Genomic DNA, 113,564 nt, shown 5'->3' with positions numbered 1-113,564 from the left:
TAACATGTTCTTCTCCATTCATTTCCTGATTCATATGTCATTATCATTCACACATGCAGACTTCCACTGCAGTAACCAGTATCCTCATTTAAAAAAAAAATAAACACAGGGCCCAGTCTCTTCTCCCTTTCACCAAAACCATGCAGCATATCTGTGGAGTTTTAATCCCAATTTACATCAGGGAAAGGGAACCAAGAGGTTTCATCCTGTCCAGTGCCAGGCATCCCCAGCTCTCACTGAGACATGCAACTCAATAGCCCTTAAACGCTGATTCTCATTAGTGATACAATTAGGTAGGCAAGAAAGAGATTAAGCCTTCCCCACATCTTGAAGCGTAGTTAGCAAGATGAAGTAATGCTTGTATTGACCATGGGTTAGTGCAATACTAAAAAGGTTGTCTTTTCTCATAAATATGAAGCCCATATAATCATGCATCTTCTTTTTTTACTAGCTGTAGGGGAATCGCCATCCCCTCCTCCCACATCTCCTCTGAAAATGGCGCCATTGCATAGGTAGCCTTCCTACAATTACTTTTCCTGCAGCTGGGCAGCTTTAAAGAGCAAGGCTACAAAAATTTAGAAACTTCCCATGGAAGTTGCACAGCATGTGTTTTATAGCATAATTTTCTCAGGGAACTTCCATTCCTATCATCAACGCCTCTTTCACTACCAGTGCGTACAAAGGTAAAGCAATTGTAGCCTTTCAGCAAGCCAGGGATAACAGCAAATGGTTTGCCTATGAAATATGTCAACAGTTCTCAGCCAGAGGAATTCTCAGAAACTAAGAACTCATTAAGCATAGGATATAATTAACTCTCTGCACTCTGTAAATAGGGCTTGTTAATAGAAAACATTCCCTAAGAAAGAGCAAGAAGCAATCACTTATCTAGTGAGGTTGCGCAGAAAGGTTTGGGCTACTGTTTGCAACAGAGCACTTTAAGTGCCTGAGCATCAGAAGGCTTCATTAGATTTCTCTCTATTTTCATTATGAAAATAAGGTTAGGGCCAGTTTGTTCTTTACAGTGTTTCCTTAAAGTAAAATGACCTTATATACTAGACTGCAGGGGCTGGGCTGTCTTTTTGCAGCTGCTGTATGACAGATTATTCTAATCACAAACTCCTCCTCACAAAGAAAAAGGACTGAAATCTGTGCAGTCTATAGTTTATTCTTGTCCCCAGTACCAAGAATAGTGTTTCCTATAGGAATCTTTAACCAGTATGATATATTGTGGACAAAACCCATCATAAACACCAGCTAATATCTGTCACAAAGCATTTCATCCTAGCGAGCACTATAGCTCTGAAAAGCAAGGCACACACAGAAGCAGTTTTTCTGTGTGCCTGCCATTTGCAAGATAGCTGCTCTCCAGTTGTTCAAGCACACGGTCCTGATTGGAGTCAAGCCATTTTCTTCCTCCAGCGCTCGGAAGCACACGAAGGGCAGTGTTTTGAGGCAGGAGGACAGCATCCCTGCAAACACACCCTGCTTGCCAGCCACGGTTGCTAGGGAGCTTTGTCATGGCAAAAGTATCAAACAGAGCTGTTGTCACAGGGCTGCTGCTACCACACTTCCAACCCAAAAAGCCAAACCACTGCCCATATTGCGTGAAAATCCCCACTAGCTTCGACATCCTCCAAATTACATCAGGACCTCTACCCCCCATGGAGAAAGAGACACTGCATTATGAGGCTGATTATGTCAACTGCACGTCATGATAGAGCATCCTTGCATATGAGAGCACTGCATTGTTTGCTGGGTGTTGGTTTGTGGTCTGTTGTGTTTTTTAACAAAAATAAACTAGTACCTTCAAACAACAGTCAAATCACACTATTTTACAACTAAGAAAGCTATATCATATAAGAACATTATAAAGGATTAAAAATAGCTAAGAATAAAGAATAATTGTGCACTGCACCATAAATGCTGTATTACACTTTTTGATAAAAGCATGCAACGTGGAATTACTGCTATCTTAGCAAAGGGGGGAGGGAGGGTGTGGGTAACAGCAGAAGAATCCCATCCTGTCTTTGGCACCTGCTGGAGAAATAACTATTGGATCCAACTGAGCCTCTGATCAAGCAGAAATCTGTAGTTTGACAATCTGGTTATTAATTTTCCTTGCAAATGCAGCAGGTGATCATTTGGGGGGGGGGGGGTGGGAGGAGCGAGGGGGAAGCAGCAAAACAAATACTGCAACCGTTGTACTTCCTCACCCATGGTTTCCATCCCCTTTAACTGCAAATTGTACTAAATGCCGAATCAATTGTTCCATGACCTTGCACTAAGTGAAAGGGCAAAACAAGAATCTCTTAAAATGATAAAGGTAAGCTATCACAGCTTGTGAAAATAGTAATCAATACACCACTTCCCATTTAACAACCCTCCTTCTAACCAGATCAGGATTGAATGCACTCTGCCTACACTATTCATTTAGAAAAAAAAACCAAACACACTTGGGCCAGCTAAATGCACGCAGGACACTGAATAATCCTTTTAACACCATGATTCCAAATCATAAGTTTAACAGTACGTACCCTATCTAGCCACAGAAGATACAGACTAAGAACTTATGATCACCTCTATTCTCACAGCAAGAGTAGCAAAATCCATGCCAATTCTGTGCCCCTTTCTCCTAAGTATCCCAAGGCTAATGTGTTTTTAATCTTTATCTGCAATGAAAGGTCAGGAAAGAGGAAAGGATCTATTCCCAGTTCTGCCAAGTATTGGGAAATCTGTTCACACTATTTTCTGTTTATGACTAAGAACTACTATTCCACGAGCTTAATTCATTTGATTCTTGCCATTTCACGGTTATTCTTCACTTCCCACCTATGTCCTCCTTTTCCAGCCATAACATATTGCCTGGAGTCTTACAAAGAACTCCCCTACAGTGATACATAAATACACTTAAATTGCATATTAATTATTTTTAAATATGTCTGGGCTCTTCTGCTGTTTACAACGCTTGGTATAACAAGACTCAGACCCTGACTGGGGTCTCTGGTCCTTCCCACACAAAAATAACTGGTGCACACACACAACTTAGATTGAAGAGTGTTAGTGTCCCCATTCTACGAGGGGGAGAAACTTATTGCACAGGGGAATGTAATTATTTTTTCAGTGGTTGTCAGGGTCATTTTTAGTAGAGCAGCTCCCACAAGCATACTTTTTGGTCACAAGACACTTTCAGCTTCCAAATCCCTTTCGCCCACTACTCCAATTTCTTCATTTTCCCCTCCATGCTCCATTCCTCCCCTTTCACTTCAGAGTAAATCACATTGGACATTAGCAGCCTTCCTGACTTTTCCCTCCTGCTTTTATTTTCATGGTCTTTTCCTTGTGGATGTATTTACCATTACACACATGCCCTATGACAACCTCTCATGCAGCACTACTCTGCTGCACTGTCCCCACATACCCACAGAGCAGCCTCCTCTGCCCAATGCCCACTCAGTTTCTCCCTCAGGATGGGGTACCTTCTCTCAGGTGGACACTCAATGCTGCCACAATCCTGCCTTTCCCACAGGGTCCCTGGTCAAGCCTGGGAACCTCACCCCGGCTACTCCATTTTGCTTCCTTAGTTTCTGACTTCCAACTGACCCAGTCCCTCAGGCGTGTCTCTCAGTGCCATCACGATGGCGATATTACATGCTGAAGCTGTTCAACCAGGCTGTTATTTGAATCAGCTCAGGATTTCTAAAATAACACTGTGTTACAGCTGCAGGCTTGGCCTTATGCACCACTGCATCCCAATGCTTTGCTCCTCCTCCCCGAGCAGCTGCCATTCCCTCTGGAGTCCCAGCAAGCTGCTTTCCTTAGACTGACCATCAACTCCCCTGCTGCACTCAGTAAGTGCCTCTCATCGTCAGGAATGGGAAGCAGGACTTAATTTCCAACCAGTTTCCCTCGGTTGCTGGTCTCCTGGAGAGAACAGCAGCAGTTTGCACTCCCTGGGTGCTGGCCAGCTAGGCAAAAAGCCCAACGAGAGACAAGCAGAGCAGCACAAATGATTCTCTGTCTGGTGCATCATCCTGATTTTAATTCAGTATTCTGTTTATTATCCAGAATTTTAAGCTCGTGTCCTGCTTCTCTGCAGCCAAGAGAAATTTAGACTGTGAGGGTGGGTCATATCTTCGGGAGTAAACCAAGCCAGGAGTGCCAGGTTACTTGTACTCCTGCTCTGCTCTAATTTGTTGACACGTATGTATATACTTGGAGAAGATCAGTCTTGGCAATAGCAATTTGCGGCTTATAACTCACAGATGCAGAACTGCTCTGAATAACTGCTCTGTTTTGCAGCATCAGTCGGACTGCTTCTCCAGCTCTGTTGCTTCCAAACACTATGTGCAGCTTCATGAAACCCCACAGACCTAATCCTCAAGGTCTGCTTTTGTCCAAAGCTGAACTTGCCCTGTTACGTGAAAGAGTAGCTGAATATATGAGTCTGCACAGTGTCTCTCTTCAACACTGAAGACATCAAGAGCATGATTTGCCTACAGTCAAGCAACGAGTTGTAACAGAGGATTTACCCTCACATCTGTTACCAAACTCACAGAGAAATGAAGTTCTGAGGGAGTAAAAATGTCCACAAACCTACGTCAAATTCAGCAAACAAGTTTTAAACAGAAGTGTAGATGGGGATTCTTGAACAGGTTTAAATACTTAAGTTTGACTTTTTCAGATTAAGTTATTCTCTTGGGAAATAACAAAATATTTTGCTTTTACATTTTCAAAATGAGTCCTCAATCTGTCTGAAATCGTATTTCTGAAAATCCATCCCGGAGGAGGGAATAATGAAATAATAAAAAATTATCTATTTTTCTTCATGTCAAAAGAAGAAAAAAGGATCAGTTGCCTCCAAACTAAGTGTTTACATTTTTCCCATTTTGTTGAAAAGTACACGCACAAAGTTTGTTTAATCTAAACAGTGGTGGGTTTGCTGTTCAATTTTTCAATTTGGTTTTTATATCAAAATACCAGTTTTTGAGCAGCTTTTTCTAGCATCAGTCTCTAAATCACTCTGCCCGCTTTGAATCCTATAGGTTCTTCATAACTGTAGAACTACTAAGCAGATAAATATATTTTTGCAAAAGCTGAGCCCAAAACAGCAGTGGATTAAAACTCTTCAAGCTCGAATCATCTCATAAATGTATGGATACATCTGAAAAAAAATGGATTTGTTGCTGGAACAGCTGGATGAAATTGCATAGGGAAGCTTGAGAGGTTACATTACAGAAATCTCACAATTTCCTGTGGGCAAATATTACCTCTCCCATCTCTATCCCACATGACCCTCTTCAAAAAAGGTGTGATTGTTCCTATATTTTCAAATATACGTAGCAGCCAACTGTATTTCTTCCAGACTGTTTGATGAAGCCACTAGAGCTTTTAAAATGCAGTTCAATTCCCAAGAAAATATTGTATATTTGAGTTTAGATAATGCCTCAGCAAACACAAAGGGATGCACATGCATTTCCAGAGGAAGACGACTTACATCTACACAGTTGGATGCCTATGGCACATCATTTATAACACAGTCACCCATGCTGCTCCTAGAGCTGCTTTTTGCATACACTACAGGGTTATATATATAGGACTTTCTTGTTTATTTTTTCCACTATTTTGACAGCAGTCGTTCTAAAGCAGAATCTAAGTTTAAAGGGCTGGTTTGCAAGTCAGCCAATTTGAAATCAGATCCAAGATCAACAGAGCTGAGTCCTTGAAGACACATTTTTCCAGCTGACACAAATACACCTTTTCTCAGTCACTAATTAGAGCCACATTGAACTTTAAGTCCAACTCAGCAATATTCTCACAGAAACTTCAAAGAGACAGGAATAGGCACAAGATTATTTGCTCTGAAAATTTGGCTAAATCGTTATTTCCCCCCCACCACCTTGGTTGGTGGGAGTGCACATAGCAGTTCTTTTGGTTACAGATTACCATATGTTTACGGCACTCTGCATATTACTAGTTTCACATACTTGAACACTTCATTGAAGATAAATAGAAATTGCAGTTACACCCTCAAAGAGCTGAAGGAGGCCATAATAAAGGAAGCCTTTTTAAATTTTTTTTTTTTTTTAAGGTCATTGGCAGTTTGGCCATACACCATGCTGTCCAATTTTTACTCATTACTTGAGGTGAATCTTGTTCACTCATTAACCAGTACAAGAAACTCATACACATGCTACATTGGTATCATAGGACACAAAGAAGGGCAAATCACAGACAGCTTCCTCAACTATTTTTGCAGTGCATAAGCATGTACTCATCTTCAAGATGATGCAACTTGGTGTCAAAACTGTAAGATATACAACTAAGCAGTTGGAAAATGTTATTGGTTTGAGGCAAATAAGGCACAACTCTTCCCTGGAAGTCATCTTATTGACATTGGAAGACTTTGTACAGTAGGGATAATGCTGCATACTGGCTTTGTGTTTCTCTGTTTCAGGGTGAGGAAACATGTACATACATAAATCAAGTTATATATACAGTTTATCTGCAATGCAGTCAAGAACTGTATCTGTAGTACACAAGAAAACACTCAAACTAGCTTTGAGCTACACAGCTCTGTTATCCCTAGCAGAAAAACTGCAGATTCCTGGCATCCATCAGGGCCTGCACAAGCCCATTCAAGACCCCACGTGTGCACTCAGTAGCTTGGACCATGCCCCCAGAAAGTGGCTGCTTTCAGAGGGGACAATTACCACAGCTGTCATCCTTGAGTCTTCACGTGGATCAGTTCTACCTTGGACTGTATTAAAGGTATACTCCTACTTGTCCCTGAAAGTCTGCACCTGACTTTTCCTCAGAGAAGCTGAACTGCTGACCCTGGATGCATTGCCACAACTTCCCACACAATGCTGCTGCCACAACTCATCACTTGGACTGGAAGAACAGGAAACAGTTTAAAAACTGTGCCTGAAAACTACTGGAAGACTTTCGCATTCCTGTTCCTTACAAACAATCAGTCTTGCAAGATTGTGTACATTCCTGTGAAACTACTCAAAAACCTTCCACAAATGCTGATATTAGTGATAAAGCTATCGAAGAACCTCACCTGAAAGCACATTGCCTCACATGACTGGGTATTCACTGAGGAAAAAATCTTTAATATTACACATAATTGAAAGTCATGCTTAGGAATTAAAAAAAGTACAGATAAAACAGGAGAATTGACTTCTGTGTCTAACTATTTTTTCTTATGTGACTTTACACAATTTCTGTCTCTGTGTATCCTTCCATGAAATACATTTACTAGCTGACAGGAGAATTAATACACAGAACTATTGTAAGACACAATGATCCCCTTGAATAAAATGTAATAGGTGCAAAAAAAATTATTTGCTATATTTTTCAGGAGAGACATCTGCAGGTTGGACAAGATTTCTGGTGGATAGTCAACAGTCTAACAGACAATAATTACAGGATCATACACTGCCTTACTGGCAGAGCCTTGGCAGAAGCCACATATGGTTTCTGCCCAAAAGTGTAACTCCACAGACCACTACTGACCAGAGATTACCCTGCTCCAGTTGTCCCAGGTCCTGAAGCCAGGGCTAAGATTTCAAGTCTTTCCAATTACTTAAACATGATCCTGGAAGAGCTACAGCATACACTGATTTATGTTCAACCTTCTCAGATGCCACACAGCAAGATTTACACAGAAAAATTCATCATGATTTTAAAGAATCCCATCGAAGCAATGTACACCTTATATAGTTCTTTAGAAACTAATATTGACACAAGGGATTTCTTCTGTCAGCAACAGAAGTGCCATGTTCTCAGTCACTCTCAGCATTCAACCCTTTTCTTAATTCCATGAGTATTTTGACCTCCTAACTCCATCTGATAATTCACAGTCATATACAGCTAAAGTTTGATCCTATCAAGATCAAACTTGAAAGTCAAGCACATTTTGACACTGCCTTTCAGCTGTGCTAAAGAAAAATTTATTTGCAAAAGCAAATCCAAAGCTGCTTTCAGGGAAATATTTCCTAGAGTAGCTGCATCATCATATTTTGGTGTGTTCAAACAAACAGCTATTACAGTAAAATTTTGTTTCATAAGCATCTTATAAAAACCTTTACTCAGTAAGTCATGCCAAATTGAAACTGTAGTCAAGTTAATAGAAGTTTCGCATTCGTGAAAAGAGAAGGTGAGGATCACATGTGATAAATGTAACTAGGCTAAGAACTAGACAGTAACACAGGTCTTGTCCATCAACTAACTAATTAAAAATACTAGAGATTACAACAAGCAACAAAACCCTTCTAACTCATACATGTTCAGTTTCACCCCATTTGATGAGGTCTTCTGTGGATTGCAGAATTTATTCCTCTATTTAAGCAAGCACCATAGTTCACAAGTAATCAAATTCCAGAGATTCAAGGACTCTGATAGCCAGGGAACAATTATGAGAAGTTCTACAGCAAATGTAGGAGTTTCTGCTAAGGTTTACTGCTATACTCATTTCATTATCATCAGTAATTAACACCATAAACTGGAATTTTTAACAAAGGAAGCAAACATGAGTTATGTCACTTATGCTGACAAAATCAAAAGCAACCTTCTGAATTACTTTGGCATGAGACGGCAGCCAAAATCCCCATGAATCAAAGGATGCAGTTTACAACAGAACACAATGGCCAGTGATGAAGAGCAGTACGTGGAGAATAAGTTATCAGAAGCTATCGACAACCCTATTTTTAGGTGATTTCAAGACAGCCTTAATTTTAATTTGAATTAGAATTATTTTAATACCACTGAATACAAAAGCATCCCCAGAAGGTGAAGGGGCTTTGTTCAGGGCAGCATTAATTCAGTGTTTCTCTTCCTTCAAGGAAAGAAAAACCTAAACTGCTTTTAATAAGTGATTATATTGCCCGTTTTGGTTCTTGTGGCTTTTCACAGCATACATTTCTTTTTATGTTGTTTGGGCTTGTTGTTATGTCCCCCTTCACCACTTTCTCTTCCTTGGTGTATAATTGTTCCTCCAGACTGTGTCATAAATGGGGGACCAGTGCTGTTTAACATCTTTGTTGACAACATGGACAGTGGGATTGAGTGCACTCTCAGCAAGTTTGATGACAACACCGAACTGTGTGGAGCAGTCTCGACACACTGGAGGGAAGGGATGCCATCCAGAGGGACCTGGGCAACTACAAGGTCCTGCACCTGGGTCACGGCAATCCCAGGCACAAATACAGGCTGGGTGGAGAATGGATTAAGAGCAGCCCTGAGGAGGACTTGGGGGTGTTGGTGGATGAGAAGCTCAACATGAGCCAGCAACGGGCACTCACAGCCTAGAAAGCCAACTACCTCCTGGGCTGCATCAAAAGCAGCATGGCCAGCAGGTGGAGGGAGGGGATTCTGCCCCTCTACTCTGCTCTGGTGAGACCCCACCTGGAGTACTGCATCCAGCCATAGGGCTCTCAACAGAAGACAGACATGGACCTTCCAGAACAAGTCCAGAGGAGGGCCACAAAAATTATCAGAGGGCTGGAGCATCTCTCCTATGAAGGCAGGCTGAGAGAGCTGAGCTTGTTCAGCCTGGAGAAGAGAAGGCTCTGGGGAGACCTTATAGGAACCTTCCAGTACGTAAAAAGGGCCTACAGGAAAGGCAGAGAGGCAGTAGAGCAATAGGACAAGGGTAACTATTTTAAACCAAAAGAGGGGAGATTTAGATTAAATATTAAGAAGAAATTCTTTACTGTGAGGGTGACGAGACACTGGAACAGGTTGCCAGGGAAGTTGTAAATGCCCCATCCCTGGAAGTGTTCAAGGCCAGGCTGGATGGGGCTTTGAGCAGCCTGGTCTATAGCGGAGGTATTCCGGCCCATGGCAGCAGGGGTGGAACTAGATGATCATTAAGGTCCCTTCCAACTCTAACCATTCTACGATAAGTTAGATTTTTAGTTGAGCCATTCTTAGCTATAAAACAGGAATGAATCTTGTGTTGTACAAACACAGCTAATTTATGTTTTACCATCTTCAGAAGAGACAGCTGAAAAGGAGGCCACCACATTGCTCACAATGCTTTTCTCAGAGCTCATCTAAAGGGCTTAGACAGCAGCAGCCTCCACGAAAGAATTAGCAGGGGTGCCATGGTGTGGGTAGAGTAGAAAGGAAGGAAAGCAAAGAACTTTAGATAATAAACTAACACATGGTGGGTGTGACAGAGCATGATCTTGTCAACTATTAGTTTCATAGTAGAGCTATAATAAGTATATCAAATTCTGACATAACACAGTAAAGAGCAGAGGAAAAAAAAAAGGCAAGTTTTGAAAAACATAAGCAGTCAGTTAAATAACTGTTTTCCATGGTATATTTAATGTTTGATATGCAAATAATCCCAAGAGAACCTTCAGAAAACAGTCCATTCCTCCTGCTGCATCTTCACTACAAGAAAAACATTTCTGTGGCCTGTTCTCATAGTGCCAAGAGTTATCTGTTAGCAGGGCAAGTTATTCCTTCAGGGAGAGGAAAAGAAGCACTTCCTCTGTTATGCATTACTAATTAGCTCCAAGCTGGGGGCATGGGGGTTAGCATAGAAGATTGACAATGCAAAAAACATTCTGACAAAATATTCATTGAGGCAAGCTGTGCAAGTGACTGCTGCCAGCCTGGAGACAATGGCTCCATTGTTCTGCAGAGTGAATCGAATTGGGAGCAATCTCAGAGGGTCCAGCAAGGAATAAAAGGTAACATTTTTGCAAATTCAGATCACTTTCTCTGGTTCAAGAGTGGTTTTTCTTTTTAGGAAAGGATGTTGAGTTGTGCTTAGTGCCCAGGCTCTGTTATCGTAAGCAATAACTGTTTTGCCAACTTACTGTATGCCAATTTTAAGGTAACTACCTAATTCAATTAGATAAAGCAAAGAAACATGCCCTTCATCATGTTTAAAAAGATGTGAATGAAGAACGAGAGTGAGAAAGGAACACATCATGCTGGGATGCGGTATTAAGTGCTTAAACATGCCTTGTAGAAGCCTCTTCCCCTTCTCCACCGCTCCCTTCCCGGCACTCTTAATCCCATGCTTTTAACAGTGGCCATGAGGCCAGGTCTTCTTTGAGGCAAGGACTCTGTGTCGCATTGCTAGGAGGTAGGACTGATAGAGGTACTGTACTGAGGCATAACACCAGGAGTCTGTTAGCAACATGAAAGGACAGAATCGTCAGTTTTCTTCCTGCATTGCATTCTCCTTCCCATGGTTGACTAGTATGAATGACAAAATGGCGCTAATGGTGCCCACATGGTCTACAATGAAACACATCCAAGACTTAATAGTCTGGGAAATATTTCAAATGCATATTCTTTGTTCTAGCAAACTTGGAAGTGGGTTTTTATATCATAAAGAGACAGTACTTACAACTCTTGTGTTTTAAGCCCCAACTGGCAGAAAAAGCCCACATTATTCCTGTAGTTACCTCCCCTCAATAATTTATTGGCATAATAAATCGCACTGTCCTTATCTAAATATCTTTATTCAACTGAAAGGGAACACCATAGACTTATGATCTCAAAATTAATAAATTAGACTTAAAAATTCATCAAGAATAATACAAGTTCATCTGTCCAACCCAGCAGCACAATACCTGCTTTTATGCAGGACCTTAAAGTGATTCAGAATGAGCCACAAAGCAAAGAATTAAACCTTAGCAAGGCCATCAGCAGTGCTCATTGAGAGAAGGAAGGAAAAGAGAATGTATCAGTGCACTGCAAACTACAACAGTTTATGTGGAGTAAGAGTTAGCTGTTCACAAGACTTCATGGTCAGTCAGCAATTCCCTTTCTATTAATAGTGCAGCCCTCGGCCTCTTCCTTCCATTGATGTTGCTTCCACACTGTTTCATTCCCCTTACTCATCGTCTCTCCACCTTTCTTTCTAGGCTGCCTATCTCTTAGTTTACATATTTCCACAGAATAAAATGCACAGATGCAAAACAGAAGTTCAAATACAGAGATTCCCCTGTGACACTTCACACTGGGTGAATAACTTGTTGCTAACAATTTTATATGTTTGAGTGACTGGGTCTGGATTCCAGAGCTCAGATATATTGGATGTCAGGTTTGTGTTCCTACAAGTCTCCAGACACAGGGCTGATGAAACAGACATTCCCACACAGGAGGATCTGACAAAGGGTCTCATCCAGCTCCCAAAGGAAGCTGTCTCCTATGGCTGCCGCAAGGCCTGCATCAGCCTCCCTCAAGTACCAGTTTCTCAGAAAGACTTTTCTGTTGTGATTCCTTATGAGCACAAAATAGCCTTCACTCAGCTGAGCACTAATGATTTTCATGATGTACAACAAGGTGGAAAAATATATAAGGACATAGCTCAACTCAGTTAAATACACCAAAATATCCATAGAGTGAGGTTTGAACTGGAGAATATTCCATTTAAAAGTGTGACATCTATTTCGTCTAGCACCAATTGATTGTTTTTATTAATACTTATCACCATAACAGTGGTATCAGGCTATTGTGTTTTGTTGGGTTTTGGTTTGGGTTTTTGCTTTTTTTTTTTTAAAATCTGGTAACATTTTAAAGTTCTCGATTTATTTCTCGATGACATTGGTTAAATACTTGAGCATATTTCTTCTCATGGTTTTAAATAGGCTTACACAGGAACCAGAACCAGGTACTGTTGTGACTTCAACAGTTGTCTAGCATAAATCAACACCCAATGGCGATTTTTTTTTTTAACTTACTTCTAGCTCTGGTGTTATCAGCCTTTGTGTTAGACTGCATTTACCTACAAGAAAAGTTTTCACTTGAGTGGTGGAGCAATAACTACAAAGGCAGAAGTCCCTGATAATGAGCAGGCCCTCCAAGAACATGCTGAAACAAGTGATTTCTGTCTCCAAATTCTCTTCTTGTGAGTGAGATTAGTTGATCAGACCCTAAGCCTTATACCCACCATACATCCTATTTTACAACTAAATGCTTCCCTCTTTGGAATGAGCCCTATGTTCCAACAACTCCACAGCTTAATTCATTGGGGAAAAAGAAACCCAACATTGACTATGACTGACAATTTAATGTGGGATTACGACTTGCAGTGCTTAGCCTGCTGTTATTCACAGGCTCAGATTTGGCTGCAAAGCAATTTTCCCAGAAGGTACAAAACATAGAAGTCTTTTCAAGAGTCCTCTGAGCCATGGCAAATTAAACCTGGACTATTTCACAGTGAATCCCAATTTTGGCCAACTAATTATTTTTGTTGAACTATCCTGAAGCAGTCTTACACTTCCAGTAGCCTATGGTCCACAAAAAACAAGCTGAAAATCCATTTACCTGAAGGTTTTTCCAGCAATTACGCCTACCTCCAAAATACATTCACAGCCCTTCAAAACAGTCACATGAATAGTTTTACAGAAAGCAACACTTATACACCTACAGTTACCCATACATTTTTCTGAAATTATTCAGCAGATTAATACAGGGAGGTTACACTAAGTGCAACAGCCTTCAGCTAATGTCCTTAACTTAAAGTTTGCGCTGATTTTGTTGAGCCTAATGCGGGGACCTTGTGCCCAAAAGCTTTCTGACTTTTTCCAACTGCATCAGCTATTATAATAAAATACATCCTTTCAACCTATAAATTTTGTATCTTACATCTGAATAACTGCAGGATGCCAGACCTACTAGTACTGCTATGTAAGTATTACACAATCTATACTTTAAAATATGAAAATCAATACACCAAGGATGCCAGATCTTGAAGTCAGAAGCATAATGATTTCAAAGAGTAACTGAACAAAAAATTGAATTTCTAAGATTGTATTACCATCCTTTTGACACATCCCTAGCAAAGCACCAACTTTAAAATATTTGTCCTTAACAAGTTGTGAGGTACAGTTTGTCAAAAACCTATGCTCCTGCTTAAAGGATGTCAACAAAAATATATTCTTGCCATGTTAAATAACAATTTCAAAGCAATAAGAGCTTAGAAACATGCCCATACCTCAGATATTTAATGCATTTTTCCCCCCCCCAATCTCTTTTGTTGCTCCCAAAGTCTCTGACAGCAGAAATGCTAATGGATGCAAGATGTAGCAGGCACACTGTTCCAAGACTGTCAGAAGAAAGCTTTGGTGTGAATAATACTGAGGGCACCTAGGTTACGACATACTCTGTCTGGTAACATGTGCTAAAGACAGGGAAAAACCAATAGCTGAAAATCTCAAAATAGATCTGAATGGCCTACAGTACAAGAAAGCCCAATCCTTAGAATCTGCTTGTCAGCGTAACTCCCATTACCCTTATCAGTAATTCACTAGTACAAGGGCCTTCAAGATAAAAATTCACCATTAAGCAATATTAAACAGACTGCTTATTTTGTGGTGTTTGCAATGTCACAATACAAGTTGGTTATACAGTTCCCAGTTGAACTAAGCCAGCCTCAAGGCCAAAGCAGCAGTTTTACACACAGGTTACCTGCATCCTGAAGTTATCCCTCCAGCCTTCTATACTGCAACCTGTCCTCTGCTAAATTAAAGAGGACTAAACTTTCACCTGAGACTGCATTTACTTTAAAACACATGAAGATACAGGCAGAGTGCATCTAGTGTGAGGTTATTATACTCTACATCATACTAACAATCCCATCATCTTCTCACACCTCTCCATTGCCAAGAGGTCTCCTGGTACAAAGGTAAGAATGTTCAGTCAAGTGACCTAATACTGAAGGAGCAAGCTGTCAGTATAGAAAAATTTATAATCCTTATATTTAATAATAGTTTCTGAAAAGCATTTTACGGCTTTTGGGGTGAGAGTCAAGAGAGGGAGAATAAACTAATGAAGAGCATTTCCTTTTCATGATTAGCCAAAGGCCATTAGAACTTGAGATGCTGAACAGGAGGAAAACTACTGTTTTGCAGGTTAGTCATTTCTATACTGTTATTAACTGGACAAATAAAGCACAAGGAATCACAGACCACTGATACTGAAGTTGTGCTGCAGGCTGGAGCACACAAGCTCCAGAAACAGCCCCCTTTGGTAGGCCTCCAGCAAGCTATCAGCACAAACTTTAACAGGACAGCCTGAAGGATGAACTAACACAAAAAAAACTTTTGCATTTACATTTTCATTGTGTATTTTGCTTTCCCTAACAGCTTGCTATTTCACAGGAACTGGTGGACTTCTTGGCCCTGGGCAGGGGGTGTGAACTCCAGTATGTATTGTGAAGTATTGCCATTGTAAAAAACTGCTAAGCTTTGAAGAAAAGCAGCAGGCAAAGCCGTTAAAATACATGCTTCATTCACAGCTATGATTGCACTCCAGTGCTACAAACTAAGGGAAGCCAGCAGGAGAGGGAGCCCCTACACCTAGACATTTCCAGAAGTGTTTTGAAAAATTTGGTTCTATATATTGCTTTGGACAATGCAGAGATGCTTAATTTTAATTACCACCAGGGTGCCGAGAGAACAGATGGATGCCTGTTAATTGAAGCTACCACAGTTTCATGTAAATTGAAAGAATAAATCAAATAAATAAATATCAGCCTCCCAAGAACATTCAAAGTAAAAAATGGTAATGAGTTTTGGAAGCAAGGAAGGAAATTGTTGTCAGTGAAAAACAGCCTGCAAAGATAACAGACCTCTGCTGGCAGACGGCCATCAGTAACAACTCTGTCTTATCAGGAAGCAACTTGTCAGCCAAGTCTGTAGATTAGAAAGACAGTCATAAACCAGGCAGATATACTGGTTATATCTGGGGGTATAGGGATAGACCAATTCAGTTAGGTGTTGTCTTAAATCCAGCGGCAACAAGACTAGTAATGCAAGTTACTAAATGTGCCTAAGGGAGACACAGGGAAGAAAAAAAAAATCTAGTCAACACGCATGAAACCAGAGTAAGCAAATAAAGATCACTGCTATGTCTTCAATAACAAAGCATGAAGTGGGAAAGCAAGCCAGTGAAAGATGGACAGTTAGAGAAGTCTCCATTAACAATAGCCTCTGCTAGATTTCAACAACTGAGGTATTCAAATCCTTTTATAGTTAATTTAGAAACTGTAGAGAAGTGACAGGGTCACAGTCCTGAATACTTAAGTGTCTCAGGAATACGAAATAGGGAATATTAAAGTGGGAGAATTTTTTGCAGATGCTGCCACGTGATTTCTCTTTGACTCTGAGAACAAGGACATCAACCATAAGGATGGATTCTTGCCAGAGTCAGTATCTGCAGTCATCAGCATCTTACTTGAAAGAGGCTAGTGAACAGCCTCAGCCTATAGTTACTTTCAATAAACACAAGCCTGAGATGAACAGAAATTACCACAGTATCACACTTCATACTTGGCAACAGACTGAAGAAGCCACTCCACTAACTGCTCTGGGATATATTGTGTCAGCAGAATCCCATGACAGTCCCTCAGTTTTGTGCCTTTTGGAAGGTTTGACAATGAAGGAGTAGTGCTGTTCACAATACACACCAAAGTAGCACTCTCCCTTCAACACTGTCTTATTCCACGCACAGGCGTGACAACTACAACTGAGCTGTATTATAGGATCTGCATCTGAAGACAAGTAAGCCAAGGAAGACAAACTGAATATACAGAAGTGGATTCATGAATGAAACAAGCTTCCATAAAAAGCCAACAGCAACAGACCTATCTTGAGAAGGAGCATTAATCACTTCCTTAAAATGCAAAACCTGGTAGAGTTGAAATGCTCTGTATGAGAAAGACAACTGATTTTACAGGTGAGTGTTCCTAGTTACAAGCAGCATGAGAAGAACAAGGAGTCACAAATAGCATGGATAAACATTGTACATAAATTAGCCTACAGATGCTATCAAACTATTTCACAATAAAGAAATATCCCATTTGTTCATAACACATTTGCATGGTTTTCTTCTCTACAAGAGGAGTACAGAAGAGATTTCAGAGGAAAGTTTTCTACAGGTAAGGCTCAGATCAGCTATGGTAGGACTTAGATGTAATATCATGTCAATGTCTTCAGAAGCATAAAAAAACCAAAATATTAGCTGCAGCATCTTGCAATCTTACCAGTACTGAACAGCTATGCAAAACTAAGCTTAAGTATGGCTATTTTAATAGTACAGAAACTCTTGAACTATAAAAACAAGGCTGAGTAATCACATTTACAAAGTACCCTTTAAAAAAAAATAAAGATCAACATTGATACATAATGCATTAGTTTATTCCAATAGCTTAAACAGTCTAGAGAGACTTTCAAGACCAGCATTGTTCCCACTGACATCACCCACAAACATCCTCTCCAGCTTGTATTAAAACTTGTCAACTGGAGAAAGCGAGGAAGATATCAGTAATGGAAGTTTGAGGCATTGCAGATGGGAAAATTAATTTTAAAGAGACACTCAAGGAAAAGATGGCTAGGTTTATACTGAAAAATGTAGTCAGACCTCCCCAGTACTAGAAACAGTATAAAAACATCATTGCAGTCTTCTATTTAGGCTAATTAGCACTGCCAAGAAGAAGGGTATGTTTGCAGAGGCAGAGCACAGTGTTAATGCAGTTATGCTGTTTCTAGGACCTACCTCGTTAAGCACTGCACTGTGTAGACACATGCTAAATGATTCTGGATAAAAGCCATTATTCCTCTTACGTGTGTCTCTGAACAGAGCTGAACTTTTGCATTTGATTTTAATATTGCATTTTTAAAATCTGAGAAAATAAAAGCAGACAAATATAACTCACAAAAGGTCAAAAGCCAGGAAGACTGAAAGGCCACCGATTTGTGCTGTATTAAAGCACAATTTAAGATGTTTTCAAACACAGCATCTGTAGATTGGTTTCTCTCATCAGTTTTCAGTAATGTATGTACTGCCTTTAGTAAATAGATTACCACCAAATATTAAATATTCCATCTTTTAAGTGTTCCTAGAAATATTTTACAACTGCTTCATCCTATGACACTCTGCAGAGCTGTACATGTCGTTAGTTTCAGCTGCATCTATGACCAGCTACGTGATTGTGCCCCACAAATCCCAGGACTAAATGCTCCAAATGAAAGATTGGTATCCAAATTAATTGTTCTCACCTTTAGCTGAATCTGAAACCCTGTCGCAGGCAACTTCCATATTTCAACCATTAACACAAAAAAGCCTTTTATTAGCCTGCCTTGCGAGCCTCCCTGTGATCCATTAGCCACTTACAAGCTGCAGAGCACCAGCAAATTCAGAGCAATGTTACAGATGCTAGGACAAGAGAACACCTTCAGAAAAAGCAATCTGGAAGACATGGCTGCTTTAATCCTGGAAGATGATTACGTTTTACTGAATGCCTAACACAGTCCTTGAAGCGCACTCTTTTCTGAGCCTTGTCCCAGCTCTAAGAACTAGATTTGAGATACAGAAGGCCAGGACAGTACCCCCCCAAAGTCTACTTTAGACTGAGGGCTAGGAAAAATCTACAACCAAGAAAGGAATCAACCTACATCTCCTTACTATGCCTATGGGTGCTCCAACAGCTTGGCTATCTCACCAAGTACAGACTGTAAACACTGCTCAGTGTCCCTGAGAATCAAAATTGCATCTGCCCAACATGCACACCTGATGTGGCTCCCAGGAGAGGCAGGGAGGTGAGGCACAGTTTAGCCTCACCATTTCCAGAGGACAGTGGTGGCATCTAACTACCCATCCTCCTGGAATATCATGTCTTGCACAGCCCTTCATGCCTGCTGTGTAGTAGTTACATACCTTCACACATAACCTGGGTGCTGCACATCCCCATTTCAGGGCCAACTATCCTCATCATAGGTGCTACGTCACCTACACTGCATACCTGATTCAGGGGATCTGAACATAGTACTGTAGCAGCCCACATTTGAATGTGTGCAGCATCTTAACGTCTCATTTTACAGTACAGGGTTTCAGCATCAAGCCTGCCTGACAAGTTGCCACGCTACCTCTGCCTCTCAGGCACCCAAGTCCTTTCCTCCCTACTCCCACACCTGAGGTGCGCATCTCTGTCTGCTGGCCACGTGATCAATGCTCATGAGATTTGTGACATAATCTAGGTTAAAAGCAGATTATTTTTAACCCAGCCACCCACTCACTGATCTAGTTCATAGCACAACATCACCATAGTCATATCAGCACAGCTAATGGGACAGAGAGCCACAGCCAGGCACAAGCAGAGAGAAAGAATGGCTGGAGGTGTGGGAAATGTAGAGTTACTGCAGAAGCCATGAACTGTGGTATCAGAGGTGACCAAGTGCCATGTCATGTAGTTACGGCCCCTCCATCCCCAGAATGTTTCTGCATTCCCTAGGAAGCCACTATGATGTAGGTGTAAAATACTGCATGATTTCAGAAATGTCATGATGAGACTACATGTCAGTCATGCTGCTGAAAGCCTCATGTCCCTGCAAAATGCCCATATAGTCCATGTCTTTCCAAATGCAGAATTGCTGAGCTCATTGGGGTGACACCAGCCTGACACAGAGTTACACCAACCCCTTCAGCTTAATAACATCACTGTTTTTCAGGTGACAAACAAGAGAGCTTCACAGAGCAGGATCCTGACACCACTGCAGTCTTCACTGCAGGATTCAGGTCCCTACTGCCTGCTGAGGCAGGATTTCACATGCTGTTTTTCTGCTACAGGGAGAAGCGCTGGAAGAAGACAACAATTGGATTTCAGGAAACACATGTGCAAGAAAATCTGCCGCAATACATTTAACCCACAACAGCTCTGAGTACTGGTGCTGTCTCTGCATCACAGTGTAGTTTACCCACTCCACCCTTTTTGTCCCCAACACACAGAATAGTTTCTTCCAATTAACCAGCAGCCAGAAATTAAATGTACATCTCTGCCCATTTCTACTAAGGTCTCTTGCAAGTCAGCAATTCTCCTAATTTAGGGTAATCCACTAAGTAGTGTACACTCAAGGTCCAGAGACTGCTTCTAAGGACTCCAAGAGAAAAAACTAAGGTCGCGCATTTTAGACATCGTCAATAGGAATACTGACTGGTCAGATGTCCATATCTACACTGAAAAATGTGATGGGATCACAAACAGAGTTTAAAACCACTGGTTTTAAGTAAACAAATCCAAGATCCATGCTAGTGGTAAACTGCGTTGCAGATTTTTTACCTCAACATCTGCTGAGATCTCTAGCTTTCTAATGTCAGTCTCTTTACTGCTTAGATGTTTCAGCAAAAGTTTCCTCTTTAACAGTCCACTTTAAGCTTAATTTTCTTCACGCAATTCTTAACGTAGTTTTCTTGCTGATTCAGTGCTGCAGAGAGCACTGCCCAGGCAGCTCACAAACTGCACGGATATAAATGCTGGGGATCACATCAGGGATCCTGGCATCACTTCTAATTTAGCCATTTGATACATTTGGCCAACCAAGCTCAAAGTAGCAATTAAGACAGTTGGAGCACACCCTACACAACAATGTTACAGAAGAGCAGTTTTTATTCTGGACATTCATCCCCATAAATCAATCAGAAGACATGAACCTCCATGCTAGTTAGAGACACTAATCAGGTGACCAAACAGTCCCACACTTACAGCACCTTCCTGTACTCCTTGAACGCAGTAGCATCACACCAAGGAAGGCAGTGGCTTGAACTTCCTACTTGCCTTAGATCCTAAGTGAGCCACAAAGGCCGACAGCAAATAGCTATCTTGCTCACATCCCAGCTTTATTCTCCTCCACCCTTGAAGCCCAATTTCACAGCTACACCAATCACTTGTCCATGAGCACGCATTTTCAGAAGGAAAATGACTACAACCACTGCATACAGTCAGAGCAGTGTTTGGTATTACATTAAGGTGAGGCCAAGTTCAGAGCAAGTCCTTAAATAGCTCATCTCTAACCCATGAGGCAATCCCTCCACACAGGACGTGAGCCAGGAGTGCAGGTTGCTTTGCTGCTCTGCAGCTCTCAGGCAGTGCCTTGCCAGGGACAGGAGACCACAGAAGGCAGCATATCTGGCAGAGCTTCCCCATGAAAAGAAAGGCTCCTGCAGGGAACAGACTCAAAATTGGTAGAGGAAAATTGACCAGAGAAGGCATAGTACCCAACCCTAAAATCAACTAAAATCAGGTATTGGAAGCTAGTGCTCAGTACTCAAGACTTCAGCCAAAATTACTAATCTAGCCCTAATTATTTGAAAAAGCACAGATGTCCATTGCTGTGTACCAGCCTGCGGACACTGTTTGCACAAGCAAGAGTTTAATCGTAAAAAATAAATATGGGAAATATTCCTGCTTACCAATTAAGAGATCATTTGTGTAACCACCATCTGGGATTAAAGTACTTTTTTCCTCTCAACTAAAATGTATCCAGAGACCCTTTCCCTCTGCACACACTGGATATGTCTTCAATGGCCCCACCGCCCCCCACTATTTTTTTTTTTTGAGTCAGTTACTGGATGATCTTTACCTACTGCTCCAAATCAACTCTGAATATACCCTTTGATAGGGCTGTTCTTTCCCTGATTGTTTTCATTAGTCATCTGCTTCTGTCACTTAGTCTGGATCTTGTCATGTGCTCTTAAACATAAATGGAGTTTTGCCACTGATTTCAGTAGCAATAAATTGGGAAAAGGCATTAGACACAACACAACACATCTGACAGCAACAAGTCATGAGGCCCAACACAAATGCTCCTTGCATCCAATTTATTTCTTACTGTAGTGATGGAACCCAGAACTCAAGCCCTTCCTCCCTCGCTCCTCCTGCTCTTCCAAGTAGCTCTGTGCAATGAGAAACTGAACTCTGCATAAAGTGCATCACAAAAGGGCTGAAGGATTATTTCAGGTGATATCAGAGATGAAGTATTTGCTGTAGAAAAGCAGTGAGGACTACCTCTCCAGAGCACTCATGTCAGGCAATATGAAAGCTTTCTTCTCTGGCTCTACTCTAACATGCACATTTGCGTTTCCCTCCTAAAAACTAAATTCTTCTAACTTTTAGACTGTCAAATGTCTAAAGTTAGAAAGGACATATTTGCCAATTTCAGACCTCTATTTGGGATTACAGCCAAAAGACTTAAATTGGGACAGGTATATGTAGATTAGGCAGTATTTAATAAGCTACTGCTATGTAACACATAGGTTCAATACAGTGCACACTACTTTTATGGGATGAATTGTTGTAAAGAGCATTTCAAAAAGTCAAGCCAACTATACATTTATTACTCAATAGCTTTAAGAGAAGAATTCAGTAGTACAAGTCACACATAGGTATATATTCTTTTCCAGTAAATATGGAGATGACTAAATGATTCCAATAATTAAAAATACTTGAGCCTTCTGAAGACATGAGTTCAACCCAGAAATTATTTTCCTCCTCCAGATTTAACAGAGTATTTCATCAAAAAAGGGGCTTAATTATACATCTGCTCTGAACAGATAATAAGCATCTCATGGGCCTATTACAAAGAAGTCAGGTTGTGACAGTAGTTGACAGAGCACCTAGTCCATCTCAAGTCAGATATCAAATGAAACCTTTGCTTGAAGATTTATTTTCATATTTGGTACATCCACAGACATTTATCCATGTATTGTTGTTCGCAACAATGTTTCTAGTCAAGGAAATTAGTTGACAATTTCTTAAGTTCTGAAAAAAAAAAAAATCAGTGCTGTCCTTGCAAGAGTATCTGAAACTAACAAGGTATTGCTTAAGGGATAGTCATTCACATTGCTTTTCATCCACTAATATGCATGTCATGAGTAAGAGTGACTATATTTACTAAATAGGTACAGACTCTTTTGTTCAACAATCCCAAGAGCATATAAAGAAGTCTTATGTCATTGGGTTTTACAAATGAAGAAAACAAAGATATTGAAGTTCAGGTAACTTCGCCTCAAAGTCTTGTAGTACAAAAAGCAGCAGAATCAAGTCTCAAAGCAGATAAGTAGGATAAAGATTAAATCTAGGGACAAAAATTAAAATTGAATCACCGGAAATACTGATATCCTTACTACTAGATTCTGAAAATAAACACATACAAAATTTAAAACTATATATTGAACTTCAAAGTTAATATTGCTTTTCATGTTTTTCAGTATGCAAAAGAATTGTGATGTTCAGTATGTGTGTTATAAACTATCTAAATAATGCATTCTGATTTAATCTGTAGCCTAATTCCGAAACATATGTTAGATTTGATTTAGTGCACATTTACTAGATTACTGAAGTGGTTTAATTCATGTTATTTACAATTGGGAGAGCTTGACAATAAGTAGAAAACAAATTATACAAGTTTATTACACCCTCCCTCTCACTTACACCAATGAGTGATTATAATGAAAGTTATAATCATGGAAGATTTAAAGATGGACAGACAACTGTGTTGCTGGTTCAGCATCCAGAAACACAAACATATGCCCCACATACTGATGAGGGTACATTATGCACAGACACGGTTGTCTGCAAAGCACTGGCATAACACTACTGGGGTTTCCTCTCTTGAAGCTGATCTACATATTTGACTGTGTAACTCATTTGCTCTATGTCACCAAATGCTTTTGGTGAGGGCGGTGTATCACACAAACAAAGAGCATGAACTGAGCAGATGGTTGCCAGTTCTTAGAAGATGACATGTGTTCCTGAAGCTGGCACTCAAGATGCATAAAAGATCATTTGATTTCACAGAAATTTGGTCTTGCATTGTTCATTAGGCTGCCATAGATGTTTAGTACCTCATAGTCAGACAGAAACAGCTTTATCCCAACAGTTGCGTTCCATAATCACTCTTTTCCTTTCCCTCATTCTCTTCCAAAGCAATCCAAATAACCTTAGCTATCTATAACACTGGACCTGGGGGGTGTAGAGCATGTCACACAGCTACTTTGAACCCTGCAAGTTCAAATCAATTTGGAAGAAGTGCTACCCTTCTTGAAAAGTGTTCATGCTAGAAAGCTCTAAGCCCCAGAACCCATAAGTCAGCGCTTCTCTAAGAAGGGAAATGATTAGGCAATATTTGAACTTCATTATCCATAGGAAAATTCTTGATTTAAAGATTTGCACGTCTCCAGATTCAAGTTACAAGACTTTAAAAGGAGATACAACTAATTACGTTATTAATATCACCTATTAATAATAGGTATTTATCCTCTTGAACACTCACTATTCTAAAGTTATAACTTCAACCTTCTGCTGAAGAACTTTACCTTTGGGACTGTTATCTGTGAAAAACTGCAATCCCAAAGAGCAGAGCTTTTCCTATGAGAACTTGCTAACCCTAAGAGCTTTTTAAATTAGTTTGATTTATTTTTAAACGCACTCCACTAACACACTTGATCATAGAATCATAGAATTGCTGAGGTTGGAAGGGACCTTTAAGATCATCGAGTCCAACCTCTAGCCTACCCTGACAAGAGCCACTTCTAAACCATGTCCCTCAGTGCCCCATCACCCTTTTTTTAAACACCTCCAGAGATGGTGAATCCACCACCTCCCTGGACAGCCTATTCCAATGTTTAATAACCCTTTCAGTGAAAAAATGTTTCCTAATATCTAATCTAAACCTCCCCTGACATAACTTGAACCCGTTTCCCCTCGTCCTATCACTTGTCACCAGGGAGAAGAGGTCAGCCCCCATCTCTCTACAACCTCCTTTCAGGTAGTTGTAGAGGGTGATAAGGTCTCCCCTCAGCCTCCTCTTCTCCAGGCTAAACAACCCCAGCTCCCTCAGTCGTTCCTCATAAGGTTTGTCCTCCAGACCCCTCCCCAGCTTCGTAGCCCTTCTCTGGACACGCTCCAACACCTCAATGTCCCTCTTGTAGCGAGGGGCCCAAAACTGAACGCAGTACTCGAGGTGGGGCCTCACCAGTGCCGAGTACAGGGGGATGATCACTTCCCTAGTCCGGCTCACCACACTATTCCTGATACAGGCTAGGATGCTGTTGGCCTTCTTGGCCACCTGGGCACACTGCTGGCTCATATTCAGCCAGCTATCAACTGACACTCCCAAGTCCTTTTCTGTCGGGCTGCTTTCGAGCCACTCTGCCCCAATCCTGTAGCGCTGCATGAGGTTGTTGTGACCCAAGTGCAGGACCCGGCACTTGGCCTTGTTGAACCTCATACCATTGGTCTCAGCCCATCGGTCCAGCCTGTCCAGATCCCTCTGCAGAGCCAACCTACCCTCAAGCAGATCAACACGCCCACCCAGCTTAGTGTCATCTGCGAACTTACTGAGGGTGCATTCGATCCCTTCATCCAGATCATTGATAAAGATATTAAAGAGAACCGGCCCCAGCACCGAGCCCTGGGGGACACCACTTGTGACTGGACACCAACTGGATTTAACTCCATTTACCACCACTCTCTGGGCACGACCATCCAGCCAGTTTTTTACCCAGCGAAGAGTACACCTGTCCAGGCCATGAGCAGCCAGTTTCTCCAGGAGAATGCTGTGGGAAACAGTGTCAAAAGCTTTGCAAAAATCCAAGTAGATAACATCCACAGCTTTTCCCTCATCCACTAAGTGGGTCACCTTATCATAGAAGGATATTAGGTTTGATAGGCATGACCTGCCCTTCACAAACCCATGCTGACTGGGCCTGATCACCCTGTTCTCCTGCATGTGCCATGTAATGGCACTGAGGAGGATCTGTTCCATGACCTTCCCAGGCACCAAGGTCAGACTGACTGGTCTGTAGTTCCCCAGATCCTCCTTCCAGCCCTTCTTGTGGATGGGTGTCACATTTGCTAACCTCCAGTCAGCTGGGACCTCCCCGGTTGTCCAGGACTGCTCATAAATGATACCAAGTGGCCTGGCGAGCACCTCCGCCAGCTCTTTCAATACCCTTGGGTGGATCCCATCCGGCCCCATAGATTTGTGCACCTCCAGGTGCTGAAGCAGGTCCCTCACCATTTCCCTTTGGATTACGGGGGCTTCATTCTGCTCCCCATCTAGTTCAGGGGTCTGGGTTCTTCTAGTTCAGGGGTCTGGGTGCTCAGGGAACAACTGGTCCTACTGCTGAAGACTGAGGCAAAGACTTCATTAAGTACCTCAGCCTTTTCCTCATCCTTGGTCACTATGTTGCCGGCCCCATCTACTAGAGGACAGAGATAATCCTTAGTCCTCTTCCTATTGCTAATATATTTATAGAAACTTTTTTTGTTGTCCTTGACAACAGAAGCCAGGTTTAGCTCCAGCTGGGCTTTGGCCCTCCTGATTTTTTCCCTACATAGCTTAACTACCTCTTTGTAGTCGTCTTGAGTGGCCTGCCCTTCCTTCCAGAGGCCATAGATCCTCTTTTTTTCCCTAAGTTGCAACACTAGCTCCCTGTTTAGCCAGGCCAGCCTTTTTCCCCCGACGGCTTGTCTTCTGGCACACGGGGACAGCCTGCTCCTGCGCCTTTAAGACTTCCTTCTTGAAAATCACCCAGGCTTCCTGGGCTCCTTTGCCCTGGAGGACTGCCTCCCAGGGGACTTTGTCAACCAGGCTCCTGAAAAGCCCAAAGTCCGCCCTCCGGAAGTCCAAGGTAGCAGTTCTGCTGACCCCCTCCTTGCTTCTCGCAGAATCGCAAACTCTATCATTTCATGGTCACTGTTCCCAAGACAGCCTCCAACCTTCACATCCCCCACAAGACCTTCCCTGTTTACAAACAACAGATCCAGCAGGGCACCTTCCCTAGTTGGCTCTCTCACTAGCTGTGTCAGGAAGTTGTCCCCAGCACATTCCAGGAACCTTCTAGACTGTTCCCTCCCTGCTGTATTGTATTCCCAGCAGACGTCCGGCAAATTGAAGTCCCCCACGAGGACAAGAGCTCGCGATCTTGAGACTTTTCCCAGCCGTTTATAGAATATTTCATCTGCCTCCTCATCCTGATTGGGCAGTCTATAACAGACTCCTACTACGATATCCGCCTTGTTAGCCCTGCCCCTGATTCTTACCCATAAACACTCAACCCCATTATCACCATCATTAAGTTCAAAGCATTCATAACACTCCTTAACATACAGGGCCACACCCCCGCCTCTCCTTGCTTGCCTATCCTTCCTGAAGAGCCTATAGGCATCCATGGCAGCACTATAGCTATGTGAGTCATCCCACCACGTTTCTGTGATGGCAACTACATCATAATTATCCTGCTGCACAATGGCTTCCAGCTCCTCCTGTTTGTTGCCCATGCTACATGCATTAGTGTATAAGCACTTCAGCTGGGCTACAGGTCCTTTCTCCTTTTTACTGATCATCACCTTTGTACTAAAACAAGGTACAACATCTGAGATTCAGAGCCAGCACATTGGGTGTTTCCTAGAAAATTCAGTAATGCTTCTCAGAGAAAAATTCCCAGCTAGCTAGTCTTGGATTTGTCATGGTTATGAGTCCGATGAGCTTCATTCAGAAATATTCTTCCTTCACTGAATTAAGAGGGCCATTCATTTCTCAGCCCCATCAAATAACCAGCTGATTTTGGCATATTACCTACTGAACATTCCTGCTTCCCATCAGAAGAACTAAACTTGCCATTGAAATAGATGCACTCAGTAAAAATCAGATGCATTGTCTAATAAGTCAGTTCATGGCCCATTACATCTGATGCCTTGCCTATCATTTCACATACTGAAACACAAGGCATTTTGTGCTGAATATATTTAAGAATATAATACGCAATCAAATCTGAATCCTGATTCATGGTGATAATGGAAGTATACTTTTTAGTCATTTCACTCAATCAATATGCATATTAGAGGCTCTTTTGAAGTTTTTAACGGTGAAAAAACAGGGTGAAGAGACATGGCCCCTCAGGGTAGCACTTCAGTAAGCATATTCCAATACCAAAGACCAGCGCCATCCACATATAAGGAACATGAACAGTCAAAGGGCTATGGAGGGAACAAAGATGGGGCTGCATCTCCCCTGCATGAAGCTTGACTTTCTGGTTTTCCTTCAGGGACTCCAGCACTAGTATTTTTCTCTGTCATCTGAAGAGATTTTTTCCTAGCACCAACTACCAGTGCCAGCCTGAGCTAGCACTGAGGTGACTGCCAAGGCCATCACTTAACTGGACTGCAGACTGCAATCCATTACTGAAACAAATACTGCAAGTGAACTTGATAGATCAACTGTTTAGCTTGATGCATCCACTTCCCCAAGCAGTTGTAGCTCTTCCCAGATTCACTGTATTGACTTTCTGACAATGGATGTTACTACAGTGAAATCATGATGAAGCAGCAGATAAGAAAGCAAGAGTGCCAGATCAGCAGCACCGATTCCTACAATGCCTTAGAAATAATAGGAGTTTTCAGGAAACTACCTGCTTTTATAAAAAGAAAAATAATTAAAATATTGCTGTAAACACAGGGCAAAAATCTCTCCTTATTTTCATGTAAAGCAGCCTAGCTTCAGTGCATGAGATCATATTAAATTCCTGCTAGGACCAGAAGTATTCCTCTGGCCCCAAAGCCTCCATTATGGGAAATTCGTAAACACCACCCTTACTGCATGGGCACAGATTGCTGTGAAACTCTACACAAGAGAGACTGTGAAACAATTGCTCACCAGAGACATTGCTAGGATGTGGCATAGTTCCAGACTGGTGCAAGTGCTGGGGCACGTACTGCTCTATACTAGGCTGCAGAGTAAAGCATGCAACTTACAGGAGCGTCTAGGGCAAGATGAAGCACCAATGACTCTGAAGAAAGCCAAACCCAAGAAGGAAGGGAAGGCAAGCCAAAATTAGAATTCAAATACATCTGAAGGCAATTATTAGGGATTTCAATTCCTCTTTAAGGAGAGGGAGTATACACTTCAAAAACTTCTCAGTTTAACAGAAGGGAGGAAGTACTGTTACTATGTGATATGCTTCATTAAAACAAGAAGGAACATCTACACAAAAAAAAGCATATTTGCCACCTTTTTACCTAGCCTTCATTTTAAATCCAAACTTAGTCCGGCTCATACCTCAACTCTGTCCTAGCCTTCAGAAGTTTATTTTGATTCTGCTGCCTGATAAGCTCTTACCATTACACACACAAGTGAAAGCAACGTTCATTTCCATTCCTCAGACACGACATCTTTTGTGTGGCCTGCTCATGCGCCACTTGTTCCCTAGTGCCTTACATCAGCATAGAAAAGGCTTCCTTCCTTTCTAAATTACCTTAAATACAGCTACTCTTTTTACTTAAGAGGCAGTTATGTGAGAATTAAATGTCTATAAGTTAAGGCATATTTTTTACTAAGCGTAGGTTTTAAATTAAGAGTATGATAAATCAATGAGCTAAATTGCCCCCTGTGCCCAACTATCTCCTGCTCCTCCAGCCACTGAACAATCTCTTGAATCACAGCACCTGCCCCCGTATATGTTTATCACGTAGGCCAGGCCAGGACAGTTGGAATACAAATGTATATGCACTTAGCAACATCGCTGGATCATTTTAAAGACCTTCTGAAAATATGTTCTTAAATGTTTCATTGTATTTTTATGGCTTCTGTCTCACAGCTGCTGGCTTAAAACTCTTGATTACTCTCAGGGCAGTGGGACCTAGACCCCCTACCATGCACAATGGCCTGTAGGCTGCTCTAGGTCTTACCCACCACCACCTGGGGTTGTCACAAACCCCCAGGGTTGTCTAGGAGCAACATGATGCCCTCTTTCACCCTCTCCACAACCTCTCTCTGCAGAGAAAATTCACTCAGGTTAAGAAGAGATGTCACACACAAGCCCTGAGGTACCCCTTCTAGAAGGGTTAACAAGATTTTATGACTAAGTACATGGATTATAGAGGGAAGCAGATCTGCATCAGTGATGTATCCAGCAGCCAGGAAAAATAAAGTGTGCTGCACATCCATAAGATGCCAGCGTGCTGCATTTTTGTCACTATTACAGTCCAATAAACACAAAATGATACATTGCTTTCACTGAAGTACCAGAGAGCTGAGTTACAAACAGTAATAGCTTTGTATAATGAGGTATTTACTATTCATGTTAGAATAACCATATGTCAAACTAACTTTTTAGACAATAACATGGTCTATTCTGTCAGACATGTTATCATCTCCTCACAGCCCGACTTGTTCATCAATTCCCAGAGCACCCGGCACAGCCTTGTGCCGCGGGATGCTGGCACACTCTCTCATAGCCAGCATGGATACAGGGAGCTTATTCACCATCTGGGTATCACAGGATACCCCCCTTCTCCCTCCAAGCCCACCCGCATAACATGTGAAAGCAGAATGCCCAGGCACTAACAGCCTCCAGAGACAGCATTAGGGAGCCCTTCGCTCTCCTCTGAGCCTTTTACAGATGAGACAGAGAAGAATTAAAAAGAGTGGGCATCTTGATTTAACTTCAGTAACCTAATGCAGAACTGCTGGGAACACCTGAGATAGTTGTCTTAATTACAGAACAGAAGTACTACCTAAAAAAAAATAAATCCCTCATAACTATTTAACAACACAAACTATTTCAAATGCATCATCTGCCTATGCAGTTAGGTCCTCTTTCTCTAAAATTATGTTTACATTTTTCATTTCTTTCATTTCACCTTCCCATAGGGATAAATTCAGCAGCTACCCAGAAGGCTGTTATGTGTTGCCTGTACACTTAAACCAAGAAAACCCAAGGTTTACATGTGAGAATAATTTATGCCTAATTTATTGTTTCAGTCCAGAGTTACAGATTATAGGGGGACACATTCACAGTGGTCAGAGCAGTCAATAAGACTTCAGCTGTGAGCCCACATGCATGTATTTTCTCAGCATCTCCTACACAGAGACTCATAAGAGAAAATGAGGAGCCATTACTAGACACTGTAACAAGGTCTGAACCCTGCAGTGAGGATGAAGTCCATTGATTTCTTGATATGATTTAAGGAATCTAAGTACAGTTTACCGGCTCTGCCACAGTGAAAGCCAGCAATTCTGAAGTCTTAAACTTCAAAGTAATTCTTTATTCAGATAGAAATGACAAAGATAAATGGCTGGTTACCACTCAGAGCAAAGCACTTACCCAAATCATTCATTATGAAATGACTAATTAAGCAGCAGGGAGCCTGATCACCTACAGGTTCTGAATGAGACAGAAATGGGGAGATGAGAGCTCACCTGTGCAAGAGAGATGAGAGGTCAGGGCAGCCATGGCCATTTCAGGGGGAAGAGGAAGTAAGAGAGACACAGACACTTTCTGTAATACACCTGTGACTCCAGGTATGGGATGGGCCTGCCACTAGATACCCTAAAGGACTCCACATTAAGCCCCAACAAGATTTAAAAGTGTCAAAGAAATGCATACAGATTATTTTTTTTTCTGTCAGTCAGCGCATATGTGTTTGAGGAATTATCAACTCTGAAGCCTCTCCTTACCTGTAGGAGAATTACTTGAGCTGTTGCATGTCCCTGGAAAAGTAGACGTAAGCAGGAGTGCTCAGGCAGCCAGAGTCCAGCAGGCAAGCATGCCCACGGTACCAGGCAGGACATGGCAGTATGATGCAGCCCACAGTGGTGTGTCAGGGTGCCACAGCACCGATAGGAGCAGAATGCCCTCACAGCAGCAGAGCACCTGCAGGGCCCAAACCCCACACTGTAACACCTAAAATAAATAGCACCCTCCCACGACTGGGTTGCAGCCAACAACCCATGGGCATCACCACCTCACAGGGGCCCCTCACCAGCTGTGAAACACACCTGGGGCCCCCCAGCAGCAGCAACTGCTCTGCCATCTACTGACAACCTCCCACAGCATCACCCACAGCCCGGCCCAGCACTGCTCGACCACCCCAGACTCCCAGTGGGCAGAGCCCTTCCCTCACGTCTCATCCCCCCTTCAGAGCCCACTTGATTACAGCATGGGTTTTGTGCCCCATTAACTCATTTTAATGAGTTAAAATGAGTTATAATGTGGCACATCACTTCCTTTAAGCTTCAGGCCCTCCAGTTATTAGCCCAAAACAGCATTCCCAGAGCCTTGTTGCCACGAGGGCAACAGACCACTGGTGCCCATCTCATCAGTGTGTTTTAGCAGATGGCACCCCCAAACACGCTCCACCTTTGCCCACAAACCTCCCCAAAGCAGTACCCCAATACCACAGCTACCCTCACCCTCCCCACCACAACAGCACGGCTGCCCCACAATGCCTCACCTCCAACAGCCTCAGGGGCCTCACAAGCCACTCCTCATGTGGCCGCCTCTCCTCCACAGCACATAGCTGCCCGCATCGCTCTAGAGCCTCACTTCTTCCTTCACTCAGGAGCTTCCTTGGTCCCAACCAACACTCTTCAACGCATTTTGCTGACTCTTTTCCCTGAAACACACCTTCTATGTGGTGCCCAAGCATGGCGGCCTCAACACCTCTCTCTGTTAGTCAGGAAACAGCAAGGCCTCAGGACCAAAAAGCACTTTTGTTCAGTCTCGTTCCTGCAGACTCTCAGCAGTCCCATGGCTACAGCAAAGCAGCCACAGGCACCTAGGTCTTGCAGCAGTTCTCCCCCTCAGAGGGAAACTCCACGCAACCCCACACCACACCTCCCCCCAGGAAGAGAGGGAGCACCCATCCTGCCTTTATCCTCCCTGAAGCCCGCCCTCGGGAATGATCCTTCCCCTCTGCACCTGCTGGCTGCCCCACCTCAGCCAGCTGCAGCCCATGAGGCTGATTGCACATGGCTGGCCCTGAAACAAGAGGCACCTGAGAGACAGCTGGGCCAGGCAAGACATGGGTACAAATACAGGCAGACGTAAAGGGTGTGGGGCAGCTCAGCCCTGTGCCATGTAGGAGGGCAGGGAAGACTTCTGTTTTTATCCTGTTTTCCCAAGAAACTGTTACCTGTCTGGGACGTGAAAGGGTTTAGCAGCACATCCCCCAAAACACTTTCAAGTGTCCCTTTTCTATGTCAGGTGTCAGCATTCCTAATTAGTACCTGTGGAGGTACTGCCTCCTGAGAGTCAGTGGTTTCATCACTGGTGTGGCATCAGGTACGACATTTCCTATTTTAAACAAAATAAAACGGAGGGGGTTCGCGTATGCATGAGCTGTGCCATACAGTGAGGTCTCCTAGGTTAAAACAACACAGCAAGTATCCTCTGGGCTGTAGCCACATACTACGCTTTTATGCTGTATATTTTTACCTCTGCTTAGCACAAAAGAACATGCAATTAGGGATCAGATGTTAAACTCTTACAAAATCAAAGCATTACGGTCAGCAACGGCTGCTTCATGCTCGTTCTCATAAGCAAGGTAACACTTACTCTTCGCCCATAGCGCTTGCTCTTCACCGTTGTACCAAAACCTCTTTGAAACAGATATCCTTTACCACAGCCAGCTCTGATGCTTTGAGCTGGAGCTATAGCCAGCAAAGCAGGTGAAAAGCATGTAAGACCATGGAAGTCAGCACGCTTCAATCCCAAACTCATGCCTTTTTCACTGCTTTATGGGTAGAAAGATCCCAGATGTCTCCAACCACCCCGGTCTGGCATTGGTGGGGTCTGATGTAGCCATCGAATCGTACACGAAGGGGCAGGCCAGCAGATATATGGGTGTCCTGAAGAACAAAACAGGTCACCACTCAACCAACCAAGTTAGTACACCTAAAAACACCTGCTCGCTAAGCGTGTAAGGTGTCTGATTTTAGCAAATGGACCAAATGATGTGAGATATGAAGAGCTGATCACAGACCGGTAGAGCAAGCATCCACAGGAACCACCAGTGGCAAACTAGCAAATACTGAAAGCTGCCAGAAGTGATTCTGGAAGTTATATAAACACTAAATATGCCCTTTTCCATTTTACGTCTCCCATGATAAACTGTTATGAGACATGCACATGGCTTGAAACAGATAATTACTGATAATCCTGACTGGTGGGAGAAGGAACCATCTGGCAGATGGAAAAAAGAAGGTGCCAAGAATTTAGCAGACTAGGGGGCTTTCTTGAGAATTTATGCATAGAGGTCTGAAGAAAGGAATATTTAGACAAAAGGTCAGCTATTCTGTTTCTATCTATACCCAAAACAAATTGGAACACCAAAAGTATCCAAATAATTGTGAAAATTATTCCTGTTTGAAATTCATCTTGAAATTATGAGCAAAACCAGTGAATCTAAAACTGTAAGTGAGGAATTCTTTCTGCATATCATGATTAATTGCAAATGGCTACAGCACACAGCATCAGCACATTTTCTCTTATATCCTTCGGGTTTCTATCCTCTCTGCTTTTAACACGCAAATACCCTTGTTCATCCTCTCCTGACCTTGCTGCGTGGTATCATTTGTTTCTTTCCATTTTCCTTAACAGTATTTCTTTCTTCTCATAGCAGAGAAAGAGACGCTTCCAATAGACACCACTTTGTATTCCTTTCCTTTCTTCTAAGTTAATTTCTTTTGCCTCTGCTCTCCTCTTTATCACTCCTGGGTAAAACAAGGGACGTTGCTGGATGCAGCATTCTAATTGTGAATCCGCATTTTTCCACTGAGATCACTGCTCATTAACCATTTTGCTGCTGACCCTTCACAATAGCTGAGCTGCAGCCAACATCTATTGCAGTTAAAGGGAAGTGAGGACATGACCCACATCAGTAGTCATAGGCAAAACACAAAATTAAGGGACAAGAAATTTATGTAACATAATTAGTGATTTGGGGAGTTTTGATGAAGCATCGTGGTTCACCACGGGGACAGTCAAGCACTGCAACAGGTTGCTCAGGGAGACTGATTGTGCAGTCTCTCTCCTTGGAGGTTTCCAAGACCCACCAGGATAAAGCCTGAAGAAACCTAGTTTGATCTCATAATTGAGCAGAAGGTTGGACCAGAAACCTCCTGAGGCTTCTTCCAATATGAATTTATGAGGTCATGACTTTTGGAGGCACCCTAAAATACAACTTCCACTGACTACATAATATTCCCATTCCAATGAAAATGACACGTGAAGGCATTCTTGAAAATCCTTAAAGCTTACTAACATCTTCTGAGTTCTTAAAATTGAAGCTGCAGGGCCCCTTCCAGTTAGCAACTTCAGCTTCCACTAATGCTGTTAGAAACAGGTTGCTCAGCAGCTCCTACAGCCTTCCTTGCTCAGATTGCTTTGTTAATCACTTTTCATTTGGGGAGTTCCTCCAATCTGATGTTCATCATCTGTTTTTCAGCTGGAAAGTCCTATTTTCATTCAAACCTCATCAGAATAATGCCATTGTATCCAGACACAAGTTTGTGGTACCTCATACTAAAAGACCCGCAGGCTGTCCTTGCTACTCACCACCATCTCTGATAGGAATGATGAGAATGGTAACCTACTCCTTGACCTCAATTCCCTTCTCACCACCATTTTTATAACAAGCATATTCCTAAATCAGACATTGATGTGGACACCAGGGATCTCACCCACATCAGTGCATGTAAATTGGTCCCTTACACATAGAATTTTCTTCTGTGAAGGAGTATGCCATATATTTTTACACATATTTTACAGCTTTGTGGTTCACTGCAGAAGCAGATGATTCATTAATACTAGTTCTCCCATTTGCAATGCCATTTATATTATGAATTATTTCTTTTCTTAGCTTTCATGGTACTGATGTGCAATTGGCTCTTCGTGCATCAAGGGAAGACAGGACACCTTATGTTTCACACTGATTCTCATTGGATTTGCATTGATCCGAACACTAAACACTCAATAACGCAGGCCCATTCTTGTGATCCTTTCATGATCTCATGATGCAGGGACCCCCAAGCTGCAAAGAAAAATAAAAACAAGGATATTTTCCAATTTCCAAAGTTAAAACAGCCTGTGTTGAACGGAAACTATGCATTTTCTTTGCAGAATTGATAACTTATGTGAAGAACCATAGATGTCATGACAGCCCTTATTTAAACACATTAACAGAACTCATTTGGTAGCAGTGAATCCAAATAAACCACATAAACCTTATTTTTCACTTTAAATGTGTGCAATATAATGAATATTGCTGCTAAGTTATTCCATGTATTTTTTTTATTTTAGAACATGCGCACATTTTCATAAGATCTTGCTCAGGAGCTCTGACGCAAAATGTAAATCACATCCAGTGACTGCCAGGAACTAGCAGAAAGCAGTGACCGTTGAGGTTGGATACGCCAATGGCAAGCAGTCTCGCTCTCACCTAGAGCCTCCAAATTAAATCTGCTTGCCTTATTCATATGCATACTTCCAGCAGAGTAATATTTATCCTGGTACAACACCCTTAATTGAAATGGCACTAGAATTAGAACACTTTTGATCCATTTGATTAAGTAACACAGGCAGCATTTACCTGACGTTCAGTCTTTTCAGGTTAAGCAGCCCCACACGATTTGACACGATTGGCACTCACCGCTCCAGGGAGACCCACACCTGCCTTAAAGGGATGCACAGGAGCTGAACTGAAACACAGGCTCTGTGACCACCCCTTGCGGTGTGCAAAACCTCATGTTAAACACCTGTTGCTTTCAAGGACACTTAAATCATACCACAACAATTAGAAATTACGGGGGAAATAAAGAATAATCCCACTCTTCTTCTTCATGACCTATAGGATGAAAACCACTTGTTTCAGAATTGATTATAACCACCAGTGTTTCATCTCTAGAGACCCGAGTTCAAATCGTAACTGAAAAACAAGGTTTGTGGTTTTCAATTAAGTAAGTTATGTTCCTGTTCCCAGTCAGGGCATGAAGCTTAACACCTGACAAATTATGCAGTGATCGGAAAAATTAAGAACTTCCTCCTTTTATTAGAAAGGCCAAAAAATACTTTATCTAACCGTTTCTTCATTATCAGCGTTTAGGTCAGCTGCAGCAACCTGCACACTTTTACACATCTTGTGTTTTAAATTGATTCAGTGGAGGACAGAGGGTTTTCCTCTGTTTTCATGCACTGAGTGATCATTACCACTTACAATACTTGTACTATTTTCTGGTTCTGTTCAGAGCAGAAAACAACACGTAGTTGCGCACTGGCCTTTCTTTTCCATGGGAACGACGTGCCAAGTCTTCAAAACAGGCTCCCTCCCGTCCAGTGCAACTTAGCGCGCCCTGTATCTTGTATATCCTATTGATTCTTCACTAATACAAGCATTAGTGTCAGTTGAAGCAGCACACTGTAATTATTAAATCAGACAGAAAGCAAACCCGGGCACTATTTTTAAGCATAACAGTCAAGTATTAAAGTATTCCGACCTCAGCTAGATGTCCCTCCTCACAACAGGCAGAGCTCTTTTGTAACCATGTTCATAATCTTTCTGATACCCTATTTTTCTCTGTAATTTTCCACATTTAAAACTTTTTAAATTTTTTTCAACTGTTTGGCTTTTTTTAATTCCTCTAATCCTCTTTTCTGAATATAAAAAAAGGACTAAAAAGAGCCTCTCTTAACAGCCAGTTGTTCACATACTTATTTTTTTAATGGAGCAGCATTAAATGTAGGGCTTAGCCCACCCACGTTTTACACAAGCAGAGTAATTTCACTTCTCCTGAAGCTTTACCTGAACAAAATTGCAGTCCTTTATTTTCACAAAATGAGCTTTGCATTACTACTTCTGTTCACCAAAACATGCCCAGGTACAACTGTACAGTATGTTGGGTAATTCCTTGCTGCAATGTAGTAGGTGGAGCTCAAATTACAGACCCGACTCCGATGCTGTAACTCCAGTGGCACACCGTTCACATCAGTAAAGTGAGGCAGATGCTTGGCAATGCACCATTATTAGCAGAGCAGGGAGCACTCTCTCAGAAGGCCAGGATTAGCTTTTTAATGTAATCAGAATCCAAAGGAGATTTTTGGAAACCCAGTCAATCGGGCTCATCTATTTCACGTGCCCAGAGATGATTAATTCTGGTTCACTTTACTCACCCAGAAAACTTTCCCAGAAGAGACCAAGGAATTCCGCACACATAAATGACTGTGCTCCAGGCCCCCAAATCAAAAGAGCTCACGCTGTAACGCGCTGCCATGAGAAAGCTCCATTTAGCAAGCCACAGCAAAGTTTCATACTTAAGACAGCGGGATGGGAAATCGCGGCGCAGCGTCAGAGCCCCGAGGGGAAGCTGGGCTGGCTCCCCGGCAGGCAGCACGCCGCAGAGCTCGCCCGGCCGATCGCAGCGCCGGCAAACACAGGCCCGGCTGTTCCCAGGCAGGCGGACAGACAGGACCGTGCGATGGGCAGCAGGGGTGCTTCAAAAAGCAGCGGATGGATCAAAAGCAAGCGACACGCTCTATAAGCGGATCGCATTTTCAAACACTGCCCCAGCACACACCGACTGAAGAAAGAAAAAGACAGGGTACAGCCCAAACCCAGATATCCAAAATCCACTCAGAATACATACAGTGATAACTAATTTCACAAAAACACAAGTACCTTAATATTTATTTTAAATACCAAATTAGCTATACCTCCCATTTTTAGCACTGCTATCTGGAATTTAGGCATCCATCCTAACAGGCCAATTATAAGATCTCCCAGTGATAGTTATCATCAATGTTGTTTGTGCTGAGTGATGAACTGAGGGAACGGACATGTGTAACGTAGTCATTCAGCAAGTGTATAGGCAACCTTATGCAAGAATCTTTTAACTAGTTTATTAAACGTGTTTCCTTTTCAGAGTAAGTTCAACATCTGATGCCAAAATTTCATCAAGAACTCAAATAGCTCAGTAGCCAGTTATCACCTGTTTAACTTAAAAGGACCAATACAAGAAATAAACATATTACACATCACTAAAATTTTCACACATACACACACACATACACTTATCAGCATCCTGTTTATATCAATTTATTTTCACAAATCAATTTCCTTTTTCCTACTCATACTCTTCACATTTGCTGAAGGCACAACACCCAGATAGGCAATGTAAAATATACCTCCTGTAGAAAAGTCTATAGTCTCCTAAGAGAACAGCTTGGCAAAACCACTTTAGTTTAAAAACTCAAGTTGCAAAATGAGCCTCTAAAGAGCATCAGAGAACACCAAGATTAAAAACAACTACTTGAGGTGTCTGCACTTCTCATATGCAACACACCACTTAACCTTTAATAAACCGAGACATTTTCAGGAAATTATAAAAGCAGAAGTAGTAAAATCTCTTATTTTTTTAATCGAGTTTTAACGATGGGACAGAGTCTCTAGGCAAAGCTCCCAGGAAGAGCCAGACCACCATCTGGCTCCATCGTAGAGCAATGACAATCCACAAGAAACACGTATCTAACCAGCGCTCGGAAATCAAACGCTAGGTTGACTCCGTAAAAACTCCATTACAGCTATGAACACACAGCTGTGTTTCCTCCCTCCTCGTACATAAATATACCCTTGGACACTCAGATAAAGGGGAAAAATAAATCATTCTATGCATTTTTCTATGCTTCCCTGTTACACCTGTTACCAATCATCAAGAAATATCTTAAATAGCTTACTGTATTATTAGCACTATAGAATATATAGAATATATATAATTTTATTTTCATTTTCACACATGCTAATGTTTCCAGTATGATAAATGTCTTTTTAAATCCTGCACTTCTTGTCACGCTGTAGATCCACTTCTATTTGACAGTGACTCCTGGACATACATGTCAAGACAAAAATAAATACTGCTGTGATGGCAAACATTTTAAAACTCTTAGGACACTAATACAGTGGCACTTGAAAGATTTTTCAAATACAACAAAAAAGACAGTAGTTAAATAGAAACCTGCTTTGACACAGCCATAAAACCTGCACTACAGTTGTGAGATCTGTACTTGTTTCTGCAAGAGCAGCTCCTAATCTTTGAACACGTCAAATGTCGCACGCCAGCCCTCCACCCATACCCTTAAAAAAGTCCACGTTGCTATTTTCAGCAAGCATCCCCTCCAGCTGTACATAAGCAACACTGTAGTTCCCAAACAATTGAGGTAATTATAAAAATGAATATCATTTATTGTTTTTTTTATTACTATCATATCTGAACATTTGCTTTCATACAAAAGTCTGATTTTCAGCATTATGCTCTCCAAGGGCATCCCTCCGCACCAGGGGAGATAAAGGTGTGTTAGGGATTGTGCAAGAGTTTTTCTTACCATCTTCAAACCCACCAGAACTCCATAAAGAAGATTTTGGTACAGAATCACTGCCTCGAATTTTAGGGAAGGGGAAAAGGGGTCTACACATATTTTCAGTTCCACTTTATTGTTTTTTTTTAAATCTCATCTAACCCAATGCAATGGGGGGAGGGGGGGAGGAATAAAAGAAAAAAAAAAGAAAGAAAGAAAGAAAGAAAGAAATCATCACATTACTGTATGTTACCCTTCAGCAGTCTTTGGAGGAAATCGGAACCCAGGTTGCTTTTCCCGGCTCCCTCCCTCACTCAAGCCAGCCGAGCGGCTCCTCTCCCCAGCGGGGCTCGGCCGCCCCTGGGGACGGTCGGCGAACGCCCGCTGCCCTGTCACAGCCGTGGCTTCTTGAGCAACGTTCTGCTGAGGTCCTTCACCTCTTCGGGGCTGCCAACCCTCTCGTAGCCCAGCAGGGCCATGGGCTGGTGGCAGTACTCCTCGACCTGCTTGATCTGCTGGTAGCTGAGCGCAGTCCTCCAGGCGCTCAGCGCCTGGGTGGCGTTCCTGGCCGACACCACAAAGGGCTTGGAGGAGTAGCCAGGGCCACTGGTCATGTTGAGGGCAAACTTCTCCATCTCTGGGCTGACCACCAGGTTGACAAAGCTGTACACCTGCCGCAAGGTCTTGATGGGCTCGACCACCAGGTCCTCGTAGCGCACAGCCATGTAGTTGCCCTGGAGCCAGTCAGGGGGGTGCAGAGCAGTCTGCAGGGTCTTGGCCATGCTGCTGCAGATGACCTCCATGGCACCCAGGGCATGGTAGTCTGAGCCACCCCCACCCTCCTTCTTTCCACCCAGCTTGTGGCCAGCATCAAGGAAGGGCATGCGGTGGATGCGGGGGTCCCTGCTCCTCACCACCTGCAGGCTCTCCCGGATGAGGCCATGCCGGGACTTGATGCGGGAGCTGGCAACGGCCCGGGGGTCCCGCACCAGGTGGATGACTTTGAGGTCCAGGGTCGGGTCCCGCATGAGGGGGGCGAGGACGGCCAGGTCGAAGACGCGGACACCCTTGATGACCAGCGTGCGATACTTGTGGCATTCCTCCTGGAAGCGGCTGAGGCGCTGCGGGGGACACTTCTTGCACACCCTGTCGTCCACCATGCCCACCACCTCCTTGCGGTAGGCCGGGCAGAGGGGCGAGGAGCAGATGACCTTGTTGGTGGCCGCCCCGAAGATGCCCAGCGTGGTGAGGTTCTTGCCGGCGCCCGCCGTGCTGTAGAGCTGGAAGACGGAGAGGTCGCAGCGGTACAGGGAGCTCAGCATGTCGCGGGCCGCCCCTTGCAGCGAGACGGCGTCCCCGGGGTACAGCTTCTGCCAGACGTGCCACACCGGCTCGTAGAGGAAGAAGACCTCGGGGTTCTGGTTGAAGAGCTCCCCGAAGAAGGACGACCCCGAGCGCCAGGTGGTGAAGACATAGACCAGCTGCCGCCGGGCCCCCGCCGGACCGCGGCTCCCGGCCGGCGGCGGCGGGGGCGGCGGCGGGGGCTGGTGTTGGTTGCGGGGGGCGGCCGGGGACTCCCCGCAGCGCCGCGGCTCCCGCCGCCACTTGTACTCCAGCAGGTTGAGGGCGGCGAGGAGCAGCAGGAGCGCGTAGCCCAGGCACAGCGCCAGCGCCTTCCGCCGGCACACTTTCATGCTGGGCGGCGGCGGCGGCGGGGCCAACTGTTGCTCAGCGCCCCGACGCCCCGGGGCCCGCGGCGGGCAGCAGGGCGCACCGCCCCCGGCGCCGTCTCCCGGCCGGCCCCCCGCGCCCGGCCCGCATGGCGCAGCCGCCGCGACGCCGACGGCCCCGCCGCCGCCGCCGCCTCCGCCCCGCCGCTGCCCTACTTAGCAGCCGCGCGGCCACCCGCGCTTCTTCCGCGCCGCCATCGCCGAGCGGCCGCGGGCGCCGCCGCAGCCCAGCTCACGGCGGCCGCCGGGGCGAGGCGGCGCCGCGCTCCGCTCCGCCCCGCAGCGCGGCCGCGGGGGCGGGAGCAAAGGGGGGCGGCGGGCGGGCGGGCCCCTGCGCTGGCAGCGCGCATGGCGCCCCCGCCCCGCGCCGCAGCGGGGACAGCCCCGGCCGCCGCCGCCGCCGGGTAACGGAACGGCCGCGGAGGTGCGGCCCGAAATGGCGGCGCCCCGCCCCGCGCTCCCTATTGGCGCCCGCTCCCGCCGCCGTCCCGCCCCCGCCGCAGTGCCCGGTGCGGCCCGTGGCGCGGAGGAGCACTTCGCACCACCCCCCGCACCGACCTTGCTGCCTCTCGGCCCGGTAGGGGGCGGCCCCCGGCCCGGGTCCGGAATGCCGGTGGGCGATGTGAAGTTTTCCCCTTGTTGTGGGGGTTCCGACAGCCCGGCGCGGGAGGAGGGGGCTCCATCACCCGTTACGGCTCGGACAGCGCGGCTGCCCCGCCAGTAACGGGAAAAATGAGGTGGGGGTGAAGCCATAAAAGGCCTGAAACAGACAGGGCCCCAGCTCCGGCCTTCGGTATCGTTAACTCAGATTTTTCAGAGGTCCTCTAATAACTTCTCCAAAAGCATCAGAAAACCCCAAACCAGGTCTTCCTGATACAGCTCAGACGGAAGTGTTCTTAAAAATATTTTTATAACCACTACAAGTGACCCATCATTTTTAGTTGCCCGTCAGGCCCTTGGGCCAGTGCCGTTGGGTTGACGAAGGGGTTTGGGAAGCACTGATACTGCCTTGGGCATAGCTGCAGCCCCGGGGCCAGTGCCACCGTTGGCCAGCAGCCAGCCCCAGGGATGATCCAGGGGAAGGAGGGATCCCAGCCCCACATTTGCTCAGCCCCAGCTGCAGCCATGGTCCCACACCAGAGCCCCAACACGCAGCTATCCAGCAATGCCTCACCACCCCAGAGCGGTTGTCACGTACCTGGAGGACTTTTTCACAACTTCTCTGCTTTACAGCCACAGTGCTGTACGAGGCATCATGTAAGCAGTGGTGCAGCTCCTGGCTGCTTTGAAGAGAAGACGACACAGGTCCCCAGAACCCACTGAGTGAGCCCAGGGGGAACGACACACCTGTGGGACCAGAAACATCCCAAAGGCACTGGGCTCCAGTGACTCTGGCAGATCAAGGGGTTTTCGCTGAGGGTCCCCCCTTCCCCCAAGGGCTATCAGCACGGGCCAAGGGGCAACGAGGAGTGACAGAAGCATTTGGTGCCTCTCTTCTTTCAATTGCTTTCTTTAACCCAGAAGTTCTCCCATCCTTTCCCATCATCGGTAGGATATATACAGCCCACCATGGGGCAGGTGGAAGGTCTGATATGCTGGAGGGCTGCACCTGGCACAGACACACACCGATCCCTCCGCAATGGATCACACTGGCAAGTTTTTGCTGGAATATTTATTTTCCAAATGGCGCAGATCCGACGCTACACTCACAGAGTGGATAAAACACAGAGTCACCTGGTGTGTCTGGTAGAACTCTATTTAAAAAAGGGAACACCCCAGTATAACAGAGTGAAGGAGCTAAATGCCGAAGCAATCTTTATATCCCTTATCAAAAAGGTTTCTGTACTCCTCCCAAATTTTCTATGGAGATATTAACAACCGTGCTGCCTCTACAGAAAAGCCTATACGCCCCTTCCAGCCCCAAAGGGAAGTGTGACAGCCCCATCAGGATGCGTGAGGTCCCAGACGCCGCTGCCACCCACTCCCCCTGTCCAGCGTGGGATGCAGCGACCAAACCACACGGGAAAGGTCAGGGAATCCTTTCCCAAGCTGCCAGTGACTCTGGTAGCCATACTAAAATGTTTCTGTGACTTTTCATATGGGAGTAGCTTGTTAATAGCAGAATTAAAACAACCACTGAGTATTTGAGAAAATTCTGTATTTCATGAAACAGTGGGGGGAAAGGGGAAGCCATTTTTTACCTACAGTGCTCCAGAGGAAGCATTTAAAGCCACATTCTGAAAAAAACCTTTTGTATCTAGTTGCCAAAATAAATGCAAAGTTTAAAACCAATGAGCTTAAAACAATTGACTTGTAACTTCTGAAACACAGTATACAATGAAAAAGGATACACCTCTGAAGCCCCTTGCAGCATAAAGCTCTTGCAGTTATTTTATTCTTTAGTCCGAATGCTCGAGTTCTTCACATAGAGAAGGACTTCTGCTTATATCCCTTTTATAAAGGTAGGGATTAAATAAATATTTGGCTTTCCATGCTCACTAAAGATGAAGTGACCTTCATCCAGCTAAAGCAGAAATGTTTTATTTTTAATTTTGGAATGATCTGTAGTAGCATCAATTAGGCTGTATTAAGTGACGAATAACAGCAGTGCTGAGACACTGTAGTTCATAAAACAGTAACCCCCGTCAATATTGTACTGCAGCACTAATGCAATAAAGGACAGAGACTACAGGGAGCAAAAACAAATTCATAGCAGTGAAAAATCATTAAAATACCATGAAGTTCAAATTAATCCCTTCTTTTGATTGCACTTGCTTGGAGACAGGTATGAAATTTTGTAAAAAAACAAACCTACGAAGCCACCTCCAGTTCTTACGCAATTTAAAATTTAGCAAGTAACAACTAAAGATAAGCAAACATGAACATGCACGTATAACGTTTGAAATGGCAGAACTAATCATAAACCCAAACATTAGAAGCTGTGATTGGATTCTGCACCTTCCCTGCTGTTCCACAGCAGCTACGTCTCTCTCCATCAGCGAGTGTGCGAGCACCGACAGCAACGCTGCCTCCATGACGCTGCTCCGCCTCTACCTCGGAAAGCATGGGCCCAAGCCGCTCTTCAATTCGACATACACGCTGCAAAATGGAATCTTGTTTTTCAAACCTGGAGTTATATATGTATTTATTCTGCGCAGGTGGACTCAAGCACCCATGCAGAACCCGACTGAAATCAATCCGGTTCCATGCAGCTGCAATATTCGATTCTCCCGGTACAAGTTTCAGACCTGATAGTCAAGTTATCACTTTAAGCAGCTCTACATCAATGAATATTTAATAACATTATATGGAAAAGATTTATGCAGACAACCTTCAATTCACACCAAGTTTGGTTTGATGGGTTTTCTTAAAATCAGCTACCCACCTGGTGCAAAGTATTACAAACACAGACGGCAAAACACCAGCTCGCTCACCCTGCAGATCTGTTGATGAAGCTGACACATAGTGTCTCAGGCCATGGCCAATGTATAAAAGAACCCTCCTTAAAGTGACTCTGAATTTCTCTTTTTCATCTGTGGTCTGGGACTTAAAGCATTTGCTGGTGTTGGAGAGTACGAGTGCAGGCAGGCGAGTGGGCAGCAGCCGTTGAGAGCTGTAACGGCGAGTTCTTGGCTGTGCCGCAGGTACCAGCCGTTCGGTGAAGCACAGCAGCGAGCGCAGCCAGAGCCATGGGCTGTAACACTAATTTTAATTCTCAACGAATCAACCAATGAATCAACCATCTATTTCCAAGTGCTAACAAAAATCATCACCGGGCAGCTGGCAATTAAGAACTTCTCTTGGTTTTTGCACCGATGTAAAGAAAAGATATGTAGACTATAATAGATAAAATATAGAGAATAAAGTGATGGGGCAGGATTTTTGACAACGAGCCTAGGGACAAGATCCTCACCAAAGAGGACCCTGATGACTTATCCCACTTGCAGAGCTACCTCCTTGATTTTTACAGCTGCCCCACGACGTAAAAAAACCTACCATGAAATAGGGCCCCAAGTCAGTGAAATACTTAAGTATTTGCTTGATTTTAATCACAGGCTTAAATACTACTGTAGCCAATTGAAAAGGGAATGAAAGTCAGCACCGTAGTGAAAGAGTTATTTCATGTCTTTTCAAATAATTTCTAGGGCGAAGTGTTTTGCTTAGTCTCCCAAACCGAGTTCGAAGGGTGGGTAGAGGGCATCTCTGCAGGCGGTTCAGGCTGCACATGGTCTCACCGCCTCACCTCTGGGCCAAACCAGTGGAATAAAAACTTAAGTGTCACAGTAAGTGAGCAAAAGAGGAACATTCCGCAGCTGAACAGATACAGCCCTTCACAAATTTGTTCAGATACTTCAGTGTACGTTTTCCACCCTCTACGTTCCTTCATGCCAGTCTAATTTAGGCTCATTAGTTTCAGTATACTAGATCACTCATGTCAAATAATAAAAAAACCCTTTCCTATCCTCAGTAAGGAAAATTCACAATTCAAAAAATAAAATTTAACCTCCCCCCCAAAAAAATTAAATTAAGAAGTCCAAAAAATAAAATAAAAACCCCCCAATACTTATTTCTAGCCAGCATCGTTTCTTAAGTATTACATCTTGTTTGCTTTGATGGAGCAGAAAAAAAAAAATGCATCTTTTCCTGTGCAGGTAGTTCCACACTACAACCCAGTCATCCCCCAGATATAAATAAGGTGTCTGTATTTGTCTCAAACTCTGCAGTGAGCAGTGTATAAAGTGAGGGGTGAGTAACTATGATCAAAACTCCCCCATTTAAACTACAAGGCAAAAAACCAAACTCATTTTATTGCATTTAATGCTTAAATATTTTATGTTACTGTTTAATATTTTATATTCAGTACTTAAATTTAGGATTTTTACATGTAATATTTAGACAACCCAAATCCTGATGAGCTGAATGATTTCTCCTCCGCTATCCGGAGATTTCTGCAGTAACATCCCTTCAGATGATGGGGCTGTGAAAGGTTTCATCCTTACCGAGACGCTTCCTGACTTGATTTTTCATGCTTTTAGACTTGCCTTTCTCATGTTCACAAGGATGGAGTGGGCACAAGTTGAAGAAGTTTTTCCTGAAGTCAAGCTTCAGCAAGACTTTATCTTTTAAAACAATTCTTTTTTTTTTTTTTTCATTATGAAAGATGGGTGTTTATGCTGCTACACACCTAGCATGTGATAAATTCTGGGTGTTGATTAAAAATTCCCATATCTAGCCTAATCTATTCAGGACAAATATAGATGATAAGTTCCTCAAACACTGCTCAAAAGTGAGATTCTTAAAACTAAATCACAAGTTACAGATTGCAAAATGTGAACAAAGTTTATATAAAATTGAGTAGCTGCCCAAACTTGGAGATCTATGGATTTGTTTAAGACTATATTCTGGCATCCACACTGGAAAGAAGTGAGAAAAAAAAATGCACAACAGCCTTTAGAGATGTTTACATTTTGCACCCTTCCTTTTAGTCCTGCATAACTTCTAATAGCTGATTCGGTCTCATGCAGTAGCAGCCGCTGATTTCCCTCGAAACACCCTTATTTCCAATAATGCAGAAGCCCTCAGCAGACATTCGATTAAGTGATGGTTGCAGCAATCTGCCTTCTAAAGTCCTCATTTTCTCTTGGCTATTCCATCTGCACTGTGCTGCAGAAGCAGCTGGCATGGACCAACGTTAAACCAGCTACTCATAAACCAGAAATATATAGGGAAGTGGACAAACCAATCTGTAGCACGCTGTTCCTCTGCCCCCCTGTTTCTCCTTTATATTCACCTCCAGTCACACAGGTGACATTTTCAATAAAGTTAATTTCAATAAATATTTATAAATTCCTGTTTGTGCAGCTGAAAGAATTCCAGAACTTTATGAATGTCCTGAGGACACTGCGGTGTAGTTAAGTCTCTATTTGACTTTTATTAAAATTAGAAATCTTTTCTCAGTTGTTGTGTAACTGGTTTATGTTCTAAAGGAAATTAAGAGATTCTGCTTTTATAACGTACCTTAAAACAACAGGCAACATACTGTTTCACATCAACAACTTCCAAAACCTTTGGCAGGTCACACGTAAGAGCTACCTCAGCCACACACATTAGGGTATCTTTAAACTCCCTACAACGAAAACCATGAACCTGGGTTAATTAATGTCTTAAACACTCCACCCCCCTGGTTTGCAGTGGCCAGGAACCCCTAAGTCTCTTCAGCTGGTCAGTGCACCTCTCCCCCTCGTTAGCATCCTGGTACTGGGGGCTCAGCCCAGGCAGCGGTGCCAGGCAGGGCATCCCCCGCACCTCCTGCTGTGCTCAGGGCATCCCCCGCACCTCCTGCTGGGGCCTCACTTGCCTCCCGCCTCCCCGAGGACAGCAGGCAGCAGAAGCCACGCAACAACGTTCCCTTGGATCACAGAATGGTTTGGGTTGGAAGGGACCTCAAAGATCATCTAGTTCCAACCCCCTGCCATGGGCAGGGACACCTCCCACTAGACCAGGCTGCTCAAAGCCCCATCCAGCCTGGCCTCGAACACTTCCAGGTGATGGAGCAAAATAGCTGGTCCTCATTAGACTACAGACAGGGCAAATAAAAATTCCAGGGAAGAGAGTCCCCAGTCCTTGTCTTAAAATTCAAACACAGAGCTCAGGACAAAAGAGAGCGAGAACGGAATGTTTCTCATGTAACTAACATGCAACATGCTACAAATGACTGTCTAGGAAAGGTACCAGAATTAATCCATTGCATCTCTTGAAAACTCAGTGAGAAATACAAATCATTCACTATTAACTCTTGAAAATCTTCAGAATTTGAGAAAAAGGGACTCTTTATTTGTAACATTATCAAATTTCTACTCCATATCACAGTGAAGACTTCCTACAGGCTGGCATGAAAGATGAGCACCCCCGGTGAAACCTAACTGCCTAGAAATCAGGCTTTATTGTAAACTTTTCCCTTTTTTAATTATCTAGTATAGTTACCCTCTGTAAAAACAGAGGGTGAGAATCCACAGCCTCTCAATTCACACAATGGCCAGAATTCAATCCCAGTCTCATGTCTTAAATTTTATAGCTAATTCTTTTCCAGAGTTTGCCCAAGGCAATACTCTCCATTCATTAACTAATTATCAGACAGTTCTTTTCCCATAGCACAGGGAAGATAAACTAAAATGCCAGGAACAAATATTTTACCAGCAACCAAGAGATGCAGATTTTAGGATGAAAATGACCAGTATCAGCTATAATAATCTCTATACCGTAATAAGTTCACAAGGTTCATCTCCAGTCTCTGAGCTTCTCTGTTTGCAACAGCGCAGTGCGAGCTCTCACAGTGTCTAGCAGGCAAAGACATCTGGCAAAATCACTCCTGAAACATCAAAGGTGTACCTTTTTAGCACGGCTAAAAAGATGAAAACTGGCTTCCACATCCTGTGTTGACATTGGTGATGATCTTGGAAGTCTAATCCTGAGCACAGGCTAATTCCCTGATCTCTCTTCCACAAATCCAAACTGCATGCATGAATTCCACACTCCTCTTCCCACACCAGCTAAATTTTATACCCAGAACAGTCTGTCATACAGAATTAACCTATTCTGCTAGGTTAAATCTTTTCATGAAAGATTTCTGAGACCTATTACACAGACCTTATTGCTTACCCTTTTCTCCACACCCACCTTTCAGCAGGCACACTTACCTTACCCAAGTTCTAATGACTGAAGTCTCAGACCTAGGTCCAGCCTCAGAAGCCCAAGAGCCAGAATCAGAACGCCAATTTCACACTTGTTTGCAGGCACCCTCTTATCAAGAGTAAAACTGATGGTCTGTATTTAAGGCAAACAGCTACAAGAAGTAGCCGACCATTCCACACAAGAGCGAAAATAAAAACAGAGCAAGTAGGTCCAGGGATATCACAACATACGTGTTTCTTGACTGTTAGCCCTAAGTGAAGACTTAGTAATTGGGACTTGTGATCTCTCCAGAATAAATGCTCTGGGCTCTAATAACATCAGGAGTTCTTATTCCAGCCTTTCCCATCTTGTGGGGGTATCTGAGGTTTCTCTCCTCTTCTTGGTCTTTCAAAGATCTTGCAGAAATTAAATTACCTTGGAGGCATTTGCTCCTCTCAGATTTGAGTGATGGGTTCAAGCGTCACTGGAGACAAGAGAGAGCCAGCGTAACAGCTCACTGCTGCTACGGGAGATGGCCCCAGTCCTGCATTCCCTTCCTCCATCACATAAACCTGCCTACCCTGGACGACTCCTACCTTTCCACAAGGAAAGTGGTTAAACAAGTGCTAGAGCCGGAGGCGGGAAAGTGACAGGAGTGCGTGACCTGAGCGGAAGTGAGCGGGATGCAGAGTGCAGCATCGATGCAGCCCATCTAATCAAACCACACGCTCCACATGAAAATACTGTGGATGAACTTGCATGTTACAAGTGAACCGTTACCAAAAATGAGGACCATCCTGCTCACTGTCTGCCCCTGTTCCCTGTACTGAGCCAGTTCAACTCACTAAGCCAGCAGGTCAATCAAGTGAAAACAAGCACACCAAAAAAAGCGTTTTCCCTTTAATGAATGGAACTGGCCGCTCACAGGACACAAGAGTAAGAGAAGGGGAGGCACAGGGAAGGCAGGAACAGGACCTGCACCCCACAGCAGCAGAAAGCTGTGACACTGGCCCAGCCGTAACACACAACCTCACGCCATGGCACGACACGAGCTCCATTCCCTCCACCTGACGTTCCTGGGAATGGTGTTAACTACTGAAAAGCTGCTCATCATCTCAATATCTGAGCAGCAGTTCCAAGTGGGAGGTTTTCTTTGTTCAAGAGAGGATCATACAAGCAACTACACAGCGAGCAGCCCAGGGCTTGTTAATGAGTTTCTGAGAAGCAAAGAGGTCACTGTTGACAGCAGAACGGCAGCAACAATTAGAGTTCGACAACACAGGCAGAATCAGCGTCCGCCAGCAGCAGAGCTGGCAAGGGCAAGAAACCACCCTTAGCATAACACCCACGAACACCGCTCTTTCTCCAGGTTAAAAATAAAACCATTTCTGGATATTGGCAAACTGACAGTTTTATTGTTGCCACGTCACTTGGAAAATTTTCTGCATAAAATACAAACCCAAAAGCAAGTAAGACAAAAAAGTTCATGTGAAACTACCATTTCCTTTTTAAATAACCACAAACAGAAAACTTTCCAGCTTATGACAGTTACACAGTAAAACATCCCTGCACAAGATTAGACATCAGAAGTGACAAATGAAACAGTCTTACCCATGAAAACTGACTGCACTGACAGAAGCAGGTGGAGGAAAAAATAGTATGCAATTGTGTAAGACTTCTGCATCCTACACAGGGAAAATACACGTGGACAAAATTAATTTAGCATTTTAGTTACGATTCTTAGAAGAGCAGCTTACATACTGAAGAGCAGCAGTTACAGCAGCCGCACGAACCAGCCGTATACTCAAAGTCTTGCAATAGCTCGTGCAGCAATGTGAAAAGAAATCTCCAAATACTACCATGGGCTGTTTTAATAAAACGTACGTTTATGAACTCAACGGCCTTATTCAGAAAAGTAAGCTCAGAGACAGTTTTCAGGGTTTGACTGCTAATACCAGGTTTGTAGTTTGATAAATCTCATAATACGGAACAGTTGATTTCAAAAGAACTGCAAAATTCTCATCTAGATTATTCCACTGCTGCTGTCTTCAACTGTAGAGTTCAATTCTCTTGTTAATCTTCGCAACTGCCCCAAATCTAGATTTTTCAACAACGAAAAGGCATAGAAAGTAGGGCGCTCCTTACCAAAAAGGTAGTAATTCCAATATCCTTCAAAACTACGTTTACCTTAATGCAACCAAATACATGTGTCCCCATGTAAGTACTCAGTGTAGACCCACAATAGTTGAGAAACATCTTGCCCCGAATCCCTCGCGCAGCTGTATGAAAGGACAGCAAGCCAGCAACCTAAAAGTAGATGCACAGTTCAGACCTTAACCCAACTGCAGAAATACAACGCTTCCAATTTTCATTTATTATAAGTATTAATTCCACCAAAGGACTGCAAACGTGTGGAGGAAAAACCCACAAGCAATCTGCGTAAAGTGACCAAAGACACTAAGAACATTTTTGGCTGATCTTGCTTTTCTCATCACAAGATTCTAGTTTTTAAGTCCTGTTACATGATTTCCTTCAAGACACCTTCCTCTTGCAGGCACAGTTCGGAGACAGCACTATTTTGTTTTCAACATGCCAAGAAGAGGCCTCAAACACTGGCTGATTCCCCAAAAAACCCCTAAAGATAACTGGATTTCCCATTTCGGTGCTCCAAAACTCAGGTATCTCAGGCAGTACTCATGCCAGATTGGAAGTCTGACACAATGTTTACAGAGTTTCAGCTATAAAACGTGCCTCAGGAATTCATTAACTAAAACCAGTACAACTTTGAAAGCTACCCCAATGGTGGGGACAATCCTAAATTCGTAACTGAAAAAGCACAGGAGCGGTTTTACATGCAGAAAAACACAAGGAATACAATAATCCAGCAACTTCAAAGGGTTCATGTGTGTTTAGGTAGAGCTGCTGTTTTGGTACAGAAGGTGATCTGTAAATGCAGAGAGCAGAACATTCGGTGTCACTGGGACAGATCGACTCACCTTAGCGATAGCTGTGATTCTAAATGCATGCTTTGGAAAACATCATTTGTTACCCTTGTTCATCAGTGGTTTATTCTTATACTTCAAAACCTCCAAGGGGGAGGCGGGGGGAGCACACATGCCCAGTACCTAGTGCCCGAGCAATAACCTCACATCGACTTTCAGAAACCAACTCTTCTTCAAATAGTATTACACACAGTACGTGCAGCTGGTGCGCCCAGAAGTCAGAGGAAGTCACAGAGTTTAAAAAAGGCAGTTCAAATATAAATGCTTCTGTAAAACTGGTAAGGAAAGATTTTAATTGTCAGAAGGAGACTATGCAAACAAGTAGTTTGTCTCCACCGAGACAGGGTGCAGATGCTCAGCGTGGGAGAGTCCGGTTCTTACAGAGATACTCACAGAGTCAGGACTGGTTCAGAAAAACCAGAGGTGAACTTGCAACTCCGTACCTAGAAGGCCGTCACATGAATACCTGAATGTCCTACAGAGCGCTGGGTGGGCTTCACCAAAATGTACCAGCATAACAGTCTCTAGTACCTACCTGTGAATATACCACGTACCTCCCATTTCCCGTGAGATCCCACACGCGATGGGCCTCAGCAGCTACTTCAGGCTGCAGGGGAGCAGTCAGCAGCACTAGAGCTCGGCTGTAGCAAGCTACACTCAGTTTCTCTGCTTCGGATAAACCTAAACGCTTAGCATGAATATTCACCTCAGATCTCATCCGTTAGAGAGGACAGTGAAGCCCCTTACCCACTCGTGCCTCCTCCCGCTCCTGCAGCGAAGGGTCAGGCGGTCACTGAGGGGGATGTTTGGAGGGTAATATGGGCTCCTTCTTCCTGCACAATCACAAAAAACATTTGGAAACACTGGCACGCACTTCCTCAGGTCAGAGCTCTTTTTTACACAAGGACTCGTCTCGATAATACTTTCTGAATCCCAGGATCAATATTTAAATTACCCCAATCCTACATCAACTAGGTTATTTTTCACCATTTCACCCCCAAAAAGTCAGACAGTAATGGCAGACTGTGACTACACCTCGTCACTGCAACAAGGCCTAAGGAAAAATAAATTTCACAGGCAGCCTAATTTTCAGTCTTCACTATTACTTTGCATCTTTTGTAAAAGATTTGTTACCAGATCCCGTCTCCCCCACCCTTTTCTTTACGGAAAAGCTAAGCTCTAAACAAAACTGTTCATAAAAAAAAAAAAAGAAAGAAAATGAAAAGAGTAAGTAGGATCCAAAGACGTTATTTTCAACAGGAGAAAAACCAGTCATTCAGTTAAGTATACAGATTCCTAATTGCTCTTAAAAGGTCATTAGGTAAAAACCAGCTTTTCTAAAGCCCAGGATATGAAGCAAAGAACAAGAGGTCGGAGAACGGTATTTAGAGAATAAAGATACTGAAAAAAGGTATTGCATAATAAAGCTGTTACAAAATAAAGTCTAATGGCTGAGCTCACCTTTGCTCTCATGCTACTTGGCTAGAGCCCTTTATAATCACTGATGAGAATTTTATAAAAGCTGAAGTCAAAATTAATTATTGAAAAGTATGTCTAACCTATGATGCTAAGTGATTTTCCACCCTGAGAATTTTTAGCTATTAAATGAAATACACAATTGATTCTGCAGATACAATATTCCTGTGGCAAACTATCTTTAGTCTCACTTCACCTAGAACATTGCCATTCATCACTCCTCCATTTATAAACAGCTACAAGATAAAAGTAATAGTTTTAAAGAAGTAAATCGGATCTGAGGTGATCTTCTTCCTATTGTGAAGTTAGGGTTCGTAAAGTTAGGGTTCTCCCTGTCCCCAACTGATTTTAGTATCTACTTTTTGCTCTAGAAAACCTTATCAAGTCTGTGCCAGGTGTGAATACACAGCATTTAAGAAACAAAAAACACAACTTAGTTTCTAATAGTATAGCTACCAAAATCTGTACATCTGAAACACCTTATATTACAGGGAGAAAGAAAAATATAAAAAATAAACTCATGCATATTTCTAAAACAGATTCTTTATAATGTAATATAAACAGATATAAGGTGTATTCTTTTCTCATTATTAATGCATCTATTCAATATTCATTCTAAGAAAGTCTTTACAGTACACATGCATTCTCTGTATTTTCAGTATTCCTGATCATCTCTCAGTTCTCATTAGCAAAGAGAATTCTCCACTGAATTCTTACATTTGCAACAATTTCTATAATTTTATAACAACGCTTCCTATCAGGAAAAAAAAAAAGGAGAAAATATATATATATTTTTAAATTAAATATGCATGTTCTTCAAGAGACATTTTACATGCTGCGTCTGAAAGTGTTGCCTCTTAGGCTATATACATGTACAACAGAAGATTCTCCCCGGCACATTTACAAAATTCTAACAATGTAAAAACTTTAGATCCACAAGTATAATAGCAGGCCATCATCCAGCACTCTGTGCCTGTAGTTAAGTACAGCTTTTGCTTTTAGAAACAGTTCACAGGAGGCCAGATCCCTTTTAATGTTATGTTTTTATTACAATCTCCCCACACCTCCAAGTATAAACATTGAATCCCCCCGAGTTTCTCATCCCTCCCACCCACAGAAAGGTTGCATGATAAGACCAAGGCGAAGCGATTTAAAGCCACATCAATGCCTAACACACACAACAGGTTTGGAGAAGGGAAAAGCCTAACATTAAAAAAAGTTAAACAGCCTCTTGCTTCCAAAATATTAATAAATAAAGTAGGTAATAAAAAAAATGTAATTTTTTCCCATTTTGAAGAATTTCCACAACAGAGGAATAAATTCAATAAAATAACGTAAAAGCTGTCCTTTTGGAATAAAAACCAGTTTTAGAAAACAATAGCGTACTGTAGGTTGCAATTATTGTACCTATACGTATGGAAGAAGTCACAGAGCCTCAGGCGTGCTGTCCTTTTCTTGTTCCCTATGCATGCCATAAACATGGCTTGTTATTGATACATCATGTATATGCACTATACATACACATACATATGATGCATCTCCGCAGAGGGCCTTTTTCAAAAACAAAAACATTACTCTGGTGTCACAAATATTCCCTGCCATTAAAATGGAGAAATACAAAGCAAAGATTTCCCGGTAAAGTTTATCATGGTAGGTACCAGACCGTTCAACTGTTCTTACAGTAAAATATCATGGTGGGAAAGAAAACCCATCCACTGGATTCAAAAGGTGCTTTTAGCTGGATGGTCAAACTAGTGACAACAGGAACAGAGCTACCGCTATGCTGAAAGATCTAAGCACCATAGTATGTCCGAAATACACAGTACTTCCAAACAAACTATGAATTCCTTCACAGATCTGTATCACCAGTGGGGCAAGAAAACAACATCTTAATTTTCTGTTCAGATTTTATTTGAAATCTAATTCAAACTGTCAAAGCTACAAAAAGGGGGAACATTGGAGTTATTTTTCCTATGTCACAACATTCTAAAACAAAATATCACTACTGCCAGCAGATCAGTTACACACATTTCTGATGAAACTTCTAAACACAAAAATGTTTCATTTGGGAAATAGTCACAATGAAGATATTTTGTACAATATAAAACAATGACAGGTCTACAGATGCCGATACTCATGAGTATACACGTGCATTCACAAAAAAAAAAAAATCAGGAATGCTTTTTTGTTTTTTAACAGACTGTTCAGGCACAAAAACAAAACCGCATTTCCAGTAAGTGACAGCATCATAAAAAAATATTAACATTGTCAGTGTTTGCTTTTCTTTGACTTCTTGTGAGATCTGTGAGGAGAACGGGATTGAGACCTGGATTTTTTCCCTGACTTTTTAGGGGATCTGGATCGTGATCTTCTTGATCTTTTGGGTGTCCTGGAGCCAGATGGCGACCTGCAAAAACAAATAAAGTTTTAGGTCAAATACTAATTGGTGATACCAACTTTTTCTACAGTATTTAGCATTCATTTACTGAGCTAAACAAGGTAGAAAATTATTTTTCTCTAGTAAGGGGAAGTAATAGAATGGTATCTTGCTTTTGAGAGAAAGGCAATTTTTGCATTATAAGGTTTTTAACATAGTTTGGCCTTAACTTCAGTGCTTAGAATCCACAAGGAAAAATAGCACCAACTCATGTCCTTAAACCAACATGAGGAATTCACAACCTTCCGCATATGCCTCAGCCACCTTGGCTCTTGTATTAATAGCAGCCTATATCCATATAGAAGAGAACAGAAATTAAAAATCATATTGAATTGTGTTATGCTGAAATACCTTTGATTCCTATCAAGCATGTTCAGCTTGTGATATAACCCCACAGAAAAACTACACTGAACTGTCATGTAACCCACACCTAATAATCTGATATAGTCTCAATTGAATGACCATCATAGTAACTTTAAAAAAAAAAAAAACTCAAATAGTTTTCCATTTCTATTTGAATTCCTAACTTATAAAGGACAAGAATCTGAGTACTGCAAATATGTACTACGATTTTCTCAACAGCATCAGAGGAATTTTCCTCAGCTCGTCCGAGAAATCTTACATCAATAAGATATTCTACACATCTAAAAGAAGCGAAAGCTGATCTTTTGAGTTTTGAGCTACAAAGGCATCAATACAATAATAAAATCTCACCACAAGTTTAACATTAACTAGAGACAAATATTTGTATCAGTCTGGCGATTAGGCAATACCTACTTCAGAAACAAAAACCTGTAAGCAGTATCTAATCTAGATATTTTTCATTAAAAAGAACAAACCATAGGAGAGGAGCTTCATGTAAGCAAATCATCAGTTAAAAACTGCACGTTCACTATAATTCTAGAAGTTCTATGGGCTACAGAAGATGTTTCCTTTGAAAATAAGAAGCTAAAAAGCAGCAAGGTGCTTTGGTTTAAAAAAGTATTTCTGAAAATTATCAGTAAACAGGTAAACAAGAACACAGAAGTGAACAGCCTTGAGCTATCACAGCAGAAGGCTGTATACACTTCAGACACCGAACATTCAAAGCTATTAACCAGGAACAAGCAATATAGTTCATTATGAGAGAAAATACTTGCACATCAAATATGCTCTGCTAAAACACACACAAACAAAAAAACCCAACAGAAACACACCTATGTACTTAACTTTCCTACAATCTGAAACAGAGAAGACACCAGCTTACCTTTTGCCTTTTTTACTGACATCTCTGGGAGAATCTTTATGCGATGACCGAGAACGTGAACTTTCTTTGTGGGAACGTTCAGAGCGTTCCGAGCGTTCCGATTTTGGTGATGGAGATTTTGCTCGTCTACTGCCACTGCTGCGAGATGGGCTGGGTGAAGCACTGTGTCGTCTTTTCCTTTGTGAAGAAAGCAAGTACAGTTATGTACATACACATGCAGAGACATACAGAGAAGTGAAAAGGGTGTATTAAGAAAATGGACTCCTTTCTGTAGATATTCTCTTTTGCCAATTAACATTAGATCCTTTTAAGTAATTAAAAAGTAGTATGCTTTTTATTACTTAAAACAAACAAATCAAGTTCAACATGCACGCCAGACTTTCTTTGGATGAAAAAAATTAAGACCTCTGACTCATCTTTGTTTATTGCAGTGTAAAAACATTCTGTCATAGTTTCCTGAGAAGCAAGGCATTTTTCTGTATCTACACTTAATAGAAATAGAGTAATAATGGAAGAATTCGGCTATACAAGTATTACAAGATCAGGGTGTACAATCAACTACCCTAAAACTAGCTGTTCTGAAGAATTTTTACTATGAGATGAATAACATTTAAGCCACCGCAAATAATCCGTGGTATGACTTCAGTACAGTTTTCTGACTAATACACTGCAGTCAATTTACTGCTAAAAGAGAGCTAAATATACCCTGTTTTCAACTGGTCATTATTTTACCATGTTTCCTCAGGGCCTAAATGAGACCAAAGGGGATTCTATTCAAAATGGTATGCCACTTGGGGCAGAACACAATTCGTTTAAAATTTTCAAACATGTTTTAATATCCAAAGCACAGGGGTTTTTTTGTTGTTGAGTGGTTTTCTTTATTTGGGTGGTTTTTTGTTTTTCTTTTAAAATAAAATGCACAATACAATGTAATTTCAAGGCTACCACTGCATACAAAGATACTGCGAGGCTTTTCTTCCCATCCAGCTTACTCCAAGGAAAGCTCTTACCTCTCTTTTCTCGTTGGTGTACATTCCTCCTTCTCCTTCTTATCTTTGGACCTGGATTCATTTTTTTCCTTGTCCTTTTTGTCTCTGTCCCGCTCTCTTTCCAACTCTTTTTCTTTTTCCTAGATTATTAGAAGCATTCATGATTTCAGATGAGGTGTGACTAATGATTAAGACAATCAAGCCAATCACAAACAGCATGAAAGCACTGAGTACTGAAGGAACACAGCACATATTCTGGGAAGGAACTAATGGGCACACCACACCCACTCTCCAAATCTTTACTACTGCTCTGTACACAGCAGAAACATTTATTGTAACACAAACACCGACAAAAACACGAAAGATGTCACCCTTTGTGAGAAAGTCTGAGTATCTAATTGGAAGTGAACTGTCTTCAATTTTACAAGTTTCAGGGAAACATTACAGCTTAACAGATTTTCTAAACTAAACTAACCATGAAAGAATACCAGGAACCTCTTTTTACTTAGAACATATGCATTCATTAATCCAGACTGAAAATTGAGATAATCTCATAACGCCAAGACATTTAAAGACAAAACAATACAAAAAATATTCTGCAATAATGCCTACTCTGTCAAAAAAACCCCACAAATACAGTCCATTTCTATATGCCATCAGGACCATTTTCAAAGAAAATATATACCCTAAGCACACCTCGTTTGTTTGTCAAATAGTTGGAAAATTAATCATACAAAAATAAGCCTAAACCATCAGCAAGTCTAAACAGAGATCAAAAGACATGCTTCTTTCAGTACTGGCATAAATTCCTTCCATGGCAATAAAGAGATATTCCCTGCATACCCAATAAAGACAACAAAGAAGGGGTGATTTAGTTAAATGAAAGAAGGGGGGTTATATGAGTGGGAAATTTATTCTTGAAAGCTCATTCTGTAGTAAATTAGACAAAAAACGATGACCAACCACCAAGTTCGTGGGAAATGCAATCAGATCCACTATTGCATTATTATTATACAAACTAACTTTATTACGGCATTAAAGCAAAAGATAAAGTTATTCCCTTAACAATGGCGTAGTTATTGTTTTAAAGAACACCTGTTATCATAAAATATTTCTTATTACCTCATCATTGAATGCGAAACCAGAAAAGCAATATAATTATTAAAAATCTAAAATACTGCAATTTGGTTGAACTAATTCAACACGAGGCATCTAACAGGATTATGATTTATGGTTTTTTTAAGCTACTGTCTCCCTAAACTTTCTGTGGTTACTTGTACAAATCACTTCTGTCTCCAATTACAGAAAACGTTGAGGAACTGGCAAGTTTTAGGATACAGCTACATTTAAAAGGAAAGTTACTTAAGACTGAAGTCTTAACTGGTAACATCAACCTCCAAATGCGCAGATCTTCAGGGATCAGCTTTCTTAATTTTTACAAGTCTCTTTCTTCAAGGTACTATGCAAAATTACTTTAGTGATTTAGTTAAATATTGAGCAACAAATAATGCAAAGAACAAGTGACAAACACCTGGTGAAAACTGCCTATTCCTATGTAGCTTCCAAGAAACTGCATGGGTACCCAATTTCATCATTGATCTCTCAGGCTGGGAAACCTGATCAGAGAAGCAACTGCCACTTACTCTTTCTCACTAAACAGATTGTCCAAAGAGGTTACATGTTATGTTTTTAAAGATTCAAGATTACATGACGTGATGTATATGATGCTAATTTTTAAGGCCACTCTGACTTCATAGTCCAGAGAGGACTAGTAAAAAGGGTAATGGTACAGAATTATTCACTTTTGGGTGACAGTATGAGCTGGAATTATCCAGGAAATCTTAGACACTGGAGAATCAGAAGCACGTATGCTGCTTAATACTATCCTTTCTCTTCCTTTGGAAGCCTTTAGCACAATGGATCAATTACTAAAAGCAAAATGAAAAGTCTGATGAACATCTTCAATTGTCAGCTCTCCCTTTCCTTTCCCACATCTAACAGTTTGCTTGATGTAATCGATCCAGAAGTGTCCTCTTTACGGTTTCAATACGTTCTAACAATACCCATCTGTACAGTGTGAAATACTACGTTATCCTGATTAAAAAGAGAGATTATAGCTACTCTGCAGAAAGCACCTGGATTTAGACATGCAATTTGACATTACAGTAGAATTTTAATGAGAACCACGTGTTGTCGTATTTAATGCCACCTTACATTTGATAAACTCAATAAAAGCCTACCACATAAACAGAGCCAAACATAAAGAACATTTCTTACCCTCTGGAGCAGCTTGTCTCTATAGTGTTCAACCTGTTCCTGAAAACTCTGGCCTGGTTTCTTGGGTCTTTTCCCAGACTCTAACTCATCCTGAAACTTCATCACCTTAAGCTGTGAAAATAATACTGACCATTAGGTTATTGGACTTATTATTATCCAGTTAGGCAGGTGGCTGAAAATTAAATTGCCGTGATTTACAATCTGTGTTCTTCATTCTTGCTATAAAAGTTTGTGCACAAAAAGACACTAACTGTATTTAAACTGGATCAAAGCAACAAAACCACATACTTGTCTGCAGGCACCTGCAGTTGTTTACAGACACGTTAAGAACTAAAACTAAAGGGATTTTTTTCTGTTATTCTACTAAATTCTGTTCCCATCATTAGAACACTGCACCCTTATATTTCTTAGATCGTTATCCGTTTTTTTCTTTCAAAATGAGATCATTTACTGCAGGTGTCTTAATATATTGTTTCAACTTCTCGTCTACTCCAAGTTTTCTTTCAGAAACTGCCTTTTTTCCATTTAACCCTAAATATCAAAATCAAATGACTGTCACGATTAGAATGTAAAAGAGATTTTTACTAACACAATGCTCTTTCATGTGCTATCAAGCTTAGAAACAAAATTCAGTTCGCTAGCGCTACTAAAAGTAACACTAAATTTACTGCAATAATATCCCCAACTGAGTCACAAAGTTAAGCAAATGTCAGAATTTTTCCATGTGTGGTTTGTTTGGTTTTGATTTTTTTTTGTCTATATACACTAAAACCTTTATCCAAGTTGATTCACGTCGTAAAATTTTACTCACATCTCTTAACATTTGTCAATCCTTTATTCTTACCGCCATGGCCTTTTACAAACAATCTTTCAATATTTCTGCATGAGATGTCTCTTTTTTGGGGGGTGGGGAGGAGCTTGGTAATAAGTTATGTTGTATTTGTCAGCCCTCTTCCAAATGTTTATGGTCTGACTCTCCTGTATTCCCTGTTTCAATACCAACCTCCACAGTCATATATATATGAATAGATTTTTCCAGTGCTTGAGGTTTCATTTTTAGCAAACACACAAAGTATTTTTCTTTTTAGAAATATTTAACTCTTCCCCACTGAAAACACATGAAGGAAAAGACTTTGCAACTGTGTCCATTTTGATTATGTGGAAAGGATTCTTATTCTCCAGGTCCTCAATTCCCTAATATAACGTAGGCAAAAAAAATAAAAATAATCAAACCCTAAAGGTTTTTTCTTCCCTTTCAAAAGCAGCAGGCCAGACTGGATATGAAAATACCATATATTGTAATCAGCCCTTCCAATTACTGACTGAGCAGAAAGGAAAGGTATCACAAAAACAAACTAATCACAAGAACAAATACGTTAAGAAACATAAAAGCCAGGGAAGGATAGCACGATCCCCTTCTTTTACCACAGAAAATTTCTGACAAATGTTCTGCTTACCTCCCTCATTTACAGAGTATGCTCTACCTATGGTTGAGCATTTTTCATGTTTGCTTACAATTCAGCCAACTAAATGGTCAGCAACCAACGGAAAACTGACACCGTCATTTGTCACATACCACTCCACCTTCTATAATGGCCTTTTTTCTTCTCCCCCCCTTCAAATGTAGAAGTCTGAAAAGCAGGAATACCTCTTGGAACCACAGTATCACACTGTACCACCTGTTCTGGTAAGAAACCAAGATTGCATTCTCTACCATCATGTAAACTCCAAGTTGCTTAGCACATTCAGTACCAAACAGGAGTAGAGACGAGACTTAGCTGATCCAGAAGGCCTCTTGGACTGTCATGGTACAAACATGCACATAAGACTTCTATTGTGTTTTCCCAACTAAATCACCCAGATAAAAAAAAAAAAAAAAGCAACAAAATACACAAAGCAAAAACACATCCTTACAAGATTTGATTTCTTTACATTTTTAGCCAACAAAGTTGTGACACTATCTGTTTAACCATATTTTGAAAGCAAGGAAGCATGAGTCTATAGCCCAAAGTAACTAGGAATCCAATCAATGGGCTTTACTCGATTTAATAAGCTGATCTGGATACAAAGGAATGCTGAACTTCTAGCAGCCTGTCTTACATGCATGTCACACAACTCACTGCTGGCATGAAATATAAAATGCCAAGAGGAACTATTTACATATAACTTTTCCAATAACTGTGGGCAGGGGGGAAAGGTGATCATTAGCAGGTGCCTAAAGGAAGAGAGGAAAAATAGGAAGAGCCTAGAGAATAACCACTGACTCAGCACCTCCCCAGACTCCAGCTATGCAACTACGTTAAGATCATATGGTTTCCTGAGACAGCTGTGGTCTTTTGCAAACCAAGCATCAATGGATCTCTTCCACATGGAAGCGGATCTCTCCCTTTGAACCCATGTAAACTGACTCCTTTTAGAAAGATGCTGTGGGTAGAGGAAATCAGCTCTAGCACATCCCCTGGAAAAGGAGACCAAGTGTTACAAAATGCTGAGGTGGTATCAACAGCTCACTATGGAAAGATCATTCTCTTCCGCCTTCCTTCTCCACTCCTGCACCCCAAGCAAAGGGTTCCTCCTCCCCCTGCCCTTGCAGCAGCTGCAGTGCTTGCCTGAACCTTCCGTAAGCCACATCAATTCACTAATCCAGCAGACACCCACGCCCCCACCTTCAATTATTTTTTCCCTGCATTAGTGAGATGTGTTGGCTCAGGGGAAGAATGAGCAAGTGCCAGAGCTCACAGGTAGGATCAAGGTTATTTTCTTTCAGCAGAGGTGAGCAGTAGATCATATCAGTTCATCCTACACCTTCATATATAGCAGCTTTTGCTACTTGCTCTAAAGCATCACCACCGTAACTATGTTTTAAAAGAAAAAGGAATTACTTAGGTCGCAAAGTCCAGAAAAGAATTCTGTAAAGAATTCTACCACTCAGAATTACTTTATAAACTTATATGTTTAGTTGTCTCCCTTCACTATTTCATTGTTCATAGCATATTGGCCACACAATATTCCCACCACACAGTTCCAGATACCCGCCCCAGGAAAAAGAGATCCTTAAATTATAGGCTTAAATCTGCTTAAGCATCTAATCAATGCATTTTGTAAGCATTCCACTTCATAAACCCGTATGTAGAAAGAAGTAATATATTCTCATTGAATTGGTTATTCTTTAACTAACTATTCTTGTCCAACAGACAAAAGCTATTAAGCCTGTTCATCCTTAGAAGCAGATACATTTACTTTATTTAGACTATCTCTGGAGTCACTAATACAGATGGTGATATGGAAGGGGAATTTCGAAACCCTGTGCCAAAACTTTGTAATACTAATTTCTTAGACACAGCAGTCTCCCACAGCAGAGAGTTTAGAAGATTTCAGAGACTGCAAAGCAGAAGTGTCAAATATCACTGGAGTTCCTGTGAACAATTTCTACTAAATGCTCCAGTGCAGGGATTGTGTTTCTTACTAACCAAGAGAAGGTATCTCCCGTAAATTCAAGATAAACAGCTTCACAACATGCCCCTTGCCTATCGGTTCTCATCTTGAAGTCTTCCCCCTCTCTCCTCAAACTCATTTGAGGAGAGTTTAAAAGATTCAGTCTTTCCTAGAAGTTGAGGCCTTGATTACAGACTAACCAGTAAGCTAGCAAGTTACAGAAATGGGTAACATCTCGCTACCATGGCTCAGGGAAACCACAGACTGACACAAACCGAAGCCCTGCCCAAAGCTTTTTGCATTCTGACAAACAGGTGTGCTGCGGGTAGCCTCCCTTGCTTAAAATGAATCTATTTTCAAAACCCATTCTTGATTTTCTAATCTTTTGCTGATACTGTCCGAGTCCATACACAGTGGTCTTCGGGGGGAAAAAAGGCTTTTTCACAAGAGGTTATTCCATAGTTACCCACCCTCAGAACTTAAATGGCCAGGTTCAAACACAACTTATTTGAGGTAAATTAGCTGCATACTGCATGTTAGGATTAACTAGGAAGTTAATCACCAGATGCTTGATGAAAGATAGGAATTTCTGCTTGATATATAATTGCACTCAAAGCTAGACTGATTACAGACAGGACAGGCACCCAAGCAGACCAAAGTGTTTTGTTTTTCCTTAAAACATGCTCGCCCCAACAATGGCTGCAACAAGCCCTAGACTTTGCTAGAAGCAGAGCGAAATATTTCTTTGAATTTTCCAGTGGGTCTATGGGCAATGGAATTTCAGCAACTACAATATTATCAACAACAGATGGCAGGGATACTGATGTACACATGTGAAATACTTCTTCAGCTGTAACAGGCCTCTAGCATGCTCAGTCACACTCACAGAATGACATGTATCTTGGAGCTAAGCAATTCCTTGCTTTTGTCTTTGTGTTAAACAGAAGTAGATTCAAAGATTTAAAATAGACAAGAATCTGCTGAATTAAGATAATCATTATCTTCTGAGGAAGAACTGCTATAAATAGCAAAACTATTGGTCAAGCAAGAGCCAATCTGTCTACTTATTACTAAGCTGCAACGAGTAAAATGGTAAATAGATATCCAATTAAATATTTTGCAGTGGCTTCAAGTGAGCTAGGTACAGGAACCTCCACGGACTGTAAAGACCAAAGGGTTCTATTGTTCTAGTGATGATTACAAGCCCCAGACAGCTCCTATGACTTGATGAACAAATACACCATAATTCAGAGAAAGAAATAATGGTGACTGTATGGAACTTCAGTTTCTTGACAAAGGTATACAGGACCTTGAAATCCAGAACAGGTCTCGGATGCAATCTGCTCTTGTGGACTACGCTTAATCTATTCTCATCTTGTGCTCTAGTCATTCTCTGATGGAGACTGAACACTACACTAAAGAACTTTGATCTTGTCCGGTACAACAACTCATATCATGAAAGCAAGGACTAATCTCATTTCTGTTGTGACATGCAGGAAAAACTTCTTTGGCTCTTGGTAGTAAAATAAATTGCACCTCAGATACCATGACACTTTTTTTGGGGGAGGTGGTGGTGGGATTTCTGTTTTCATACTGACAGAACACAGACACAGGACACTATAACAGAATCCAACCCTGCATTTCCTGGAGCTCAGTGGTACACAGCAGAAAGGCTGAACAGGAAGACTGAAGACCATTAGTCTTCTACCTCTGGTTAAGCAATCCAATGCTACGTTGAGGTCTCAGGTGACTAACACAAAGGTGAGTAAAGGCAGCTACTAAAGAGGGCAAGTCTCCTGTTTGACCCTTTTGCAAGCACTGGATTTGTGAAGAACCTGCCTCCTGCTGCTGCTGAAGCCTGTGCTGGCTTTTTTGGGGTAGGATTATAAAATTTTGTGCAGCAACATGGAGACAGAAGTAGAGTACCTTAGAGAAAGGTCCAAGGAGGACAATGCTGCTTCATTTTGTCTGTGAGTTTTTGCACGCTCTGAGGAAACAAGCTTAATGAACAATTTAAGAAATGTAAAAAAAACTGAGGTCTCTCTACAAAGAGGATTACACCTTTCTTTTAGATGTCCCTGGAGCAGGGAAAGAGAGCGACACGCTCAGTACCACGAAGACCATTCTGAAATTTGAGTTATAATGTAAAGCAAAGTGCCAATCTTTCACATTAAAAAAAAAAAAAGTAAAGAAATCACTGTTTTTTAGCATTAGAAAAAACCCTCTGCTCTTGCTAAGTTCTGGAAAGGATTCACACTTCAGCAAGGCTGACAGGGGTATGGGGGAAGGCAAACAAGGGGTTAATAACTTGCCTCCTCTGATGGCACTAGGCTGATGGCTGCGGCCAAAGTTTGTTTCTTACTGTGCTTTCTCCTCCCAGCTGACAAACTTAATTTACTAACTGTGCCAAAAGAAAGAATTGTTGTTTGTATTCATGAATTTCAAAAAAATACATTAAAGAAACATGTTTCAGCTTCCCTGGTAGTTACTGTGTAAACTGCTAGAGAATTAGTCTTGACTATTTTTTTTGGTCAAAGATTTTACATGACATTTAATATTAGATGGCATAATTGTTAAAGCTGGTAATTGGAGGTTGGTTGGGTTTTTTTCCCCTCATTTCCTCCCCTCAAATTTAATAATGGATTTGTTCTTTGGCAGGGACTGGGTACATACAAAGAAGAAACTTTGAATGTGAATGATTTAAAGTAGTACAGGGAGTACTTTCCCGTCAATGACAAACTTGAGAAGAAATCTGAAAATTTAAGTACTTCTACATATGTTCTGAAAATGAAAAAATTTACAATCCTTTCCTGGCAATTCCAAAAGTCTGAAACTGACATGGTAATTTACTTACCACAAAGAATAAAGACTGCAACATGTACTTGAAAAACTCAAATATTTACCACCTAAAACTGTTAAAGACCAGATACCTTGACAAAAGAACTTACAACACTTGTGCAGTGTAAAACTGACAATGGTTAAAGTAAATAATTTCCTAATTTGCCTACACAACTGCCAGGATAACATCTATAATACAGATACTCAAACTGAAAGGAGCCCTTTCCATAACCACTACGATCATTATGCAATATGAAAACTAGTTTCACTTGTACTTTCATTAGTCTGACAGCATATATTTTCTACAGAACTACTGCCCCCATGAGTCAAGCCAGACATAAATCCCATTTAGCTTTTCAGAAATACAGAGTTTACTCACTTCAAATCACTACGCATCATGAACTTTCAAAATGCTATGCAAAGCAAGAAGTTTCTAAATGCTTAGTTATAGTCCATTAATTTTAATAATCTAAATTAGTAAACAGAAGCAGCATATATAGGAGAAATAACAGTTGTGACACTTAAAAATATTTTTGCTGCTACATTGTAAAAGAATATTATGGGGCTCTGCTAATGTCTGATTTTAGCTAACCAGTACATTATAGCATAAATAGGTAGGCAGCCACAATTCCACCTTTAAAATACTACCCAAATTATAATCTGTCACTTGGAGATGCTACAACTGCAACAAGTAGTTTAGCAGCTTCTTAATATCATTTTAACACAGTGAACAGAACATACAAGAATTTCAGTATTCATTGTATCATGGATTTTAATACTGACTACAAGCTGGAACGCCGCATGCAGTCATGGCACTGGATGACAGAAAGGCTTCATTGCTAGATAAAGCTCATGCTAAATTCAAGTTCTAGTTACTTTCTCTGTTGACCACAAACTAAGAAGCCAGCATGAAGATGTAAAAATCTGTACTGATCAACCTTAACAGCTATACTAACACCTATGTTTGGAAAAAGGGTAAAAGAACAAGTGAGCCCTATAAACTGCATGCAAGTCTTCAATTAAAATGCCTCATTTCCAGGACCACCTGGTTAGTTGCATCTACTCCTCTGCTTGATGGCTGACACAGTGAAAGGAGCAACTTCCAAACGCAATAAAATACAGACACTTTAAGGCAAGAGATAGAGAGAACAAGAAAGGCATAGGACTACAGCTACATCCAAAAGTCACTCCCATTTGCCAACAGAAAGGGTAGAGGAACACAAGCAAGCTAAGGCTACCAGTGGTACTGAAAAAGGACACTGAAAAAGAGGAGTAACTCTCAACATGCAGTATCCCCTGACTCAATTTTTAGTTTTTTCCTGCTCCTCTGAAAGCCAAAACAAGGCAAGGCTGTAAACAAACACATCTTTATAAAAATACACTGGGCTAAAAAAACACTATATAATAGGTCTATAATTATTTCAGTAAAAATAACTCCCTATTCTATGTAGAGAACTTGAGGGGGAGGACTGGAAAGATACAGAAGGGTGGCACAAAACACCACAAGCTGACCTCTATCTCTCGGAGTTTGGCACGCTTTTCTTCACTCATTTCTGAATATTTGACTGATGACTTGGATTCAGGCATTTCTTCTTTAATAGGATTGGAATACATGTGTTGTTCTTCTGACTTAGAACTCTGAGTGTCTTCCTCATCTTCACTTTCTTCTTCTTGGCTTTACAGAGAACATACAGAATTAACTTTTATATGTGTATCGAGAGATATATATGTGTATATATATTTAAGACAATTACTTGTTACAAAAATTTACCACCTCTCCTATTTAATTTCTATGATTGGTTACTAGTTTTGAAGTCTAAGAGTGTTATGTAAAAGTCTGCAGCTACAAAACAGCCTCCATCTGTGATATACGTATCTTAATATTTGCATTTAATTAAATCGTTAGTTTTTATTACTCGGATAATTTACACTTTTCATATAAAGAGAGTGCAGAAGAATTCTTGAAATTTACAGTCCCCAAATCCATATGAAACTCAGCTACAAAACTAGTCCACGACCACAACAAAATCTCTTTTGTGCTGTAATCATGCTTTTCAGATATATTAAGTTTTACAAAAGAATAAAATTTATGACACTTCTGCTTTTCGGAGACAAACCTGAGACAAGGCAGATATTTAAAATTATATCCCTAACTGGCCACTAGAGTGCTGCAGTACTACATGCAACGCAGTAAGATATTTAAAAGCATTACTAATAGATGCTCTCAATTGCCTAAGGAACAATGTAAAAGACTGCTCAAAACCAACAGATGGCATGGAGTCTATTAGCATCCAAAGAAACATATACACCAGAGCATTATTCACTGTGTTTGTCTCAAAAGCAAAAGGCAGAGGTTTAGATACATTCATACATATCTGACGTCAAGATTTCTGAACTTTAAAATACTACTACCTCAGTTATTACTGTTTGACACTAACTTTTCAAAACAGCATCAATTTAAAGATTGTGGTTAACAACTTTACTAAAAGGTGTAATTTATCGTGTTAGAAAAAGATTATGGGGGCTGAAAGCACGCTGCACTAAAATCCTGATTTTTCCACTTTCAAATTTTCATTTTTGTTCTCCTCTTATAATACAAATATATATCTCTCTCTTACAGGGAGTTCTGAAGACACGCAATCTTAGAGGAAGAAAATGAATGTTTTCATCAGAATGAAAAAGTACTTACTTCTGAATTTCCTCCTCCTCGGACTCTTCATGTTGGTCAAAAAGCTCCCATTTAGAAGTAGTAACAGCTAGAAGAGACAGTAAGATAATTTTAACAACAGAAAAAGCTGTTATTTAAATTTGAAAATTAGTATTTGTAAATATAAAAAAAATTGCAATGTGATATAATTTACCAGCATCTAGCACTTAATACACTTGCTATTTCACAGAAACACTCAAAATTGCACGTTATCAGAATATTTACTATTTACAGAGCTATTCACTTACATTGCATACCATGTTTCTGGAAATCCTTCAAGAGCAGCCAAATATCTGTCAGTTTGTAAAATCTTATCTTCCAAACAAATATTTAGAAAGACTGCCAACCACGTACCCAGATTTATATTTTTTTTCTATATTTATTCTTAATGAACTGGAAATTATTTTTAAAGTACTGAAAGCAGAGTAACAAAACCAGAATATGCTATTTTCTGCACTAAATTATAACCAAAAAAAGAAGTTACAACTGAAAATCCTACTGTAATACTACAGAAGTCATATTAGCACTTTTAAGCAGATCAGTTGAAAATAATCACCGGATAGGTAAATGACATTAAGCTTTCAGTTTAATTAAGGAAGTGTTTTAGTTTAACATATATTTTGAAAACTAACCTTGAGCTTCCAGTTCGGATTCATCCACTGCTTCCCACTTCGATGGGGCAACTTTAAATATAGGCTCATTCTTTTTTGGGTCTTCAGCTGTATCCACTGTTGGAGAAAGAGACGTAGAAAAATCATTTCTAAAGCTCTTCAAAAGTTCAAATGGAAAAATCCTAATTTAAATACTGAAGCATATTATACCATTTTATTGTTTGCAAAGAAAAGAAATTAGGATTTGGAACCTGATGTGCATAACATCAGAAGACAGCGACTCTGTCTCTGCAGCAATGACAATCTAAAAGCAGTTTTTAAACTAATTCTTCCTAGAACAAATTGAAATTGATCAATTCAACATTTTACGAAGCAATATGCCATGTTAATTCTTGGCTGTACTTGTGAAAACTACTCTGGAAAAGATCATCAAGAATTGAAGATCCAAATTGAAAGTAAAGTTGAACATTTCATACAAGGAACTCCATCAAGATCGTCATCTAGCGATTTAATTGGGACTCCATCCAGATCATCAATAGGAGCAGCATCAATAGGAATTCCATCCACATCTTCTAGTGGAGCACCATCAAGTTCTTCTTCAATAGGAGCACCATCGAGATCATCTGGTACTTCCTTAAAGCAAATAATAATTAATTATTTCAAAAACAAATCTACATTGCTTTTCTTTTACTTTTGATTAATTTCTTTTTAAAGGAGTAGCTTTAAAAATATTTAAAGCCGAAAAAACTCAACTTCAACAATTTTTGCTACCAAGTACAGTTGCTTATTGCAAAGGTAAAATACAACAATATCCTCCTGTTAAAAGCTATAAGCAAGAACTTGGAATTTGTCCACAATGTACCAGAAGCTTCACAATACTTTTATTCAAAAGAAGAAATATTAGACTGAGGTTTAGCTTGAAAGGAGACAATTACAGTCAGATAAATTATGCTTACTACATATGAAAGATTCCCTGAGAAGCAGTAATCTGAACAGCTGCCAGAAATCAACTATTTAGCAGGAACACATCCAAGACCAGGATGGGGCTCTGAGCAACATGGTCTAGTAAAAGGTGTCCCTGCCCATGGCAGGGGGGCCGGAACTAGATGACCTTTAAGGTCCCTTCCAACCCAAACCACTCTATGGTTCTATGAACACAAATTTAAGGAACACACGTAAATGATAAATACACCTACATGCTCTAGCTTGTTAGGTACAGCCTCTGTCCTTCATACATGCACATTCACCCTGCTCTACTGCTCTGGGAAATAAGCCTCCCAATATATAACCTTCCAATTATACTGTAGGTCTCCCTCCCACTGTTCTGCAAGGCATGCTTCCACAGAGTTCTAAAATGAACTCATCCTAAACATACATCCATTCACTAGTGTCCACTGTCATAGTTATCTAAATAATATTTATCTGTAACTGTAAACAGATCAGTACACATTCACTCAGTGCTAATGGTATTCTAGAAATTTCATGCATAGAGCTTCAAAATATTGAATAATAATTTATACATGTCACTATGCAATAAATTCACTACATATCCTGTTTAAAATAACCCTAAAAAAAAAGAGAGAAAAATGCTGTAGCATAACTAGAAAGTTAGAAACTTACTGCTTTATACAACACAGCAAATATCAAAGTAGAATATCAGCAGTGTAAATGATCTATCACAACCTTTCACTCAAACTAAGAAAGCTCAAATGGCTCTATTACATTCAAGCATGAAACTCACATAAAAAGCAAGCGGATGATTCAGGTAGCCAGATGCCAAGCGATTCAGAAACTCTCAAAATTTAAAACTAATGGCTGAAATTCTAACTCAAAATTCACATACAGATACTACAGAGTATTTCCAAAACAAAGGAAATACCTGTCATTCTGCACTAGTCTTTGCTCTGAAACGGTTTCACAATGTAACTTCACCACAGCACCTAATCTACAAGCAACAAATGCATAAACAGATTAAACAGTATTTGCATCTGAAAATATCTTTAAGCATCTGTATTTAAGAGCAAGGATTCAGAGGACAAAGGGTTTATTCACCGCAACAGAGATATCAACATAATCCCTGACAGCCCTTTTTTTTTGTATTTACATATTTTTCCTCACCATCCGTTAGCATCACTGCCAAGGTCACTTACCTCCGTTTCTTTATCTTCCATGATATTTACAAGCCCCAAGAAAATATTCTGTAGTTTGATCAGAAATGGCTCTGGATAGATCGCCCAGTCTTCCCATGCTCGGAAGCATGTCATTACCCGTTGCTAGAAGCAATAGGAAAAAAAAGAATGCTAAAAAACTTGTATTAAGAAATTGAAAGTGATTGGAAATACCACACAGAGAACTACTACTGTAGACAGCTACTTCTCAGTAGTTCCATACTGGAGTATATTACAATGATACCATGTTGGGCACGACTAGCAATTTTACAGAAATACATACATAGGAACTACTTTTCTAAAAATTTCATTTGGGTTTCATTGTTGCTTTAAATTCCTGTTTAACTTCCTTTAAATTTCGGCTGGTCGCGCTTCCTACGCCAACAGTAAATTTCATTCTGCTCAGATGTTCAAAGCAGGTGTCTCTACTAAATGTAACAGAAATTATTTTTTCCTTTTGTAAAATAAAATAAAAACTTAACACTGGCTTATTTTATTACTGAACTGAAATTATGTTCCTATTTTCATTTTTTTATAGAAGCGAACTATATTTGAAACGATGGGCTTCAGATCAAGCTTGACACATTAAATGTAGCTGGAGATGTAGATATTAAAAAAAAATAAATAATCTACTGCCTCACTTTATCACATAATTTAATAAACAGTATTAAAATAGCAAACAACCAAAATTGATTCTAGAGCAAATGGGAGCAGAGAAGGCAGAACAACCAGGATAAAGATCTCCATACAGAAAAGCTAACTACACTGTAAGCTTTGTATTTAAAGTTTGATTTAAAAGAAAAAAAAAAAAAAGAATAAAGAACTGTAGAGACATCTTTAAAAGATGAAAAGGAAAAGCTAGGCTGAGCACTGAGAATGGTGAGAAGCAGAGCACTTCATCTCAAAAAAATCACTCTCAACTACCCACGGTCAGACTGCTTATCAGACCTCAAAAAATAAAGTTTAACTATCACCAAAAATGTTAAAAAGTAACTTTACGCTGTTATGTTTCCATAAACTGTTATCCAGCAGTTTCCTTCCGCACTGAGCGGCTCAAATTTATTTTTGAAACTGAAACATAGGTAGTCCAAAAATAATCAAAGCGCTAGAAGGCCTTGTTTGCAATTCAAGTACTAGATAGCTATCCTCTCAACCCCACATCTACCGGTACTCTTCAGCTGTTAGATGCTCATTTTCTTCCTTAATTTCAAGGCAATCTCAGCAAGAGAGAAAACTTAATTTTTATTTAGTTTTGGTTTGTTGTTTAAAAAAAAAAAACCACGCACGCTTATTTAGGAAGCTTGATGTTTAAACCACCTATCATAGTACGCAACCTCTTGTGCGGGAACATCTATTTATTTGACTTCTATGTCATGTAAATAACAATGAAATACATACCTTGAAATTTTCAGACTGTAAATGGCCTTGTATTGTACGGTAAGTAGCATTGAGATCAGAGAATATCTGACATAATTTTGTTTCAAAACTAGAATTAAACATATACATTTCTTTAGTTAAATTTTGTAATATATGTTTTCCGGACATACATAATTCACGAAAATACCTGGGACACAGGACTCAAAAGCGCAAGGTTCTGATCCCTATAGTAGCCATGAACTGAACTATAAAGCAAATATGATTACTATATATTAAATCACCTTGGACAACAACAGAACTGTGAAGGGAGATCTTCACATCTGCTGCAGTCTCTTTAAACAGCCTGGAAGGACTGGAGGAGGATAAAAGGAGTTTTACAACCTTACATACAACAAAAGGATTGTCTCAAAATTAAATCTGTAATTTTAAAAAATTCTTAGTTATGTTTCTATTCTAATTTACTTGATGAAAGCAGAGTAAGAGCTGCCTAGCTTCCCTTGAGCTTCTCTCAATGTGCAAAAAATAAACTAGTACAGCAAAGACACACTGCAACAAGGAACACGATTTGCAATCGCTGGAGTTCTGTAACACACTGAATATTTGCCATCATGCTATCATAACATTAGAGAGACTCCAGGAAGTAGACACAATCAAATATCTAAATAGGTCAAAGGTACTCTCGCTTGGACATTTGTCCTAAGTTCTGCTCAGCACCTTCGAAACAGAAGTACATAATCCCCTTATTAGTTCTCCAAACCCGATGGAGAATTAAAAAACACCTTATAATTAAAAAACCCCACTCTATTTCAAAAATTGACCTCTGCATCGATTATGTGCTACACCATATCTTGAATATTATCTACAGTCTCTCTGCAAAAAGGCACATGAGTTATTCTCACCTCTATGTGGTTGCATGCAAGTGGTCCCTTGCACAGGGCAGATAAGCTTTCTTTCTGCATTACAAAGCAATCCTATGCACTAACATGTTACATCTTATACATTTACATGCAAAGAGATCAAAATATCATCACTGCTGTAACAGTATCCTCATAGAAAAGTGTAAATTTCTCTACAACCACATGTATCCAGAGATGTATAAAACTGAATATAAGGATATTCTTTTTTTTATCATCAATCACCTAAATTATTATACTTACAATTTTCTATAGTAGGAAGCATTGGCAACTTTAGCTGAAGAGTTGTATAACACATCTGACACTAGATATAATCTTGCAATCTACAATAAAGAATGGTCAAATTAAGATAATGCGAGAGTTTAAATTATCCTGAAAATACACGCATTCTTCCAGATAGAATACAAGACAGCTTAACCTATCTAGAATTATCAAATTAGAACTAAGCATAACACAGCCATATTGTTAATAAACATGCTAAGAGATAATCAGTCCCCTATTATGTTACAGGGTACCAGCCACTGTAACATGATATTACATAGCATTACAGAGGACAGATCATAGCACTGGAATTTTTATTTCCTTGTTTGAGCAGACTATCTTTATTCTGCTGTTCTCAACTTCACAGTAAGGCAGAACATTATTTACAAGCAAGTTCAAAAAGAATAAAAACATGTAACAAAATCCCACAGGAAAAAGAAGAACATACTTTAATACAAGCCCACGTTTTAACACAAAACCTCAATGCTACCTGGAATTATGAAACTGTAAATTATATGCACGTGCTGTTAAGTGAGCTCTTCCCCCAAAATACAAGATTATATAAAATCTCCCCACCTTCTTAGGAAGAGGGGTCTTCAGAATGGACAACGATTCCGTAATGCAGTCTACAATTTCTTCAGCAGCTTCCGCATTATTTAGACAGAAAACCATTGCATCACCAATGTCATTCTTCCGAGGTGTTAGTCCACGCAGAATTTCCTCTAATTTGTCCCTCTGTCTGAAATATCAGGAATTTTAATAATTTAAATATAAAATGAAGGGTACTTTGGGGAATTTCCATCTAATGGTGCTTTTGATTTTTCCATCTTTAGCACAAAACCAATTTTAAATATTTTTATATTCTGTTGCCTGAGTTTTTTCAGTGACTCATGAACATATGTATCCACATTACGTAAATAAAGTGCAAAAAATTCCCACTCAAGTCTTGACTACATACATAAATCAAGGAAAAGTAACTGAGAAATACCTAATGTAGCAGATCAGTATCTCTAGTAAAGTAATTGTCTTTTTGGATTTAGCTTAAACCTGAATCAAAATGTATAAGTCTAAAGCATGCAAGTAATTCCTGCTGCAGAATAAGAAACACTAGATTCAGAAATGTAGTAAGAAGAAATCATTTCAGGTTTTCCCTGACCTCCATATATAGAGAACACTCAAAAGAATATCTTTTGAGCCTTTCAAAAATAAGATAGGCGAAATAGATTATGTATTAAAAACTCCAGAACCATGGCTGGTATCATAAATATGATGAAAAGAATAAAACAAGAAAAAATTCCACATACTAAGGACACAGTTGGAACAACAATAGCAAAATTAAGAAAATCATGTATATATTTCCACTACCATAGCCACCCCCACCACAATTCGAATTCACAGCAAAGAACTCCGATGATCTGTCTCTTCCTGCTTAATAACAACTGCATGATGTTATTGATGAACAGCATCAATAAGTTTATGACTACAATAACTGTTTAATTCATGAGATAATAACAATGTTAAGATGCTATAAACCCCCAACCAACAGACAGGAACAGAAAATGGGGATAAACTCTCATCTCCTCAATCTTCTTCAAATAAAGAGTTAATAACAATTGCATTGAAAGGACTCCTTGGTCCCTGATGACAAATCTAACCAAATCCAGAACATATTTAGCAACAAGTATTGTGGGAAAAAAAAACCAAACCAAAACAAAAAGCACTGAGGTTAAGAGAGTTTTCTAAGTAATACTACGATAAGCATGATAACATTTTAGGGATGATGTATTATAACTACAAAAACACAACAGGAAAAAAAAAATCAAGCAGATTAGCAGTTAAACCAGGACTATAAATTGATGGAAGTTCATACTCTTCCTTAAGTGCACCCTTCTTGTTCGGTTCCTCCACAAATGCTTCTGTTTCTTGCTCTTCTGACATCCCATGCAAGTATGGATTCAGTGGTGGCGGCCTCCAAAATGATCCATTTTTGAACATACGGAAGTCTTCTGTCCTCCACTTGGTTGGAGCATCTCCCTACAAAAAACAAAAATATTTTTATTTTGTTGTTCTTTTATTTCATTGTGCTTGAAGATACGAATTGCCTCTAAAACTCTACTTGCCTGAAGAATTGAATAAAGCTTCCATCTATAATATACATGGGCTGGAGTCTGGTTTTCAAATAAAAACCTAAATCAAACAGCAAAGAAGAGACACAAAACATATTACAAATAATTTAAGTGAAACAAATTCAAAGGAAGTAATAAAAAAATATAACAAAACCCTGCTTAGAATCCCACCTCAGCTACTAAGTGAAGTCAAGATAGCTAAAATCACATACACCTGCAGCAGAGCTGTGCAGTACAAGCGCAACCACTCCACAGCAGAGTGCAGAATTCCACAGACACAAAGCATTTCTCAGAAGTCAAAAGCCGAACAAGCAGGGGCAGAAAAAAGGACTGTGGAGCACCACAGTACAGCAGAAGAATCATCAGTGCAAAGAGTCACTACTGGGGCAACTGCAACCTCAGCACAAGCGGAGCAGGAACTCGTAGTTATACAGTTAGGTTACTCAGATTGAGTATTAAATGACTTGAAGTTGACTAGTAAACTGTCTGTCAGAACACTCTGGCAGGATCAGGAAAAAAAAAAAAGAGGCCATTTTTAATGGCCAAGGTATTTTGACCTGCATATTTTCTCAGTTTATATATAAAAATCAAAATTAAGCACTTCAACCTTACTGCAAATAAAACATTTTTAAAAGGTCATAGAGTATTCCCCCAAAAAAGTTTATCAGAGACTGCATTTCACAAGAAATTTGGAAACGGATCCTTTTTTATTCCATTAATGACCAGAGCTGGATATTCTGACAAGTTCACTGTGTCAGCTAAGGTTTAATCCTGTTTGCACCGACATCAAAGAAAAATGACTCCCAGCTCTTCCTAAAGGTTAGAAATTAGGCTCTGGGAAGACTGGACTTTACGCTGAGTTTGTCTCAGGGAAGGAGGAGGACATAGTATAGCCTTGCATCATAGCCTATCTTTTTGGGGGGCATTTTTTTTTTTATTTAAATTTATGCTATTGCTTCCACTGATAACTTTAAATCCCTCAGAAAAATAGGTTTAAAATGTAATTTTATTGATCTAGTATATATATATTTTATATACATACAAATGTTTTTTATAATCTGTATATGATATTTTATTTATTTATATGTACAGATTAGTAACAACTGGAATAAAAGTGCATTCTTCTTCACAGAAAGATAGCATAAGCATTTGCACAATTTGTAAGATTTAAATCTGCACACAAGATACGATATAGTAAAACCAACTCTTATTAGTATTTCACAAATGCAAAATATTAGCAACAGTGAAAACAGTTAGCGCTATTTCAAAATGAAGCAAAGTAATAAGCACCTGAACATTGGATTGTTGATTTCTCGGTTCATGATCATGGCTTCAAACATAGGCCCTTCCCGTACCACAAACTCTATCATTCGATGTATCAAAGCGAGCAAATTCCTACAACAACAACACAGTTAAAGAAAAATTGATTCAGACCTAACACTATATAAAACTACACTCCACCTAAGATACTACAACTGTGCAGGAGATTATTTTGCCGTATTGTTAAGAAAACTGTATAAGAGATAAGGTAACATGGAACATAGTATAGCCTTGCATCATAGACATGGGCATTCTAAAATAAAAACATGCCTAGGAGTGGTGGAGTAAGAATTTAAGAGGAGACCTCTTTCCTGAATTTCCACGCCTTAGCCTACAACCATCTCTTGCTTAGTAGAAGCTTGATAGTCCTCATGCATAAATGGGCAACTGAACACCAAAGTACAATTAACTATCAACAACTAAACCCTCAGCTAAATTGTCTAGAACTAAGACCAAGCTCAAAAGTATACACGCATACTTCTGAATATTCAATAGAAACTGCATTCAGCTTTCAAACTATTCAAGTATGAAAGGAAAAGCAAATAGCCTTCTTGATGACAATTATTAAATTTAGATAATCTCTTTTTGGTCAAGACTCAACTAGTGACATAAAACAAAACTGTCCATGATTTCATGTCAGACCATCTAATGTTTCCTCCCTCACACAATCAAGTGAATCAAATCACAATTAAAAAAAAAAAATAAAAATCTGTATTCGTTTCATTCAGCATTACATCCCGAGACAGGCAAGAAACAGATGTGAAGTGCACATTTTTCAAGTCACATCTGAAAACGCCACTTATAAGAGCCACTTATAAACATGCCAACAGGAGACAATCATATAAGCTTTATAAAGAACAGTGATCAGCTTCCAACCTTTTGGGTTTTTTTGGAAACAGGATCCTGAATTTTCAAATATAGATTACCTACGTATATGAAAAGCTTCACAGCATATGTCATTCAAATGTGATTACAGATTTTTACTTTTTTTAATTTATTTTCTTAGATGTAACAAATGGATATTAGTTCTTTCCGCATATCTCATTAGATTTCCTTTTAGCAATTTTTAAAGTGATTATTTTCTACCATGAGTATTGGAAGTTCTGCCACAGATATAATGCACTAGATCAAAAAAAAATTTCAACTTAAAAACATAGTGATAAAAACCTGTTCCTGCCATCTGCAAACTTAGCAAATGTTCTGTTTTATACCAGCTAGCATTAAATCTACATTTGCCTCAAATACTACATAAAAAAAACCCCAAACAGCTACCTACAGCTCAATTTTCCTGTCTGTTTTTTATAATCCCAGAAACATTGTAAAAAGGACATAGTCTCAATAATGCTGTAGCCATTTTATTTAAAGTAGTGTTCTGAAAGTCTAAATAGCAAGACTGTCCTTGTTACATGAACTGTATTTGAAAACATCAGTAAAAAAAAAATTATAACTAGCTTTCAAGCCTCTGAGCTATTACACCATTCATTTATTCTAAGGCAAGCTCAATTTGAGCATTTCTGGCTTCCTGCAGAACCATGCCATTGGTTTTCAGCTAATTTTTCTTTCAGTACAGTAAAGTTGCATAAGAGCAGCTTATGCTTGAACAAGAACATCTGCTTTGGAAAGACCTCAGATATATGAAAAAAGATTCAGTACCTCCCATGTCTGAAAGAGAGTGTTACATGCATTTTGGTATATAAGACATGACTACTTGAAAGTCAATTTCTCAAAAAAACACTTGATTGTGCACACTCTAAGTTTTCTGTTTAGTAAATGCTAAGAAGCAGTAAGAGATGTTACAAACGGGTATTGAAAATTTTCAAATAAAAAAAGAGAATAATTAAACATATTATCCCACAGAAGTCAGTTGAAATTTTTGCAAGATGTAATGCACTGTCTTGGCAGTTGTCATTAGCACCCTTGAAAGTTATAATGAAAAAAAAATTAAAAGTATTTTCAAATACAATTCAATTAAAATAAGCTTTTCTTATCATACGAGCTTTCAAAATGCTACTGTAAATAAAATGGAAACATCTTTTTCTCTGAAAGCTAATTACTCTGTAAGCACTGTGCAGTTCTACAACTACTTGTTCTACTACTCAGTATGTTTCTCAAATCAAGATGCGCCCAAGTCGCCCTAATTATTCATGTATCTACCCAACAAAATCGTACTTTCCTAAAATTTCATCAAAAATACTAGTGCATCTGAGCATCTAATGACAAATATGTTAATATACTACTATAACTAGCTTTAGAAATCTTTCTTCCCCCCCACACACATGTAAAAAAAAGAAAAAAAGGGATTTTTGTGACAATTAAAACAGTGTAGTAAAAAAAGATGACAGTTTTAAGTGCATTATTTTAAAATGTCATTTAGCTTTAATTGGCCAACAAAAAAAAAGTTTTTCACTTATAATAAAACCACATTTATTGGAGCCGATCGTACCAATGTCTGGTCAAAAACTGTATACTTTCCCAATCCATCCCATGATGTTTTCCTGGTCCCCCGCTGCCGCAGACAGTTCAGCTGGTGTTGCTCACCAAGGCCAATGTCAAAGAGAATTTGGTAGTCTTTTGTGCTTATTTACTTTTAAAACAGTGTTGTGTTCCTGTGTTTGGGAAAAGGTCTTAGCTTAACTGAGCAAGAGCATGCCTAGACTAGTGTGAATGTAGGAGCACTGATGGGGACCAAAATGTAAAAATACCCTTGCAATACAGAACTATCTTTTTCAGTGAGCAAAATTATTAACTGTTGCACATTTAAAAAAAAAAAAACAAAGCCAAACAGAAATAAAACCTGATTTTAACTGAATTGTTGACAAATTGTACAAGTTTAAAAAAAAAAAAGGAATAAAAAAAGGAATAAAAAACCCTACAGCTGCTTCCTAGTGTAAAGTACTCAGAAATTTATGTCAGGACTTACTCAGTGCCTCTAAGATAAGCTACTTCACCCTAGTGTTCACTCACAAAATTACCCTCTAACTACTTCTAGTGCTGAAATTCAACACAAAAGGTAATTACTTAAATCTATCCTCACTAAAAAAAAGTTATTAAAATAAGGATAATAAGGCTGTAAAACACACACACTTCTCTCAAGCGTCATCAAAGAACCATTGCTCAGTCAAGCCATTACCTTTTCCTCAACATCACCATTTTTCTTTAAAATTCCGAAGGGGAAATTTTCTATATTTAGATCAGTAATAATAAAGAAAAACATGTACCTTTCTGTTGGGATAACCACTTTGACTATGGCTTGCGACAGAGTCTGTATATGAAGTCACATCAGATAATAAACATAGAATATGTGAGTATTGTTAACAAGTAACAAGCAAAAATATACATATGCAATGAAAATACTACACATCTATCACAAGTTTTGCAGGCAATCACTGCTGTGAAGTTATAACTAAGCAATTACACAAAATGCAAATGGTTGTGTCAGTGAACCATAAAGGTTCACTAATTGCAAAGTATCGGAACATTCCTGTCAGAATGTACATTGATGCACGGAATAGGTACTACGCTGAATATAATTAAGAAAGGAGTTCTTAAATGTATGAAAAGACTCTAAACTATTTGACTTGGATCACATTGGTATTACTTTATTCCCAAGTCTTACAAAAAAAACCAGCCCTAACATTTAAGTGTCATTCAAAGAAATCAACAAACTCTTACAAATGTAAATCAAGTTGGTTTGTGATTACAAGATACTTACCCTTTTTATCAGCTAATATCCCAGGAATAAAAAGTTTGAAAACTGACTCCGTAAGTAGCATAAAATACTTACTCAATGTCCAGATTAATTACCTTCTACACAAAATACATCAACTCCTCTAGTGCAAAAATAATAATGCTACCCAAATTAAAATGTAGTATTTTTCTCTAAAGAAAACAATTTAGATACTGCAATTTGGCAGCCAACAAAAGGGGGGGACGTAGGAGAAAAAAATCCAGGGAGCCTGGAGGGGGAAAATGATAGCCAGATTCAAAGCATCACTAAAACAAATCAAGACCCAATATACTGTACCCTAACACAAACATCAAACAGAGCTTCAGGAATTACATAGGTTCCCTTGGGCTACAGCAGGGAGCCAGCGAGTTTGTACACTATGGGCCGCCAAAGTCAGCCTGAACAAAGCAAATCTATGAAGCCACTGAAATACTGTCACAGATGTAGTATTTAACAATGAGCTATGGCCCAGGGTACTGTAAGTTACCTTCTCAAAATCTTCCTTGTTTTTTGGTGGTGGTAACATCGGAGCATTAGGATTCTTCAATCTCTCCCTAGGCTGGGCATTAAAAGGCAGTCCCGACGGAGGAGGCGGGAGGGTATGCTCCATCATAGAAGGCGGAATGTATATTGGATGTGGTGGTATAGGTACAGCTTTGCCCCAACCTAGCTTCATTTCAAACGACATAATCATCTTGCCTGAAAAAGTAAAGTGGTTCTGTGTTGCTCAAGATTTTCTCATACAAGTGCACCATTTAGATTTGCCTGGCCTGGTTTTCCTTTTGCTTACATTGTTGATTGTAAGCAAATCTATCAGACTATACCATGTGCAAATGAAAGCCTATTACATGAAATATTTTATTAATCTTCCCACGATGTACATTTTCAGGAGACTACAGTGAACAATTACTTGAATGGTTGAGGGGAAAACAAAAATTAAAAACTTTTGATATTCAGCACTTCAGAATGAACACAGTAATTTTTAAATGGTATTATTTCTGCACTTTAATTATTCAAAAATGCTTTGTCCATGATAAAACTATTTCAAATGATGTTTTTCAAAACCAGACATAATAAACAATTAGACCTCCTACATATTGTAAGCCTACTTACTAATGGCCCTAGTAAAGGACCATTTTGAGTAAGCTATGCAAGGGCTACCTTTCATTTTTTATTCTTTTTGTCAAGGATGCTGATTTTTGATTTTCAGGCTCTTCCTGAAATGTAAAGACATAGCTTTCTTCATCGCCTAAGATTTTTTTTTCCTTTTTTTTCAAATGAAAGATAGACAAGATAGTCCATACACAAAATTACATGTCTGGTGTAGTACTGTTACCTCTTCAGTACGAGGAATTTAGCCATTATTCAAAAGAATATAACATATTTATCACCAATTAATGATTATATCCTGTGCACTAGTTATTCACAAAAAAAAATATTGTTGGTAAACTTCTATAAATAACAGATTACTTCTTAAAATAGTCTGTTTACGGAGGACAGATTATCAAACATTACCTCCCACTCACATCTTTGTAACAGTCTTGGCTGTTTTACATCTTTATCACAGCAAAAGCCACCAGTATTCCCAACCCTTGTGTATGCTATAGTTTGATGACATTCACCTGCCAGTAAGCAGTCAGTGTAAACTAACATCACTGCCAGTGTGGTCTCTGCTGGAGTTACAGCATATCTATCACTAGTCTGATAAAACAACTTCAAGATATGCTTACAGTTACTCCTCGATATTCCTACAAAGATAATTACAATTCCAGACTGAGAAATCTGTTTACCATTTAAATTCTTTAACGCTCTTTCAGCATCTCTCCTGTTCATAAAGGCAACAAAGCCACAATTTCTTTCTCTTGCTCTTTCTTCATCAGTTCTTGGCCACATAATTTTAACACTCGCTAATGGTCCGAAGCGTCCAAATTCTTGACATAACATCTCCTCATTCATCTACATGAAAAAAGGTAAAAATTGACATCTTGCTACTGTATTTCCAAGATACTTGTTCATGTTATTGTCCAAATGTCAAGATTTTAGTTTTCTGAGTTTCTTGAAAAACAGCACTTCATTGATACCTCCCCAATGTGATCTACTGCAAAAATAAGAATTAAGGAAACCTGCATTTTAAACAGAGTACACAAATTTTTAAGATATGATCCACCTTGCATGGAGATAGCCATGGAAAATTATTTTAACTGAGCATTTTTGCATTTAGTAACTGATAGTCTAAACCTTAACTTTCGCAGCATCATTTTATTTATTTAAATGAATACTGCCTCTACAGTCACCAATTTTACCTAGTATATGAGTTTAAACATACGCATTTTATTTAAAATAAAGAAGGGGGAAATTGCCACTAAAATAAGAAATGCAGCTGGACCCAAACATGTCACCACTGCACTTCACTCCTTCGCTCCAAACTTACTTGAGGATTAATGTTTCCAAGATACAAATTTGTTGTGCTTGGATCTCCAACATCATGTGACCCTGGTGCATAATCATCCAGTACTACAATCATGGAGGAAAAAATAGGGAAAAAAAAAAAGTCATAATCCCTGCTATGCATTTAAGTAACAACATTATATTGAATGAGAAAAGAATCTGTATTACCACCAGACGATCTGTTTCTTCTTGAAGGAGCATCCACTGAATAAACAGAAGAAAAATATATATACTTTAGTCCACAAATTTTGTTGCACAAACAAACATAAAAAATAACATCTACTTACTTGAACGACGCTGGCCATCTGAATCTGACTGGGGTGGTTCAAAACGACTCAATCTACCTTTTGTTTTATGTCTTTCATCACGCTCCTCTTGTATTCTACGAAACAAGTTTAATGTTAGTAACAATAACTTTTTGAGGTTTTTATTCTGAAATTTTCAATTAACTTTAGAAATAGAAGACTATTTAATATTAAACAACAGGCTTGTGAAAAATTTCAAATTGTGAGTATGCTTGAAATTCTGTTTAATCAATTAGAATATACCTAGCAGAATTATTCCACCTGCATGCTTTCTCATTCATACTGTGTTTTAATCTCAAACAGAACTGACTCGGTTTGAAAATCAGTTTACAAGACCAGAAATAAGAATTGTCCTCTGAAGAAGTGACCCTAATTCCACATCCCACTGCCAGACATCCCCTGTCTGTTCAGATGACTTTCCAAGATGCACACAATTCCTTAGTGTCTATTTCTCCTCGACCTTGTCTAAGCCTTATTCATGTAGGCTGCCACCTTGTAGGGTGACAGACACCCCCATACGACAATTTCCAGAAGATACAGGGCCTCGTCTCAGTTTATATCTCCGAGGACAGTACTCACATGAGTAACTATTTGGTTCTTTGTAGTTTGGCCTTAAATCCTTGTATGAAGATACTGTGTACCAGGAATACAAGGCTGCCATTTCAATTCATTTATATCAACTAATGATTAGATCGCAGTGAAGTTCAGACACTACTCACAAGAGCCATTTATGAATTTATAATGCAGTACCTATTGTTTTCTAATGCATACAGATTATTTCATTTTCCATCTCTAACACTACGGCAAATACACATGTGCTGCTCTTCCTGTTGCATTACACATTCAAAAATGAAAGAACCTGCTTTTTGAAGCGTTATTCAGCTTGCATTTAGAATCATGCAAGCTGAAGTACATCTCTAAACTTTAATTACAAGTCTTATTTCTGCATTAATACAAAAGCTCAACCTCATACTACAATTTCTCCGGATATAGTTTTAGAGATACTAACAAAACTTCTTATTCTTCCTGAATCTGATACGCATTTCAGTTTGCTACATGCCCGTCAAGAGAAAACACCAAAAACCTGCACATCCTTATCCATTACAGTACCTACGTGTCTTGCTCTATCTTCACTAACTTTAATGACGCATGAGACCATGTTAACAAGTGTTCTCATTTACAGGTTCACGCTTGCTAATTTATAACAGAATTGTGTCCCAAGTTCCATTTTTAAGTAACACACTGACAGCAACTGTCAAAGAAGCAAACCTAGGTTTCCATTTTTTATCCTGGTAAATGGCTGGTTCTGTTCACACCTAACTGATCCAAAAAATCATCTTCGGTAGCTTTGGAAACATAGCCAGTCATTCACTTACTAGAATCTCTGAAATACTTTATGCAATCATATGTAATTTTTTTTATTAATTGTTCTGGACATTATTCTGCTTAGGAATGCAGTACTAAACTGTTTCAAAGGTCACAATCAAACACCTCTGACATGCAAAGAAATCCATTCACTTCAACAGACGAAGATTTAAGCCGGCATACCGGGCTTCTTTGGTTTGTTTTTTTGATCATTTTATAGCCTCTGGTCAATGCTAGATTGCAAAACAGAAGTCCTTTTCAGCAATATTGCTAAACACATCCTATTACCAATCACCATAATAAGAAAGGGGAGAAGTATCAAGGAACAGCACAGAAATAATTAGATGGGAACTATAGTGTTGTGAGCAACCTGGTCTAGGTGAAAACGTCCCTGCTCATTGCAGGGGGTCGGACTAGATGACCCTCCAACCCAAATTACTCTGCGATTCTGTAATTATCCAGACAAATCGAAGATACACATACCAAGCATCTTTCAGTATGCATTCAGCTCTGTTTAATTATATTGCCATTGTTAATTAAGTCATACCACTCCACAAGCACTTTGAGAAAAAACAAAACAAAAACCTACTTTGAGAAACAACTTAGCAAGAATGATCTAAATATTGCCTGTAAAAACAAGGTAAAAACCTTGCATCTTCTTTATTTACAGTAAAAACTAGTCAAACTTACTGCTTTAATTCTTCTTTAAAAAGTTCCAAATTACTCTTTTTCTTTTCCTTCTCTCCTTTCTTCAAAGGCTAAAATTAAAGATATATCAGCCAACATTTCAGCAGATAAAAATGAAACAAAAATAAAAATTACATCTATATAACAAAATCTTAGATAATTTCCATGCATATTTTACCCACAGCTTTCAAACCAAGTAAACTACAGGAGAAAAAAAAAAAAAACAAACACGAAACAACAAAACATACAGACTTGAAGACATTAAGACTGAGTGCTATCAAACACAAAGCTAGAAAATATAAAATTAAGGACAGCTTAAACTAAAATTTGTTACTTCTCATTATTACAATGCAGCATGTGTGATCAAACACTCTCTCTACAACATACAAATTTAAAATATCTGTAATGTATTTTGTCAGTCTGTTCCACTTAGAAACTTAGAAGCAGACTCCACCCCTAGCAAACCATCATGCTCTAATTAAATTGATATATGTGGGTACATATATATGTAAATTATTTTACATATATATATTTAATTATTTTATCCACAAACATTCTACGTGAAAAGAATTTCCTTCTTTTGCTTCCTTTTGGCTATAAATACAGGTCTGAAAAAACAGTTACTCTAAATAGTTCAAGATCCTCAGAAAAAACACTCTTGAATGCCAAATATGGAAATTGTAATGTTACTTTTTTTTTTTTACTGTAACATATGGACCTTAACTAACTCATCTGAACTCTTATCTTCAAGAACATTGCTTTTATATAACCAAATTTAAATGAAAACGTTTCCAATAGGCAGACATACAAAATATTTATTGTGTTACACACTACAGCTTCGGAAAAACTGGACTTCCTACTCACCCCAGGCAAAGTTGTTTGTTTGTTTTTGTTTTTGGGGAGGGTCTGCCAAATAAATAAAATCATTTTTACCTCATTATCTTCAATCACCATTGGACAGGGCAAGTGAGTAAACTCATTGCATTACTTGATAAGTATTTATGACAAATTTGAAAAGCAGTAATATTCTTACAGTACAAACACTTGCATATGACAGAACAGAGCTCAGCATAATAATAAATGCTACAATTCATATCTGTAACTGTAGAGCTTTACATACAATGAAAATCAAAACTGCCATCCAGTATTATCCCACTAACCTAAATTTGAGTTTTGCTTAGAGCTGGTAGGGAGGCTAGGATGGGATTACTCACAACTACCATATTACATCTCATTTCCCACCCTAACAGGCAGTACCATAAATGTTTCACTGAAGCTTAAAAATTGTAGTAAGCTCTATTAAAAGACTTTTTAAAGACATCCAAGACATTAATTACACATTACACATATACAGTAGTAACAGTAATCATACGTAACTATCACTTGACTTGAAGACTAAGTTAGTTCATAATATTTCCATTACTTTTCATGATGAAATCTCAGTTTAAGAACAAAAAAAAAGTATCAAACCATGCAGAAGTCAAAATCAATTAAATAAAAATGAGGTGTTCAGCTTCAAAAATGTGCAAGTTCTACAACTTATTTGGTACAACTCAAAGAGCTAAAGGGTCTTCTCAAACATTACCACAAAAAAATATTTCAAAAACCTCACCAAGAAAAACTTGCATGAGTGCAAAGGTCAATTTTTTTTTTTTTAAGTTATAAAAACCTAAAAACAGATGGCAGCAAGAAGAATTGCTTCTAAACTTCACAAATTCTCGGGACTGGAGATACTGTTACTTTGCAAAAGTCACTAAATCTGTACTCCTGAGAAGTCTGTCTCGATTAGCAGGAATACAGTAAAAAAATAAAGCTGCCAAATCAAAGTGCAGTACTAGGTATATCATGCTGGATACAGAGCTACTGGACCTCTGCATTTCATCATCTTGTTATTTGCTATGGGATTAGGCAAATCAAAATTTCCACCTTACATTAATATGTGATAAATGCAGAAAAAAAAAAAATACTCTGCAAGATCACACAGACCTTTTTCTAAGCACTTCTAAATACTTCCTAAGTATGGAGTAAACATTCAAATAAGAAACTTACAGGCTTTTTGGTTTCTATCATTAAGAGCGATGGAGGCTTCTCATTAGATGGCTGGCTTGGTTGATTTTTTTGATCTGAAAATCGTGATGAAGGCTTATAGATTTTACCCCGTTTTTCATCAGTTTCATGCTCCTCTGAAATTAAAGGCAAATTAAAACCAAATTGTATTAACTAATGCTGCACAATACTGTTCATTAGAAAGAACGCCATTGTTCTTTAGTCTTGTTCATTCAATTAAATATATTATTTCATTAAAAAAAGTGATAATACAAACTTTCTGTAATTTAACACCTTTTAACATGAGAAAAAGAACACAGATTAGGTATTTTAAAACAGAGCATTTTTCCTTCTGAGGTTAAAAGACAAATCACCTCACTACCCAACTAACGAGTCAAAGCATAAATCAGATTTTAGCATCAAGTTCCCTTTGCTGCTTTTAATGTAACATATTAATTTTAAAATGCAACTCAAAGTCAATCTTCGTCTTTACTCAAAGCCAGATGATCCACCACCCCCAAAAAAAGATTAGTTGTACCTTTAGATGCGTTAACGATTCCTCCTCTTACGAATGTTTTCACTTTATTACCATCACTTCCTTCAAAGGCAGCAAGGAATTCTTCATAAATTTCTGCAGCAGCCTTCTCATCCTCCTACGTAGCAAATGTTAATCTATTTACTATCATCACTGAACAACTTTCACTAGACAGCTATTCTTAAATTAGCTATGTGACCTTCGTTTTTATTTTCTAGAGTTCATGCTACAAACTGCATCAAATGAGTTTCAATTTTAGAGAGAATTCAAATTTCTGAGAAATGCAGGAAGAACACAGCACGTAATACATAAAGCAAATAAGGCCTGTATGCTCAAATATGGCTGTTCATTTACAAGAGTTTACAGAGCAATTTAACACTCAAGATGCCAAACAGAAGAGATCATATGAAAGACACACATCATGAAACTGCAGCTTTGTTGACCTAAGCATCAGAGAACAGTACACATTCCATCTTACCCATTATGCTCAACCCATGTGACTGAAGGAGATTAACAACTGGATCACTTTTATGCATTTCCCAGAGAAGAAGTTAATTCAATGACTTAATAAAGTTGAGCGAGACGCTAAATGTAGCACTACCATGTTTCTTTAGGCTAGTATTTCCAACAACCTAGCAGAAGATATCCCACTGAAATATAGTAAGAGTTGTGCGTGTAAAGTTCAAAGCCAAAAGTTTTCAAAACTTCCACCTTACCAACTATAAGCTACATGTTTCCTAAAATTTGGATGCTCCTGAGTATCCTAAAATTCAATATCAAACATTACTGTTTTTATTAATTCCAAAAGAAGCCATTAGACAAAAATATGTTTTACAAAATAACAAGGGCATGTAAGGAAACAATTTCTCGTTACTGAAATCCAATGATAGAGGGCAAAGAAGGAACAGAAAATAACCTAAGGTGTCTTCATGTTGAGCGACACAACAATCAATGGGTTGTTGTAATTCAGTATTTCAGGAAGCCAGAGAACTTGATTTCTCAGACATGAGGAGAGAGACACAAGTCTCTCTCCCTATCTTAATACCATGGATGCCAAGAACAAATTAAACACCCAAAATATAATTCACTTTCATTCTTAGAAAGCTAAAATTATCAAAATAAAGAAATTCATTGATAAAGCTGGTTGTAACCTAAAAGCAAACTTATTTCAGTTCTGCATACAAAATAAAATACTCATGATATACCATTACCTTCTTTTTTAATTCTTCTTGCTCCTTCTTGCTCAGAGTCCTTTTGGCAGCACTCATTTTGCCAATACTGAATGCTTTAAGTTTGCTTTCCATTACAGGCTGCAAAAGGAGTAAGAAAACAAATATTAAGAACATGTTACTCTTTACCTTGGTCTGGACCAGCAACTTTCTACCTGAAGTGACTTAACCTAAACAAAACAAAGGCTTCCTGTACTTCTCTCTGAACTTGCCATTATCTAATACAACCAAAAAATTAAAAACTGTGTTTTTTAAAAAAAACAAATAACCCTTGGTGTAATGAGAAAGCTTTTAATATACCACTCAAGCACAGCTGAAAACTGAAGGGTACTTGCTGTAAGAGCCTGAAGATCTTATCATTATGCAACATGCAGTTTCTAAACCTTTGGAAATACATGCTTTGCACTACAGTTCCTTTTTGATCATCGCAATTTCCAGAATGTAAAAAACAAAAAAAACTTCTAAAAGCTTTTCTGACTATTTTGGTCAGAAGAATGTTTGTGCAAGGTTGAACAGGTGTAACTGAAGAACAAAATGGATGTTAAATTTTAGTTGTACTTCAAGGTTAAATGTGGCATTTTTGCTTGAAGAAGAAAATGTATTTGTGAGGTTTTCAGCTACTAGTTAAATAAACCAAAAGACCTCCTATTTAGTTCCTAGAATCCTTCTGGTTTAGGTAATTTAACTACCATTCCTCCCTTCTTGAAACCCTGATGAAGGAAGGACTCCACATAACAGCCACTTCTGGAGAGTACGGAATTAGAATTCTTAAGATTCTATTTAGTTAGTTAACAGGCAGTAAAGTGTTGAGAGAGGAAGGACGACAGGATGAAGGCCATGTTCAAAAGACACTGGCAACGGGAAGGAGAGGAGAGAAGCAGCTTCTCTGGAAAATCCTAGGTTAACACAATAATCCATAAAGAACCAGCACAAGAACAAGGAAAAAAAGCCCCAAAAGACCAAAAGATAAGCTATTAGCCTTTATTTTCAAGATATTTTGGATGTACTTGCACAGCGATGCTTAAAACTACCACTTTTGCAATGACAGTTCTTTAAAAAAAGAAAAGAATTCCTCTGGGAATAATTGTCTTTGTAAAGGCTTTTATTTCTAGTATCAGCTTCCTATTCAGAATTTTTCACATATGAAAAAGCATTGTGAAAAACAACTCTTTGAAACACCTTCAGTTTATAATCCTTGTTTAGTATCACAAACACCTCTTAGATCTGTGCCAAGCATATGACCAGAATAGCTCATATTTCTTTGAAAAATGCTTCCTACTTCATCATTAAAAGGAAAATTATCAGCTACAAATTAATGCAGTGTTATCTGTGGAGTCATCTGGTTTATGACACTATGTTTGTTGACATGAGCTTCTGTGGCAGATTTATCAGGAGCTTTTCATGCGTCTGTGTGTTTTTGAAGTTCATAAAATCCAGTTTTCCTGTTGACAGCTTATATTTCACTATGACAAACAATATACAACCTTGGCAAAACATGGGCAAAGCAACACAGAGAAAACAAATACCACACTCCTACCCAAGGTTTATCCTGTCATCAGGAAATAATCTCTTACAATAGTGTTCCAGAATACCTGCAGATCAGCCACGTGAATATATGTTCTAGTGACATAAGGGAAGCAGATGTGGGATAAGAAGAGTTCTGGCACTAAGATCCCCTCAGTTTAGAAAGGGTCTCAGAAAAAAATGCCAAGAACCACTACCTTCAAAGTGGCTGCAGCAATATAAATTAATAGGATTGAACTACTTTATGCCTACTAGTTACATTCCAGTAGGCAATTATAACATTATTATTAACCATATGCAGCTTCACAGAATTCCTAACAGAGCTAAACAAAACTTGAAGGCCTTCCTCCTTCAAAAAATGGAATACAGGGTAAAGCAAATGATGGAAGCAAAGAGAAAGCTTCTAGCTGAGTAATCAAATCACTGTATGAAAGCAAACTCCCATTAAACATAAAGCTGCACTGAATATAGGTGGCACAAAGAACTGAAGTCCCAGTTCCATGGGCAATACAAAATATCCAAGAGATTTAAGAGCAGTTTTCCCCAAATTGTAGCAAGTAAAGCAAATCAATAAAAGGATCTACTTCTTCATGGAAAGTTTATGCTATCACAACTTGAATAATGTTATCTTATGAGCAATTTAAGAGCTAGTAATTGACTTTTTCATATACAAAATCAAATAGAAATCTTGAAGAAAATCCAAACCACAGAATGAATTGTCTGGTATTAACGCTCTGTTTGGCTCTTGCTGATTGTTTTCATTTTAGCTCAGAAATAGGTAGGCCTTCAAGCAACATACTAACCACATAACCAAGTGAAGGTCTCTTCAATGGGGAAAAAAAAAGAAAAGACTAGGTAACTATTCTTACCTTTTGCTTTAAGTGTATTAAAAAGAAAAATAAAGGATGAAATTAGGGCCACTAACTCATTTTTGAGAAGACAACTGAATACGAAAAGACACTTTAATGCACAGTGACTCTTTCAATTAATCACCTTGTGTTTTGAACTATTCCTCAGTATAAGAGATAAACATATACGGAGACCCTACAGGTTCTTCCTGTTCAAGTATCTATTATGAATGCAGCATCATGCAGCAGAGTTTCCTACAGTAGTGGTAGTTTGAAAGTTTCAAGGATATTTTTAAACATGAAAATCAATAGTTCATTTACAAACACCTGCAGATTAGATACCCAATGCAACAGAGTCTGCCTGCAGCAAGTGTTTTCTTTAGAGAACACACCTATTTTGAGTTTGTGGGTTTGGCTGGATTTTTGGTTTGGGTTTTTTTTGCTGTTTTTAAATATTTTGGACTTACATGTGTATCAGCAGATCCAGTGGTATGTACTGCATCTGGTGCTCTGACCTGAAGAGAGAATGAAGAGGAGGTGAGGTACAGAAAAAGAAACAAACAACCTCTGGGGTTTTTTAGTGAGTTTTTCAAATGTTTTGAATGTTTCATCAGTTTTTCGAATGTTTTTGAATGTTTCAACGTCAACATCCAAATAAACAAGAACAAAGATACATGTAATGTATTTTAATGATGTAAATGAACAGGGTCACAGCGTGAACAATGTAAGGCAAACAAGAAATTAAAGACAGACTGTTTTGCTACCATTAAAAAGTCTACATTTCCACAACTGGATTTTTATAAACATGCCACTGTAAGGAAAAAATTAAGTTTGTTACACTGAATCTGCAAGAGTTGACCTTAAAGGGTATTAAAGATTACATCAAGTCCTTGGTTGTATTTGCCTTACTATAAAATCATTTCCAGAACTGCTCTAATTAATATTATTACTTTAAACTGTAACTGAACGTTAACATGCAAACCAGTGAATATGCAAAACGTGCACAGGCATTTTTAAAACTGAGGTTTTTAAATGAGTTTAAGTGATGGAGAACACTCCAACGAACAGGACTGAACGCATTTTTAGAGTATGTAATGCCCAAATTCCAGAAAACCTCACTGACATAACCTCTATTAAGACCAAACTGCCTGATGCACAATTCACATCCAAATTGAAATTTAAGTCAAAATAAAACATTTCCACTAGCTTAAATCTCTTCATTAGTTACAGAACATTAGCACTTCTCCCTATTACCAGGAATTTACAGTTTCTACCAGAAATAGTAATATACAGTGCTCATCTCCAGTCTTCCAAAATGGACAAGCACCAAATGCTACTCTAAAAGATAATTCACTAGTACTCGTTTTCATTTCACATCATGCATTTTCATCAACTAAGACAGAGATATTTATCTTTGAACAAGTACATTCCTATGTTTTACAGTCAAATCAATTCAGAAAAAGTGTTAGACAGCACTTCAAGGACCAGAACTAAGTCCACAAAGGTAAAGAGAGACAAAAAGTTAAAACCCTTAAAAGGGAGAAGAAAAAGGCTCCTAGGTATATACAATCGGGGTTTCCTTAAGAAAATGGCGGGGGGGGAATGACAACACACACGGCCCCCCCAATAAGTCTTACACTCAAAGACCTCCCAAATCTGCTTACCTGCAATACTATACATTACTCACAAGGCACATCTTTGCTCAGAAGGTAATAAAAAGTTTAGTTCACATGTACCAGTAGTAGTTTATTAAAATACACGTGGAAGCAAATATCACAAGCCTCTTTTATTAACAGTCCTTCCTGCAAATTTTTCCTCTGTATTTGGTGCTGGATTTTTTTTGTGACTCAGATCACAAATCATGGCGCTCAGATCAGTAATCTGGTATCCACAGTTCTACATACTGCAAGAATGGAGCTTAAGGAAACCTGTCCTCCCCCAGAGAGTTTATGAATGTATAGCACAACATCGCACAGTTAGAAGAAAGACACTGTGTAAAATAATTTCAGAGCTTGAAAACAGCATTCTTCCTGCTGCCAGCTGCCACCCTGCGGCAGCAAACACATTAGTTACAATCCCATCCTTAAAAAGAAAATAAAATATGTTTAGACCTGCAGTTAATAAGATAAATCTCAAAGGTGGACTGACACAATGCTGCCTGCCTTAGTGTACTGAGAGTGAAGACCTAGCACCGCTTGGGGGAAGGAGGTTGTTTGGCCAATGCGTAACAGAAATGACCATTTCTCAACTCTCCACATCTGTTTCATTTACAGAAGTTTTGGAAAGCAACACCTTCCAACACGGATGGGTGCTGAAGCTGCTTATAGGAAGGACAACAAACAAGGCATCACACACAGTAACAAACAGTACCAACACTCAGTACAATGACACTAGAGACACAACATCCTGAGAAAGAACGTAAAAAAAAAAAAATTAAGTCACTAAATCTGTTTCTCCAGCAACAGAACAGATGATACTGCTTGGAAAGTCTTTCAATGCACTGCAGCATTCAAGAGATTCTGCAGGCTAACAGCAGAAAAGCAGGCCAATGATCAAAAAAGTCTGGAAGTCGCTGAGCTAGAAGCACAGCGGCGCTCCCCAATCTGCTAACAAGGACAAGGGCACTGTGGAGAAACCACCCCGAACATTAGCCAAGCAACAGAATTTCTAACAACGTGCATTGTGAAAACTTCTAAAAGCAGTTTTAGCTTTTAAACCAGCTTTCTCTTGCAGCAACTAGCAGGTTTGCAGAGCCACATTATTCATCTCCTTAAACAGTTCTTATTTTTAAGGTCTTCTCTTCCCAACTATAAATTTAGTTCATACCTTTGGTACTGCTTCTGACCATCCAAGCAACCGCACCCACAAAGCACAAGACAAAGCGATTCTTCACAAAATTACAAATTGCTATCTCCCTGTTTCTAAATAGCAGCTATTAAAAAAACTTACTTCTTACAGCACTGCACTTTGCATCCATCTGCACTGCCTTGAGAAAAGGAGCAATTTTGTTTCCTTAAGTTATACCAGCTGAGTTGACTCAATAGAATCACAGTATCTTTTAAACATTGACAGAGCGGAGCATTCCAGAAGATATTATCCACCTGTGTTGAAACCTGGAACAGGCTTCTCATCACATTAAGTAGCTCAATTGAAATAACTGTTGAAAGAAACATACCCAAAGCTCTGTCCTGCACCTGCTGATGGCTGAGATGTGAGGATAGCTCCTTTGTGTTCAAAAATGCAATGAGTCCATCTTTCAGTTATTGACAGCATAAACAATCTACAAACATCCTCTTACTCCCAACCCGCTGCCTCTACCACTCTGCATTAGGCTTATCTTTTTTTTTTGTTGTTTTCCTTCCCTGTAAACCAGACTATTTTCCAGCTGGATCACTTTCTCAATCTCTTCCACTATACAGGTCACTCAAAGAATTGTGCCAGAATAAGTGAAGTAGCAATGCAGGCTGCTGACATGGCATTTCAGTAAAATACAGCCCTGTCAAACCACAGTCTTGGAGGTCAGGTCAGGTCTCCATCACCAACTCTAGCCAAGTTTATTCAACCTTCAAAAGAATAAAATAAATAAATAAAAAGAAAATCTTCAAAGGACCATACAAATGCGATTTATGACAAATTCCTATCAGAAAGCCAAAGCAGAGAGCCCTCTCTCAAGATTCTGATGTTTAAATTTTTTTGCAGCTTCATGGCAGCTTCCAAACCAAACAGAGAAGAGATGACTCCTCTCCCAATCTTCCTTCCTGTCAGCAGTGCAAGTGCCCACAAATCCAGCTCTCCATAGTTTCTCCAAATTTAACAATCTCTGGGTAAAACTGGCATGATCATGTTACTTCACAAATACTTAAAAAAGGCTGTATAACATAAACAAATTCTCTTTTTTCTTCTTTTTTTTTTTTTAATTAATACTGATGCCATTTAGTAAAACAACAAACAGCAACAAAAGCTGCCAATAAAACCCAGAAGACAATCCCATGGCCTTCCAAATGCTGAATGTTATTTTAACAACTTTAATGGCTACAATTTAAACATAAAAGCCCTGCCCTTGCAGAAACTACTAGCTTCAGGGTAAACTGTTTACGAGAAACTCTGGTGCAAGACACTCTTGCCCCGTTTCAACACCTTCCACTGATTCTGCCCCCACAGTGGGCAGCTGCTCAGACGGAACCAGATCACTTTTCCAGATCTATCTGATCACCCAGGAAAGTGAGAACTGGGGAGGTTCAGCCAAACCAGTTTCCAATTCACAGCAGGGTCCCTCCCCCCAGTCATGCCAAATCAACTACAGAGGACGGTGTTTAGGAGGGAAAAAATAGCTAAGGCTGGGATTGGTTTGTGTCAGCACAGATATCAAGGAAAAGCAAATGGAATCACAGCTTAATTTGTTAACATCGAGCAAAGACGGTGAGGTTTCCAGCCCAAATTGTCTTTTTTATTCTTCCTTTCTCTATCAAACTATCTAGAAAACAAACACCTGCAAATTATTTTATAGCCAATCTATTTACTCTTTACATTTACTGGAATACTGCATATTAATGTTATTCATTATTTAAATGGACGTCACTTGCTGACACAAAAGTAAATGGAAAATGGTTTTCTCCAAAGTACTTGCAAGGAATGTTATTCCATTATAACCTTAAACTCAGATGAACAGGAGCTGCCAACATTTAACCTTCTACTGCTAGAGAGGAAATGAGGACACCTCCTTTTATGTTTCCATCTCCCACTCCTGGTCACCAGTTGAACAATAATACAGGTAAAGTTAAAAATCGCAAGTTTCACCATCCTGCAGAACGCTACATCTAACTGGAATTCACTACACATACAGATTTTACATTGCTGCTCCTCATACACTAACTTACCAAGGAAAGCTGTCCATTCACGAGCAAGTAATCACTGTTCTTCAACACCTAATTAACACATACCTTACTCAATAAGCCTGAGAAATGCATTTAAGATTAAGGAATGTTGCTAAAGCATCTTTTAGAATGAAAAATAGGAAACCTGTGGCTTAGTCCCAGTGGATCATCTCTTCCGCCACACGGTATCCAATTCATACAGTATTATATGTAAGAGCAGCGGACACGCAATAGTCGCTATTCTCAGAAGATAAAATAAGAAAATGGCAGAGTCATTGAGTAGCCAATATTTCATTACATCAAGACAATAATTGAACATAATCAGTACCTGCCATTTTAGAATCATATCCTACCTACACTGACCTCCTGTGCAGTCTTGGGCAATCTCTATCTTCTCTTCCTTCATTTTGTCCTTCTTTCCTATTTAGATTTCTTGAAATCTCAAGCACATTATCTTGCTGTCCTAATCTCAAAGTGACAAAAGAATAGATGTTGCTTTTGCAACACATTACACATCGGAGACTCTCAAAGTCACTTAGAAGCTGACAGTATCATAAAAAGCAGCTACCACCACCGCGACACAGGCCATGGGTACTCCTGGACCTGTATGTACTATCTCCAGCAACAGTTTTCAAACAGCGAATCAAACAGGTAACACCTGACTGAAGTAAGCTTCATTTTACATTATAAAACAAAATAACTAGCTAGATGTTCAAAATCAGTATGTGAACACTAAGACCGAAGAACAAACACCACACATTCTGAAGGGGAAAAAACGAATCTTACTTAAGTGTCAAAGCCTTCAAACGCTAGGCCACAGCTCTTCACAGAAAATAAAATGTCACCATGTCTTCCCAGGAGGCAGGCTAGAAGCCAGCAAAGGCACATCTTGGAACTGCCACTGAAACATATCCTATGGAGTCTACAAGACATATTCATTTTGCAAGTACAATTATTCTTATAACTTGCAAATGGAGCCTAAAACTTCAATTTTGATCTGTAAGTAAACAAATCTTAAGGGATTTTAAAAAAATCAAAGTGTCTGATAAATGATTACCTTAAGAAATTGAGCAAAATTGTTATTTGCTTAGATTATTAAACGCTAAACAGTTTCATACAGGTTCAACTAAAAATGCACATTTTTATGCTTGTGTTATTAAATTAATTACAATAAATAAATCCCATGTCTTGTTTTATTTTACTTGTCAATAAAAAAAAACCAAAACACATTCTCGTGGATACAGGTATGTACCAGCACTATTTTCTTTGGCACATAAAATAATATTGGCAATATAAAACAAGAAGACCTAGAAAGTAAAGCATGGGAAAAAGACTACTGGAAACACAGCATATACGTCTAGAGAAATGAGAAAATGAAGGGTGAGGGGGAACCGCACATAGATGGCAAGATACAGGACCTCCTCAACAGGCCTAACGCACACGTTTGAGTTTACATCCTCTAGCAGTCCCACCAAATTCAATGGGATGGATGATTTAGTGTGAAAAGTGAAGCATCTGCACATACCTCTGCAGAACTGAGATCTAGAACAGAAAACAATTCTACTAAATTAACTATTATTGTATATTAAAAAAAGAGTACAATCAGCACAGAAATAGTAAACAACAAAACAAAAAAGTCTGGGATGTAACTGTGAAAAGGGATCACATCTGGGTTGCTTTTGTGTGCCATGTTATCAGTTGCAGTAATCAACAATTAAATTATTATTCCATGTCTAATTATATTTGAAATCCCAAAACGTTTTATTCCCTGGAAACCATTCTCCATAAATTAAGACCTAATTTACTACTAAAGTTTTCTGTCCAGTTCTTACTTGCAGTTCCAAACCAAATGCAAGATCCAAAACGTGTTTCCTGGCAATATTTGGAATAGATCATAAGAGGCAAACGAAAATAAAACTCTCCTACTTGAATAACACCAACTGGGTAAACATGCAAAGGCTCTCAGTAACTACATTTCAGCTAGTTTCCTAGCAGCAACAAAATAAAAAAATTCTGGTTTAGCTGAATACAAAAATGGGTAAAATTTATTCATCTATGTAGCACTGGAAATTCCTGAGCCAAAATGTAGCTTCTCCCTCGACTGATTTACACACTCGCACACAAAATAAAGAATTAAAAATAAATAATAAAATTAAAAAAAAAAAACAAACTGGAAGATTCATATGCTTCTGGCCTAAAACCTGCAACAAGGCTGAGTGAAAGGGAGCCTCACTAATCACTAACCCTCAAACCGTCAGCTGCCAGCGCATCCCCCAAAACACGTCTCACCCCCTACTCTCCCCGAGGGAGGGGGATGCTTAGCGAGCAGCCCGCTCCGGGCTGGCATCACCCGCAGCCAGGTGCCGGCTTCAGCCCTGCACAACTTTGCCAGAACTCCTGCACGACCTGGACTTCTGCTCTGCAAATCCAACGCACAAAAACTACTGGAAGCACAGCGGGCACAGCGACGAGAGCGGGGAACGCCAGGATGATTTTGGTGAACTCTGTAATTCCACCGCAAATCAAAAGAAACTCGATCTCAAATTACCGTTTTGCTTCAGGCACGCAAGTTGGAAACTAACCCCACGCGTGCCTCAGCCCACGGCGGGGATCAGGACTCCCGGCACAACAGAAATTAGCAGGGGCAAGGGTGGCACTCGGGCATTAACTAACCGTCCGTACCCAAACCCGGGGACGCGCCGTTAGCACAGGCCGGCCCGCGCCCGCCGCCACAGCGCGCCCCGCCGCGACGCCGGGGCGCGGGGACGTCAGGAGGCCGTCGCCCCGGGCTAGAATCGTGCCGAGGGCGGTCCCGGGGAGCAGGGATGCCCCGCGGGAGGCTCGGGCCCCTCGGCCCCGCCGCGCCACCCCTTTCCCGCCTCCCCACCCCCTCCCGGGGCCCACAGTCACCCGGGAGGAGAGCAGGGACGGAGCAGGCCGCGCCGCCCGCGCCTCGCCGCCCCGCCACTCCCGGGCCCCGCCGCCGCGCCGGCAGGCGGCGGCCGTACCCCCTCGGCGGCGGAGCGGGCCGGCGGGCGGCTGGGTCGCCCCGCGGAACGGCCTCACCTTCCCACTGGCTTTCTGCGAGCCGCTGGGCGCCTTGTCCGCCATCTTGCCTCTCCCCTCGCTCATCAGCCCTGGCGGCGAGGAAGCGAGCGCCGATCGCACCGAGCCCGCCGAGCGGAGGGCGGGAAGCCGATGGCCGAGCCACTGATGTGGCTGAGGGGAAAGCCTGTGCCCGTACCCTCCCTTTAGCGAGCAGCGGGGACAGCGCAGGCGGTGCCAGCGTCCTTCCCGCGGCTCTCGCTCTCCCGTTAGCCGAAGAAAACCCCCATGAAGTCGCTAGGCGACCCAGATCTTTCTAGCGACCAGCTGCGGGGAGACAGGCAGCGACGGGCAGCCAGCGGCGGGAGCCGGCGCCCGCCCCCAGCGGTGGCGGGCCCGGCCGGGGCCCGGGGCGGGTGCGGGGCCTGCTGCTGAGCGGGGAACCGGCACGTCCGACCCTGCGGGGGACGCGGGAGAAACCCTGACGGGAGGGAATGTAAAAATGTTACATCAAGTCACGAAAAGCGCAGGAATAAATAGTGAAAAGGGTCGCGCTGCAGCTCCTCCGTTACTGGGTTTGACAGCGCACCACCGCAGCTGCTTGCTTTATTGAACATTGCTTTACTAGGGATTATAACCAAGAGGTGACATTATATTTATCTTGCATTGCTGGTCACATTACATTTATCTTGAATTCCTGGGCTTTTATGGATTTTCAGCATAATGTGGAAGATGCTAGGCTTGAGATAATGCTTAAGGAAAAGACAGTAGATACACAGAAATTAATGAAAGCTTTGAATCCACCAACTCCCAACACCTGCCCTGTGAGCGAAAGGAGGCAGCAGGGCCTACGCCAATAACCACATTTGCCAGCAAAGGATGAAGCGTGAGCTTCCAGAAGAGGCAAAAAGAAAGCAAAAGGAGAGGGTGAGAAGGGCAGGGGTAACTGGAGAGGACTGGAAGTTTAGAGAGGAGAACAAAACTCTGAGGAAACCTCGCCTGCTGCAGGTGTGCATCCAGCTGTGCAGGGAGGTGTCTGATGAGATATGTGTTGCTCTGCCAGTCGCTATCATTAGGGTGAAGGTTTATCTCTGAGTCTTTTCATGGCTACCATCGTAGTGCAGGTCCTGACACTGGCTGTCACATAGGTTGGCTAGTGGAAGTAATGCTCCTGCTATGAAAATTAACATTCACTCGGGAGCTGGAGAAAAGGTGAAAAGTCTCCCTCAAAGCTGGAAAACACAGATCAATAGGGAAGACCGGCAGCGTGGACAAAACTAAAAGCTACAACCATTTCTTGTTCCTGCTGCGAAGAGCAGCTTCACAGGGATAGCGGGGAGCTGGGGAAACGTCGCCCTTCGCCGCCATGTGCGCCCGCTCCGGCAGGGGGCAGGGACAGCTCGCCACCGGGCACCGACCGTCACCGGGCGCCGCCACCGGGGACAGGGGCCCGCCCGCCCCGCTCGGGAGGCTGCTCCCCAGATGCACCCCTCGGCACGCCTGAGGTTAAATTTACCACATTACATGATTTCTACTTCCAAAGTCCGCTACGCCAAAAATAGCAAAATAATAAATAATAATAATTCCGTAGACACAAATTGCTTTACATTGCAATCAAATAAGTGGTTGGCCAGGCAGCTCTGCTGCAACTAAGAAAAAGGTGAGATAGGCAGAAGGGTCACGTGGCAGAAATATGCATTTCTCCCTGCTTTCCAAGCCTCCTTCCACCATTTGCAGAATAACCATGCAAAACATTTCTGGTAATGGATTGACAGCTAAGGGTCAAGAGATACCAGATGTTTATTGAGCTCCCTTCAGGAATATGCAGTTACAACAGCATGTGTTTGCTATACCTACAGCTGACACAGTACCTTACGATCTAGGATTCTCACCTTCTGCTCTGGAGGACAGCTCTCCATTTCTGCAACCACCTGCACAGCTTTCTGTGGGCACCCCAAGGCTTTGCACAGATTTGAAGTGAAATCACTGCTGGCTTGGAAGAAAGGAAGGAAGGAGAAATAAAACCCACCCCTTGACAGCAGGATTTGTGAGCAATTCCATCAGTATTTTTAGGATTTGCTGAGCTCCAAACTTGCTCATAGAGGAGCCCATCCACAGGAAGGAATGGTGTTGGCCAAGGAGCTTTAGAGATGGATTAGGCAGGATCTTATTGATTCGGAATCCAAGTCAAGTCCTTCTCTTTCCCCATCTTTCTCATTGTTTTCTTGAGAACCACTTCATCAGCTTGCAGAGGCACAGGATTAGTGTCATCCATGACTGCTTTTGGATTTTTTTAACATGGTAGCGGAAACAGGTGCAGCAATGCGTTGGAAACAAACCAGCTGGGGAACTTGTACTGGGTAGAAGGGGGCACTCAGGGCCACAGGAGGAGATGCTGGATGCTGCTCAGCTTTCCTGGAACTGCATTAATAAACCTGGTATGAAAGAAAGACTGACACTTCTGGATAAAAAGCAAACATCTAGCAGGAAAGAGGAACGTGCTCTTGGATGCTAGAGTTTTGGGGCGACTAATGTTTAGAAAATTTGTGCTCCATTTGGCCTCAATCCCTTTATTTAATCCACCTCATTAATCCTTTTTAATTATCCAACTCATTGTTTAAATCCTCTGCTTACTGCTCAGCCTCCACGCTCTTTTGTAATTAATAAACTGCACCAGATTAAGAGCATCATGATCCGGAGCACACTGTGAAAAAAAGGAAAGATATAGTTAGAGTTTCAAAGGTCATCTCTAATTTTTCAGAATGAACTGTACTCCTGAATCTGTGCTATTTATAACACATTGCAATAGTACAGTTAGTGAATGACAACACATGTCAGTGTCTTGGGCTTAATGGGAGAGAAAGGGGAGGGAGGAAAGAGGGCAGGAAAGGAAGCAGCGAGATGCAGAAATCTATGGAGAATTAATGCTGGAAAGGGTAGGCTAATAATATTAAAAAGGAAATATTAGACATTTTTCATTATGATGCAGTACGTCTGGTTGCATGCAGACCTGGGAGTTGTTTATTAACTGCTGTTACAATGACAGATATCATTAGGCAATATGGTAGGGAAAATCATGAATTATCATAAATAATTAACACTAAGCTACATTAAGTAAACCACATGCTGCAGTGCATTACCCTTGTCTTTCTGTCTGTTTTTTCCCCACTTTCAGAGGTCTCTCGCCTGCTCTCACCCCAGCTGAGTTGTTGCAGTCCTTTTGCAAAGGTGGGCGTGAGGGAAGGGAAGAGGAAGGATTTAAAGTGCTGTGGAAGTTCCCTACCTTGTAGTAAAGGAATCACATTTGAGGGCACGAGGTGGGCAGATCAGGAGTAGGACAGAAGTGTAGCTGCTGCGTGTACAGGTTTGTAACTCTGAGTCATTTCATGCTCTCAGTAGTGGCTCACAGATCTCTAAAGCTACAGGCAGTGTGTGCTGTTTTTCCATTGCTTAGGCAGCACTCTTCCAGCTTCTTTTCCCTTATTCCACCCTTTATCTCCTCCCACCCGTGAGACTGAAAACCGCTAGGCAAGGATTCTCAAAATAGGTAGATGCCCACTCCCCCATGTGCTCGTGTGTTGCCGGGAAGCTACGGGTGTGCAGCGTGGGAGGAGAGCAGAGCAGAGATGAGATGAGAGGCAGGCAGCAGGCGCAGCTGGAGCACAGGTAGCCTGGGCTACTAGGAGCCACTGCCCTGAATTGAGATGCTTTAGCAGGGACCCCCAGAATAACAAAAAAGAGCCAGAGAATGTGTGGCTGGGAGAGGGCAATTTGGCTCTGAGGTTCCCAGCAGCCTGGACTTGTTGCTACTGCTCTATCTGCTCTCTGTCTCTTGGCTGGAGCCATCTCTGTGTTGCTCCATCTCTCAGTGCTGGTGCCCTACCTTCTCTCAGTGCAGCTCTAGTCCTGCCATTCAGCAGCTGCTTTCCCTTCCAGGCCCCTGCTGCTCTCCTGGGACACATGTCTTATCGAGGAGCGTGGGGAACTTGGGTTCTTTCTGCCCCTGGGACTCCTGAAGCATTGAGGCCCATTATGCAAACCAGTCACAGGGGCAATATCTGACTTGTACTGTCTGGCTGAGAAAGGTCAGTAATTTGCGGGGTATTTTCAGGCATTAATGTGAGTATCAAATGAAGGCTTAATTCCAAAAGTTCTCCTGCAGCTTCTTGTCAGAGAGAATTAGCCTATGTGGCGGGAATCCAGATGTGCAAATTTATCAGCTGTTTAAAAGCATGGAAGCTCAAGATGAGTGCAACAGCAGTCTTTCCTTTGCCCATACCGAGAGTCCCTCCCTTCAGCTTACTAACAGCGAGTAGCAATTTGTGCTCTGGAAAACACTCTCAGCACACACAAACAAAACAATTTCCTTAGCCATGCAGTTTGTAATTGAGGGTTCAGAGTCCTGCAACCCTTGCAAAGGACAAGTTGTACTTTGTTCTTGCTGTGAGCCCCTGGTAGGTGGGACAGTGGTGGATTCTAGCAACGGAAAACATATGAAATATGCATACACCCAATACGCTATTCTTCAGCACAGTGATACAATTTCACTGCAATACTTATGTTCAGATTTGCTGCTGTCCAGAAAAACACATGTTCTACCCCTAATCTTTCAAAAACAAGAGCTTAAAAAAGAAAACAACCAAATATTCACAGAAATTTTCTTAAAATGTGTTTTTCTCCCAGTTTTCTGTGTTTAGAGTTTTTTCAGATTATTTCAGATAAGTTTTATTGCTGTTTTTTAAAGCATAAAGAGGACAAACCTGAAAATATTCAACTTGAAGGTAAAGAGGGCAGAAAATTAGAAGCTCCTGGTGAATGAGAGGTTAAGATGAACATTGCTATGCAACCATGATGTTGTCAGTTGTTACTATTCCCTTTAGAATATCTAGCATTTTTCTCCTCCAAGTGAAGCTTTAAATTACAAATATCACTTTTACTTTTCTTTATCTGTTAAGGAATTATGTTTATGAAGTATAATTGTCCCTAATTAGTTACTCAAGAAGGAGAAAACGATGCAGGGATTCCTGTTTATCTAGCCTGAAAAAGATAATGGGGGAGAATCTCTAAAGGCAAGTTAATCTCTTCAATATTAGATCAAAGCACTGTGCCTACTCAATTATCACAGAAGATCATAATCGCTGCAGTAAAAAGTTACACATCAAGACGTTATTTTTCATGAGATTGATGCACACTTGAGAAAGGATTAAAAAAAAATCATATAGAAAAAAAGGACCATGTTTATGTGTCTCAGTATCTGTTGAGATGTCCTCCCAGAGAAACTGCAAGCGTCAGCTGTGTTAGACAAAGTTAGGTGAGGCTAAAGCCTCTCTTTCTTTAACACCTACTCTTCTTAAATAAATAAAGTCAAATTCTACCCTCACTCATAGTCAGTGGGGTTCTACGGAAGATATCAGGACAGAATCAGATTTACTAAAGAGATTTTAGTGAACAAGGATAAAAATCCGGAGCAAACAATGGGGTTAAATGTTTTTACTCAGATAAAAGTTCTTATTGAGAAAGAAATTGGCAAAATCTGTCTTGAAGGTGAAAATATAGAAAGGAAAAAGAAATGAAAGAGAGAGACAAAGTTGTACAGTATAGGATTACGTTAAGCAAGAGCTCTTAATATTGATGTTTGCCACTGTGAGTGGGTTGAATTGGGTGAGGCTGAAGGTGTATATTCAAAAGCATCTTTCAGACACCACCATTGCTTGTTCATAAGAGGACTTTCTCTCTCGTGGTAGATTTAAGTTAATTTCCTTACTAACTCAGAAAAGCAATGGATAATAGGAGGGCTAAGTACGACTTCTTCCCTAGCGTTCTGAGCATGTTAGAGTGCAAAGGATGAAATTAGCTGCCTTTTTTTTTTTTTCTTTTTTCTAACTAAAAATCATAATTTCATTGGGGAGGGTTGAAGTAATTCAGAATATCTTATAGGGCTTTTGATATTTCAGACAAAATGATAACTTGTGAAAGGACTTCAAAAATGAACAAAAAAAAAAAGTATAATATAGAAACAAACCCACATTTGGTATTCTGGCACATCTTTTTCTTTGAGTCTTCAGCCAGTACTGATTAACATTATCTTCCATTACCTACCTCATTAGGCAGTGCCTTCATCAGTGTTTTAAGAGTCTTCTCAAAGGTTATTTGGAGAGAAAGCCTGCAGAAAATTCTACACATGCTAGAAGAAACCCTGGTATATGCTGACCATGCCCTTCTAAATATAAACTCTGGTTTAGAGAAATGCACTGAGGCCTCTTCACGCACTCCATTACGTGGACTCCTCTCTGTGACCTCCAAATGCCCTGATTTTCCCTTGCCTACCACATAATAGTCATGTAATACTAACCTTGACGGACTACATATGAATAAGAGGCTATTTTGAGGTTGTAAGTGCTTTAAATTGTAAGGTTCCCAGCACACTGCTCCACAGCTGGCTTGGGAACAGAATAATTAACACCACATAAGATGTATGCAGTTGTCTTTATGAAAGCCCAATCTGTCCTCAGAGACCGTTCTCCCCTGTGAGGAGGCAGCCTTGGAAAAAAGGAAAAGAACCAGATCGTTAGTAATGAGTTTCATTAATATGGCTGTTAAAGCTACACTGCTGTCACTTGGCAATGATGTGCACTGTGAGCTTTACAAGCTCTGAGATCTCCCTGGCACTTTCTGGCCAGACAAGGAGACCCAGGTCATGCGTGTGTGACATCAGCAGAGCACTCGGGACAAGCCAAAGACGGATGCCTGCGCAGAGGCAGAGAAAATAAAATTTACACTTATTTTACACTGCTTGTATTTATCAGTAGCACAGTGTTAAGAGGCAAACCCACCAGGGACAAAGCACACAAAAGTAGATCGCTACCGTGGGCCTGTGCTTCCTCCAGGGGAGTCAGTACATACCAGTCTCTCAAGTGATTCTCAGCTCTGTGAAACAGAAAGACCCCATCCCCCCAAATATTATTTTAAGACATCTTAAAATATTACAGAAAGACATAAATAGTAGGGAGAAATTTCCAGACATTTATCTTCTCTGCAGCCTTGGTGTGTATCTCCACCAATACGCAGACAGTCCAGTGACCACCAGGACTGTGTCAGTCTTGAACCACAAGCAAACCCCACCTGCTCCTCCCAGCCTGGGCTGCCCCCCATAAAAACACAAACCCAGTGGGTGTCTCTCCCAGGAAGCCAGGTGATACCCCAGTCCTCCCTGAGGCAAGAGGGCTGGATGCCTCCCACATCCCTGAAAGTCTGGAGGTTGTAGGAAAGTCAGAACGTGTCGAACGAGCCCTGCTGCCGCTGCAAGACCAGCAGTTCCCAATCAGCGACGGATTCTGTTGTTCTTTAGACACCATCTGTTGCAACAGCTGCTGGTGGCTTTCCAACAGGCTCTTTAGCACAGGTCTAAAACCAGATTGCTCCCAGTCAACCACCTCTCCTTATCTAACCTTGATGAGGGAGGCTGAAGATCACGGTCACTTTGGTCTTCTTCCCTAGGGCCTGCAATGGCACTCGCCGCTGTAAATGAAAGTATCACTTAGGGACTGGGAGAAATGATCACCAGAGCCCTACTGGAAGAACCTGCACATGTGGTGGGGCGTGGTGGGAGCAGGGCAGGGGAGGAGGTACCTTCTAACAGCCCCCTCACCACCAGCTGCATCTATGGTGGTGCCGCAAATGGTTTGGCATCTGCCTTCTTCAGGGCAGCCTCTCCACTGCAGAGCAGCCCCACAAGAAGCCTGACATCTACCAGAGGCTGAGCAATTCCCATTTACTCCCAAAGAGCCTTTCCTCTCCTTAAATCACACACTGCGGAGCCCACAGGGAGCGGGGCCCTGCTCGCTGCTGGTGCAGCCGAGGCTCCCCACAGGCAGGTTACGCGGAGCCCTCTGTCAGTCACTGCTCCAGGTGTGTCCAGCTGGTTCGTCCCTGCATGCCACCAGGCACCCCCTCTAAAACGCACAGACATCAGAGCACGTTAAGCCTGTTACCTGAAAAATAAGTGTCCTAGTTTAATATTTTACTTCTCCCCTTGGCTTTTCAGCACTGTTCAGTTGTGTTTATTTTCCTAGCAGGACTCCTGTGTAATTTTTTATAAAGATGATAAGCATTGTCACCAGTCTGCCCTACTTTTGACAGTTCCATAAAATTAATAGTTTTACCGTAATGAAAAATGCATGAAAATCACTTTCAGCAACACATTTTTACTACTTCTTTGTGACAGTTTTTAAAAACTTATTTCTGATTACCTCCTTGTTCAGATTTTTCACATTGTTGTGATTCACTATTGAATAGAAGATTTTTTTTTATAAAATCTTTGGGCAGAATGTCACAATTCCACTGTACCTCGATTTATACCGTATGACCACACACACACATATATATATGAATATCACTGTTTAATACATACATTTGAAAACTTAGAGCTATCAGACGTTTAAAACCATCTGAAAACAAGCAAAAAGGAAACACATCGAAACAGTGGAGAGCAATTCCTTACTCTGGCTCCTACCTGCACTTCCAACAGTTACTTACCCTTCCCACTGCCTTCCGTTTACTTCAGAGGCGTGAAGGTACAGTAACACACATACAGTGTTTTTCCCTGGATTTTTATATTCCGATTATGCAACTGTGCTGCTTGCATAACCGCACGGCTGATAAATGTAGGATTTGTCTAAGGATCAGGACAGAGCAGCTCCTGTCAGCCCGTTACGGCGGCTCCCCCCAGCCGCCCGGCTCGGGGCGCGGAGATAAGGTGGGTGCCCGTTGTGTCAGCGCGACGTGCGCCCTTCGCAGCCCGGCCGGCAACGTTTAGCCTAAAATAACGTTTGCATTCATGGCATGAGATAATGTCACCAGGTCTCGGGCGGTCTCACTGAAGCACATACGGCAGAAACCCACCCAGCTGCCAGACGTCCCCTGTCCGGGGCTGTTCCCCAGGTCTGTCCGGCCTGATGGCGGTGTCCCGCCCCCGCGGGGTCACCCTCTCCTTTCTCGGGGCTGGGCAGCAGCACCCGCGCCCCGCCGGGGCCGGGGCCGGGGCCCGCTTTGTGCTTTTTACACAAAAACGCCCCCGTCTGCTCGTCCTTACGCCCGGGCCCCGGCCGAGCCGCCGGCGGAGCGCGGCCCTGCGCGCTCGGCGCTGCCCGGGCCCGGCGCGCCCCTCGCCGCGGGGAGGGAGGGAGGCTGGGCCGGGGCGACCGCGGGGCTCTCCCGGGCCCGGCCCCCCGCATCAATCATTAACGGCGGCTCGGGTGTCCGGCGCCTCCCTCACCGGGAAACCCTACCCGCGGCGGCGCGGGCGTCTCTCCCCGCTCCCCGGGCGCGCTGGATGCACCGCCGGTTTCCAGTTACCGCGATGCCGGGCGGCGGGGCGGGAGGAGCCGCGGCGGTGCCGCCACTGCCCCTGCTGCAATGAGTGATGCTGCCGGGGGCGGTGGCGGCGGCGGAGGAGAAGGAGGAGGAGGAGGAGAAGAAGCGCAGAGCCACCGCGGCTCCTCCGCCGGCGGCTGCGGGAGCAGCGGCTGTACCTCGCCCGGGCGGCGGCGGGGCGCGGCGGCGGGCGGCGGGCCGGGGGCGGCCGGGGGGCCCGGGGCCGGCGGGGGCAGCGGCGGCGGCGGCGGCAGCAGCATGCCGGCGGGCGAGGGGGACAAGGAGGAGGCGGCGCCGCCACCTCGCCCTGCTGCCCTGCTGCGGTGGGACGAGGTGCCCGAGGACTTCGTGGAGTGCTTCATCCTCTCGGGCTACCGGCGGCTGCACTGCTCGGCACAGGAGTGCCTGGCCTCGGTGCTGCAGCCCACCAACGAGACCCTCAACTTCTGGACCCACTTCATCCCGCTGCTGCTCTTCCTCAGCCGCTTCGGGCGGCTGCTGCTGCTGCGGGGCGCTGGGGACGTGCCCTTCCACCACCCGGCCCTGCTGCCCCTCTGGTGCTACGCCTCAGGGGTGCTGCTCACCTTCGCCATGAGCTGCACGGCCCACCTCTTCAGCTGCCTCTCCCCGCGCCTCCGCGCTGCCTTCTTCTACCTGGACTACGCCTCCATCAGCTACTATGGCTTTGCCAGCACCGTGGCCTACTCCTACTACCTGCTGCCAGGGCTGAGCCTGCTGGACGCCGGCGCCATGAGCCGCTACGTGCAGCAGCAGCTGGGCTGGCAGCTGGACTGCAGCCTGCCCATCGCGGCCTACCGCGCCCTGGTGCTGCCCGTGGCCCTGGCACTGGCCGTGGGGTGCACGGCCGCCTGCTGCCGCAGCCGCGCTGCCTGCTGCGCCTACCCCTTCGCCATCCGCACCTTCGTCTTCGCCATGCCGCTGAGCATGGCCTGCCCCATCATGCTGGAGAGCCTCCTCTTTGACCTCCGCACCCGCAACCCCACGCTCTTCGTCTACTTCTACCGGCGCTACTGCTGGCTGCTGGTGGCCGCCTTCTTCAACGTCAGCAAAATCCCCGAGCGGATCCAGCCGGGGCTCTTTGACATCGTGGGGCACAGCCACCAGCTTTTCCACATCTTCACCTTCCTCAGCATCTACGACCAAGTGCACTATGTGGAGGATGGGCTGGCCGAGTTCCTCAAGGCACCCCTGGCCGCCCCCACCTACCTGGGCACAGTGGGCTATATGCTGCTCCTGACCCTCTGCCTGGCCGTGGTTGTCAGGAGGTTCCTCAACGTCACAGACCTCTGCAAGCAGGACTAGCTAGGCTAGCAGCCCTCGGGACAGTGACCACTGTACCAGTGACCCTTGGGCTGGAGACTCTCGAGCTGATGACCTTCAGACTGGTGACCCTCAGGCCGGCCCTACCATGTCCTGAAGATGCTGTGAAACCTGGGGGAAACGCACCTGTGGAAGAGCCAGGTCCCTTTCACAGAGGGTTGCCAGAGAAAATGACCATGGCGGAACTGCTCGTGCTCTTTAAACTACTAGGTTACCAGGGGAAGCAAGCAAACGCTTACTGGTATGTTGCTGCTTAGAGTATAAGCTGAAATAATTTAGCTCTGCTACTAGGAAGATTGCATGAACTGTGAACGCCACTTACTAATTTCATGACAATTAGGTTTAAACTAGCTCTGTGTATGCATATATATATTTATATATCTAGCTATATATTTATTAGCTACATATATATGTGTATATATATGTATACATCTGAAGACACTCGTGCAATGATTACTCATAGACTTTTAATCAACTCCTGCGTGAAATTTCCTGGCAGGTTATGCACTGACATTTATCTTCTTCTGTGATACTGTAACAGGCCTTTGCAGCCACATACTGGATTTTAAATGCAAACAAATCGATAGCTAGCTATAGTTTTTAAGGTCTTGCAGCCTATTCAGCCAGGGAACAATGGATTTAACAGAGAGAGGAAAAACAGCTGTGAATTATTACAGAATTACCAGTTGATGGAGAGACTTTAATTAGACAGGCAGTGAGCGGTTGGTGTAGCCACTCGGATACTAAAATAAAATAGAGGGATATGTAAGATAACTGAACCAGAAAGGGGTCAAACTAGTCTGGAGCGGGGGCGGGGAGAGAAGAAGGGCTCTGCATAATGGCAGGGCTCTTCCCCCAGCACGTCAGGAACATCTGTCGCGTTAAGGGGGTTGCTAAGGGGCCCCTTTATCTTCCCTGGTAAATCACCCCCAGATCAGCCCTTTGGAGTCAAAGTCAGATGCCAGACTTTCTATAAGCCCCTGCCAAGCTTGGTGGGAGTTCTGTGGATGTAAAGAGAGTAACTGATGCATGAGATCTCATTCTGGACCTTATAAAGATTACATGGAACTGGTTTCTTCTGGTCTTTAATTAGAGCACCCTGTCAGATTTACCATCCTAAAATTAGTTGCAGAAGAAGGTGCTGCTGAATCTGAGTTCAGGACCTGAGATCTGCCTCTACAGGTACTGGATAGTGGTACTTTCTCATCATTCCCCACCTTTTCCTATTCTGATTAGTTGTGGCTACAGCGGGGTATTTTGAAATCCTCTTTCAGAAGCTTTGGGGGGGTTCAAAAACAAGAACTGTGAGATATTTTCCAAAGCAGTATCTTTTAACAGCAACCCAGGTATTATCCTTCTCACATGACAAACAGCTAACTATAGATTGAACTTACTCGCTATATAAAGAGACGTCTTTGTCAACTGTGTGCAGACTTTAGACAGATGCATCTTGATTTTGTCTGACAGAACAAGTAAGAAGTGTGCAATAATATTACACAAGGGGGTTACAACTTGAGGTTCAGGTGAGAAACTGCTTGTATACCCCATTTCCAAAAAGAAGGGTAGTACTTCCTTAGGAAACGCTGGTGTTACACTGCACGGTAGCATAGTGGCTCTTTAACAGCCTCTTTGCCCTTATTGTGGAAATACTTTTCTGCTTGGGTCTTTCCCATTTTCATGGACATGGCATCCGAACC

The 113,564-nt window shown here is 41.1% G+C and overlaps 3 protein-coding genes across 11 annotated transcripts; 1 reads left to right on the top strand and 2 right to left on the bottom strand.

The window, feature by feature from the left end:
- Positions 1–35,896: 35,896 nt before the first annotated feature.
- Positions 35,897–42,004, bottom strand: CHST2 (carbohydrate sulfotransferase 2). The gene has a single exon (XM_074590230.1). It carries the CDS (start codon positions 41,628–41,630, stop codon positions 40,329–40,331), a length of 1,302 nt encoding a protein of 433 aa, XP_074446331.1. The 5' UTR covers positions 41,631–42,004; the 3' UTR covers positions 35,897–40,328.
- A 12,821-nt stretch (positions 42,005–54,825) lies between these two features.
- Positions 54,826–101,537, bottom strand: U2SURP (U2 snRNP associated SURP domain containing). Of its 9 annotated transcripts, XM_074592503.1 has the most exons (28): positions 101,176–101,537; positions 93,703–93,750; positions 90,846–90,944; positions 89,638–89,752; positions 89,103–89,236; positions 87,918–87,959; positions 87,057–87,124; positions 84,984–85,078; positions 84,865–84,900; positions 84,680–84,762; positions 84,039–84,204; positions 82,736–82,947; positions 81,740–81,783; positions 78,492–78,596; positions 77,196–77,262; positions 76,946–77,109; positions 75,652–75,814; positions 75,058–75,137; positions 73,922–74,009; positions 72,506–72,628; positions 70,832–70,988; positions 70,377–70,472; positions 69,727–69,793; positions 68,550–68,712; positions 60,765–60,875; positions 58,509–58,627; positions 57,499–57,675; positions 54,826–56,222 (listed from the first exon to the last, which is right to left on the bottom strand). In XM_074592503.1, the coding sequence occupies exons 1-28, from the start codon at positions 101,239–101,241 to the stop codon at positions 56,084–56,086; spliced, it is 3,027 nt and encodes a 1,008-aa protein (XP_074448604.1). In that variant the 5' UTR covers positions 101,242–101,537; the 3' UTR covers positions 54,826–56,083. The 9 variants fall into 9 exon arrangements, with proteins under 9 accessions (XP_074448604.1, XP_074448605.1, XP_074448606.1 ...); XM_074592504.1 differs by lacking the exon at positions 87,918–87,959; XM_074592505.1 differs by lacking the exon at positions 87,918–87,959 and having other exon boundaries at positions 84,868–84,900.
- An 8,870-nt stretch (positions 101,538–110,407) lies between these two features.
- PAQR9 (progestin and adipoQ receptor family member 9) lies at positions 110,408–112,000 on the top strand. Its single transcript, XM_074591361.1, has one exon. It carries the CDS (start codon positions 110,569–110,571, stop codon positions 111,847–111,849), a length of 1,281 nt encoding a protein of 426 aa, XP_074447462.1. The 5' UTR covers positions 110,408–110,568; the 3' UTR covers positions 111,850–112,000.
- Positions 112,001–113,564: the final 1,564 nt, after the last annotated feature.

The sequence above is a fragment of the Larus michahellis genome, chromosome 6 (genome assembly GCF_964199755.1).
Source record: "Larus michahellis chromosome 6, bLarMic1.1, whole genome shotgun sequence".
NCBI classification, from domain to species: domain Eukaryota; kingdom Metazoa; phylum Chordata; class Aves; order Charadriiformes; family Laridae; genus Larus; species Larus michahellis.
The sequence above is the reverse complement of the archived record's forward strand: the minus strand, read 5'-3'. Positions and strand labels throughout refer to the sequence as shown.

What these genes read in the sequence shown, in the direction of transcription:
- U2SURP (XM_074592503.1), bottom strand. Translation starts at nt 101,241, where the DNA reads ATGAGCGAGGGGAGAGGCAAGATGGCGGACAAGGCGCCCAGCGGCTCG. An exon ending in AGATGGCCAGCGTCGTTCAA is followed by an intron (nt 84,901 to 84,983) that starts GTAAGTAGATGT and finishes CTGTTTATTCAG; the next exon opens with TGGATGCTCCTTCAAGAAGA. An exon ending in GAGACAAGCTGCTCCAGAGG is followed by an intron (nt 58,628 to 60,764) that starts GTAAGAAATGTT and finishes CTAATAATCTAG; the next exon opens with GAAAAAGAAAAAGAGTTGGA.
- CHST2 (XM_074590230.1), bottom strand. Translation starts at nt 41,630, where the DNA reads ATGAAAGTGTGCCGGCGGAAGGCGCTGGCGCTGTGCCTGGGCTACGCG.
- PAQR9 (XM_074591361.1), top strand. Translation starts at nt 110,569, where the DNA reads ATGAGTGATGCTGCCGGGGGCGGTGGCGGCGGCGGAGGAGAAGGAGGA.